Genomic DNA, 144,179 nt, shown 5'->3' with positions numbered 1-144,179 from the left:
AAAGCAATGTCTGAGCACCTCAGTGATTACAGAGTTTGACGTCCATCTGCTCTTTCCTGGTTAACACTTTTTCCCTTTTTCAACACTTTGGGTGCAATGAAATTTCTGGCTCTTTTGTGCTCTTGACAAATCTGCTTGGTATTGAATACCATTAATGATGCCAAAGTAACTCACCCAATATATATCTCTCTACTCCAAACTGAACTATGTGCTAAGGATACCACCAATCACTGCCCCAGTATTCTCTGAACCCAAATTCATAGCCTATGGAGGCCCTCTCTCTTCATCCTAAATGCTCCCTCCCTGCATCACTGAAATCCTGTCCCATCACATCTATTAAAGTATCATCTTGCCCAGTTCAGGTCAGTGCCCATCATATGTGCTATTAATTGGAGGCAGGAGACACATACTACATTCAGCTTTGTGCTACTTCTTCTGCTGTGGCCCTCTGTGGCTATTTCAATCATTGTCACTTAATTAGTCATGCATTATATTTCCATGCAGTAATCTAATAATCTAGAAAGCCAGCTATTTATGAAACAAACCAATCCACCACGTGCTATGGGCTGCGTCTTCCAAAATACAACGTGGATGCCCCAGTTGAGGTTAAACACTGGGCACAGTCTTCACAATCAAGTCATACACTCATTCAAAGAGGGACCACGTGTGAATTTTTATACAGCCACCTCTTAACTGAAAACTAAGGAAACTGAATCATTTATAGAAGCATGAACAAAGACAACAGCTTATCCACTTGTGTCTTGGCCCTAGCTTTCCATAAGGATTAATTCTGTAGTTCAATCGGCCCTTGCTGTATTCAATGCAGCCTCCAATACGCCTTTTGGAAAAAGCTTCCTGTCACAACACATACTGTGATGTTCTCTGGAGTCTGTCTTAAACTGAGCTTTTCCCCTTGTAAGTGGCCTGAGATTGATATGTCCTTATAGCTCTCCTGTCTACTTTTTTTCTGTTTTATTTTATTTTTATTTGTGCTTCATACACTCTCTGTCTCAAAAAAAAAAAAAAATGATGTAATGTAGTATTTGCCTTTTAAAAAAGTCTTTGCTCTCTTTTCCCTGTCATTTACCTATATCATCTCCCTGACATCAGTGTGATTTGATTTTCCTGACTGTCTTATTTCATGCACAGTTGTTTAGGTGAGAGTTGCAGTGTAGCTCAGCATATCCTCAGAGTGTTGACATCACTAAGAATCATCTGCAGCTCAGGCTAATATTTGCCATTTTAGGGTTTCCTACTTACTTCTGGTTTCTCAGCTAGTGAATGGAGTTTATTTTTTTCTAAAACTCACATGTCTGGATATGTGGGATTGTGTCTGCAATGCCCAAGGAAACAGAAATGACATGAAGAAGGAGGCTTTAGAACTGTGTTGTCCAATATGGTAGTCACAAACCATAGGTATCTATTTAAATTAAAGTTAATTAGAGTTAACAATTCAGTTCTGCAGTTGCACTGCCTATACTGTGAGTGCTCAACAACACACTGTGTCCGATAGTGCAAAGATAATGTTCATCATGACAGGTTTGCTAGACAATGCTGCTTTAGAGGATTAGGAAACTCATGCTTCCAGATCCATAAAACTTAGACTATAAATAGGAAAACAATGATGGACTTGGTAGGACATTTCTCATGCCCGCCCTGAATTTTCACTATCTTCTTTTTAAGTCATAGCATCCTGGCGTGCTGCAGTCCTTGGGGTCACAAAGAGTTGGACACAACTGAGCGACTAACTGAACTTATCCTAGAGTTTAATCTTCCTATAATATCTTTAAAGTTCATAGGATGAAAATTCACTTACGGGGAAAATCTGTGTAACAGCAAGAAAGCTTCAGATGTGAGAATGGTTTTATGATTCAGACTCAGAAAAGGGCAGTGATGATTAAGGCTGAATCCATCCCTAGCTACACTCTGATGCTTCTATGATAACTATAATAACTTAAAAAAAAGCATAAATCCAGTAAAAAGGAATCACTCAGTTCGAATCCAATGTGGATCCAAAGCCTTCTTTCCCCTTCAAGTATCAATAGAATGTTCTGTCTTTGGGAAGAACAAATAATCAAGTTTTCACAGAAATAAAATTTTTTGTGGACAAAGAGTAACCACATGTAGGGTCACATTATCATCCTAGCACTTTACATGTTATTAGCTCATTTAATTCTTAAACAAAACTTTTAAGAAGGTACTTGGACTTTTCTTGAAGACCAGAGGGACAGAAAAGCCAACTCAGGAAGTAACCCAGGTGACAGCTCATAAATAGTCAAACCTGTACTGACACTAGGCAGGCTGACTCTAGAATCCGTGTCTTCACCATGTACCAATGGTAGTCTAGGAATCGCAAATGAACATTTGCATGTTTGACCAGTTAAAAGATCCACAGTATATGCTTCTAAATTCTATTAAAATGTCATTTAATAATTCTTTATTGGCTCAGAAAAAAGTTCAGATGCTACCAGAGCTCCTGATTTTTATTATGAGCAACAGTTTTCACTGAACTAATGATTCGTACAGTGCTGGTAACCAAAGACATTCAGTAAATCAATTGTTGGACAACTGGTTTACTCCTCTATTTTTGCAAGTAGACAGAAAATATGAAAATAAAGAGTAAAAAGCAGGATTGACAGGAATCGCTGCAAGAAAGGAATGCTGTCTTAAATTATGGCAAGATATCTTTTTTTTTTTCCTTTTAAACAAAAACAGTACTCCCCAGGAAATCTCAGTTTTTGTTTTTGTTCAACCAGGACTGTAATATTTAATTAACTTCACAGCTGGATCAACATATTGATGACATTTTATGTTCATTTTTCTTAAATATTTCAGTGTAAATGATCTCTCCCCCAGCCCCTCCCCTGTTCCTCCTGATTCTCTCTTTCTTTCTCTCTCTCTCTCACACAGATTTTTTTTCATCAGAGCTGATCAGCTTTTTATTTGGAAATGTGTGTTGCATGTGTATCTTTATCAAAAAATCTCTTTACCACATCTTCATGATATCTTTCTTAAAAGACTTCTGTATATAAAAGAAAGAAAACTATGAATTATATATAGTTATAGAAAACAAGGTCTTTAAAAATGGGCATAATTTTTTTTTCCTTTTTTTTTTAAATTTTATTTTATTTTTAAACTTTACAAAATTGTATTAGTTTTGCCAAATATCAAGGCAAACTTTTAAATTTAGAGCAATTTTTCTGGATAACTTAAGAGACTTATTGGAGACCTGGGATTTATTCTCAGCTCTACCTTAAACCACAGAGGCTGTAAACTAGGTGTCACTGATACTAAACCACATACTTTTTCCTTTTCCATTATTTCTGCTTGTATTCCTGTCCTCCAAGTGCTTCTGTGAGGTGACTATCATTGCCTATATGCACCTCAAAACTTTCAGAGTGAGTCCAGAAGCCTGGAAAAAATCCTGACAGCAGAAGTGTAGCCTCTCTGAGATATGCTCCATTGCCACTGAGTTTTGGTTTGTTTGTTTAATCTCATGGTGGGTAAACCCGGGAACCCTGGTGCTTGTTAGCAGAGGGCATTGTCTGGCTATATGCTGTTAAACTTTTTTTTTTAAATTACAGGCTAAAATCACTGATTAAGATAGACACAAAATTCTCCACAAAATACTAGTAAACTCAATTCAATAATACATGAAAAGTATTTACATCATGATCAAGTGGGATTTATCTTAAGGATGTAGGAGTTTTCAATATGTGCAAATTAATCAATGTTATACATCACATTAACAAACATATGAATAAAAATCATATGATCATGTCAATAAACATGGTTGAGAAGACTCTTGAGAGTCCCTTGGACTGCAAGGAGATCAAACCAGTCAATCCTGAAGGAAATCAGTCATGAATATTCATTGGAAGGACTGATGCTGAAGCTGACACTTTAATACTTTGGCCACCTGATGCGAAGAGCTAACTCATTTGAAAAGACCCTGATGCTGGGAAAGGTTGAAGGCAGGAGGAGAAGGGGAAGACAGAGGATGAGATGGTTGGATGGCATCACTGACTTTATGGACTTGAGTTTGAGCAAGCTCTGGGAGTTGGTGATGGACATGGAAGCTTGGAGTGCTGCAGTCCATGGGGTTGCAAATAATCAGACACGACTGAGCGACTGAATTGAACTGATGCCAATTCAACACCCATTTATGATTTTAAAAAAAGACTCCCCAGAAAATGGGGATACAGGAAACATGCTGTGTGCTAAGTTGCTTCAGTCACGTCTGACTCTTTGCGGCCCTATGGCGCACCAGACTCCTCTGACCATGGGATTCTCCAGGCAAAAATACTGGAATGGGTTGCTATTCCTTTCTTCAGGGGACCTTCCCAACCCAGGGACCTAACCCACATTTACTGCAGCTCCTACATGGCAGGCAGATTCTGTACCGCTGAGACACTGGGAAGGCCCCAGAGGAAACATACTTCAACATAATAAAGGGCATATATGACAAACCCACAACTAACAGCATTCTCAGTGGCAGAAAAGCTGAAAGCATGTCCTCTAAGAGCAGGAACAAGACAAGGACGCCCACTCTTGCCACTTTTATTCAACACAGCAATCAGAAAAACAGGAAGTACAAATTGGAAAAGAAAAGTAAAACAGTCATTCAGATAACATGATATTATACATAGAAAATCCTAAAGATGCTACCAGTAAGCTACTAGAGCCCATCCATGAACTTGGTAAAGTTGCAGGATTCAAAATTAATATAGAGAAATCTGTTGAATTTATTTACACTAAGTAGCAGAAAGAGAAATTAAGGAAACAATCCCATTTACCATTAAATCAAAAGAATAAAGTGCCTCGGAGTAAACCTATCTAAGGAAGCAAAAGACCTGTACTCCAAAAACTATAAGACACCGATGAAAGAAACTGGAGACGATACACCAGCAGACAGAAAGAAAGACCATGTTCTTAGGTTGGAAGAATCAATACTGTTAACATGAGAACAGCATCCAAGGCGATTTGCAGATTTAAGACAATCTGCAGGTTCAGTGCAGTCCCTATTAAAAAACACCAATGGCATTTTTTTTCACAGAACTAGAACAAATAATTTTAAAATTTGTATGGCAACACAAAAGACCTGGTATGGCCAAAACGATACTGAGAAGGAAGAATAGAGCTGGAGGAACCGCATTCCCTGCTTTTAGACTATCCTACAAAGCTGCGGAATGGCACTGGCACAAAATCAGACACACAGATCAAGGGAACAGAAGAGAAAGCCCCCCAAACCCCTCACACTTATATTCAATTAACACACAACAGAGGAGGCAAGAACATAAAATGGATAAAAGACAGTCTCTTCAATAAGTGGTGCTGGGAAAACTGGACAGCTATAAATTAGAAGATTCTCTAACACCATATGTAAAAATAAACTCAAAATGAGGTAAAGACCTAAATGTAAGACTGCGGACTATAAAACTCCTAGAGAAAAACATAGACAGGACAGTCTTTTTACATAAGTCACAGCAATATTTTTCTTTTGAATTTGTCTCCTGAGTAATTGAAATAAAAGCAAAAATAAACAAATGGGATCGTATTAAACTTAAAAGCTTTTGCACAACAGAGGAAACCATAGACAAAACACAAAGATAATCTACTGACTGGAAGAAAATATTTACAAATGGCGAGACCAATAAGGGGTTAATATCTGCATTGCTGTTGATGCTCTTGGGGAGACAAATGGTGATTCTGAGTTGAAAAGTGATTAGGAAGTGCTATTCTTGAGTGTGGAGACGTTCAGAAACATTTAGATCAATTTATTTCACTGATTCTTTCCCCTTTACATGTGGTTAAAAGTGATATAAGAATCTATGTCTAAATTAAGTCTAAAAGAACTCTTTCAATAGATTAAAAGTTCTAAATAAGAAAGCATAGCACCATAATTTAATTGCCAGTGTTTTTTCTTAGGTACATAAAACAATGACATGTCTTTCTGTGACATCATCTTAGACTTGAAGAAATAACCATAATATAGTAGCTTAGAACACCAGACAGACAAACCTGAAGTAAGTACTCAGCATTCTACCCATTATCAGTGAGTCTTTGGGTAAATTTCTTTACATCCCTAACTTTTAATTTCATCATCTGTCATAAGAGAATGATAAAAATTCTTGCAAGGATGAAATGGAATAATGTAGGTAAAGCACCTGAGCACACTGCCCAGCACACTATAAGTGAAGTGAAGTGAAGTGAAAGTCCTTCAGTCGTGTGTGACTCTGCGACCCCATGGACTGTCCAAGGAACTCTCCAGGCCAGAATACTGGAGTGGGTAGCCTTTCCCTTCTCCAGGGGACCTTCCCAACCCAGGGATTGAACCCAGGTCTCCCACATTGCAGGCGGATTCTTTACCAGCTGAGCCACCAGGGAAGCCCATATGTAAGGACACTATGAATGCTAGCTTCTATTATTATTATATGTGTTAATATGGGCAAGTCACGTAATTCTTGAATGATGAGTTTTCTTAATTGTCAAGCTGAGTCTAAAATTTCCCACCTGATCCCTTAGGACTGCTGCGACGTTCCAATGCAGTAATACGAAAACACAAAATGGTGAACTGCTACACAAATGTGCTATTACTGTTTGTAATTATAGTAACTGGTGCTATTAAACAACAAGGATACTGTCTCCCATGGTTAAGAGCATCTTGGTACAGAAAGGATTTATCACCTGGGTTCTAGAAGAGTTTGAAAGAAGAAAGAGACAGACACCTTTTCTGGACAGTGAAAGAGGAGAATCTGCATTGGGCCATCTTTAAGGTTCCTTCCACAGGGAGGGCTTTTTTTTTGCAATTGAGCACCAGTAGGGTTTAATGTGTTGGGACAGTGTGATGAGTCAGAATGGAGGGCTGTGTCAAACTGAGGAACATGCACCACAGACATCCCTTGGTGTGCACAGGGGATCAGCTCCAGGACCCTCGGGGACACAGAATCTCTGAAGCTCAAGTCCCTTACATAAAATGGCATGATGTGTGTTGACAATCGACACGTCCTCCATAGAACTGGAATCATCTCTAGATTACTTACAGTACCTAGTACAATGTAAGTGCTATGTAAATAGTTGCTGGTGCAATGTAAATTCAGGTTTTTCTTTCTGGAACTTTCTGGATTTTTTTTCCCCAAATATTTTTGATTGAGTTTGGTGGAACCTCCAGATGCAGGACCCAAGATGCTGACTGTACTTGCCTTTTGGTGGGACCCCTCATTTAGACCCCTTGCTTTTCCCTTTATTGGCTTCAATCCCTCCTCTTCTCCAAACTCACCGTCTTTTCACCCTAATCCCACATCCTATTCTTTCTCCTCGAAGTCCACAATTTCCTCTGGCTTTCCTTCTCCCCAGCATATCTAGTGCTGGTAATGGTGAGAAACTTCTCAGCTTGATATTTTGTTTCCTTTAATTTCGGGGAGTGTATGGGAGTTGGGGGGAGAAGAAGTGATGATTTTGGCACCAATCCTCAAATTAGAATTGTTAATGTTTTGGGGCCTCATATTCTCTCCCAACAGCTATCCTGGCAAATGGCTCAACCCTCTGTCCCCTGTGAAATGTTTCTTATGGTGAATAGGATCCATCATAGACTTGTGATTCCTGAAATCTAAAGCCTTTGCAAATATATTTTTTTCTTAGCAGATGAGGAACTTTGAAAAATTATAGCATGCCAGACGGGTTTAAACAATTCATCTGGGATGTTGAAGCTAATTAGACATGCAACATAAACACTGCCATGATAAAAACGTACAGAAAAGGCATTTCACAAACAATATGACTATAAAATCCTACATCTGATCGAAAATGTTTAAAAAGAAACAACTCTGTGCCAAGATTTTTTTTCCAAGGTCCATTATTTTCAGTGTGATATCTGCAGAAGGAGCCAAGTTACTGAAGAGCTTGATGTTGAAGAGTGAAGGATTCAAGCTAAACACAAAATGATTAGGAACCCAGGAGGAAGGCATGGTTCTTGTTGTCCTTGGAGCTAAGCTTGTGAACTTTTCTTGAAACTTGGCTGTTTCTATAGGCACCTCACCTTGCATAACTCTGGGGTCTAATTTCTGGGCATGTCCTAAGACCTCAGCTGACTTTCCCTTCAGGCTCCCTTTTCAGAGGACAAAGATGTTGAATTCACATAAATCAGTGGAGATATTTGAAAGAATTAATGATAAATATCTTGAAGTCCGTTGGGACACGCTGTTTTGGTCTATGAAGCAGAAGAAGGGATGGGAATTTTTTCATTTAAAATTTACAGATCAAGCAGATTCTACACATAAAGATAGCACTGTGAGAGACAAGAACATGGGTGAAACAGGACTTTGGCGTCTTAGAATTACTCCAAGAAAGTCAAGGAATTTATAAGTGGTAACTAAAATAGATGATGACATTCAGCGTTGATATTGTATATATCCATTTTACAGTAAAATCACAGTAAAATGCCTACCCCACCCCATCCCCCGCCCCCTGCTTACTGTTCGCTTGTTTTTTTTTAAATATATGAAGGCTTAATAGGAGTTGGTGAAGGACAGGGAAGCCTGGCACGCTGCAGTCCATGGGGTCTCAAAGAGTCCAACATGACTGAGCTACTGAACTGAACTGAATAGGAGATATAATACCAGGGCAGCAAGAGTAAGAGAGAAAAAATGTAACGAGGCAAGCAGAAGGAAAATAAATACAAGGTGGTCTATTGCTTTTATGAAAAAAAAAAAAAATCACATCGTGCTCAGTCTTGTTGGAAAAGTCGCTCAGGAACACAGTACCTTAGAACAATTCTTTACCCTCTGGTTGTCAAGATTAGTCACAGAGGTTTTTATTTTACCAAAGACAGCACATTTCTAGTGGGAGTTTAGTTAAAAGTGTTCTGGGAAAGCTGCCTGTTACAGGCAGTATTTTAGCTGAGCCATAGAAGGTCAGCAGGGCTTTGGCAGGTTCTGCTGGAGGGAGGCATTCCAAGACAGGGCAAGTGCTTGCAAAGACTGGAGCTGCTGGGGCAGAGCTGCTTTGCTGACCCCACTACAGGAGGACAGAATGGGCCAGATGGTCAGTGGGCCTGCCCCGGTCTGTTAGTCCTGTGCTGTCTGTTGGTCCTCTGCTGTACTTTCTAGACACAAAGAGCATTTTGCCTACAGATTCCCTAGAACGGTGCTCAAGTCTCAACAAGTTCTTTACCAGAGTCTTCCTGCAGATGTTCTAAGGTGGGTTTTTCAAATCTAAAAGATTTGCTTGTGAGGACTGGAGAGGGTTCTGCAGAGGAAAGGCCACAGAAAAAAGAGCTTCCGAGAAAAAAACTATGTAAAGATCAATTTTTAATGGGCAGGAAATACTAAAAAACAACTTTTAATCGCTTTCTTTCTCTATCACTCTGCACCAGAGTGTGTAGTTAACACCAGAAATGGTTACAAATGATGACTAATCCATTTAAGAAAATAGCAAATTCAAACAAAAGAAAAAAGCTAATTTGATTTCATTTTTTCTTTTAATCAATCTCCTAAAACTTGAAAATAATTTATAATAGTTATTAATTCAGTTATCTATCATGTATGTACTAAAAAACAACTATATGCTAAGGGTTAGTCTTAGCTCTGGTCTTTTATTTGCAATTAAATATTTTCTGGCCTATAAGCTGGAAAACTGAAGGGTTAAAGTGAGAGTGATTTTTAAATGCAAAGACCAGGACTATTGAATCTACTTCACCTGGAGCTTGAGATCAGTTCTTTTAATACAAATAGAACTTACATAATCTGATTCTAAATATGCCGATTACATATTCATATTCCAGACTTTGTTTTAAACAAAGATTGGAAATCCTTAAACCATTTCTCCATGAAAAGACGCACTCTACTGATGCATTAAAATATATACAGAAGATGATATTTTTATAAAAATCTATCTTTGTCCAAAAACTGAAAAATGGAAATCAGAGGTTTTAATATTTACACACAGGAAAAAAATTGATTTAAAATGTAAAATAATCAGTATAATCCTTTTTCACTAAACCTGTCTGCTGTTTTTAATAGTTTGTTACTCACAACCTATAAAATAGCAAGAAATACATCTAGTACAATACTGAAAGAAGGAAGAAACAGATTCACAAAAAGGCCAAACTTTAATGCACTGGATTTCCATGGTAAATTAAATAGCATCTTTCTGCACATGTTGTCTCTTCCGTGTTTTAATCTGCATTGGGCCTTCTCACCCTCTTCTCAACGTCTTCTACGTTCTCTTATGTACCCCATCAATCGCTTTGCCTCCTCCGCTTATTTCTTTATATCTGGCTTCTTGTTAACTAATTCTTTCAGCAGATTCTAAACTGCAGGTTCTTCTTACTAACATTTTTTCAGCAGATTACCTCATCTGTTGAATTTTTAATTATTAATATTTTTAATTTGACATTTTCCCCATAAGTCTCTCTGAAAGTTTCAAGTCCCTTATTCTGTTTTCAGGAACAGACCTAGAAATTCTCCAAGCATATTTAGCTGCTTTCAATGACAGGATTGTTCCGGGTGTTTACTCCACCAGGGCTGCCATTTACAGCCCATTCCATGTAAAATTATACCCTGAATCGGTGCTCCTGGAAACCATTTGCATAGATAAAATGTAAATGGTCATGCCGTTTACATGGACTGCAAGACAAAGGCTGCAAGTGCACAGTCCCCAGAAACTTAAGCCTAGATATTTCACATAGATGATTTGAAAATCTCTTCACAACAGATTCTTATTTTCATCTAACAGGTGAGAGTAAGGAGGCTCAGAAAGGTTCGGGCACTTTCTCAGAGTCATGTCACTAGGAAGCATTGAGCCCGTGATTTGAAAGCTGACTCTGTGGATTCCAAAGTACACTATCTTTTCACTCCCTACCATGGACTCAAGGGGAGGGATGAAACACCCCCAGGTCCCCTGGCCACCCCAGCCTGGCTGACCATTTAGCAAAGGTTTGCTCTATGTCCCCGAACAGCACACCTAGAGCTCCTCAGCACAAATACATTATTCAGAATGGAGAACCCTCATTAGAAGCATTGTGCTTATGTAAATTCCCTCAAACGATGCCTTTTTTCAACTCATTTGAGTTTATGGAAATAAAAGCTAATGATGTCACTAAAACTCAGCATAGAAATTAACTACTCTTTATAAAAAATATTTTAAAGCCGTTAAATTAAATGTGGTAATTTCTGTCACTCCTAGAACATGAGAGAAAGGTAATTTCTAATAGCATCGAGTATTAAATTGAAAAATGGAGAACATTTTAATCAAAGATTTTGAGGTTGTCTTCCTTCCTTCCCTCCTTCCTTCCTTCTAACCCCAACCACCCATTAAATGCCAGGACTTCAAGAAGCTTCTATTCTAGCCTGGTGGCACGAAGCCAAAAAATAAACAAGTGAACAGATACAAAAACAAACAAACAAGATGCTTTCAGAGGGTAACAAATATCAGGCAGGCAGATAATATAGAAGGATGGGGGCACAGCTGATTTAAATAGGGTCTTGAGGTTCTGCCACTCCCAGGAGATGACCTGGAGGATGAGAAGCTGCCAGCAGCAGCCCAGCACCCTAGGAGTAGCCTTTCAGATGGAGAGACAAGTGTCAGTGCAGAGCTTGGGGGTAGGAAGCTGGATGGTCTATTGTGTACAAAGAGCCAAAGAAGGCAGGTGGGCTGGAGTGAGGCTCCCTGGGGAGAGGGGCCTGGAGGAGGAGGGGGAGGGTGCAGGCTCAGATCAGGCTCTTGTTGGCCATGGTTACGGATTGGGAGCAGATGGGAAGCTACTGGAGGATTTAAAGCAGGGCGGCACCTCGTTTGATGTCTACTCTTGGACAATCGCTTGGGTGCTGAGGGGCAAGGGGAGAAGCAAGGTGGTGAGTGAGGGCATTCTTAAGAGCTGGGGCGAGTGGCACTGAAGGGTCCGATGGGGCTGGCATGGTGGAGGTGGAGAGCTGGGGTGTATCTGAGGGTGCAGCTGGCAGGATTACGGATGCACTGAAGGACACAACACTGACCAAGATGCAGGCTTTGCCTTAACTTCTAAGGTGCCGTTAGGACTAATTCTCCGAAGAAAGAAGCAACCACTGAGTAACTCAGCTAAGAGACCTTGACAAGCTATCCCAAAGACGAGAAAGGAAACACAAAGCTATGTTCCAATGACCAATGACCAATGACAGTTTACCTTTCTGGAGATGCTGCTCATCTCTTACGGCTACCAAAAGTGCAGTCTGGGGCAGCAGCACTGAGTCACCCAGTTAGAAATGCAGAGTCTGCATCCTCGTTCCAGACCCGCTGCATCATTTCTATAACAGGATCTTCTAGGTAACAAGACCCCCAGGAGGACTGGTACCTACAAGGAGGCTGGAGATGCAGTGGCGAGAGAGGTTCTGGCTGATTGGAGTCTGCAAACAAGCAGGGCCCTCCAAGGCCTTCTCAGGACAGACCCTGCCCAGGGCAGACCCTCCCCCATACACTCTGCTGGAGCTCCTCTCTGAGACATGTGGCCCACAGTATCGGATGCACAATTCCTGAGTGGTTTTACAGATGCTAAAACCCCACCAAACGTTCATTAACTACTTGATGACCTGCAGCACACAGGCCCCTGCAGCCTGAGGACTAATGATGTCAACTCCCATGACATCACTCTGTTACCTCACCATCAACAAATCAGACAACTGTGCATGAGCTTGTCACACCCCTGTGACACACCTCCCTCACCCGGCCTTTAAAAATGCTTTCCTGAAATCTGTCGGGGAGTTCGGGTATTTTGAGCACTAGCTGCTTGGACGCCTTGTCTGGGGCCCTGAAATAAAGGCTACACTTTCTTTCACTATGACTGGGGTTCAGTAGATTGTTTTACTGTGCTTCGGTGAGCAGATCTAGGTTTGGTCCAGTGAAAAGGTCATTCCTTTATTTTAAGAAATAAACAAAGGTCCCATGCTTATTTAGCATTAGCAACCTTGAAAAATAGAAATTGCCTTCACTGGTACAACAACAAAAAATACCAAATGAAACATAAAACCAGCTTTTATAAGCTTGCTTCAAATCACCCTAGTTACCAGACTCCCTTCCCTTTGCAATGGTCTTATTTTTTCGTCATTTTAGTGATTGCACACATGAGAATGGAAATCTGCACAAATCTGGTTAGCAGACTTCAGGGCCTTGTGGTCAGGATACTGCTCTCCAGTTATATTTTAAGGAAACATTACTTTCTTCAATTATAAATAGAGGTCACTGCAATTTTCTGTGCAGACTCCTAAATGTTTTATGATGTTTTTAATGAAAAAAAGGCAAAGAAGCCAATGCTTCAATATATCACACACACAAGAGCGGCAAAACATTATAATAAAAATCTATGTACTCAACTACATTTTCAACCAGCAGTGAATCTATCGAGAATGGAACCATTTATATAGAGCTCATTTCTCCCTTGAGTTCAGAGGAGCCACACTCAAATGCACTTCCCTCAAAATCTGGGTTTCCTTCCTGAAGATGTCACCTAAAAACTGAATGCAAAAGCCATCTGTTTAAAAATGAAATCAAGATGTTTTGCAGAAGTGGTGCTGATACCTCTGTACTGACTTGCACAAAAGGTATTAATCAAAGTTTGGAGAGAATCAAAGTTCAACTCAAGTCAGCAAGTATTGACTGAACACCAGTAACAATTAGGTGTGCTTGAATTATGTGCATACAGAGCTACTGAAGATTGCTGATTGAGAAATTTGATGATTTTAAAGACAAGAGGAGAGATACTCCTTAAAACTTAAAATGCTCACAACTAGGGAGATTTAATCCCTCTCTGGACTATTAAATTTATTGTGTCTTCTTTTCCCTTTCTTTTTAAATATCTGAGTCTAGTGATACTGCCTAGATACTTCCCCTGCTCAGATGGATCTTTCCTCCAACCAAGTCAAATGTGAACTTTCCTTTTCATATAACTTGGTCCTTTCCTTTCACTGCACCAGTACATGCTCTTATTTTTGTATGTAGCTTTGTCTTCGCTCTGTCTTTCCATAAGTTCAGTTCTCATGAGAACAGAGAAGTGATCATGAAAAGATGGGCACAATAAAGGACAGGAATGGTATGGACCTAACAGAAGCAGGAAATATTAAGAGATGGCAAGAATACACAGAAGAACTGTACAAAAAAGATCTTCACGACCCAGATAATCACGGTGTGATCACTCACCTAGAGCCAGACATCCTGGAATCTGAAGTCAAGTGGGCCTTAGAAAGCATCACTACGAACAAAGCTAGTGGAGGTGATGGAATTCCAGTTGAGCGCTTTCAAATCCTAAAAGATGATGCTGTGAAAGTGTTGCACTCAATATGTTAGCAAATTTGGAAAACTCAGCAGTGGCCACAGGACGGGAAAGGTCAGTTTTCATTCCAAACCCAAAGAAAGGCAATGCCAAAGAATGTTCAAACTAACACACAATTGCACTCATATCACATGCTAGCAAAGTAATGCTCAAAATTCTCTAAGCCAGGCTTCAATAGTACGTGAACCAAAAACTCCCAGATGTTCAAGGTGGATTTAGAAAAGGCTGAGGAACCAGAGATCAAACTGCCAACATCCGTCAGATCATAGAAAAAGCAAGAGAATTCCATAAAAACATTTACTTCTGCTTCATTGACTATGCTAAAACCTTTGAGTGTGTGGATCACAACAAACTGTGGAAAATTCTTCAAAAGATGAGAATACCAGACCACCTCACCTGCATCCAGAGAAACCTGTATGGAGGTCAAGAAGCAACAGTTAGAACCCGACATGGAACAACGGACTGGTTCAAAACTGGGGAAGGAATATGTCAAGGCTGTATACTGTCACCCTCCTTATATAACTTATATGCAAAATACATAATGCGAAATGCCAGGCTAGATGAAGCACAAGATGGAATCAAGATTGCTGGGAGAAATATCGTAACCTCAGATATGAAGATGACATCACCCTTATGGCAGAAAGCAAAGAAGAACTAAAGAGCCTCTTGAGGAAAGTGAAACGGGAGAGTGAAAAAGTTGGCTTAAAATTCAACATTCAAAAAACTAAAGACGGCTTCACAGGAGAACTCTATCAAACACTTAGAGAAGAGCTAATGCCTATCCTTCTAAAACTCTTTCAAAAAACTGCAGAGGAAGAAACACTTCCAAACTCATTCTATGAGGCCACCATCACCCTGATACCAAAACCAAACAAAAACAACACAAAAAAAGAAAACTACAGGCCGATATCACTGATGAATATAGATGCAAAAATCCTCAACAAAATTTTAGCAAACAGAATTCAGCAATACATAAAAAAGCTCATACACCATGATCAAGTTGGGTTTATTCCAGGGATACAAGGATTCTTCAATATATGCACATCAATCAATGTGATACACCATATTAACAAATTGAAAGATAAAAACCATTTGATAATCTCAATAGATGCAGAAAAAGCCTTTGACAAAATTCAGCACCCATTTATGATTAAAACTCTTCAAAAAATGGGCATAGGAGGAACCTACCTCAACATAGTCAAGGCCATACATGATAAGCAAACATTATTCTCAATGGCGAAAAACAAAAGCATTCCCACTAAGATCAGGAACAAGGCAAGGGTATCCACTTTCACCACTATTACTCTACATGGTTCTGGAAGTCCTATCTTCAGCAATCAGATAAGGCAAAGAAATAAAAGGAATCCAGATCAGAAAAGAAGAAGTAAAGGTCTCACTGTTTGCAGATGACATGATACTGTACATAGAAAACCCTAAAGATAGCATGGGAAAATTACTAGAGCTAATCAGTGAATTTAACAAAGTTGCAAGATACAAAATCAATACACAGAAATCACTTTCATTTCTATATGGTAACAATGAAAATCAGAATGAGAAATTAAGGAATCAATCCCATTCACCATTGGAACAAAAAGAGTTCAATATCTAGGAATAACCGGTAACGCTGAAGAAGCTGAAGTTGAAAGGTTCTATGAAGACCTACAAGACCTTTTAGAACTAACACCCAAAAAAGATGTCCTTTTCATTATAGGGGACTGGAATGCAAAAGTAGGAAGTCAAGAAACACCTGGAGTAAAGGGCAAATTTGGCCTTGGAATACGGAATGAAGCAGGGCAAAGGCTAATAGAGTTTTGCCAAGAGAATGCACTGGTCATAGCAAACACCCTCTTCCAACAACACAAGAGAAGACTCTATACATGGACATCACCAGATGGTCAACACTGAAATCAGATTGATTATATTCTTTGCAGCCAAAGATGGAGAAGCTCTATACAGTCAGCAAAAACAAGACCAGGAGCTGACTGTGGCTCAGATCATGAACTCCTTATTGCCAAATTCAGGCTTAAATTGAAGAACGTAGGGAAAAACACTAGACCATTCAGGTATGACCTAAATCAAATCCCTTATGATTATACAGTGGAAGTGAGAAATAGATTTAAGGGCCTAGATCTGATAGATAGAGTGCCTGATGAACTATGGATGGAGGTTCATGACATTGTACAGGAGACAGGGATCAAGACCATCCCCATGGAAAAGAAATGCAAAAAAGCAAAATGGCTGTCTGGGGAGGCCTTACAAATAGTTGTGAAAAGAAGAGAAGCGAAAAGCAAAGGAGAAAAGGAAAGACATAAGCATCTGAATGCAGAGTTCCAAAGAATATCAAGGAGAGATAAGAAAGCCTTCTTCAGCGATCAATGCAAAGAAATAGAGGAAAACAACAGAATGGGAAAGACTAGAGATCTTTCAAGAAAATTAGAGATACCAAGGGCACATTTCATGCAAAGACAGGCTCAATAAAGGACAGAAATGGTGTGGACCTAACAAGCAGAAGATATTAAGAAGAGGTGGCAAGAATACACAGAAGAACTGTACAGAAAAGATCTTCACGACCCAGATAATCAGGATGGTGTGATCACTGACCTAGAGCCAGACATCCTGGAATGTGAAGTCAAGTGGGCCTTAGAAAGCATCACTACGAACAAAGCTAGAGGAGGTGATGGAATTCCAGTGGAGCTATTTCAAATCCTGAAAGATGATGCTGTGAAAGTGCTGCACTCAATATGCCAGCAAATTTGGAAAACTCAGCAGTGGCCACAGGACTGGAAAAGGTCAGTTTTCATTCCAATCCCAAAGAAAGGCAATGCCAAAGAATGCTCAAACTACCGCACAATTGCACTCATCTCACATGCTAGTAAAGTAATGCTCAAAATTCTCCAAGCCAGGCTTCAGCAATACGTGAACCGTGAACTTCAAGCTGGTTTTAGAAAAGGCAGAGGAACCAGAGATCAAATTGCCAACATCTGCTGGATTATGGAAAAAGCAAGAGAGTTCCAGAAAAACATCTATTTCTGCTTTATTGACTATGCCAAAGCCTTTGACTGTGTGGATCAAGGTCCATCTAGTCAAGGCTATGATTTTTCCAGTGGTCATGTATGGGTGTGAGAGTTGGACTGTGAAGCAAGCTGAGCGCCGAAGAATTGATGCTTTTGAACTGTGGTGCTGGAGAAGACTCTTGAGAGTCCCTTGGACTGCAAGGAGATCCAACCAGTCCATTCTAAAGGAGATAAGTCATGGGTGTTCTTTGGAAGGAATGATATTAAAGCTGAAACTCCAATACTTTGGCCACCTCATGTGAAGAGTTGACTCAGATGCTGGGAGGGATTGGGGGCAGGAGGAGAAGGGGACAACAGAGGATGAGATGGCTGGATGGCATCTCTGACTTGATGGACATGAGTTTGAGTGAACTCTGGGAGTTGGTGATGGTCAGGGAGGCCTGGCGTGCTGCAATTCATGGGGTCGCAAAGAGTCGGACACGACTGAGTTACTGAACTGAACTGAAGGAGACAAAAGAACTGTACACAGAAAATTATAAGACACTAATGAAAGAAATCAAAGATGACATAAACAGATGGAGAGATATTCCATGTTCCTGCGTAGGAAGAATCAATATTGTGAAAATGACTATATTACCAAATGCAATCTACAGATTCAATGTGATCCTTATCAAATTACCACTGGCATTTTCACAGAAATAGAACAAAAAATTTCACAATTCATATGGAACCACAAAAGACACAGAATAGCCAAAGCAGTCTTGCAAAAGAAGACTGGATCTGGAGGAATCAACCTTCCTGTCTGTACTACAAAGACAAGTATGTCATCAAGACAGTATGGTACTGGCACAAAAACAGAAATACAGACCAATGGAACAAGATAGAAAGCCCAGAAATAAACCCATGCATCTATGGTACCTTATTTTTGACAAAGGAGGTAAGAATATACAATGGAACAAAGATAGCCTCTTCAATAAACGGTGCTGGGAAAACTGGACAGCTACATGTAAAAGAATGAAATTAGAACACTTCCTAACACCATACACAAAGATCAACTCAAAATGGATTAAAGACCTAAATTTAAGACCAGAAGCTATAAAACTCTTAGAAGAAAACATAGGCAGAACACTTGATGACATAAATCAAAGAAAGATCCTCTATGACCCTCCTACCTCCTAGAGTAATGGAAACAAAAACAAAAGTAAACAAGTGAGACCTCAATAAACGTAAAAGCTTTTGTACAGCAAAGGAAACTATAAGCAAGGTGAAAAGACAACCCTCAGAATGGGAGAAAATAATAGGAAATGAAACAACTGAGAGAGGATTAATTTCCAAAATATACAAGCAGCTCATACAACTCAATACCAGAAAAACAAACAACCCAATCCAAAAGTGAGAAAAAGACCTGAACGCACATTTCTCCAAAGAAGACATACAGATGGCTAACAAACACATGAAAAGATGCTCAACATCGCTCATTATTAGAGAAATGTAAATCAAAACCACAATGAGATTTCACCTCACACTAGTCAGAATGGCCATCATCAAAATGTCTACAAACAATAAATACTGGAGAGGGTGTGGAGAAAAGGGAACACTCTTGCACTGTTGGTGGGAATGTAAATTGATACAGCCACTATGAGAGACAGTATGGAGATTCCTTAAAAAACTAGGAATAAAACCACCATATGACCCAGAAATCCCACTCCTAGGCATATACCGGAGAAGGCAAGGACACCCCACTCCAGTGTTCTTGCCTGGAGAATCCCAGGGACGGGGGAGCCTGGTGGGCTGCTGTCTATGGGGTCGCACAGAGTCGGACACGACTGAGGCGACTTAGCAGCAGCAGCAGCAGCAGGCATATACCCTGAGGAAACCAAAATTGAAAAGGACACATGTAACCCACTGGTCACTGCAGCACTATTTACAACAGCCAGAACACGGAAGCAACCCAGATGTCCATTGACTGATGAATGGATAAAGATGCACATATACACCATGGAATATTACTCAGCCATAGAAAGGAACACATTTGAGTCAGTTCTGATGAGGTGGATGAATCTAGAACCTATTATAGAGAGTGATAATGCCACTCACTAACTGAAGGTAGAAATTTTTTAAATTCAGTTTATTTAATTTAGTATATGTGAAAAGCAGAGCTGAAGGAACATAAAAGGATCTTTTGTGTTTTTGATTTTTATTTTGCTTTGTTGGAACTCTACTATAAGGAGTACATAGCTGGGTGTAGCTAAGCTTTCTTTAATGAAAGTTAAAAAAATTTTTTTTATTTCTCTGAACTCTTTAATAGAGCCATTAATTAGAACTAATGCCATTAACAAACCAAGGGAAATAAACTGAATTATTTCATTCCTTTTAAAAAAAAAGAGAAAGATAAATATCATATTCTAACACAGATACACATAATCTAGAAAAATAGTACTGAATAATTTATTTACAGGGCAGCAGTGGAGAAACAGATACACAGAATAGACTTATGGACATGGGGAGAGGGGAAGAGAGGGTGAGATGTATGGAAAGAGTAACATGGAAACTTACATTACTATATGTAAAATAGATAGCCAATGGGGATTTGCTGTATGGCTCAGGAAACCCTATAGGGGCTCTGTATCAACCTGGAGGGGTGAGATGGGGAGGGAGGTTCAAAAGTGAGGGGATATATGGGACCTATGGCTGATTCATGTTGAGGTTTGACAGAAAACAATAAAATTCTATAAAGCAATTATTCTTCCAAAAAAAAAAAATCCAAAAAACTAAGATCATGGCATCCTGTCCCATCTCTTCATGGAAAATAGATGGGGAAACAATGGAAACAGTGACAGACTTTATTTTCTTGGGCTCCAAAATCACTGCAGATAGTGACTGCAGCCCAAAAATTAAAAGCACTTGCTCTTTGAAAGAAAAGCGATGACAAACCTAGACAGTGTATAAAAAAACAGAGACATTACTTTGCTGACAAACGTCCATCTAGAAAAGCTATGGTTTTTACAATAGTCATGTATAGGTGTGAGAGTCAGACCATAAAGAAGGCTGAAAGCTGAAGAATTGGTGCTTTTGAATTGTGGTGTTGGAGAAGACTCTTGCGAGTCCACTGGCCTGCAAGGAGATCAAACCTGTCAATCCTAAAGGAAATCAGTCCTGAATATTCATTAGAAGGCCTGATGCTGAAGCTGAAACTCCAATACTTTCACCACCTGATGCGAAGAACTGACTCATTGGAAAAGACCCTCATGCTGGGAAAGACTGAAGGCAGGAGGAGGAGGAGATGACAGAGGATGAGATGGTTGGTGGCATCACTGACTCAATGGACATGAGTTTGGGCAAACTCTGGGAGATGGTGAAGGACAGGGAAGCCTGGTGTGCTGCGGTTCACGGGGTCACAAAGTGTCGGACACGACTGAAGGACTGAACAACAGCAACATGAGAACAGGGGTTGGTTTGACATGCGCTCCAGTGCATATAAACCGCCTAGTGGAGCAGCTTCAGGCAAACAATAAGTATTTGTTGAATGAATGCTTGAGTGCTGACAAACTCAAACTCTCTTCTCTGCTCCACTGATTACCTCCTGCTCGTTTCAGATGCGCTGATTAAAACTCATCTTTCTAATTCATCTGCTTATGCACTTAATATGCTATGTTGCTGGGTAGAGTCTAGAAGAGTCTAGACAAAGAGTCTTCTCTGTCTAGAAGAGAACAATACAGCTGTGCTAATCTCCAACAATCCTGGAATATTAGAAAGTTTTTATTGGTTTAATTTCTGATTTTTCTCACTTGAATCTACATGTGGAAGCCAGCTGTAAGCAATATTACCTTACTCACCCAAGGATTTTCATCAGGTACTAAAAGCTAAATAATCAAGGCCAACTTGTAAGTCATTAGTACCAAAATTTCTGTTAAAATCATTTGCTGTTGACTATATTATCCAAATGAATGATAAATTTCAAAGAGGCAATCCAAAAAGATCAATATACTTACTAAATACATAAGGAACACAGACACAAGTGACCCAGTGGGATGTCCCCAGCTTTACCTGGACCACAGGACTGCTGCATCCAGGCTGACCATACACAGGAGGCAGATAAAACTGCTGCTGCTGCTAAGTCGTTTTAGTCATGTCCAACTCTGTGTGACCCCATAGACGGCAGCCCACCAGGCACCACCGTCCCCAGGATTCTCCAGGCAAGAACACTGGAGTGGGTTGCCATTTCCTTCTCCAATGCATGAAAGTGAAAAGTGAAAGTGAAGTCGCTCAGTTTTGTCCGACTCCTAGCAACCCCATGGACTGCAGCCTACCAGGCTCCTCTGTCCATGGGATTTGCCAGGCAAGAGTACTGGAGTGGGTGGCCATTGCCTTCTCCGGAGATAAAACTGAGGGACCTCAAATAAGGAGCATCCATCAAGTGGGAAGAGGAAGTAAATACCTCAACCTAAACTTGTCTCCAGGCCAAAACCTCTGAGCTGCATTTTGGTGCATATGCATGTCAGACTCACAGGGAATAAGACAGAGCACTTAGGAGAAATATTTAGAAAAATTTCTAGAAAAGTCAATTTTGCTTCCGAGAGGAATGTGCATTCCATTCTCAGTAGTCAGGTCAGTCGCTCAGTCATGTCTGACTCTTTGCAACCCCATGGACTGCAGCTTCCCTATCCATCACGAAATCCTAGAGCTTACTCAAATTTCTGTCCATCTAGTTGGTGATGCCATCCAACCATCTCATTCTCTGATGGGAGATCCCCTTCTCCTCCTGCCTTCAATCTTTCCCAGCATGGGGGTCTTTTCCAGTGAGTCAGTTCTTTGCAGCAGGTTGCCAAAATATTGGAGTTTCAGTGTCAGCCACAGTCCTTCCAATGAATATTCAGGACTGATTTCCTTTAGGATGGACAGGTTGATCTCCTTGCTGTCCAATGGACTCTCAAGAGTCTTCTCCAACACCACAGTTTAAAAGCACCAAGTCTTTGGCACTCAGCTTTCTTTATAGTCCAAATTTCATATCCATACATGAGTACTGGAAAAACCATAGCTTTGACTAGACAGATGGACCTTTGTTGGAAAGTAATTAATGGCCCTACTTTTTAATATGCTGTCTAGGTTGGCCATAACTTTTTTTTCCAAGGAGCAAGTGTCTTTTAATTTAATGGCTGCAGTCACTATCTGCAGTGATTTTGGAGCCCCCCCCAAAATAAAGTATGTCACTGCTTCCATTGTTTCCCCATCTATTTGCCATGAAGTGATGGGACTGGATGCCATGATCTTAGTTTTCTGAATGTTGATTTTTAAGCCAACTTTTTCACTCTCCTCTTTCACTTTCATCGAGGCTTTTTAGTTCTTTGCTTTCTGCCATAAGGGCGGTATCATCTGCATATCTGAGGTTACTGATATTTCTCCCAGCAATCTTGATTCCAGCTTGTGCTTCATCCAGCCCAGCATTTCTCATGATATACTCTGAATATAAGTTAAATAAGCAGGGTGACAATATACAGCCTGACGTACTCCTTTCTTGATTTGGAATCAGTCTGTTGTTCCATGTTGGGTTCTAACTGTTGCTTTTTGACCTGCATACAGATTTCTCAGGTAAAGTGGTCTGGTATTTCCATCTCTTTAAGAATTTTCCACAATTTGTCATGATCCACTCAACATTCAGAAAACGAAGATCATGGCATCTGGTCCCATCACTTCATGGGAAATAGATGGGGAAACAGTGTCAGACTTTATTTTTGGGGGCTCCAAAATCACTGCAGATGGTGACTGCAGCCATGAAATTAAAAGATGCTTACTCCTTGGAAGGAAAGTTATGATAGCATATTCAAAAGCAGAGACATTACTTTGCCAACAAAGGTCCATCTGGTCAAGGCTATAGGTTTTCCAGTGGTCATATGGATGTGAGAGTTGGACTGTGAAGAAGGCTGAGTGCCAAAGAGTTGATGCTTTTGAACTGTGGTGTTGGAGAAGACTCTTGAGAGTCCCTTGGACTGCAAGGAGATCCAATCAGTCCATTCTGAAGGAGATCAGCCCTGGGATTTCTTTGGAAGGAATGATGCTAAAGCTGAAACTCCAGTACTTTGGCCACCTCATGTGAAGAGTTGACTCATTGGAAAAGACTCTGATGCTGGGAGGGATTGGGGGCAGGAGGAGAAGGGGATGACAGAGGATGAGATGGCTGGATGGCATCACTGAATTGATGGACGTGAGTTTGAGTGAACTCCAGGAGTTGGTGATGGACAGGGAGGCCTGGCGTGCTTCGATTCATGGGGTCGCAAAGAGTCGGACACGACTGAGCGACTGAACTGAACTGAACTGACACAGTCTAAGGTTTTGGCGTCGTCAATAAAACAGAAGTAGATGTTCCTCTGGAACTCTCTTGCTTTTTCAATGATCCAGTGGATATTGGCAATTTGATCTCTTGTTCCATCAGAACAAGACCCAGTTTCCCCCACAGTCAGTCTCTCCTATCAGGAAGCTTCCATAACCCTCCTATCCTTCTCCACCAGAGGGCAGAAAGAATGAAAACCACAATCACAGAAAACTAACCTATTTGATCACATGGACCACAGATTTGTCTAACTCAATGAAACTATGAGCCATGCCATGTACGGTCACCCAAGACGGACAGATCATGGTGGAGAGTTCTGACAAAATGTGGTCCACTGGAGAAGGGAATGGCAAAACACTTCAGTATTCTTGCCTTGAGAACTCCATGAACAGTATGAAAAGGCAAAATGATAGGACACTGAAAGGGGAACTCCCTGGGTCAGTAGGTGCCCAATATGCTACTGGAGATCAGTGGAGAAATAACTCCAGAAAGGATGAAGGGATGGAACCAAAGCAAAAACAATACCCAGCTGTGGATATGACTGGTGGTAGAAGTCAAGTCCGATGATACAAAGAGCAATATTGCATAGGAACCTGGAATGTTAGGTCCATGAATCAAGGCAAATTGGAAGTGGTCAAATAGGAGATGGCAAGAGTGAATGTCGACATTCTAGGAATCAGAGAACTAAAATGGACTGGAATGGGTGAATTTAACTCAGGTGACCATTATATCTACTACTGTGGGCAGGAATCCCTTAGAAGAAATGAAGTAGCCATCATAGTCAACAAAAGAGTCTGAAATGCAATACTTGGAGGCAATCTCAAAAATGACAGAATGATCTCTGTCCGTTTCCGAGGCAAACCATTCAATATCACAGTAATCCAAGTCTATGCCCCAAAAAGGGATGCTGAAGAAGCTGAAGTTGAATGGTTCTATGAAGACCTACAAGACCTTCTAGAACTAACACCCCCAAAAGATGTCCTTTTCATTATAAGGGATGGGAATGCAAAAGTAGGAAGTCAAGAGATACGTGGAGTAACAGGCAAATGTGGCCTTGGAGTACAGAATGAAGCACGGCAAAGGCTAATAGGGTTTTGCCAAGAGAATCCACTGGTCATATCAAACACCCTCTTCCAACAACACAAGAGAAGACTCTACACATGGACATCACCAGATGGTCAATACCGAAATCAGATTGATTATATTCTTTGCAGCCAAAGATGGAGAAGCTCTATACAATCAGCAAAAAACCAGGAGCTGACTGTGGCTCACATCATGAACTCCTTATTCTCAGATTCAGACTTAAATTGAAGAACATAGGGAAAAGCACTAGACCATTCAGGTATGACCTAAATCAAATCCCTTATGATTATACAGTGGAAGTGAGAAATAGATTTAAGGGCCTAGATCTGATAGATAGAGTGCCTGATGAACTATGGATGGAGGTTCATGACAGTGTACAGAGGACAGGGATTAAGACTATCCCCAAGAAAAAAAAATGCAAAAAGGCAAAATGGTTGTCCGAGGAGGCCTTACAAATAGCTGATAAAAGAAAAGATGCAAATGGCAAAGGAGAAAAGGAAAGATATACCCATTTGAATGCAGAGTTCCAAAGAATAGCAAGGAGAGATAAGAAAGCCTTCCTCAGTTATCAGGCAAAGAAATAGAGGGAAACAACAGAATGGGAAAGACTAGAGATCTCTTCAAGAAAATTAGAGATATCAAGGGAACATTTCATGCAAAGATGGGCTCGATAAAGGACAGAAATGGTATGGACCTAACAGAAGCAGAAGATATTAAGAAGAGGTGGTAGGAATACACAGAAGAACTATAGCAAAAAGATTTTCATGACCCAGATAACCACAACGGTGTGATCACACGCCTAGAGCCAGACATTCTGGAATGTGAAGTCAAGTGGATCTTAGGAAGCGTCACTACAAACAAAGCTAGCAGAGGTGATGGAATTCCAGTTGAGCTATTTCAAATCCTAAAAAATGATGCTGTGAAAGTGCTACACTCAATATGCCAGCAAATTTGGAAAACTTAGCAGTGGCCACAGGACTGGAAAAGGTCAGTTTTCATTCCAATCCCAAAGAAAGGCAATGCCAAAGTATGCTCAAACTACTGCACAATTGCACTCATCTCACACGCTAGCAAAGAAATGCTCAAAATTCTTCAAGCCGAGCTTCAACAGTACGTGAACCGTGAACTACCAGATGTTCAAGCTAGATTTTAAAAAGGCAGATGAACCAGAGATCAAATTGCGAACATCAGTTCCCAGTACAGAATGAAATATCTATTAACTTGCTAAATACATTTTTTATTTATAAAAGAAATAAAGGTCATTAGAGAAGATTTGGGAAGTAGAGAAATAAAGGGTACCACTCACAGTTGCTAATACCACCAGAATCAAAGATTAACTAATAATGGTAAAATGGGGCAAAAAAATTGTCCGTCTTCATCAGTTTCACACACTTGTCTGCCAAGACTACGGAAAAGAGCTTAGTGTATTGATTTAAAGAGGTGAGGGGGGACTGAATGTGTTTAGGATAAAAAGGAAATCTTAATTATCGTTATTTATATTCCTTAGCTTTACATACATTTTACTGCAAGATAGCCTGAAGTCTTGGTGCTGGGGGCTCTTTTGCTCCTTCAAGTGTCATTTCTCAGGGAGATTGTAATGGACTTGCCTCTTAACATTTACTCCAGTCCTCCCTGTTTGACTTTTGGTTACCTAGTTTGAGGATTTAATTCTACTAAACAGTAGTGGGTTTCCCCGGTGGCGCTAGTGGTAAAGAACCTAGCTGCCAATGCAGGAGACATAAGAGATGCCAGTTCAATCTCTGGGTCAGGAAGATCCCCTGGAGGAGGGCGTGGCAACCTGCTCCAGTATTCTTGCCTGGAGAATCCCATGGACAAAGGAGCCTGGCAGGCTACAGTCCACAGTGTCGCACAGAGTTGGACACAACTGATGTGACTTAGCACGCAGGCAAGCACAAAGGGAATGTACATTGGATTATTCAAGTTATCCTTGGTGCTGATTGGTTCATCCCTGAGATGTCTGGCCGAGAAGACATGAGAAGATGTTTGCTATCAGCTTTTTGGAAAGTTCTGGAGGCAGTCCCAGGAAGCACATGTCACACACAGCCCTGTAAAGAAGCAAACTTAAAACTAAATCACTATCAGCCATGGTAGAGGAGAGAGACGTAAAACGAATCCTGGACAACAAGGTTAAATAGGTGGATTTACAAACACCGAGCCTGTGCCTATAAAGTGAAACTCAAAGTGTCAGTCGCTCAGTCATGTCCGACTGTCTGTGACATCATGGGCTGTAGCCCGCCAGGCTCTTGCCTGGGAATTCTCTAGGCAAGAACACTGGAGTGGGCTGCCATTTCCTTCTCCAGAGGATCTTCCCGACCCAGGGATTGAACCCATGTCTCTTGCATCTCCTGCAATGCAGGCGGATTCTTTACTGTCTGAGCCACTAGGGAAGCCTAAGGAGTTGGCTAACAGATCCAGAACAGTGGTGGGCTTTGGCTCGCTCTTTGCTACTTTTTATGAGATATTACAAGAAACATGAGCAGAGAGGAAGTGCTGGTTTGCAAGCCAAGACAGGAGAGAGTGAAGCTGGTCCAGCAGCGGTGTGCTGGCTGAACTCACATGACCAGGAAGGGGTCCCTCCTCAGCCTGATGTTTCACATGGTTTCAGGAGAGCCACCATTCACATGAAAGAGACACAGCAGAGCAAGGAGACAAAGACAGAAGGACGTCAAGGGGGTGGGCCTGTGTGCCGTCAGGAGCGTGGGAAGTGGCTGGACTTGAACAGGTGAGAAGCCTACTGTGATTCCGAGGAAATAATGTTGCCAGAGAAGCCACATCACCAGCCTGCAAAGTACGCCTGTGGTGATTCAAGCCCTAAGTGGACTCACCAGCCCACCCGCAAGTGATGCTCGCAGAAACCAGACTGTGAAACAGATGTGCCGAAGTCTACCTTAGGTAATGCAACAGAGGATGACAGGGAAGGATGACCTGTCAAAGGATGGAGCTAGAAGACACAGGAGACAGTGTGCAAGAGAGTTTTACCCAGAAAGCAGAAGCAGGCCAATCTAGGAACTCCTCCTGCCAGCCACCCCCTGCCAGACCAAAGGTTACTCCGAAGTGCCCTTGCAGGAGAGTTCCATTACTGCTATGGACCAGTTCTTCCTCTGTCTAAAAGACATTGGGCCATTTGTAGAGAGGTGGATGGACCTCAAGTCTGTTATACAGAGCGAAGACAGAGAAAAACAAACACCGTATACTAACATGTATATAATGAAGCTATTCACAGGGAAGGAATGGAGACACAGATGGAAAGCATGGACTTGTGGACTTAGTGGGGAAGGGGGAGGAGGGGGACAAATTGAGAGCGTAGTCCTGACATATACACACCACCATATGTGAAACAGAGAGCTAGAGGGAAGCTCTGTACAGCACATGGCGCTCAGCCTGGCGCTCTGTGACGAGCCAGAGAGGAGGGAGGCTCCAGAGGGAGGGGGCGTGTGTATGCAGAGAGCCGATTCACTGCACTGTAGAGCAGGAACACAGCACTGTACAGCAAGTAGACTCCAGTGTTTTGAAAAGGCAATCTTTAAATGCAGCTATATCGTACTTGAGTTCCCATGTGTGTGAATGTGTCGCATGTGTGTTTTAGGTGGGGTGGTACACATGACTTGTCTTTTGTTACATAGCTGTCCAGACCAGGAGGAGCTATTCCATCCCTAATGGAAATAACTGAGGATCCGCAGATGGATCGAACCCTGGAGCAGGAAAGGGTTCAGTGCGTCTTGCTTCTTCCTTGGAGGAAGTGGGGGATGGTCTTTAAGCGGCCAGAGGGTGGACAGTACGGAGACTCAGCTGTCCACCACACTCATCCTCTCCTCCTCTGCAGCTGTCTGCGCCCTGACTGGCTAGCCACGCTACACTTCCTAGCCACAGTCGCCAGAACTTATGGCCATTTAACTAAGGTCTTGCTGACAGAACATGAGTCAAGTGAGTTAAGAGCACCAGGTAGGGACCTTGGAGAGTGAGGTTTCCCACTCCCATCTCTCCTGCCTCCTGCCATAAGCTTGAGCACGGATACACCTGCCTGGCAAGTTAAAGCCGGCAGTTAAAGCCAGCTTTACCTTGAACCAAGCTCCTGCATGCAAGAAGGCCCCAGGGCAGGGGTTCCCCAATTTCCTCATTGTTTCACAGTGCCCATTCCCGGAAAAAAGTATCTAATGATTCCATTTCCAAGTGGTTAGGTTAAAAAAAAGTTACAAATGTAGGTCCTGAGAGTAGTCTAGTAGTGCCATTTGAAAAAAATACTACATAAAAAGTTGAGAGAGAAATATTCTTACATAACCATCACTGCTTACTAATGAGATGTGTGCATCTGTTGAGCTTTGCACAACTTCTCAAACGCCCCCAACTTTATTTCCTCTGCAGTGTTGATTTGGGCACAATATTTGCTTTTGAAAATCACAAGTCCTGAAAAACCAGCTTCACACAAAGAAATGACATCACTGAAAGGAAGGTAGTGTAAGATCTAATGTTGAAAGTGATCTATCTTATGTGCGTTTTGGGTTACTTTGTTGCAACAATTAGCATTGCCCTAACCAATACATTAACTAAACTCTTGGATGTCTTTCAAAGAAACCTGAGGAACTATCATGCTGAGTTAGAATGAGTGGGTTTCCCCTGCTCAGTGTTGTGGAGCTGACAAGTATGAGCGGGAGCGTGGAAGAACTGCATCAGTACTCTTGGGATATAACCTTCCAATGAGCGCAATGAACCTCTCAGAGAGCCTCCAAGTAACTCTAGTGCTATCATCCTTGGTCCCCATCTCAAATGACAATTCTGGAATGTTCAATAAAGAAATCTTGAAGAACGAGTAGAAACTGGATAAATACAAATTATTTTGACTAGCTTATTAATTCAGAAAATATGTATCAAGCACTTACTGGGTATGCGTTACTGCTGGATGTTAAATAAAACATATACAGTACCACTCCACGTGGAATATATTCTTTGCAAACTAGTCTTAGGAAAAACAAATCCACATTCCTTATTGCTTTGACAGACTGAATTCTGATACTTCATTGAGCCAAAAATCAAGTGTCCACTGTGTGCAATGTCACTGCCTGAGAAACAAAAGGTTAGCTTGGTGTGCTCAGGTATTTTTCCTATGGATCACATTCACTGTCTACCTCGACTAGCTAGTTTGTACATCACCTAACAGTGTTCTACTTTGAAGTTGAGTCAAAGGAGCTGTTCTTTAAATAAACTTAAATATGAACCTCGTGCTTCTGAGAGCTGAAAGGGCATTGATCCAAGACCTTCCTTGCTTCCCTGACTTACTCTCAGGAGTTTTCAGCCGCCCTTTGCTTCCTATCTTCTGCAAGCTGAAATGGTTAGCTGTGATCCCGGCATGCCATGGCTAAAAGTTCTCCCTTCTGCACCTGGGGAATCCCATGGATGGAGGAGCCTGGTGGGCTACAGTCCTTGGGGTTGCAAAGAGTCGGACACGACTGAGCGACTTCCCTTCTGCACGTGGGGAACTCTGACCTGTCCTTCAAGCCTAAGTTGAACGTTGCCTTTTCGGCCCAGTCTTCCACACTGTCTCCGAGGAGTGAGGATCCCTCCCTCCTCTAAGTTCTCTCAGCACTTTATGAACAAGCACATGAATTTCTATATGACACTTCTGTTACAGTACTTCTCAAATTACATACTCATTTTTGGCTGGTGTATTTATTTGGATTAGGGGTTGGTTTATTTCGATTACGGGGCTTCCCTTGTAGCTCAGTTGGGAAAGAGTCTGCCTGCAATTCAGGACACCTGGGTTCGATTCTGGGTTGGGAAGATCCCCTGGAGAAGGAAATGGCAACCCACTCCAGTGTTCTTGCCTGGAGAATCCCATGGACAGAAGAACCTGGCAGGCTACAGTCTACCGGGTTGCAAGAGTTGGGCATGACTGAGTGACTAAGCACACACAGGGGTTGGTCAGTTTTTTCTGCAAAGGGCCTGATAATAACAATTTTAGGCTTCGTGACCTATAGGATCTCTGTTGCAACCACTGAACTCTGTCATTGCCAAGGGAAAATGGCATCCAGAGATTACATGCAAAGGATGGGTATGGCAGGTGTCAGTAAAACTCCTGCTGGAGGGCAGGTATGGTCAAAGGAAAATCTAAGTCTTTGAGACAGGAAGGCCTATATTGCTTATAAAGTTTCCTAGGTCATTCATCTTCAATAAATATGCATAGGATATGCTCCATGGCCATTTTCCAAAATCCTGTGGGGCTATCTGAACAACAGGATCCATTTTTGACTGGAAAAGTTTGGCCAGAGCTTTCACTTACAATATATAGCTCACATCCAATAGAATGTGAGCAAGCCACAATGTTTAAGACATCACACTCAACTGGACCCACAGATGCATGATCTTTGGCCTCTAATATTGAGCCATACAATGTCTTATATTTCAATTGGTTGGTAATCTTCTAAAACAGAGATCTGAACATTTAAAAAAGTCTGTGTTCCCTGCTTTTCTTGCCAAATTGGAAAACATGGTCCTCATCCATCAAACTTCCATCATGGTGACAGTCAGCTGGATGCAAACAGTAGCTGTCTTTAAAGGAGTAAGTAAGCTCCAGTTTCCCCAGTCACTGCTACTCTCTATCGCTCCCCAACTCTGTGTCATTACCACTGATCACCTAACATCTGTCCAACCTCTTTCTTTTCTGTCGTCCTGTGAGTTTGTAACTCTTCGTACAGTTATTAAGAATTCCTGGGTGACCTGAGACCACAAGTTTTCAGTTTTTCTTGCACCCATCAAGTTTTATTCCTTTCCTGCATGCCCAAAGTAAGCACACCAGTTTGTGATAAATCCATTTTGTATCTGCATGCCTTGACGTTGGGAGGGAGGGACCTGAGATTCTCTACTTATGCTCTTCTCATCAAAACATCACTTCTCCTTTCCTTGTTTCCTCTCCTTTTCACTTCTCCTCTCCTCTAGTCCTTGTTCCACCTTCTGAGTGTCCATCTATCTAATCTTATTTATCTAATTAGATCCTTCTTTTTAAAAATGCAAATACTCACTTTTCAATGATAAAATACAGGCACCAGCTCGTATGCATCTTGAGCTCTAGTAGGGAGTCCATCTGAATGTTTATAGTAGCCACTTGCTAACCTGAATCAATAAGCAATTATCCAAATACAAAGGCAAAACTCCCTTGCTATTGGCAGGGAGGTTTGTGTTCCCGTGAGGGGTGCCTCACTTGTGGAGCTGGGCTGAGTCATACCTGTCTACTGGTCTGCCTTCAATCATGTAGCCTGAACTGTGACAGGGATGTCCTGGGTTAGTACATCTAGTTCAACTAAGACTAGTAATACCAGCCAACATTTACTGAGTACTCTCTGTATCCAAGACTCTGCTAAGACCTCTTACAAATACACAGTGTTTACTCATAAGACATCCACGGAGTATCCACTATTATTACATTCATTTTATGAGAAAACTGTGATATAAACAAGTAGTTTGCCAAGGTCAAATGGAAGATCATGAATCTGAACCCAGGAAGTATGATTACAAAGCATGTTCTCTTGACCACTGAGCCCTAGGACCCCCTCCCTGACTCCTGATAGATTACCACACAGAAGAACCAAGCCTCTATCCAAACAAGTTCAGACCCAAGGCATTGCCAGTGGTCTACTAATTTAGCAATCATACTGCAGTCTAGCTGTAACAATGCTGCATTCCAGAACTACCCATATTCTTGTTTAGTAATGAAAAAAATAATGCAGATTTACTATTCCTAGGCTTAGAGAACCTGGGATATTGGTAAGAATTTTAATGAAAACTTAAAAAATTGCATTGTTTTTTTCAGTGTACACTGGGAATGACACTGCTCAAGCTTGATATTCTCTCGATACTCTGTTTGCTGAAAGTTTTATTTTTTATGACCAAAGTGGGCATTTGGTTACAGCTGCTTTAAAATTTTTCTGAGATAAAGATTAAAGTTGTACCTTAAAACAGGGAACTCTGGGACCTCCATTTCCCATCTGTCTGTGTTATAATGGACTTGAAATGACTTTCTGGGGAGGATCTTTCGTTGTCTGGGACTATTCCTATGGCTTATTGCTAAGCAAAACCAGGTACCCTTCTACTGAGGCATAGCTCATTCTTAAAAACCCTGGCTTCACAGGAGGGTATTAATTCTACCTCAAGCTTGGCTGAAAAAGCACATGGCTTTGCACTTCTTGATAAAACAGAGCAGCTGTTCTCTATGTATTTTTTTCCAGGAATATAACTTTAAACTCATTATTAATCCAGCAACATCTTTTTAAAAGTTGGCTGAGAGAAGAAGTATGTATGGAGTATTTTCCCAAATCTATGTCTAGAGTTCAGAAACAGTGAAGAAATTAGTTGTTTCCTAGCTGACATCCAAAATATATATGTATTCAGAATGTGCATGTATCCATTCTTTAAAAAAAAAAAAAGCTCAGGGACTTCACAGACACAAAGTAAGAAAAAAATAGTTCACATTCAATCCTGGGGTGGATGGCAGACCATCAGAAACTGACAATTGGCTACAGGAGGTCAAATCTGCTGGAAACACAGCCTCGTTTCAGAGTTGATTTTCAGTGAATTTTGACAGCACAGTATAAATGCCATGGTCTATACTGACAGATTGTCAGGGAAGAGCTGATGAAGGTTATCACTATATTCCAATAAGGATGTTGTTCACAACATCACATTGTGTCTTTCTAGAAAGACTCACTGGAGAAATTTCTTGACTTTGGTTTAAGATGGCCGAGTAGAAGGACGTATTCTCATCTACCAGAACATCAAAATTGCAACTAGCTGTTGAACAACCATTGACAGGAGGATGCTGTAACTCGCCAGAAAAAGATACCCCGTGTCCAAAGACAAAGAAGAAGCCACAGTGAGATGGTACGAGGGGTGAAATCACGATAAAAACAAATCCCATACCTGCTGGGTGAGTGACCCACAAAGTGGCGAACAAGAATACCAAAGAGGTTCTCCCATTGTTGTGAAGGTTCTGAGCCCCAAGTCAGGGTTCCCAACCTGGGGATCAGGCAAAGGGACTGGGAATTCACAGGGAATCTAACCTTGAAGGTAAGTGGGATTTGATTACAAGACTTCCACAGAACTATGGGAAACAGAGACTCAACTCTTGGAGGGCATAGACAAAATCTTGTGTGCACCAAGACCCGGGGGAAAGGACAGTGACCCCACAGGAGACGGAACCAGACCTGCCAGCTATTGCTGGAGGGTCTCCTGTGGGCTAGTATTGGCTCACTGCAGGGATAGGGGCACTGGCAGCAGCAGTCCTGAAAGACGCCCTTTGGAGGTCCGCTTGAAGGCCACTGCTAACCCTACCATAGAGCCTGCAGACCCCAGGGATGGGTTGCCTCAGGCCAAACAACTAACAGAGAGGGAGTGCACCACCACCCATCAGCTGATAATTGTATTAAAGCTTAATCCAGCAAGGCCCTGTCCCCCCAGAGCAAGATCCCACTTTCCCCACCAAGTCCCTCCCATCAGGAAGCTTACACAAGCCTCTTAGCCTCCTCCATCAAAGGGCAGACAGAAGAAGCAAGAAGAACCATAGTCCCACAGCAGCTAGACCAAAACCCACATTACAGAAAACTGATAAGGATGAAAAAGCAGAGAATTATATCCCAGGTGAAGGGACAAGATAAAAATCCCAGAAAAACAACTAAATGAAGTGATGATAGGCAACCTTCCAGAAGAAGAGTTCAGAATAATTATAGTGAAGATGATCCAGGATCTTGGAAACAGAATTGAGAAGATGCAAGAAATGTTTACCAAAGACCTAGAAAACTAAAGAACAAACAAACAGAGATGAACAATACACTGGAAAGAATCAATAGCAGAATAAGTGAGGCAGAAGAATGGATAAGTGACCTGGAAGACAGAATGGTGGAAATGACTGTTACAGAGCAGAATATAGAGAAATTTATCTCTGATCTCAGTATCAGACAGGAAGGGGCTTCTCCAGTGATGAACCCTACAAATCATGTTTGCCCCCTCTCTTGGATGCTAAAAAGCTCTGCATCAAATGTGTGGGCCTTCTCTCCAAAGGAGGTCAGGCTTCAGTCATGTGCTTGTCTTATCCCCAACTCTGTCTCAGTCTTCCATGATCATTTGTACTTATCCTCATCTACTTTACTTTCTCTGTTATACTGATCAGAGTTTAGTAACATATAGAAGTAAGACTTTTTTTGACTGAGTAGAAATAAGCAGTTCCTTCCGTTCATGTCTTTTCTCCTGCAGGGACTGGTTCTGCTGATGGCCCTTGTTGCTCAAACTAAGACCCTGATGGTCATCTTTGACTCTTCCTTATCCTTCTCACCCACACTTGATTCTGCTTCAGATTCATCCACTTATAACTCCACTGATGCTACCTCGGTCAAGGCCAACAGGTCTCTTCTGGACCACCATAGTAACTGAACTGGTTTTCCTTCCTTGTGTCTAATCCATCCCCTTATCCAACCTATTCTCTGGGCATCAGCTATGCTGGAAAACCTGGCATGGCTTCCCTTTGGAAACCTTATGATATGGTCCAAATTTCCAAATCTAGAATGAACACTTTTTGATCTAACCCAAGGAGCATCTTTGGCTTCCTCAAAAGTACAGTCCCTGTCCCTCTGTGTTTTGTACATTTGCCCATGGCTTCCTCTTCCTGGGACACTATTCCATACTCTGGCTCTTTTATTCACCTATTAATTTAAATGGTTTTTCTTTTTGGCAGGCATTCCTCACATCTTATATTGGTTTACCCACTCCTGTTACATGCCCCCAGAAGCAGTTATTATTTGGAAAGCACAGATTACTGTGTCTGATCAGAGTTACTGATTTGATCGTGTGTTTTCCCTGCCACACAACAGATCAGGGATGCATTTTTGCTCACTTCTCCAGCCCTAGTGCCTGCAACATTATAGAAATGTAACAAACATCAATTGAATGGATAAATCACCACCACACACTCACTCTAAAACACCAGATTTAGGAACAGCGGATACAAGATTCAAGGGGAGGACCCACAAATTTAAAGAAATAACCTGCAAAGTGGCTCTCATTTTTGTGTAAAAAAAAGTCATTACATTTGCTAACTCTCAATTTTACAATATTTTGACCATAAAATAGAGGAGAACTCACATAAGCATATTGTTTCTGGGTTCATTCCTTACTCAGTTGCCAGAAATCACTACATTTAAATTAATAGGTGAATAAAAGAGAGCCAGAGTATGGAATAAGAGTGTCCCAGCAAGGGGAAGTCATGGGCAAATGCCCAAAACACAGAGGGACAGGGACTATACTTTTGAGGAAGCCGAAGATGCCAGAAATGCAGCAGTAAAAGACAAAGTTAATCTCCAGGGGTCTTGCCACTTGTCAAAGGATACTTGGTTGGTTAGACATAAAGGGAGGCTTTGGCTGTCTATGTGGGAAAGACAGAGAGGGGGATGGCTGTGATGAGATTTAAAGACTTCATGTACTTGCCGAGATCACTGGTCACCTCACTCCCCTTGTAAAGTCAGTGCAATGCAACCAACTCATGGCATCCATGGTTTCTACCTTTTTGGTGAAAATAAATTCTGCTGTTACATTTTCTACAAATACTACAAGGCAAGATAGTCAATAAAACATCAGAGACTTCTATGCTTGGGCTGAAAGTATACAAGCAGATCTGGATCTAGGATGGACCAACAGACAGGTTGCTTTACTCCTTTTATTTCCTGTGTCCTTGACTCCTGCTAATTCATAAATTCTAATGAGATGTTCCTATCTAATGTACACGAGGAGCATGAAGGTTATGGCTTTCATGAAATTCAAATAAAATGATTACTCTTACTTCTGCTAAACAAACATTTAAACTCAAAAATGCCTATAGAACATTTCCAACCAGTGAAAATTCTCAGTTTCAGTTAAGTCTTGAACAAGGCAGTATTTCAGGCACTGACTCTCGGCACAGTTGAAAATCCTCATATATTTGTAGTTGGCCCTTCATACTCAAGGATCTTCTGTATTTCAGGCTTGACATTTGCAGATTCAACAAACCACAAACCACTTAGGATCACAGGATTTACTTCTGAAAAAAAATTCCACATGTGAGTGGACCCATGTATTTCAAACCTGTGTTGTTCAAGGGTCCACTGTACTTGTGAATGGAGAGGGGATTTCTGGATTACTATGGTACTGGATTTCTCAGATTCAGCTACATCTCAGGCCCTGGGTTCTATGAGCTGCTCTGTGCTCTTATATAGTGACATCTGTTACCTGCAACCAAGGGAATCTGGAAGAGTAAGGCAAATCAACTCAGTCAAATTCAAACACATGAATGGACTGAGACATGAGGCTGTTACAGAGAAAGGAAAGGGAACCCTTCTTGAAATAATCTCTGTGGGAGAGAAGCAGGTACCCCTTGAAGAGAAATAAAATCTACCTTCCAAAATGAAAAACTGAAGAATACAATCATGATTAGAAATGTTGACTTCCGCACATAGGTTCAGCTCAATTAAGTAATCATCTTTGACATATACACATATATACACACTCACCAAGGTTTTCTTTGCCTCTTTCTAACTGCTAAATTTTATGGACTTAAAATGCCATTAATAGTAAAGCACACTTTATATAAACAGCAAATTTAAAAAAAACAGCAAAGAATACTAATAACAAAAACAAAGAAACACTGCCAATTAAACAGTGGTACAAGGCTTTCTTATCATTTATTTTTTATTTTCTACTTCTTGAAATGGCTTCTTTTAGATTTAGGTAGACAGATTTCTAGCACTTATCATTTCATCTGAGCTAAATGTATTGATTTACGTTTTCCAAAAACATCTTAACTCTATGCCCGAAGGGCGGTGGCCAAGAGGAGTTACCCCACGTCCGAGGTCAGGGGCAGCAGCCTAGAGTGCCAGGCTGCGACGGCACAGGAACGGCTGAGAAGAGCTACCCAAGTCTGAGGTCAGGGGCGGTGGCTGGGAGATGCTACCCTATGCCCCCACACCTGAGCCCAGGGGCGGTGGCCAGGAGGACCAACCCCACGTCCAAGGAGTGGTGGCTGCACGGGCGCAGGAGGGCCTAGAGGAGCTATCCCACTTTGAAGGTCAGGAAGGGCGGCGGTGAGGAGATACCCCTCGTCCAAGGTAAGGAGCAGTGGTTGCGCTTTGCTGGAGCAGCCGTGAAGAGATACCCCATGCCCAAGGTAAGACAAACCCAAGTAAGACGGTAGGTGTTGCAAGAGGGCATCAGAGGGCAGATTCACTGAAACCATACTGACAGAAAACTAGTCAATCTAATCACACTAGGACCACAGCCTTGTCTAACTCAATGAAACTAAGCCATGCCCGTGGGGCAACCCAAGACAGGAGGGTCATGGTGGAGAGGTCTGACAGAATGTGGTCCCCTGGAGAGGGAATGGCAAACCACTTGAGTATTCTTGCCTTGAGAACCCATGAACAGTATGAACAGGCAAAATGATAGGATACTGAAAGAGGAACCTCCAGGTCAATAGGTGCCCAATATGCTACTGGAGATCAGTAGAGAAATAACTCCAGAAAGAATGAAGGGATGGAGTCAAAGCAAAAACAATACCAAGCTGTGGATGTGACTGGTGATAGAACCAAGGTCCGATGCTATAAAGAGCAATATTGAATAGGAACCTGGAATGTCATGTCCATGAATCAAGGCAAATTGGAAGTGGTCAAACAAGAGATGGCATGAGTGAATGTCGACATTCTAGGAATCAGCGAACTAATATGGACTGGAATGGGTGAATTTAACTCAGATGACAAACTCAGCAGTGGCCACAGGACTGGAAAAGGTCAGTTTTCATTCCAATCCCAAAGAAAGGCAATGCCAAAAAATGCTCCAACTACCGCACAATTGCACTCATCTCACATGCTAGTAAAGTAATGCTCAAAATTCTCCAAGCCAGGCTTCAGCAATACGTGAACCATGAACTTCCTGATGTTCAAGCTGGTTTTAGAAAAGGCAGAGGAACCAGAGATCAAATTGCCAACATCCGCTGGGTTGTGGAAAAAGCAAGAGAGTTCCAGAAAAACATCTATTTCTGCTTTATTGACTATGCAAAAGCCTTTGACTGTGTGGATCACAATGAACTGTGGAAAATTCTGAAAGAGATGGGAATACCAGACCACCTGACCTGCCTCCAGAGAAATCTGTATGCAGGTCAGGAAGCTACAGTTAGAACTGGACATGGAACAACAGACTGGTTCCAAATAGGAAAAGGAGTACGTCAAGGCTATATATTGTCACCCTGCTTATTTAACTTCTATGCAGAGTACATCATGAGAAACGCTGGACTGGAAGAAACACAAGCTGGAATCAAGATTGCCAGGAGAAATATCAATAAGCTCAGATATGCAGATGACACCACCCTTATGGCAGAAAGTGAAGAGGAACTAAAAAGCCTGTTGATGAAACTGAAAGTGGAGAGTGAAAAAGTTGGCTTAAAGCTCAACGTTCAGAAAATGAAGATCATGGCATCCGGTCCCACCACTTCATGGGAAATAGATGGGAAAACAGTGGAAACAGTGTCAGACTTTATTTTTGTGGGCTCCAAAATCACTGCAGATGGTGACTGCAGCCGTGAAATTAAAAGACGCTTACTCCTTGGAAGGAAAGTTATGACCAACCTAGATAGCATATTGAAAAGCAGAGACATTACTTTGCCAACAAAGGTCCATCTAGTCAAGGCTATGGTTTTTCCAGTGGTCATGTATGGATGTGAGAGTTGGACTGTGAAGAAGGCTGAGTGCCAAAGAGATGACGCTTTTGAACTGTGGTATTGGAGAAGACTCTTGAGAGTCCTTTGGACTGCAAGGAGATCCAATCAGTCCATTCTGAAGGAGTTCAGCCTGGGATTTCTTTGGAGGGAATGATGCTGAAGCTGAAACTCCAGTACTTTGGCCACCTCATGCGAAGAGTTGACTCATTGGAAAAGACTCTGATGCTGGGACGGATTGGGGGCAGGAGGAGAAGGGGACAACAGAGGATGAGATGGCTGGATGGCATCACTGACTCGATGGACGTGAGTCTCAGTGAACTCCGGAAGTTGGTGATGGACAGGGAGGCCTGGCGTGCTTCGATTCATGGGGTCGCAAAGAGTTGGACACGACTGAGCAACTGAAGTGAAGTGAAAACATCTTTACAGAGTATAGCCCTTTCACATCACTTTTCTTTCTTTTTTTTTTTTTTCACATCACTTTTCAATTCAGTCTTCTATAGGTATGTGTTTAATTTAAAAAGGGAGTGAGAAGTGTTTCTTAAAAGAGTGCTCTACCATCTCTAAGCTGCCAACCATCACTTGTAAAGTTTTCATGCTAAAGCTTTCTTCACCAGAAGGTGTCAACAGAACATGGTCAGACAATAACCTAACCCTCCTTTCTCAAGTGCTCCTTAAATGGTCCTTTAAATGTCAAGAAGTTATGGTTACCCAGTCATGCAACTGGGAATACCAACCATGTCCACACGTGCAAAGAATCACAATTTATGCCATTGCTGTTGTGTACAATGGTTGCAAGAGAACATAAATTATAAACAGTGACCTGATTTTAGCGATACAAAAATGTGTGTTGGAGGGAAGTATACCTTAGGATCAGTGAACTACAACTGATGCTCACCCCAGGATACAAAGTGAAATTCCTGCAAGACAGGTTTGACCACTTTTACTTACACAAAAACAAGTGTTTTAACTCAAGAAACTTTATTTTCAAACTAGTTAAAACTCTCCATTACTTGCAATTAGAGTAGTTCAGAGAGAGAATAATCAATCTAAAGAAACACTATTTCAACCGGCTGGCTTGGGCATGTGGTTCTACTTTACTAAAAGGACTTTTACCACATGCTTCCTGATCCAGAGGAGGTAGGGTTTCATGAAGGGTAACATCTCCCATTTCTCCTACTCTGCAGAGATGGAATGGGTGGTCTGGAATAGATCTGAAACCCAACAGGCTCACACGTATCCTTGCTTTACCTCCCGCCCCACGCCCGCCGACCCTGCCTGGCAAATAATGATGCCACAAGCTACATTCATGTGAAATAACTAAGAAACAAACTAGTTCAGGAGATGTGCAGGCTGACAAAATACTTTTTATATAACATCTTTAAACCTCACAAACTTTTGGGGTTAAGCCACCAACCTTTTCACGCTTAAAGTCTGGAATGATCCTGAAAATTTCCCCTGCCTTCCAGGGAAGCTAGGGTGTTGCCAGTGCAACCAAACAACCCTGTTCTCCACTCGACGCCTTTCTTCCTGGCTGGTGGCCGCCCCTTGTTGCTAGGGAAGGTTTGGACCAGCGTTTGATGACGTGTCACCCTTCAGAGGAGATCGGGCGCATTCAGGGTGGTGAGGCCTAAGACCAGCTTATTATCCTTCAAGATTCTTTCCTAAATCTATTGTCCGCTTCCAAGCTGGGTGGCAAGACAGTCTGTGAAACCCTGCATCAGCCTCTAGCTAAAAAGTTTCCAAAGATCTGACTAGCACTGGTGGACAGCATCAGAATTTGATGAAGTTAATACTCCGGAGAATTAAGTGGCAGCTCAACTACGGACTGGAAGTTGTACAGAAAAGAATAATAATACAAGTTATTCTCATTCTACCAAATAAAGCCATTATCTTTTTTTCTTAGGTCTTGACTAAGGAAGAGGACTTTATTCTTCAAATAAGAAAACAAACGAGCCCAAAATATTTCCACTCTACATTTATTGTTAAATTAAGAAAGGCTTGGTCTTAGGGTTGTCAAAATAAACAGGATATGAAAATTTATAGACTTTTAGGAAATTCACAGTGATGCTGAAATGTACTGTACCCAGTGGTAATTTAATTTCCTTGTCAGTCTTTCCCAAGAGAAATTGGGAACAGAATGTACCCGAGTCCAAGAAGAAACCCTGAAGAGACTGCTGGAAAGAAGCTAGTTGCTCATTGCAACTGATCCAGTTCAGATAATACAAAGGGGCAAAAGCAAGGGAATTCTCTGTGAGAAAGGAACAAGAAGAAAAAGATCAGAACAAAAATAAACCAAACAGCATATCAGTTTATGATGTGATATGTTTTAAAATAAATGGCAAGTCAGGACAATACCACAAAGGGGAAAAAAATAAAAGACTAAAACTAGCTTTCAGTGATGCTGAAGATCTATCAAGAACAGCACAAAAAATACATATTTACTGGATAGAAGGAAAACGACCCCAATAATCAGAAAAAATTGAGGACATACCTAAGAAAGACCACAGAAGACATTACAATCCTTCTAAATCATATACTGTTAGGCTGGTAAAACTCTGCATAAAAAATAATATGTTGAATATTAATTTCCTATACACTAGGATTGAGCTTCCCAGGTGGCTCTGTGGTTAAGAATCTGCCTGCCCATGCAGGAGATGTGTGTTTGATTCCTAGATCGGGAAGATCCTCTGGAGAAGGAAATGGCAACTGCTTCAGTTTTTTTGCCTGGGAAATTCCCTGGATGGCTACAGTCCACGGGGGTCACAAAAGAGTCAGACACAGCTGAGCAACTGAGCACGCACACCAGGGTTAGAAAAACCATTACTTTTTATAAGAAAATGTTATTTTGAATACTCCATAATATAATTAGGAAAACTAGTGTATAATGCAAGGAAATGTCTTTTAAAAAATTTTTATATCAAATTTTAAATGAAAGGTCAAGTTATAAGGTTTTGAGAAATTTTCTTTTAGTGTTGTGGCATAAGTGTTCCAGTAGATTATATTTTAAAATAGGATGGTTAGTTGAAGCTGATGTTGGAAAAGTATAAACATCATTAAAATGCTTTTAGGTCAATATGTCTTCTACATCAGTGGCCCTCAGATCTTTCCATGCATATGGATCACCTGAGGACCATGTAACGCATGGTGTGACTCAGTAGGTCTAAACCGAGGCCCGAGAATCTGCACTTTAATGAGCTCCCAAGGGCTGCTGCTGCCCTACTGCGTGTGCCTCATGATCTGAGCAGCACGGTTCCCGGTGGCCTCTGTTTCTGATGGGGTCTTTCACTTGCGATATGTGTGCCGGAAGGATGATCAACTTCTAGCTCAGAACCATGTCTGGTCTCAATTATGGATTTGGGTTTAAGATGACCTTGTCCAAGTAACTGTTAAAGTCTGTAAGAACCTGCTCTCTTTTTTATTTAAAGTCGTCATTATAATGAAAAAACTATTTAGCTGTAGCTTAGGTTACAAATGAAAATACAAACTTCTGTCCCAAGGAGTTTATATTACTAACTGCTGCTGCTGCTAAGTCACTTCAGTCGTGTCCAACTCTGTGCGACCCCATAGACGGCAGCCCACCAGGCTCCCCCGTCCCTGGGATTCTCCAAGCAAGAACACTGGAGTGGGTTGCCATTTCCTTCTCCAATGCATGAAAGTGAAAAGTGAAAGTGAAGTCACCCAGTCATGTCCGACTCTTTGCGACCCCATAGACTGCAGGCTACCAGCTCCTCCGCCCATGGGATTTTCCAGGTAAGAGTACTGGAGTGGGGTGCCATTGCCTTTTCCAATATTACTAACTGGGTGTGGCTATAAATGGGACATTCCAGGACAGACACCAAAGCAGGGGCATATCTTCAAATCACATCTAAATCAAAGGTTTAATCCATTTTCTAAGTGAAAGAAAAAATAAATATCCAATATAAAATTTGATGGAAATTGAGATGACTTAGTCAGGAAATTTAAATGTTAATATATATTCTATATTGTCAGTTTCCTTTTGGACAATTCTTACGAAAGGGCATGGCAGGTCAGAAATGATGGAAAAGCAGTTTTCAGGTTGCAGGGGAGACAGAACTTCTATGACCCCAATGACAAACAGGGCTGTCTGTGTCAAGAGCATTCTTGGCTGTTTAAACAGGTGCTGACGAACAGTGGTCAGGGAAATGCGAGGAAAAGCTACACGGAGGTATCATCTCACACCTGTCAGAATGGCAATTATCCAAAAATAAAAGTGTTGGGAAGGTGCGGACTGTTGTGGGAATGTAAGTTGGTGTAGACATTGTGGAAACCAGTACAGGGTGCCTGAGGGCGGGGAAAGCACTAAAAATGAAACCACCATGTGATCCAAGAATCCTCCTGAGTATATATTCAAAGGAGATGAAACCAGCACCTTGAACAGCCATCTGCATTATCTTCAGCATTGTTCCCAACAGTTAAGATAAGGAAACAACTGAAGTGTCCATGAACGATGAGTGGATAAAGAAATCATGAGATGTATGTGTATATATAATAGACTATTATTCAGCCTCTAAAAAGGAGGTCCTGCCTTTAGCAATATCCTGGATGAGCCAGGGGACATTATGCTAAGTGACATCTGCCATATAGAAGGACCGCCATGGCAAGGTGCTGTTGACATGCGGAATCTAAACATGTTCAATGCAGAGAGGCGGAGAGTGGAGTGGAAGTTACCAGGGGTGGCTGGCGGGGTGGGGAGATGTAGATAAAAGGGCACCAAGTGAGAATTCCTACAGGACAAATGAGCCAGAGATCTAACCTGCAGCATGATGGCTAGAGTGAATGACACGGCATTGATACTGGGAACCTGCCAAGAACAGACTTCAGATGCACTCACCACACACAACTATGTGAGGAGATGACACAGTTAATTAGCTGGACGGTAACAGTTCACTTGGTATGTGCACATTAAATAATCCTGTTGTACACCTTGAATATACACAATTTTTTTAAGTGGTGGAGAACTCAAGAATGACTATTAGTTAATACCAACTAAAATTAAACATAGACTCAGAAAATACTTGAGGGCACTTCCTAAGATTATGCAACTCTTTCCTCCAAAAGCTTTATAAAAATATATGCCAGTAAATACAATCAAAACAGTGTTAGCATTGATTCCTTGCCTCTGCGAAAGCAAGATGCATTTGTTAGGAATTCTAGAATTCCTTGCTGCTGAGGCCCTACAAGCATTTAACTGGTAAGAAAATAATCCTGCCAAACTTTAGAAAGACTCAAGAGGCTGGAGAGCCAAGATGTTAGAAATATCCCCATTCCCACTGTTCTCCTTTCTGTCAAACTCATAAAAATGTACATAATCCGTGCACATTCGCAAAAGTACACTGTGTTCATGTCAAAGTAAGCCTGAAAGAGAAGCTTTCGGTGTCTTTCACACAACGCATCCTATTGTTTCTCAGAGAAAAAAGGATGAGATCTTTTGATACCTGGTGTATGCTGAGATTATTCAACTTGAGTTGGGGGATTAAGAACAGGTTCGTACTACTTAGGCTTGATCTGTTTAAACTGCTATACTACACAAAATACTCCTTCCTGAGAGTCTGAAATTTAATATCTTTTAAAATGGGAAAAACCCAAACTGATTTCTCTTCTAGATTAAGATTTAATTACAGGGAACATGTGTATACCTGTGGCGGATTCATGTTGATATATGGCAAAACCAATACAATATTGTAAAGTTAAAAAAAAAATAAAAAGATATAATTACAGCCTTCTGAGGCTGCAGCTAAATGACTCAGCCAATTTACTGGCTTATCTTTCCTTTTCACCATGTCGTTTCATTCTCTTGTTAGAAGAAGTCTTAATATTTAAAACAAAATTTGCTCTACATGAAGCAACTGGTGCTTTTAAAACATTTCCGAAAGGTAGCTACAGTACAGAGAGTTCAAGTATCTGAATCTAAGTCCTTGGCTCTTTCACTTACTAACTCTGTGATTTCAAGTATATGGCAACCCTCTCTAGTATTCTTGCCTGGAAAATCCCATGGACAGAGGACCCTGGTGGGCTACAATCCATGGGGTCACAAAGAGTTGGACATGACTAAAGTGACTTAGTGGCTTCTCTTTCTTAGTGGTAAAGAACCTGCTTGCCAATGCAGGAGATATAAAAGATGTGGGTTTGATCCCTGGTTGGGAAGATCCCCTGGAGTAGGGAATGGCAACCCACTCCAGTATTCCTGCCTGGAGAATCCCCTTGGACAGAGGAGCCTGGTGGGCTACAGTCCAGGGGTTTGCAAAGAGCCAGACATGACTGAAATGACTTACTCTCATATACATACAAAGCAACATAAGTTTGAGTTTCTTCTTTGGTAAAGCTTCTCAAAGACATGAAGGAAGGATTAGATAAGATAGCATATATTCATGCCCTTTGAAAACTCTAGAATGCTATGTTAGTTTTACGTTATTTTAGGTAGTGGCAGCAGCAACCATAAAAACAACCATAAAGTAAAACAGTTGACATATATTCAGCCTAGACGTGCTAATCTGTCAATTTATGAGCCTAGCCATCCCCAACCCCATTTTCAGGGGTTTGTTTCTGGCACCATTCCTGGCATGAACCTCTGAATTGGTCAGGAGACAGAAACAGTACCAGGCAGGATTTAATCTCAAGAATTATTAACCAGATATTGGAGATCTGAGAAGACAAAAACGGAATACATGTAAGGTAATAAATTGCAGGAAGCAGCTCTTCGTAACAAGTTGGGGAAAAAGAAAGAGAAGAGACTGGAACTTCCACAGCTTAAGGCTCAAAGGAGGGACCAGACCTTGGAGAGGACTCCGCCTGGTATGCGCTAGTGACTCTGAAACTGGTTCTGGGCGTGTTGGAAAAACTACCACCTGGAATCAACATAACCACTGAAGCTAACTGTCACTGCCTGGGTGCAGGCGCGTGGGTACAGGAGTGGGAGTTCCGGCCGTGCAGACCTGCCGCTTCTTCCTTGTCCTACTTTTCAAGCACCCTTGAGCATTTCTGTGGGAGGCAAACAGGTTTCCAGCTGGTTGTGACCGAATGCGGTTGTATCATCTCAGGGAGGCATCACAGAGCAGAGAGGAGAAGGGTACACTCGACCCCAAGAAACCGTATTTTAATAACCAGTATATCCAGCTTTCAAATACATTTGCTTTCTGGGAGAGTGTTTCAAAAGATGATTCAATTTTAGCATTTTCATACGGGGCATGCGTTCGCCAGTTAACCACAGTTCCTACCACTTCCCATCATCACATTTGCGTTTTATTCCTTCAGATCACAATTCTAAGTACCACTGATTCCTCCAAAGATGCTGTGGTACATGCTTCAAGTAATATATTCTCCTCAAGAAATAAAGCTGAGAAGCACAAAAACTCATGCTTTGTACAAGTGAAAGTAGCTCAGCCATGTCCAACTCTTGCGACCCCATGGACTGCAGCCTGCCAGGCTCCTCTGTACATGGGATTCTCCAGGCAAGAATACTGGAGTGGGTAACCATCCCCTTCTCCAGGGGATCCTCCCAACCCAGGAGTAGAACCCAAGTCCCTTGAATTGGAGGTAGATTCCTAACCATCTGAGCCACCAGGGGAGCTCCCATGCTTTAGGAGGTGTTGCAATTCAAAGGATACAAAAGTTGGGTAGAGTAACATCTTAGTATCCATACTCAGTAGAAATGTCATCAGAATTGTGATATTCCCAATATACTCAAATATTTATTTACATAGTTTAAATTACTATACTACAGCAATAGTATCTTATTCTTATTAGGTTACTGACCCTGAAAAAGGGCATGGCAACCCATTCCAGGATTCTTGCCTGGAGAATCCCATGGACAGAGGAGCCTGGTGGGCTACAGTCCACGGGGTTGCAAAGAGTCAGACACGACTGAGCGACTTTCATTCACACTCACTCACACACTACTTACCTACCAGTTGAATGCTTATCACACAGCAAACCCGGAATGAGGTGATTCACGTATCTTACGTTACTGCTCATTTACTATCTTCCAGGTCTATTAGTATGCTCATTTTACAGAAGCAATGCCACTTCAAAAGGTTAAGCCTCGTAGCCAAGATTCTACCATTGGTGTGTCAATGCAGGGCTAGAATTTAGTCTGGAAGACTCCAGAGCACAAGATGTCAGCTGTACATTTCCCTGTTTCCATATAAAGATTAATTTCGTATGGAGTGGTCCACTTGAAAACTTGCAGAGAATATCTGCCAAAGTAAAAAGATACAAAAATATTTGCTGACACAGTGAGGCTAATTTTCAAATGATAGCAGTTTTCTTAAAGTAAGTTTAAAGCTTTATCAGGACTTCCCTGGAGGTCCAGTGGTTAGGACTCCATGCTTTCAAGGCAGGGGTCAAGGGTTAGATTTCTGTTTGGGTGTTTGTGGAACTGGATCTCAAGCTGCACAGCGTGGCCTAAATAAATAAATAAATAAATAAAATGTAGCTTTATTCTAAATAAAATTTAAAGTCAATTCACATATAGTTTTAATTTTAAGTTTTTGCATAATTCAAACATTGTAAGTACTACAGAGAAGGAAAAAATGGCTACAGAATTGGCAAAATGAATGTCACAAAATCCCTGTACAGAAAAATACTGAGCAGAGACTGGTGTCTATCAAAATCCATTCTGTCCCTCTTCCTGGACACTAAATTAGACGACATTACCCAGGCACCCTTGCAGGTAGGTGTGGCCACATGACTGAGTCCTAGCCAGTTGGATTGCAAGTGGTTGCTGTGTGGTCCTTTCTGATCTGGCCCATAATAAATAGCCTCCCACCATCATGCCTTCATCTCTTTCCTCTCTCTCTGTGTGGATGCAGATGATACTGGGACTCTAGGAAATGGAAGAAACTCAAGTCAGGATGCCTGGATAGGTAGATCACCTCATGGTGACCTCCACCCCTATTCTGGACTTTTTCTGTGTGTGAGAAAGAAATTTCTGCTACTTTATGTTTCATTCTACTGCTTAATTTCTCCTTAATTAACATAGGCATCATTTTAATAACTACATTGATAATATTAAAAATAATGCCGAACCCAGTTAAATGTTATTACAATTCAATTAGATTAGAAGGAGAAAACTAGAAAGGAAGATTTATCTGTAAATAAGATCCCTGATAGAAGCAAGAACTGATAGCTGATAGCTTGATGGCAAAGGAAGAGACAGAAAGCACACAGAAACCATATAAGAAAAAAAGGCAGTCTGGGGCCATCTGGTGCAGGGCCGAATCTCCACGAATCTGTAAAGCCTTGAGGCCGTCAGCACAAGAGTTCCTTTCAGGAGCTGATGCGTATAATGATGACTAACATAGCAAAAAGTTAGGCCACATTCCCTAAGTTCTGTTTATAAAGCAGAAGTGTGTTACAATATGCCTGTATTAGCTGATACAGTCCACATTTTAAAAAATCCTGCTACATAAGGGATGCGCTTTAGCTAGCTGGAAAATGTACCTATGGAACAGCAAGTTTCTAAATGGTGGTACATTACTGTGCGTTTATTTATCTGAGAAAGCATCCTTTGAAGTATCACAACTATAAATCCTGGAGGGAACTCAGATGGGGTTAGATCTGATACAAAGCAGACGATAACAAATAGCCTCCTTTTAAATGCATTCCCAGTTCATGGGCAAGAATCCGTTCTGAGTTGAGTCACTCCCGCACCTTGTTGGTTATCTTTTCACTGCTATCTTCCTGGGGCATCTGGTGTGAACCACGAATCCGAGCTGTGTGGTTTTCCTGCTGAGATTAGCAATAGCTGTGCCACCAAGTATTACTGCGTGATACACCCACGGGTTACATTTAGATGACATTGGATTCCTATACTTGGGAAATACATAGTTTAATTTTCCTCTTTTGTTAAAATCCATAATGCATGGAAAAGAAGTTATCAGTTCATGATACCGACTTGTACAGTGGGTATTATTTGCTTTATAAGAGCAACGCTTATACCACCAAATATGCATTTAATGAATATCCAGCCTATGAAAAAAAGAGGCTGACAAGTAACAACACTGGGAATGGGAAACAATCCCAAAGGCAATGCAGATAATAGAAGCTTCTTTTTCTACATACAAAGGAAATTTCAGGAGAGTACAAAAATTCGGTGCTCAAGCGCTTTCAGTCTTCCCCTCCAAGTGCATGGAGGCTTATAAAGAGCTGAATCCATTATTCACAAGATAAAGGCCAAGCAAGGAACTGAGACCATTATATCAGAAGCAGTGCGGTCTTACTTGGCAAAACGTATGACTGATATCCTTTATGGTACCACAAATCTTTTGTTTTGTTTTGTTTTTTTGCACATGGATACACTAAACAGCTGTCATTTCTTTTTATACCTGTTATGAATTTTTAAAAAGTGCTATCAAAGCACTTGTTTTAGTATCTTTTTACTGTCTTTTCCTTTTTTTTTTTCCTTTTACAGTAGGCCTCAGAGAAGCCTGAGGGCATGCCCTGAAGCTCATTAAAGCAGGAGGAATAATGTCCAGCCGCACGTCGGTTCTCTGTGGGGACCTGGGAAGTTTGCTGTGTGGAGTAAACGGTAGGGAGCCAAAATAAAAATTCTTTAATGCTGAAGATAATATAATTATGAAAGTATTTTACCTCTAGAATTAAAATGCTCGAATTAGAATGACTTGCCCTTCAACAAGAGTTTTTAAAATATTTAACTTTTTGCTAGACCACAGAGAAGTGCACAAATTCTAAGTGTGCTACTCATTAAATTTTTACCAAACATGTGTGTGACCAGCATTCAGATTAAGAAGCAGAACATGACTCACAAATAGAAGCTCCCTCTGAGTCTTTCCCTCCATCCCCCAGGGAAATTACTCCTGATCCTTGCAGTACTAGAGATGATCTCTGCATCTGACTATCTACACACAGGAAGCTGGACGCATTATAACAGACGTAAGACTCAGCCGCCGAGCGCGCAGCTGTACCCTTGTTCCTTTTCACTGATGTATGACATCTAACTGTTGTTACATCCCATCCATTCCGATAGTGATAGACTTTTGGGTATTCTCCATTTGTGAGCTCTTGAGAATAGCATTAGGATCAGCTTGTTGTACACGTGTTTAGGTGAACATATGCTACTGCTTTTTATCAGGCTTATGCTGAGGCATGGAACCAGCAGGTTACAACAGCGTGTTCAGATGTAGCAGATACTAACAGTTTTCCAAAGTGGCTGCAGCATGTTATCCTCCACCAGCAGTGTTTTGGAGGGCTGGCTGCTCCGGATAGTCATGAAAACTAGGTGATATCTGTTTTTCACGTTAGTTATGTTTAGTTTAGTAGTTGTGTGGTATATTCATGCAATGATTTAAATTTGCCTTTTCCTGCAGATTAACTAATGATGTCAAACAGAATGAGACGTTCTGATATATTTTTAAATGAGTATGTATTTCACAGAATTCTGAGACAGTGGAGGTCTCAAAGATGACCATCCGGGGAGAGAAGGTGTGTGGCACACCTGCCCGAGTGGGGCCCCCCACACCACCCCTGCCTGCACCTCTGGAGGAGAACACTACCAAGTGATCACGGGACCTGGACTCAGCCTCTGAATCTTTCCCAGTACAATTCATCACACATCTCCGTGCAAACAGAATAAACTCACCAGAGGCATCTTACTGACCAGATGAAATTTATCAAAAACGGAAAGGCAGGAATTGTGGAAAAGGCTACTGAAGACAGCCCTGGGTTTAATTTCAGATCTGCCATTCATCATGGCAGAAGAACAGGGCCCCAGTCACGATACTGACTTTATCAGGTAGCTTGATTAGCTTTATAGAGGCAAAGTTTGTAGAGCAGCAATATTTGATTCACTGAACTGAGTGACACTGGCAAGTTACTCCCGCCAGGCTCCTCTGTTCATGGGATTTTCCAGGCAAGAATGCTGGAGTGGGTTGCTATTTCCTTCTCCAGGGGATCTTTCCAACCCAGGGATCAAACCTGTGTCTTCTGCATCGGCAGGTGGATCCTTTACCACTGCACCCCCTGGATTAACTAAAAACTATGTGCGTATTTGCAGTTCTATTCTCCTACCTCTTTTTAAGGACAGCTTTCTTTCTCCTGGGGACAGATCTCTCACCACTTCTGCAAATCTATCTGCTCTTGAACTCGTATGCTTCTTAAACAACCTGCTGAAGATGGCAGAATTTTAGACCGACTAGGAGCCTGGTGGGCTACAATCCATGGGGCTGCAAAGAGTCGGACACGACTGAGCGACTTCTGTGTGTGTGTGTGTGTGTGTGTGTGTGTATGAGTCATTAGGAGAACAAGGTCTGGACAAAGATGATGTGGTACATATACATAATGGAATATTACTCAGCATAAAAAGAGAACAAAATAATGCCTTTTGCAGCAACATGGATGGACCTGGAGACCATCGTACTAAGTGAAGTCAGATAAAGACAAATGCCATCTGATATTACTTAAAGTGGAATCTAAAATATGACAAAAGCAGACTACAAAACAGAAACAAACTCACAGACATAGAGAACAGACTTGTGACTGTCGAGGGGGCGGGGGGCTAAGGGAGCTGTGGATCGGGAGTTTGGGGTGAGCAGAGGCAAACTATATTACACACAGAATGGATAAACAGCAAGTTTCTACTGTAGAGCACAGGGAACTATACTCAATATCCTATGATAAGCTGTAATGGAAAAGAATACAGAAGGAGACTGTAAATATGTATCTGTATAACTGAATCACTTTGCTGTCCAGTAGAAATTGGCACAACATTGCCTATCAATTGTACTTCAATAAAAGAAGAGGGATAGCATGGTCTTTCTCAACACTTGCCTAAAGCAAGACACATCTGGGCCATCTAAGTCATCACCTAAAACCTTGGAAAAAGAAGCAGGATTGTTTAGTGATGGAATTATGAGAAGGAGCTAGGCCATTTCCCCAACATCTGTGATGGTGCGTATCACCTCTGGTGTTTGGGACGCACTCGTTCATTTATGCCACGCTTAGCAAATCTCAAAATGTTTCATGAACAACAGTGAGGTCAACAGCTGGCCAAGAGGGACAAAGATGCTCCTGCCCAAAGAAAACTACGGAAACAGTCAGACTCTTGGCAGCTCCTGTTAGCCACCCTTTCACGGTTCCAAAGTCCTCAGCCTGCCCTCAGGGGCAGGTGGAGGATTTTTCTCCATTTTCTACTCATCCCCAGATGAAGCTTCTTCCTTATCTATTCACAAATCAATACTTCACACAAGCTCATGGTGGCTTAATTGCAATTCTGAAATCCAAATGACTGAATACCAAAATTCCTCTTCCATAACTCATTTAGCAGCAATACCTTATCTGATCCAAAATTATCTCAAGGCTGAAAACTTTCCTGAGGTTTTATCATCTTAGCTTACTTCGTGGGGACATTTATGTGTTTTGTTGCAGAGGTATCGATGTGTTTGCTTAGGGAGTGCTGGCGCAAACTGAGTTGAGAGTGGTACTAATTCATGGCATCTATGTATGCCCTCTTTCAAAATCTGATCACTTTAAAATTTTGACATAACTCTGTCCCCAAGATGTTGCATAAAGGAACTGGACAAGGGTTACAGCAGATCTCGCTCTCAAATTTCAGTCCTCTGAGTATTTACCCTTTAATCTGAATTATTTTAAAGAGACGCAAATCAAACCAAAGAGACACGGATTTTTACCTAAAAGAGCAGCCAAAATATAAACAGTTGAAAGTACCCACGGTGGAAGAAGATCCGGGGAAGAAGGGACCGCCAGGCACTACTGGTGGGAATGCATATTGGTATAAACGTCCTTAGAGGCTATGCGCCATTTTCTCAGAGATTTTAAAATCCTTGTGGACTTTGACCCAGCAATCCTACTGCAAAGTATCCTGTGGAAAGAGTCAAAACAGTGTGCCAAGGACATGCCACACTGAATAGAAAAATATAAAATAAAGGTTTATTGACAAAAGACTGACTAAATAAATTGTGGTATAACCACAAAAAAAAAAGCACTGTGGTGTTAGAGAAGACTCTTCAGAGTCCCTTGGACAGAAGGAGATCAAACCAGTCAATCCTAAAGGAAATCAACCCTGAATATTCATTGCAAGGACTGATGCGGAAGCTCTAATATTTTGAGTCAGCGAAGAGCTGACATTGGAAAAGACCCTGATGCTGGGAAAGACTGAAGGCAAAAGAAGAGGGCAGCAGAGGATGAGATGGTTAAATAGCATCACAAACTCAGTGGACATGGATTTGAGCAAGCTGTGGAATATAATGAAGGACAGGGGAGCCTGGCGTGCTGCAGTCTACGAGGTTGCAAAGAGTCAGACACGACTAAGCGACTGAACACCACCACAAAAATAATACAGTGAGGCCTTTGAGAATGTGGAAATCAGGTAGACCAAGATGTAACAATATAAAAAGATAAATATTTATGTGAAACAAGTAATTTGCAGAAGAGCATATATATTAGAGATGTACATATGATATTATACATAATATGGTTTTTATAATTTCTAAGGATATACTTATACTCTAGATAAGAACATTTTTTCCCTTATACATACTTTTATGGAAAACAGCAGGTGGTGATGACTGGGGTTGAGAACGGGGAGTACGGCTTCCAGGTTTCACTGTATGTGTGTTTAGCTTAGTTCTCTCTCCCGTGTGCATGTTCTGCTCTTCTCATTGGTCCCCAGGAAGCTTGTGGAGTCTTTGCAGGCACAGTTACAGTGCCGGACATTGAGCATCTTTCCTGAGACTAGAAGTGCCATGAAGGGAAGCCTCCAGCCACCAAAGACCCCTATGACTTTCTGGTTAAACTTGACCTCCACTGACTCTTTACAGACCTAATAAAAATAAACTCCTAACGTGACGTCATGGAGTCCGAGAGATGCCTTCTGCCAAGTAAAGCCAATAATCAGCTCCAGCTGCCTCTTCAATGTGTCCTATATGAAATATATTAGGTGTAATTTTTCCTTTCTGATCCGATGGGCATGGTCTCTGCTTCCGGTCTGAGCGTGGTGCTAACAGCCCACAGGAGTCAGTGATGGGTGGACGACACCGCATCTCAGCCCGAGGGTAACAATCCCAGGTCCTCCACTTCCCATTCCCCACCCCACCCGGCAGATGAGCTGGCTTACATCACCTGTGGGTTGTCCTCTCCAATACTTCCTGAGTGGTGAGCAGAATCTCACTTATAAACACTAATCACAGGATGAGAATTTCTATGGACACCTTCAGATCCACTCCAGAGATGTAACTCTGCTCTAAACTTATCAGGTATTGTGATGGGATTAGAAAGAAGATAGGAAAGAGCAGAGTCACTTTTCATTGCCAAGACTTACAGACTATGTTTAATCCACTCATTCTGCCTGGTAAAAATATGCAGAAGAATATAAAACAATTTGATTGGCCAAACTATTGGTGGGTAGGTATATTCTTAAGAATCAGGTACCTGGTTACCCTACAGCTTTATATTTTGGGTGTAAGTCTTCTTTGCTTTTCCTAAACCATTTATTTTCCAATATGAAAAAAAAAAAAAAAAAAACCAACTAAGTACACGCTATCCTTTGCTAAATCTTCATATGTGGGACACTTTGTTTCCTGACATTTTCTAGGCTGATTCCTTCTTGCTGTTTGGATGATAGATTAAATATTATCCAGATTCACTTTTCCAGTCAAGCACCAGCACATTCAACTTCCCTTTATATCACTTTTTATCATTTATTTCCTTTATTTTTGGTTTATTCCCCATCCCCTAGAATGCAGAAACAGAAATGTTGTCTGCTCAGATAGTCAGTACGTTCTGGCACATGGTGAGTATCTGACGACCGCTGGATGGAAGAATGAGTGAATGAATGAACACTTCAGGTCACCTCTCATCCCCTAGAAGGGTAGCCAGATGTTTTGTTGGTGAAAAAGGCAAAGCAGTTTCGTGTTGTAGGGCAAAGGCCAGCGAAACCAGGAAATGATATTTTAAACTGAATAAAGAGTGAAGGCTAAGGAGCCAAGCTTTTTTCCTATGGAAAAGCCCATCCTAACAGCCTCCTTGGAAGGAAAGTTATGACCAACCTAGACAGCATATTAAAAAGCAGAGACATTACTTTGCCAACAAAGGTCCATCTGGTCAAGGCTATGGTTTTTCCAGTGGTCATGTATGGATATGAGAGTTGGACAGTGAAGAAAGTTGAGCACCGAAGAATTGATACTTTTGAACTATGGTGCTGGAGAAGACTCTTGAGAGTCCCTTGGACTGCAAGGAGATCCAACCAGTCCATTCTAAAGGAGATCAGCCCTGGGTGTTCGTTGGAAGGACTGATGCTGAAGCTGAAACTCCAATACTTTGGCCACCTCATGTGAAGAGTTGACTCACTGGAAAAGACTCTGATGCTGGGAGGGATTGGGGGCAGGAGGAGAAGGGGACGACAGAGGATGAGATGGCTGGATGGCATCACCGACTCGATGGACATGAGCTTGGGTAAACTCTGGAAGTTGGTGATGGACAGGGAGGCCTGGCATGCTGCGATTCATGGGATCGCAAAGAGTTGGACACGACTGAGCAACTGAACTGAACTGAACAGCCTCCAATGTCTTCCCACACCTTCTCTTCTTCTTGGAGTTAGGAGACTACTCTTGCAGAGGAGAGTCGATGTAAAGAAGAGGTATGGCACGGTCTCCAGAAGTACTTCTGGGAAGACACACCATGTTCAAATCTGTCGATGAGTACTGAGCACTGGAAAACTGAAATAAAGACAGCAAATGCCCAAATGTGGGACTCCAATGTTCTTCCCAGACTAGACTCATCCAAATAAAACCTTTACACAAATGTTTACCCATCATCTACTGCATAATCAAAGTTTTTCTTTTCTTTTTAATTCTGAAACTACTCATGAGAAAGTTAGAGGAAAATTGACAGTAATGGAAACATGTTGTTGTTGCTGCTGTTGCTGCTGCTAAGTCACTTCAGTCGTGTCCAACTCTGTGTGACCCCAGAGACGGCAGCCCACCAGGCTCTGCCGTCCCTGGGATTCTCCAGGCAAGAACACTGGAATGGGTTGCCATTTCCTTCTCCAATGCATGAAAGTGAAAAGTGAAAGTGAAGTCGCCCAGTCGTGTCCGACTCTTTGTGACCCCATGGACTGAAGCCCAACAGGCTTCTCCATCCATGGGATTTTCCAGGCTAGAGTACTGGAGTGGGTTGCCATTGCCTTCTCCGGAAACATGTTAACAGCATAGTAATATCTAAGAAGATATAATTTTATTCAATATTACATATGCATCTTAATCTTGGTATTTTTCAGATGAACTGTTTCCCCTGCTAAGTTTTTCTTTTCTTTCTAAGACATTATAAAGGAACACTTCACTCAGCCTGTTCATACCCTGTTAGATTAATGTATTTCCTTTGAAAGCTTGTCCTTGGCAGTCTAGCCCTCGACTTTACCCAACATCACACAAGAAACTTAGTGTCTGCAGTAGGTCGATGTCTCCCCCGAACCAAGGCTGAACAGGTGATAATGACCTTGACCAAGGGTGCAGCAAAGGTGACCGAGGTAGAGGCAATTTCACCCGGTGTCCCTGACAACTGAACCATTTTTTTGTTGTTGTTTTTTTTAAGCCAAGGGTCTTGAGGAGTGTCTACCTGTTTTGCGGCTATCTTTCTTTTTGCACACATGGGCTCATGTCATGAGGACCACTTAATCACTGCGCCTGCACAGTCATTCTTGCACAGCTCCCCTTGAGCTGGACACACAGCCAAGCACGGAGGCTGCGGCAGCGAATGGACCTCAGCCACTGCTTACACGGGGCTGACCTTCTAGTTACTCAAAGCAGAGATGTTAACAGGCTTGTAGCTTCTGAAATGTCTTAGAGGAAAACATTTAAAAAAATTCCTCAAGCAATGAGCCTAATAAAATGAAGGTTTACAACTTAAGTTGGATGCAGGGGTTAGGTCGTCTGTGTTGAGGAGGAGGATAAAAATTTTAAAAGGAGGCATTAATGGAGTCATTAAAAATTAGATTTATCCAGACTAATGACAACAATGAAAATAATAAATACATGCTAAATGTACAGTTCAATGATCATCAAACTTTTTCCATCAAGAAAATGATAGTATTTTCAGCTCTGTGGGTCGGACAGTCTCTGTAGCTACTTCCATGTGGCATCAAAACAGCCTTGGCTGTTGTTTAGTTGCTAAGTCATCTCTGACTGTTTTGAGACCCCGTAGATTGTAGCCCACCAGGCTCCTCTGTCCATGGGATTTCCCAGGCAAGAATAGTGGAGTGGGTTGCCATTTCCTTCTCCAGGGGATCTTCCCCACCCAGGGATCCAACCCGTGTCTCTTGCATTGCAGGCAGATTCTTTTCCGCTGAGCTACCTGGGAAGCCCCAGCTATAGACCAAGTGAAAATACATTCCCAGGACTGTGTCCCGATAAAACTTGATTCAGGAGACCAGTGGGAAGTCTGGATCTGGCGCACAGCTATTTTGCCAATCCTGACCCAGGTTCATCTTTTCCCAGGAATCCTTTCCAATGAAGAAGCTGAACCTCTACTGCGTGAGATCTTCTGCCCGAGGTACACAGGTAGGATTGTGTAATTCACCCCGCATCCTTCAGCTCATCTAGTCGGTGACTGGAGATAAACATGAAGAAAAACTAACTTGAGGGAGACTGTGTGTTGGAGGTCTCTGACTCCAAAGGCTAAGTCCTATGATTTGGGTGACTAGTTGTGAATAAAAGAAGGTGATCAGTGAGAGGTGGAGGAGTTCTGGAAATCTTCCTGGAGAAGGTGGGCTGGAAGGATTTCTGCCCTGGAAGCCCTGCTCTCTCTTCCCCTACCTGTCTTACCTGTCTGCAAATACCTGTCACTGCTCAGGTCTCCCCTCCCGCTTCCCCTCCTACAGGAAGCCTCTCCAGATACCTCAGGAACACTCAGGCCCTCCCTCTGGAAGGATCCCATGGACCCTGGTGAAAGCCCCCAGCTCTACATGTGTGCTTTTCTGCATGCGCACTGTATACTTTTATGCATGCGTATTATACTTATTATTAAAAGGAGAACCAACAGACAAAAATCAGCCATACTTCCTTGGTTCCATGGAGTGGTTATTTCCATGTCAAAGTCTCCAAAGGGCTGTGAGCAACCCAAGAGCAGGGACTACTGTTTCATCCCTGTGGAGTTAACCCAGGCTCGACATGCAGCGAATACTCAAAACTCATGAGTTCATGAGTAGGGGTAAGATTTGGAGGAGCATAAATGTGGGAAAATACACTCCCCAGAAGGGGAAGCATCTATGAGCTGAGCTTGGGTGTGAAGCTGAGTCTAAAAGGGGAGAACCCTGAAGAGGGGGGCACAGAGGGGGTGGAGCTTGGCTGGCGGGGGGGGGGGTGGAGGGTGGGGGGGTACCCTGGGGGGTTCCCTGGAGGGGCCAGGAGTGAGCCCGCACTGCCCTCCATCAAGTAACTTGCTTTCATGCAGAGCTGAACACTACTTTTGACTGCAGATATTTTCATATAAAACTTCAGTGAAATCGATGCTCCTGTTGAAGTCATTCTACTATCTTACAAAAACATTCAAGTAACACCCTACATGTTTTCCTGTTACTCTCTTTTTAAAATTTTTTCTAGCTTTACTGAGATATAATTGACATACACCACTCTGTATGTTTAAGGTACACTGTGTGTTGATTTGATACATCCTTATGTTGCAAAATGATTGTATCATATTAAACAGTACAGGCTACCACCTGCATCCCATCATGTAATTATCACTTCTTTTTTGTGTGAGAACATTTAAGGTCTACTCTGTTAGCAGCGTCAAATATTGGATTGGCCAAAAAGTTCCTTCAGGTTTTTAAGTAAAAATAAAAGACACATTTTTCATTTCCATTGAGAATTTTATTGGACCATGCATTCACTGTTTTGCTCCATTACATTCTGCCATTGCTCAGGCAACTTCATACTTCCACCTTCCCAAAACATATTATCTTTTTGAGCAAAGAACTGCTTCAGGTGCCTCTTACTGTCTTCCAGGGCGTTGAAATGGTTTCCATTAAGAGAATGTCGTAGAGACCGAAAGGAAAGGACATCCGAAGGTGCAGTGTCTGGTGAACGAGGCAGACGAACCAGAGCTTCGCAGCCAAGTTACACAGTCGTCAAAGAAACCTGCAGCCTTGTGTCGTCCCGACAGGAGGTGATGCGTTTTCTGTCGGCTCCTTCAGGACGCTTTCGTCGAATGCTGCTTTCAGTCGTCTAATTGGGAGCAGTATTTTGGGGAATTAATCATTTGTTTTTCTAGAAGGAGCTCGTAATAGAGGACCCCCTTCCAATGCCACCATACACACAACGTCACCTTCTTTGGATGAAGACCGGCCTCTGGTTAGTGGTGGTTCGTTTCATTTGCTCCATGATCTCTTCCATCCCACTTTCTTGCACAGTCTCCACTTTTCATCGACCGTCACAATTTGTTTTAAAAATGGAAGGTTTCCCTCATGTTTAAGTAAAGAATTGCATGTGGAAATACAATCAAGGTTTTATTCACTTAACTTATGTGGAATCCAAACTTCAAAGCGATTAACATACCAACTTGGTGGAAATGATTTTCGATGCTTGATTTGGATATTTTGAGTATGTTGGCTATCTCCCAAATGGTGTAATGTTGATTGTTCTCAATTAATGTCTTGATTTGATCGCTATCAACTTCAACTTGTCTACCTGACCAGGGAGCATGGTCCAGGGAGAAATCTCCAGCAAGAAACTTTGCAAACCAGTTTCAATTTGTTCAATCAGTCACAGCACCTTTGCCATACACGGGAGAAATCTTTTCTTTTTTGGTGTTTCAGTTGTGTTTTTACTTTTCTTGAAATAATAGAGCATACTATACCCCAAATGTTGCTTTTACTCTTCCATCTTGAAAATTGAAGTGGCTACACAAAATTCACCAATTTTGATTTTTTTTTTTTAATGCATGCCGATATGATGGCTGTCACAAAACAATCTAACAAAGTTGTTTTGAATGAAGTTAAAGATGACTAGGCAACATGAGAGCCATCTTACAGAAAAACTGAACAAATGTTTTGGCCAATCCAATATATAACACAGTATTATTAACTATTTACTCTCTTGTTTAGTACCTGGGGATATACTTGGGCTGTATTTCTATTTTATCCTATCTTCTTTTTCTTTCGTCTCTTTCAGTGTCTCTGGTTTAAACTGTGGAGGGTGGTCTTTGATGAATAGTACAAACACGGAAATACGATGTGGACAGAGTCCTCACCGCCGTGTCACTGGTGGCTTGCTCTTCCTCTACCTTTCAGACCACTTGCACCTGTTCAATCAAATCACTCCAAAGAACTGGAAGAAACAACTCACACAGCAAGGTCGCTGACATGTGGTGAGACGTAGCTCTTATTCTCCGCTGCCAGTAACAAAGGCTTGTCTGTGTCTCCTTATTCAGTTCCAGGGGCTAGGGAAGACTGCATCTGAGAGGTTTCAGGTAACGTGAAATAAAACATCGCTTCATATCTCATCTCACTTCTTAGCTGAAACAGTAACCAAGCCGTTTTCCTTCCGAGGGGTCTATTTTCTTTTGCCAACATCTTCTCTGTGAATAGATTCGTCTTCCCAGGGTCTTCAACTGTTGGATAATCAAGAGGCAGGGTCACCCCTAGATTAATCATCTTGAGATACTAGGAGGTGAAACACCCACCCAGCCCAGGTAAAAACAGTTAAGCTGCCCTTCTCCCCACCCTCTCTGCCTCCTTCCCTCAGCATTTTCGCTGCAGTTTTAGACATAGGTTCTTCGTGATGTGTTAGAAACAGAAAAAGGCAAATGAGGTCCAAATCAAAACTCAAAGCCAGTGATTGGCTGAAAATAGTACAACTAAAAATAAATAACTAAATAATACATAGGGGAATGTTTTTCACATATTAATATTTTAAAGCATCTTAGGATTGGTGACAATGAGTAATGTCAAACAGCTGGATCTTTTGAATCTGTGCAATAAATTTAGATATGATTTCCCTTAATTCTTCCAAAGGTACCCAGTCTTGCATGAATATGTCAGCTCTTCCTCCCATCCTGGGGCTACAAAGAGTCCTCAGTTTAAACAATTATATCCCATTAACACCTCTCTCACCCTGACATGCCGAACTCTTCTTTCACAAACCATTGTCCAAAGAACCAATAAAACAGAACTCAAGCAGATACTAAGCCCAGAGGGAAATACTTGAAAAATATGACAAAAACCAGCCACACTGAATGAACATGCAACAAAGGGCATTAGGGAAATAGGCTAATATACTGAGTTACTTAAAATTATAATGTTGAAGAAAATAATTGCGGAGGCAGGGAAATGATGCCAATTAAGAGGCCCAGTAATGGGCAGGAGGCAGGGGAGAAGTCACTTTGCTGACCGTGACCCAGCCCTACCCTTCTCAGGCAGGCAGGGAGCGCCTGCTTTCTGCCATCAGCACAGAGCTTTGGGGAAGATGTAGATTTCAACTGCTCTGAGATTTTCCCCCTTAAGAATACATCCCCGCTGACTTCAAAGCACAGGAAGGAGGGGCCACAAATGACTGAAGTCAGATGACAGTACTCACTGCTTTCATTTTTTCTCCAGAGGACAATTTCTTCCTTTTCCTTTCTTCGCTTTTTGATGGTGCAGTACTCTGGCCACCCCCAGAAAGATTCCAAAATCCTCCCTCGGTTCTTTATTCCTGCGGCTGGCAACCTACACTACCAGGAAATCCATCTTTAATACAAATCTGAATACCTTGTACTGTCATTTGGGTTTAAATATATTTCCCCTGAGCTCTGGCCTCAGTAAAAATAGCAGACAGCTGGTCAGCATGCTCCACACCAGAAACCTGTTGGGAGGAAGTACGGCCAAGGGGGTGGTTGGCTTGCATCAAAAACACTTGGAAAGCTTGTTAAAACACAGATTTTTGGACTCCACCCTCAGAGTTTCTGATATACATGTCTGGTATGGAATCCAAAATTTGCATTTTAATAACTTTCAAGTGGTACTGAGGCTGCTGGTGCAGGGGACCACATTTTAAGAACCAATGCTGCACACCAGTCTCAAGCCTCCTGTCTCAAAAGCGATTGACAGCGGTCCCCAAACTCTACTGCATGCCAGAATCACCTAAAGAGCTTCAGAAATTCCAAGCCATTGTATACCAAGTGAAGCAGAATGTCGACGCAGGCATCCATATTTTTCAAAGCCAGGCATTGGGACTTTTCAGGGAGTTTCAGGCTCCTGCAACACACAGCCACGTCTGGGATGAGGCCTGGAGACCAGCAAAGGACCAGAGGCCAGGAGACGGGGGAAGAGCAGCCCTTGATCTTGGGACGATCCTCCTATTTCCCTAGTCTGTCTTTTCTCATTGGTCCACCCACATGACGAGCCCTTTAGTTTCCTCTCAAGCGTTAGTAGCAAGAAAAACACACTGAGCAAGTAAAACAGTTTTGGAACTTGGGATGCAAGGCAGGCAGTGCTGCCAAGGGCAAGATGCAAGACTCTGAGGCTGGGGAGGCCTTGGTCCGCGTCCTGACTCTCACCAGCTCTGTGCCCCGAGCAAGTTCACTAACTGCTCTGTGTTGCTCTTTCCTCCTTTGTAAAGAGAGAATGACATTACCTTGCTCATGGAATTTCTCCAGAGCAATTTTGCTTTTTGCCCAGCATGAAGTGGGAGCTCCAGAAATGACTGTTCCTTGATGGTTATCCACACAACCCGGGCTTCCCAGGTGGCACCAGTGGTAAAGAATCCGCCTGCCGACGCATCCTGAGACTCAAGAGGTGTGGGTTCCATCCCTGGGTCGGGAAGCTCCCCTGGAGCAGGAAGTGGCACCCCACTCCAGTATTCCTGCCTGGAAAATCCCATGGACAGAGGAACCTGGCGGGCTACAGTCCATGGGATTGCAAAGTGTCAGACACGACTGAGCGCACACAGCAGATACATACTTCACATGCCATTATCCCTAGATATGTAACAGGCAGCCTTTGGGGAAGAATTTCAAATAGAGGTTAGTGAAATGAACAGTGGAAAGGCCGAGAAACAGCACGAAATAGCCCATAAGCAGACAACCGACAGTATGGGTGTGTGAAGATTCAACTGGATTTAAGTCACACTCAATGAGTGGATCTTAAGGCATCAGGTCTTCAGAACTACAGAGTTCCACCCTCTTTTCCTCCTGCTTTCAGACAAGATCATTTACCAGCAGGTATGCTCCTCGGACACTCCACGTACTCAAAGTAAGTCTGAACTTGCAGTACTTTCAGATCCTGTATCTGGCATATTATTTCATGTATGTAAGTTTTTCTCCTAGACTAGATAGTAAGACCTTGAATTTCATGAATTCATGTTTCCCTAGAGCACCCATGGCCTGAAAATTCTGGGTGCTTAATAGCCGTCAATTTCTCATCTATTTCCACAAGCCCCTTTACATTTATCTTCCATACAGCTTCCAGAATAATCTTTCAAACATCCAAATACCTTCCCTCTACATAGAAGTCTTTCGAGGTTCCCCACTGCTCCGAGGGGCCGGCTCACTCTCCTTAGCCAGTTTATAAGGTTCTTGGTGATCTGGCCTCTGCTGACTTTCCCCATCTTGGCAGGGGAAACAGACAGGGCTTTGGTGTCGTGGTGATCTGGGCTTGAAACCCAGCCCAGCCTGTAACAAGCTGTGCATCTGCCCAGGAGTTCCATAATCTCCCTGAACCACAGTTTCTTTATCTGCAAAATGGGAAAATACTAACTCCTTTCAGGTTTGTTGTAAGACTAGAATTAATTAGCATGAAATGACTGGCATATGAGGGACTTTTTTTTTCTTTAAGTAACTGTGAGCTGCATTTGCTGGTCCTCTCATATGTAGTGCCTGCCCCCGGAACCGTGAGCTCCCTCTGACATGACGCTAGGTCATGTCTCTACACCTCTGAACAGGTCCCTTCCTACCTCATCAGTGCGGGAGCCTCTCACCCAGCCCACAGCTGCAAAGCCGCTCCCTCCCCTGAGGGCCACTGCCGTTTGTTTAACGCACTCAAAGGCTGTTCCTGGTTTACATGTCTGTCTCTCAAGCCAGGTACTGAGTAAAGATCAGGGACCATCTGCGCAGTTGTATGGCCAGGCTTCCCTGTCCTGCTGAAGTCCATGGGGTTGCAAAGAGCTGGACATGACTGAGCGACTGAACTGAACGGCAGAAATCAACACAACACTGTAAAGCAATTATCCTCCCATTAAAAAGAAAAAAATCTGAGAGAATAGCATTGAAACATGTATATTATCATATGTGAACTAGATTGCTGGTCCAGGTTCGATGCATGAGACAGGGTGCTCGCGGCTGGTGCACTGGGATGACCCTGAGGGATGGGGATGGTGAGGGAGGTGGGGGGGTTCAGGATGGGGGACACATGTGCACCCATGGCTGATTCATGTCAATGTATGGCAAAAACCACCACAATATTGTAAAGTAATTAGCCTCCAATTAAAATAAATTAAAAAAAAAGAAAAATATGTTCTCACACACACTCATGCAAAAGATCAGGGACCTTCCACACTTACTTAGCAGGGCAGGTGACTGGTGTGGAATGGGTAACTGATGTCAGCTGAGGGCCCCTCTCCTCTCGCTCCCGCCCCCGTGTCCTGCGCGGGTTCACAGACAGTCTGCTTGACTGTAGCTCATGGCGGGGGGCATCCTGCACCGCTGCTGCCCACAGCCCAGGACACTGATGTCCGGGGGTGCTTTCTCGGAATAAGGACACGCGGCCCCCCCTCAGCCTGCATGCATCACAGACTGCATGTAAACAAGAGCCTCAGGTGGTGTGGACGCACACTGGAGTTTGAGAAGAACTGCTCTGAACACACCTGCACCCCCACCAGAACCACAGGGTGGGCACTGGGCGAGAAGGAGAGTGAGGGGAACCGCTCATCGCGTGTGAGCAAGCAGGAGGCCTGTGCCCTGAAGACACTTCAGTCCCAGGATAAGGCTGGGCATGGGAAGAGTCCAGATTCCAGTCTTTCTAACACCGTGGTGATGAATTACAAGCTCCATGTTCACAGCAGGTCCTGAGAAGGATCACTCCTGACTTCCGCCAATAAAAATTAAACAACAGCAACAAACAATCCCAACCCAGTTACTTGAGTAGAAGGAGAAAAACCAGAGCTTTAAGTAGTGCCAGATCACATAACTAAAAACAAAACAACTGAAAGCTAATAGAAAAGGAAGCCAAAATCATGTGGAAGAGCCTGTCCACTGCGAGCAAGAGAGTTCTCGTTCAGAGCAGGGCGACATACTTTTTACAGACATATTTTATCATAAATATTAAGGCGTTCAGAGAATTTCTGCACAATTGTAAACTGTTTTGCATTCTTTTCTGGAAAAAAAAAAAGTAGGAAGCCCATGATCTGAGTCAAAGATTTCAATTTCCAGGTAACAGCCTGCTCTTACTGGTGAGGGGTAGGCTAGAGAGCTCAGAGGTTGCGTCTCTTCCCCACATACAGGGCAATGTGGTTTTAGAAACAGCATCGAAAGTAAAATGGCAGACAACTAGTCTTCACTTCAGCGTTCTCTGAATTCTCAGGGAATGCCTGCTTACAAATTAGCAGCATAGAGACACTTTATTTGGGAACAGAGCCTCTTTTTTTTTTTTTTTAATAAAGGATCTTGGGCAAAGAACTGAACAAACAAAACATCCTACATGAAACAAAAAGAAAACGGCATTTGGAGTATTTGCTTTGTGATCCTGCTCTCAAAAGAGTTCAAACATCACCACAGTTTGCAACCTTTTCGGCTGGATACTTTTTTTCCCGCCACTTAACAGATGGGAAAGATTCTGTGAACTTTTTAAAGCAACGGGCAGGACTGCCTCCTCTCTCTTAAGTGCCTAGTCAGCAGATTCCAGGAGCCCGGCTGTAAAAGCACTTGTTTCCACTTTTCCCCAATCCCAGAAAGATGCCTCTTAAGCTATAGTGAGGCAGGGCATAGCCATTCAATTATCCAAATACTAGAAGTCTGTAAAAGAACATCGGGCTGCAATTGGTTTCTTAATTTGAGTGAAACAGCATGCTCAAACACATCCCCAGATCCTGCAAATAAATCTCCATGCAGCATCTTTTGATTCAACCTCATTGCAGGACGCATTTTTATCAATTTTGACATAACTTGCAGAATATGCAGACCATACCAATATGATCACAGTATCACAGAGGGAAAAATAAACCCCAAATTAAACCTTTTTCCATGGCTTTTTACATGCTATTGAGAGTAGCAACAACAGATTCTATTTTTTGCCTTTTTTTTTTCTGTACAGATGTTCAGATTTCAATTTCCAGGATGCCTTTAAATGTATTCAACTGTTTAATGTGACGCATGCCTTTTAGTGCCCACTTTCCAAATATTCCAGTCCTCCTTTGCTATGGGCATTCTGTCTATGACTGCTCAGAGAGTATCTGAGAGAAAAAAAAAACCTAACCAAACTAAAACCAACTAAACGATAATTGCAAAGTCTATAAAATTTATATCTACCCCGTGTGAAGCAGATGGTGGATTCTGTAGTAGGCATAAAGCCACGAGCTGTCCAGCTAAAGGTCTGGTTTGGGATCAATTATGTGCTGGAAAAGAAAGGCTCGTCACAGTTTCTGGACACTTCTCCTGCTCTCCAAAGACTTACCTGTGCTTGGAAAGAGGACTGGAACTTGAGAATTCATTTTCCTAAGGAAACCATAAAATCCGTGGACACACTGAGTTCCGCTTCCAGCCTTTGCCATCAGGAGACCACGCACGTTCAGAGCTCAGGAAGCATCCAGAAGGCATCCATGCGCCTTCCATGCTGTATGTCTAGCAAAAAACGGCCTCTCACTCACTCCCACATTGGTCTTTACTGCGGTTGGCATGGACTTGCCCAGGGGACCGACTTGTTGTTCCGCGAAGGTCCTTAAATGGGCACTACTGAGGAAGCATGTCATCCAAGCCTCAGGATCAAATGGCAGCTACTGCCAGGGACAGTGGTGAAAAGTCCACCCCCCAGTTAAACACTGCACGCTGGGTTATGACTGGTCATTACGTCCCTTACCCCAGTTCAGCTTTTCTGGAACACAGCCGACAGGCTTCATATTTTATTTTAATAATATGTATGTAGTATTCTTGAGATCATGGATTATTTTAGACATTTTTTGAAGGAAATCGTCTCTTTCCCCTACGTGAAAAATGGAGTGTGAGTCTGAAGAGAGATGCGTGCTTTGATACACCATAGAGCAATTACTCTTTTAAGTTCATATTGGCTGTTTCTGAGATTCTTCTCTGCTTATGGCTACAATGTTACACTTTATTGGGGGCATTTCTGTTTCCTCAGTACCACTAATACTTTATTTCGGCCTAATTTAACCTGTTCATACACCAAGTGAGATGAGAGTCATTAACTCTGTATTAAGGAGCTGTGCTTCCAAAGTCTAAAAAATCTTATCCCCCAGGGACAAAGCATCCTCACTAAATGACAACGTTAGACAACAGGAAGGTGGGTGAATGGGAGACGTCCAGAATGACACGCTGTCTTAAAATTAGAACACTTGTAAAGACAAATGAACTTGTTTACAAAATAGAAAGGGAGGCACACACGTAGAAAACCAACTGTGGTTACCCAGGGAGAGGAGGGCTAGGGATGAGCTGGGAGACTGGGTTGACATATGTACGCACTGCTGCACACAAAGCAGCTTGTTAACAGGACCTACTGTACAGCACACGCAACTCTACGGAATGCTCTGTAATGGCGTCTGCGGGAAGATAGTCTAAAAAAGAGTGCACATATGTATATGTATAACTGATTCACTTTGTTGTACACTAGAAATAAATACAACATTTTAAATCAACTATATTTCATTTAAAATTAAAAAAAAGAATATTGAAAAAAACCACTTGTACAAAATAAGTAAATTTTGGTTTTGAAATGCAGAGTTGTTAAAACTAAGATCAAATATCAGAAGTTTGGAGAGGTTTAACATCCCCTATTGGAGTCTTTCTTCAGATATTTTTCCCAAGAAAGAACTAAAAATGCTGCAGTACAGGCTTCTTATCTGTGTGGGGGTTTTATCTCCAAGTTCTTTCTGTGATAAGCAGAGGTCCCAAGTTGTTTCCGATGCTAACCTATTGCAGAATTTGTCTCCCATCCCCGTCAAGGAAATAGATTTTTAATTCTTCACAGTTGTTCCATGTCTGTGTTATTTTGTGCTTTCATTCAGATTAACTATGGATTTAAATTACCGCTTTCTGTTATTTTGTTAATGAATATTTTTCTGATAAGCCATATCAGAATGATATGGATTGAAGTCTGATACTGATACAGCTCACATATGGTCAACTGATTCCTGTGTCACTGCACGGGGCTCTGAGTACCAACATCTGGGGAATGTCTTTCTATTCATTTCAAAGGATTCTGATTTAACAAGGAATACAATCTGTGAAAAGCACTACTTCCATTTTGACTTTACCGTCATTCACATGGGAACTATTTATCAGTTCAGACCCCTTTAAAGAGGAAGAAATGAATTGTTCTTGCCTCTTCTTCCAAGGAGAGAATTGATATTGCTGAATTTCACTGAGATAAAACACTGCAAAATAAAGCAAATTACTTCAAATAATGCCTATATCAATAGGTGCATGAAAAAACGCACTGTGACATGCTTGCCTCGGACCATTTTCAACGCTACTTCAATGTAAGAGCTGTTTACTTAGTAAACACAGTAATTGATATTAAGCAATATTAATATTTCAACACAGCTCTTGTCATAATTCGGGATGTTTTTGTAGGATATAATCCAGTTCTCCTCAGCTTACAATTCTCTTTGATTTTCTTTGTTACTTCCTTTATTTTTCCTTGATGGATTAACATTCTCAATCATGAAAACACTTTGTGTAAATAAATCACCTAAAATTTACTGCATCTAGTGATGTGCTACTCTAATATTAGAAGTATAATTCATTGGTAAAAGTGTGTATGTAATTTTTTTCTCAGTAGGCTATTGAAATATCCTGATATATCCTTAGCTGGCAAGGTAATTTTTATGGAGAAAAACCAAAATAAACTGAAAATAAATTACAGAGTCTGATATTTTCACAACGAATATGAAAAAATAATGGCTTACTCTCAAGGATTGGTTCTTTCCAATCCTTGAGAAGAATCTCAAATTACTTTCAGAAACTTGGTATCAGTTTTTGCATCCTGAAGAAATGTGCAGTTTAGAAAGTTTCACTGACCCTTTTTGAATTAGTAAACCTAAAGGGTGAGGAGGGAACACAGCCTTAAATTCAGCAAGTTCTAGAATGACAGGTCCTGCAAGCTATGAGGCTGTCAAAAACAGAACAGAACAAAAACATCTGTATTTTTTTTTTTTTCCTTTTCCATTGTTAGAAAAAAGACTGTGCCACTTAAAAAGAGCTTCCAAATGCTCTGCAGTCAATGACCAAGCAACTTGTCAGGGGCTCTGAAGAGGCTTCTCAATATTAATAATCTGAAGTACTAATATCAAATTTCACTTTTGGAGTAGCAAGTATATCTGGTTCACGAGATAGCTTGGTTTTCTTTATAAATGCCCCACAATGAATACATCAGCTTTAACATCTAGTCTTTTGATAAGCCATCTTGAGGTGGTCTGACTTTTGTTTTCTTTCCTTTCACAAACACGCTCCTCACCATGATGAATGGCCTCCCATTGGGTATATGGAAAATTTCCCAGCCCTGTTCCCTTGAGAATGTGCCACTACATGGATTTCTGGGCAAAGGAAGATTCAAAGAGGAGGAGCATGAGCTATGGTCCCCTTACCCCACAGCCATCAATTATTTCCAGTTATAAATCAAAGTTTTCAGCCCAAACAAAGACCTGTGTGGCAAGCAAACGAGGGCGTGCACGGCAAATTGTTTTGAAGCCGAATAAAACTCTTGACGGAAAACAATGGGGTCAGCAACGCCGCTGTCAATATCACTCTCAAGCTTAGCTGATTTATGAAGAATTAGATATGGTGCATCAAGCCTCAGGAGGACTGATTGAGAGAACAGGAAGGAGAAGTGTGAATACACTTCTGTACACGGATATAAAACCAAACAGAGCTCTTCCTCCGTCACAAAAAGTTGAACCCAATGTGTTTATCCTCACGAATGTGACCCCGTGCCTAAGAGCCCTATTCTGAAACCTCCAATTATCAAACATGCCCTCCCTGCTTATTTTTGGTTTCTGCAGAAGCAAAACTACTCGCATTTCCACCACTCGTATGAACCATGGCAGCAGGCTCATACCTTCCTTTCTATTTTGATCTTACACTTGGAAGAATGTAATGTGAATAGTTTCACATACTGTTTATATGCCCCACATAAAAATCTATTGTAAATGGTGAAACAGGAAAATATTGACTTTTGTGAGAACAAATAGAAATACCATCAGGAGGCAAAGCTAGCTCAGAAGTCATGAAATTAAATAAATAATGCTCTTGTTTTCCAGGGTTTTTTTTTTGAGGTCTAACAATGGCAACCCACTCCAGTATTCTTGCCTGGAGAATCCCATGGATGGAGGAGACTGGCAGGCTATATCCACAGGGTCGCAAAGAGTTGGACATGACTGAGCGACAAGAAAAAAAGAAAAAAAAAAACATTTGTTAAGAGCTTTCTCTTTTAGAGCCAGAAATTGCTCACACCTGGAAAGCAGGTATGTACATGGGTTGAGAGAATGAATAATAATTCTAATAACAATTGGCATTACTATTATAATATTTGGGCTTCCCTGATAGCTCAGTTGGTAAGAATCCACCTGCAATACCAGAGACCCTGGTTTGATTCCTGGGTTGGGAAGATGCCGGGAGTGCATATTGCATATTGAGTGTAGCACTTTCCACAGCATCATCTTTCAGGATCTGGAATAGCTCAACTGGAATTCTATCACTGCCGGGAGCCAGCGTGAGGAACTCCGCCCGTGGCAAAGGTCATGAGGAAGGAGGCTCGGCATACGCAAAGGCGGGATCGAGCCTCAGGAGTCCCCCTGAAAATTCTCGAGCATCTACCCCCAAAACCAGAGTCTGCCTACTTTCTGCTTTGTGCTCTCACCTACACCTCTGGCTTTACGGGGGGCTGTCCCCCACTACCTCTCTCTGAAAAAAGAGTTAGCTTACAGCTCCAGTTAATAATTCCTGGGTGTGACAGTGTTTCAACCTACAAACTCCTTTGGAAGTCCTCTAGCCTGCCTGAATAGGTTTTTCCGGCCACATGTGATTGTTCAGAGCCTCCCAACTGTGAGAGGCAGGAGATGTTCTAAACTGTCTAAACCCAGATTCTTTTGAGTAGTTAAAAGATTGATTAGAAATTGTATTGGTGAAGGGTTTTTCACTTATTGAGCCAATGTTTGCTGCTAAGTCTCCATACTCCTTACCTACTGTGTCCTTGGCAGTGTATTGATTGATATAATGGGTGTATAGAAATGTAAGTAGTAGCCTCAATGTTTGTAACGTTGGACCCTTGAGTTAATTCTTTTCTTGATTGAGCCCACCTCACCTTTGCCCTATAGGAATGCAGCTTTGTCCAGTGCTTTTTTGGAGGCTGGTGCCTGACTTTGGAATAATCACCTTTAGAGAAAGATAAGTTTCTTAAAATGTTAACAGGCCTCCTGGCCAGAAGATGATGTAATTCACCTGAACTTTTGCATATGATAAGTTTGAAAGCCTGGCTTCGATTAGAACCAGGAACTGCTGTCCTTGCATGACTCCACCCCTTCCCCCATTATCCTCTATGCACAACTTAAGGTATAAAAACTACTTTGGAAAATAAAGTGCAGGCCTTGTTCACTGAAACTTGGTCTCCATCTGGAGCACGGAAACTGCCATGCTTGCTAATTATGCCTGGGCTTCTAAGATCCGACTGGGGAGGCCTCAGTGTCTCCTCTCCTTCAGGAGAACGGAAGGACGCCTGCGGCCTACATAAGTGGTGCAAACTTCTTGTCTTGAAGTTTTATTGGTCTCCCGCGTAAACCAAGCTACTCAGCCTCTTTTCTCCACTGAATTTCCTCACTGAGCTATCCTCATTCTATTTCTCTTTATATCTTTAATTAATATCTAATTGAAGCTATTGTATCCTTATCCTCGCCGACACCATCCCCGCTTCGAATACCCTGGATCAGCCGGGGCTGGACCCTGGCAGGAAGATCCAATGGAGAAGGGATAGGCTACCCACTCCAGTATTTTTGGGCTTCCCTGGTGGCTCAGCGGGTAAAGAATCCACCCGCAATATGGGAGATGTGGGTTTGATCCCTGGGTTGGGAAGATACCCTGGAGAAGGGAAAGGCTACCCACTCTAGTGTTGTGGCCTGGAGAATGCCATGGACTGTATAGTCCATGGGGTCACAAAGAGTTGCACATGACTGAGCGACCTTCACTTACATTATAATATTTATTGAGTGTTTACTATGTGCCAGGTATTCCCAACGTAAAGCAAGGTGTGTGCATTGTCTCATTTATTCTCCAAAGCAAACCTATGAAGCATTCACTATTATCCTTTCCATTTATTTGATGGAAGAAGAATCTGTTGCATTGAGAAGCCAGCCAGCCCAAGGCTGCATGGTTAGGAAGTCACACAAGTAAGACATCCTGGGTCCTGGCTTTGAACCCAGTAAGTATGATTATATGAGTGTATGATCTTAACTACCACATCTAAATTCATATTTGGCAGAAAAATCTGTATCTTCCTTAAATCTCTCAAAATTGATTCACAATCTTCATATGGTCCACAATGTCTCATTTGCACCCCCTCATCTTAACCTTAGCAAGTTGTGAAAATCAACCTAAATGACACAGTGTACAAATAGGGGAAGGAACTCTTCTAAAATGTATGGACCACCTAAGGTTATCTGATCCACTATCACTCTGTTTAATAACAGAACTGCTCCTTGCTGCAGACTGCCCAGTCCATGTTCTTCTGGTAGGAGCTGGACAAGTGATGAGTGTATGATTCATGTCTAAGTTGACTCCACCATTCCCACAGCGATGTGGGCCACTTCTGAGTCCAGACCATTAAGAGGTGAATGGCCCTCTGTTACGTTCTCTTCCACCAAGACCTGAGTATGGTAAACCCATGCTGACCACGCTGCCTCATCAAAGGAGCAGAGGGCAGCAAAGCCTCAGGATGGAAGGAGCCCGTCCCCAAGTCATCATATGGAGGAGAGCAGCCTAAACACCCACAGCAGGTTGTTTTATAAACAAGAAATAAACCTCTCCTATGTTTAAGCACTATAGATTTGGGTCCATTTGTTACAGCAGTTTAGCTTATCCAAATTCATGCAAAAAAAAAGAATACAAATTCAGCTATACTTTCAGTTAGAAGATTTCATTAGACTGGTCAAAATGAAGAGGATGGGAAGGACTCTGGAAGAAATATGGACAATTCTGGAGGCTCTGGGTCAGGAACAAGTAAGACAGAAAGCCAAGTATGAAGCCAAGAATTTCTAATTTCATCATTTGGGAGAAACTGGGCCTTGACCAAGACTAAGAAATTTAGATTTTTAAAATTGAGAGTGTTTATCTTCAGTTTTGTGTTCAGGAAAGGATAAAGGAAATGAACTAAATGGGCCAAGTCATTAAAAAAATGTGGGAAAGGGCAGAAAAGAGGCTAGAACAGGAAAACCTATAGGAAAGGAGAAGGGTAAAAGGTAGAAATGTGAGAGCGGCAAAACAAACCAGCCAAATCCCCAACGACCTCCCCAAACATACTTCTTGCCAAAATCTAGAACATTTGCAAAGAACAATTTATTCAGATTTTTCCCATTCTGTGATGTGATGGATAAAAGTAGATTCATCATTTTTCAAAAAAGAATAAAATTTGGGAACTTCCCTGGTGGTTTTTGCTCCGGTGTTTAAGACTACGAGCTTCCACTGGAGGGGGCGTGGGTTCAGTCCCTGGTCAGGGAACTAAGATCCCACATGCTGCTGCATGGCACAGCCTAAATAAATATGTAAAATAAAATTTGAAACCAAGTTAACCGGAGAACGATTATCTCATGCTTCTCTGTAGGATGCCTGATCATTCTGTTTTCCATGGCTGTTGCTACATTTTTAAAAGAATTTCTGCTTTACTTTCACACTACAAATAGATGACCTTGTTGCCTGCCAAAGAATAAATTCCAATTGATAAAATAATCTGGTTTGTTTGAACCTCAGGTGGCACATCTATAGTCACATCTATGTTGGTATTCTGCTTTTAGAATAATGCATGACTTACAACATCTTCAAAATAATAGATTCTGTTAATGTGTAGCTTATACAACTAAAAGCACTAGAAGGTCTGCCTGGTGATTTTATGTGGAAAGCACAGTACACAAATGATTTCTTGTTTGTGTTGATTCTTACATAAAAATGTACTTTAACATTCAGTGAAGTGGTGGGGGGAAATGTTAGCATTTAGGAAATTACATTTATTTATGGAGGGATCTATACAAGTTGGCAAATGCTTGTTTTAAAAAAGTACTCAAATTTGACTTCAAAATCTAATTAAAATGCTAGATTAAAATAAATATACATATTAAAAATAGAAATAAAATTAAAAGATCTGGAAATAAAGGTTTAAAAATGCCAAACAGATGGAATATAAAAAGGGGGGAAATATAAGAGCAATACAATTAAAGCCCAAGGAAATAATATCAAAAATATCCCTTTGCATTTTCTGATGAATCCTAAAAGAACAGCTTACACATCTCTTTTTAAACAGTATTTCATAAACCCATCCCCAAATGCCAATAATTTTCTAGTCATAAAAAAGTCTGAAACAGTTTGTTCTCTATAGGAAGATTAATTATTGAGTCATTAGCCAAATGCTATTTTCATCCAGAGGGTGTAACTCACTGGGCCTGGCAGAGAATAGCTGCTGACAGTGGGGAGATGAATGGAGCTTCCAAAGGTAACACAGCCCTGGGAGGAATTTCAACTCCACTCAAAGTGGACAGACTTCGCTGAAGAGCCAGGAAATTCAGGTGAAACTTCATAAACATTAAGCCTTAGAAGTAATGGTAACTCTAGGCCAATAATCAGAGCCATGTTAGGCTCTGATTATAATGGGACTCCAGCTACTTAAAAGCCAACTAGTGTGAAACACAGGCATTTTTAAAGGATGATGATTTAAACCATATCTCAATGATATAGACTTTCAACAATGCAGAATTTACCGTGTCTATCATACATTCAGTAATTAATAGACAATAAAGGAAGCAGGAAAAAAGTAAACATGAGAGATAAAGTATAGAAACCCAGACATGACACAGATGTTAGAATGAGCAAATATGGGTTTTTAAATGGATTATAATTAAACTGATTTAAATAAAAGATGGACATAATAAGTGAACAAGAGGCAAATCACAACAGAGAAATGCAAACTATAAAAGAACCAAATAGAAATTCCACGATTTAAAAACTGTGTCTGTGGGGGAAAAATTTCACTGATGACATCAATAGCAAATTGGAAATGGCAAAAGAAAAGACCAGTTAACTTCAAGAAAGATCAATAGAAGGTGTCTAAAAGTGAAGCTCAGAGAAGATTAAAAGATAAAAATGAATAGACAGTGATCTATGGGACAACATAAAATGGTTTTCATACACATAACTAGAGTCACTAAAAGAAAAAAAAAAGAGATGAATTTTGGCAAAAGAAATATATTTGAACAAAAGTGTCCATACTATTATTCCAAAATATTTTTTTAACAATCAAAACCCCAGGACCTTAATGAATTTCACACAAAATAATTATAAGAAAAAACAAACATTAAGCAAATCATATGAAAAATGTTGAAAACAGAAGATAAAGAGAAATGTTTTAAAAGCATCCACAAGGTAAAAGACATGTCACGAACAGAAAAACAATAATAAGAGTAACCGTTGTGTTTATCAAAACCAATGCCGGTCAGAAAGCAATGGAATCATTGCTGTAAAGCACTGAAATCAAAAAACAAAATGAGACATCTCGCAAGCTGTAATTCTGCATCCAAAAAAAAAAAAAAAATTCTCCAGAAACAAAGGCAGTACAAAACCATTTTCAGATTAACAGAAGTTTCAAGGCTTTAGCACTAGAGGACTTGCATTATAATAAATGTCACAGAAAGTTCTTCAGGTTGAAGTAAAACACTGTGAGGGAGAAATTCAAGTCTATATTAAGAAATGAAGAGCCCTTGGAAAGATGAATGTGTGGTAAATCTAAATAGTCTTTCTTCTTAATTTGTTAAGAGATAAATGATTGTTTAAAGAAAACTAACTTGTGCTTTAGCGTTCACAGAATATAAAAATATGAGAGAAGCAACCCAGAGGACAGGAGGATGTAAGCAGAAAGATACGTACGATTTTTAACATTACACTTGAAGAGATCTGACATTAAATCAAGGAAGACTAGGATGAGTTAAAGACACACATATTTATAAAACAAATACAAACATAAGAAGAGAAAAGCTATGACCAAAGCATATTAAAAAGCAGAAACATTACTTTGCCAACAAAGGTCCATCTAGTCAAAGCTATGGTTTTTCCAGTAGTCATGTATGGATGTGAGAATTGGACCATAAAGAAAGCTGAGCATAGAAGAATTGATGCTTTTGAACTGTGGTGTTGGCGAAGACTCTTGAGAGTCCCTTGGACTGCGAGGAGATCAAACCAGTCAATCCTCAAGGAAATCAGTCCTGAATATTCACTGGAAGGACTGATGCTGAAGCTGAAACTCCAATACTTTGGCCACCTGATGCGAAGAGCTGACTCATTTGAAAAGACCCTGATGCTGGGAAAGATTGAAGGCAGGAGAAGGGACAACAGAGGATGAGACGATTGGATGGCCTCACTGACTCAATGGACATGAGTTTGAGTAGCTCTGGGTGTTGGTGAAGGAATGAAGAAGGCTTCATCAATTAGTCAACTTCTCCCATTTTGGGGAGTTGAGTTCTGCATAAGAGCTCAGATATTATTCTGTGTGTCCCTCGGGGGGGGGAAGAAGTAGCCCGCTCCAAGGCTACTGTTTCTTGACCCCTCCTCCCCTGCCTCCTCATCCCCTCCCTTGCCTGACTAGAAACTGTTTGAACCTTCCCTTTGGGACTCAAGGAAGGACAGGGAGGCTGAAGTCTATTCTCTATGGACAAGAAACAAGGGACACAGCAAAGCTTCCATGCCTGGGAGCCCCACAGGGTCCTGCTCAGTTTCAAAAGCCCCCAGGATGCAGTGCAGAGGCCGCAGACTAAAACACATCCAACCATTCAGCGAAAGAGGCCTATTTATTTCTCTTAAAGCCTTGGGCTGAGGAGACGGCTCCTAGTCGGATGCGCATCTCGGCACTGACTGTAGTCCTCTCCAGAGACTCCAGAGGCTGGCAGAGGCCACCTGGATCTTCACTCTCTGCCTCCCTTCAGAAAGGAACTGGCCCACAGGTCCAGTGCCTTAGTTTTTGCAGCTTCTACTCGTGGGACTCCCTCCTCCCTTATCATCTGGCTCTGGTGCCCTGTGGGGCTTGTGTCTGTGGGTCCTACAGAACTGTAAACAAATAGAGAAAGAATTCCTGACCACCGTCCTCTAGGGCGCACTATAGAGACCTCAGATAGAAAGGCCTGAAAAAAAGGCCTATTTGCTTTTTTAAAAGCAGTGTCCTGCTTAAAGCTGTGTCCTGGAGGCACATGTTTCCAATTTAACAAACATCTAGGGGCCGATTTACAATGCTTTTCAGAGATGGGGGATGCCAGCTGGCATGGTCTTCTTGTTTATCCTCTGCCGCATTTACCCAGACTGCCATCGTTTCTGAGAAAGGAGCTTGTGCACATATCTGGTGCCCAAGCTTCTGTGGCTGATGCCCAGAGGACGTATCCCTTGATAGCCTGGCTTTGGTGACCACTGGGCTTGTGTTCACAAGTAACAAAGAGATCCAGTTCTTAATTTACTGTGTCCCTAGGCTCAAGCTGCTGATTGACATTCTCTGCTTTGGGACATTGACAGGTTAGGCGCCTGTCAGTGGCATATCTTCAACTGCTAGGAGAGCCAGGAAGGACAAAGAAGGCTGCTTGGACGATCACAAAGGTTTCAAACAAAACGAAGAGTTAAGGCAGGGTTGTATGTAAGTCTTATCTCTTCTCCTTAAAGACCGAGAGAGGTGGCTGGTTTATCTAATACACAGAAATCAACACAAGAGAGTTAAGAAAAATAATGAGACAGATGAATATGTTCCAAACAAAAGAACAAGATCTCAGAAAAGGACCCTAATAAAATGAAGATAAGTGATTTACCTAATAAAGAGTTCAAAATAACAATCATAAAGATTCTCACCAAGGTCAGGAGAACAAGGCATGAACCAAGTGAAAATTTTATCTACCAATATAGAAAATGGAAGAACGTACCAAACAGAAATCACACAACTGGAGAATACAATAACTGAACTGAAATGTTCAAGAAAGGGGGTCAACAGCAAACCAGATGAGGTGGAAGAAAGGATCAACCAATCAGAGAAGCAAAAAAAAAAAAAAAAAAAAAAGACCTAACAATATATTGTCTGTAAGAGACTCACTTTAGCTTTAAGGAAACACACAGATTGACAGTAACAGGTTAAAAAAAGATACTCCATACAAACGGAAACCAAAAATAGCTGAGTCAGGAATACTTATATCAGATAAAATATACTTTAAGACAAAGATTGTATTAATAATACAAGACAAAGTAATTAGGTTATGGTAATGGGGTCAACCCAACAAGAGAACATAACACTTGTAAAAATATTTATGCACTCAATATAGGAACACTTCAACATTAAACAAAATAAATATTAACAGATCTAAAGGGAAAAATAAACGGTAATACAATAATAGTAAAGAACCTCAGTACCCTACTTTTAATAATGGGTAGATCATATGGAAAAACATAAGGAAGCATTAGACTTAAATGAAACATTTGGCCAAATGGACTTAACATTTATAGAACGCTCCATCCAAAAGCAATGAATATACATTCTTCTTAAGCATATACGGACTTAAGTCCATATATAGTGTAGGATAGATAATATGTTAGTCCACAAGACAACTCTAAATAAATTTAAAAAGACTGAAATCATATCAAGTGTACTTTCCAACCACAAAGACATAACGCTAGAAATCTACTATTAGAAGAAAACTGGAAAATTCACAATATGTAGAGATTAAACAACATATTGATAATACTGAACAATCAGTGGGTCAAAGAAGAAATAAAAATATTTTAAATATCTTGAGACAAATAAAAGTGGAAATACAACATATCAAAACTTATGAGTTACAGCAAAATCAGTTCAATGAGGGAAACGCATAGTGATAAATGCCTACAATAAGAAACAACTTCATATCTCACGGAACTAGAAGAGAAGAACAAATTCCAAAGTTAGCCCAAAGATGGAAATAACAAATATTAGAACAGAAATAAATGAAATAGAGATTAGGATGACAATGAAAAATGTCAAACTAAGAGCTAGTTTTCTTAAAATATAAGACAAATCTTTAGCTAGACTCAAACCATGCAAAAAATGAGATAGGACTCAGATACAATCAGAAATGTAAGAAATGTTACAACTGATACCACAGAAATACAAAGGACCATAAGACACTTCTAGGAACAATTATACACCAACAAGTTTTTCTTGAAAATTCCACCCTCCAGACCTCTGTCTCATGAGGAGCACACAAGGAGAAGAAGGTAACTCCATGTTCGTCAAAGTAGATTGACAATCTCTTGTTCTTCTACATTCAATTGATTAAGAAAAGACTGTTTGGAGAACACTTTGTTTTATTTAAAAAAAGAAAACAACTTTAAAAGTTTTTATGTTTTGCAAGACTTCCTCAAAATTTTTAATACACACAGGTCAGCATGACCCTTCAGAATGGGACTACAGAGAAAACTTTTTAAACCTACTTGAGCCTGGAGTCATTTATTCAGCCTGAGATTTATTCTGAAAATCTCAGAAATAAGAAGTTCCATGGAACACACACTTTATGCATTCCAGGACTGAGTAAAGCCTGGTGATCACTGGACTGCTCAAGAGGAAAAACGACATGTGAGCAAATTCATGTCTAAAATAGTTAGAGACCTCTAGTAATTGCCATTTTATATATTATATATGCATATATAAGCATTATACATATAATTGCCATTATATATAAATAGTAAATAAACATGAATATAAACGTATAAGGCATGTATAGTATATATATATAATATATAAAGGATACATAATATTCCCAAATTTACAAAAATAACTGCTTTTGTATATACTACTAAGTGTTGAATTTATGAGCTTGTTAATTTAACTGACTAAACAACAGAAAAATTTAACTGAGGTTTAAATCCTTCAATAGACTGTTGCATCCTAACAAAATTTGTTAAGAAAACAAAGCAAAAAACTATATCTGAATTAAATTTTAAAAACCGAGCTTGATGACCAGATGCTGACTCTGACTCTTCTAGCACCATCTTTCACACATCTAAAGGCACCATCTACTCTGCTTTGTCGGTCTACATCTTTCACACATCTAAAGGCACCATCTACTCTGCTTTGTCGGTCTACATCTTTCACACATCTAAAGGTACCATCTACTCTGCTTTGTCGGTCTACACACCGAAGTGTCGAGAGGTGATTTATCAATTTGTTGATTGTTCATGGTTATCAGTCAGCAGATGGGCCTGAAATTATAATTTTGCAGACCAATTCTTCAATAGGAAGTTTTCATATCCATACTTTCTCACCCCTGCCAAACCATTCCAAAACAGTACATGGATATATCAGGGGACCCATAACGAATGTCAAAGTCATTTGCTTTTCCAGTTTTTATTTGCGGACAATTCCATCACTAAATGATCTTCACCCTCTGTTCCCATCCTCTCTATGGATAATAAGAGCGTTCTTAACAATTAGCAGAGTTCCAGTAAAAATATTTTCCCCTAGCTAAACTGTAGTAATGGCCAAGAGAAATCGGGACAAACATTTTTTTACCAGCTTTAATAAGTGCACATCCAAGTAAGGACGTGCAGGATGCCTGCTCAGGCATGCCCCGGGCTCAGCATCCATCTTCCTGCTCCTTTACCACTTCCAGACTGACAGCTAAATTACTGCACAGAAATCGTTTCTGTGGGCTGTAACCATAATGCTGCCACTGAAACTAGTTTGTTGGCTAAAGGATAAACACAGATTGAAGGACAATTTTCATTAACAGAGAAACATGGCTTATAGGAGAGGAGAGCCGATCTGCATGGGAAAGTAAGCTTTAGCAACTTAGAAGAAAACATGAGAAGACACTCTCTAATTGAGTTGTAATTTTCCTGTCAACAGGCAGGCGCTAGCTGAATTCTCGGGAGAAGCCCACATTGGGAGCTGAGGCTGTCTAACATGCTTTCTGTTGCCCAGTGGTTAATAACCTGAGGAAATTTTTACCTGTAAACAGAACTGAACTTAATGAAAGAGAAAGTCAAAACTATTTCCAAATGAAACGGACATAGTATTTTCAGGAAAATGAACCTTCTTTGCTGAAGCATCATCAAGGATTTAAAACTAGGACTGAGAAATACGGGGAAAAATCAACCCATGTTTAGTGAATTATTTGAAAAATATGTATAAGCAATTGCATTCCATATATATAAGATAGGATTCTGAATTCAATGATTGTATAGCTTAAATTAAGCAAAGACATGCAAATATATAGTAGGTTACAAGTGTCTACTTCATCTCCAGCTGTCAGTATACATAATAGGTCTTTAATAAATACTGAATAAACTATTGAAGCAATATTTCTTATTTATGAGAAAAGTAGTAAGAACCATAAAAAAGTTATAGATATGAATAGTGGGCTTCAAAGAGTGAGGTTTATTTTGGTTGGAAGAGCCAAAGATCAGTTCAGTTCAGTCATTCAATTGTGTCCAACACTTTGTGACCCCGTGGACTGCAGCATACAAGGCTTCCCTGTCCATCACCAACTCCCAGAGCTTGCTCAAACTCATGTCCATCAAGCCACTGATGCCATCCAACCATCTCATCCTCTGTCATCCCCTTCTCCTCCTGCCTTCAATCTTTCCCAGCATCAAGGTCTTTTCCAGAGTCAGCTCTTCACATCAGGTGGCCAAAGTATTGGAGTTTCAGCTTCACCATCAGTCCTTCCAATGAATATTCAGGACTGAGTTTCTTTAGGATGGACTGATTGGATCTCCTTGCAGTCCAAGGGACTCTCAAGAGTCTTCTCCAGCACCACAGTTCAAAAGCATCAATTCTTCAGCGTTCAGCTTTCTTTATAGTCCAACTCTCACATCCATACATGACCACAGGAAAAACCATAGCCTTGACTAGATGGACCTTTGTTGGCAAAGTAATATCTCTGCTTCTTAATATGCTGTCTAGGTTGGTCATAGATTTTCTTCCAAGGAGCAAGTATCTTTTAATTTCATGGCTGCAGTCACCATCTGCAGTGATTTTGGAGCCCCCCCCAAAATAGTCTGTCACTGTTTCCACTGTTTCCCCATATATTTGCCATGAATGATGGGACTGGATGCCAAATCTTATTTTTGTGAATGTTGAGTTTTAAGCCAGCTTTTTCACTCTCCTCTTTCACTTTCATGAAGAGGCTCTTTAGTTCTTCAGTTTCTGACATAAGGGTGGTGTCATCTGCATATCTGAGGTTATTGATATTTCTCCCATCAATCTTGATTCCAGCTCATGCTTCATCCAGACCAGTATTTTGCATGATGTACTCTGCATATAAGTTAAATAAGCAGGGTGACAATATACAGTCTTGACATACTCCTTTTCCTATATGGAATCAGTCTGTTGTTTCATGTCCAGTTCTAACTGTTGCTTCTTGACCTGCATACAGATTTCTCAGGAGACAGGTAAGGTGGTCTGGTATTCCCATCTCTTTAAGACTTTTCCACAGTTTGCTGTGACCCACACAGTCAGATGCTTTGGTGTTATCAATAAAGCAGAAGTAAATGTTTTTCTGGAACTCTTTTGTTTTTTCGATGATCCAACAGATGTTGGCAATTTGATCTCTGGTTCCTCTGCCTTTTCTAAATCCAGCTTGAACATCTGGAAGTTCACAGTTCATGTACTGTTGAAGCCTGACTTGGAGAATTTTGAGCATTACTTTGTTAGCATGTGAGATGAGTGCAAATGTGTGATATTTAGAACATTCTTTGGCATTGCCTTTCTTTGGGATTAGAATGAAAACTGACCTTTTCTAGTCCTGTGGCCACTGCTGAGTTTTCCAAATTTGCTGACATATTGAGTGAAGCACTTTCAGAGCATCAGCTTTTAGGATTTGAAATAGGTCAACTGGAATTCCATCACCTCCACTAGCTTTGTTTGTAGTGAAGCTTCCTAAGGCCCACTTGACTTCACATTCCAGGATGTCTGGCTCTAGGTGAGTGATCACGCCATCGTGATTATCTGGGTTGTGAAGATCTTTTTTGTACAGTGCTTCCGTGTATTCTTGCCACCTCTTCTTAATATCTTCTGCTTGTGTTAGGTCCATACCATTTCTGTCCTTTATCGAGCCCATCTTTGCATGAAATGTTCCCTTGGTATCTCTAATTTTCTTGAAGAGATCTCTAGTCTTCCCCATTTTATTGTTTTCCTCTATTTCTTTACATTGATCACTGAGGAAGGCTTTCTTATCTCTCCTTGCTATTCTTTCGAACTCTGCACTCAAATGGGTACATCTTTCCTTTTCTCCTTTGCCTTTAGCTTCTCTTCTTTTCTCAGCTATTTGTAAGGCCTCTTCAGAGTCAAAGATGATATTATAGAAATGCAGCATGAAGAGAGAAGTGGAGAATTCCTAGGATGAATAGGAAATAGCAGTGGTATTCTTAATTGTCAGTGGCTACGGTCCAGGCTGAAATAAACACACTGTTAGAATTGTTGATTTTCAGTATCTTAATGGAAAGCAAATGTTGTGCACAGCTACCTCTGCAACTGCAAACCAAATCAGGTCACATTATGACTCAGTAAATGATCATCGACCAAACTCTTCCTTTTCAAAATGTCAGATAAACCTTCAGAGAGAGGACTGTATTAGCAATATTGCAAATTGAAAATACATATTTTTATTAGATCCCCAGGTTTAGGTCAGAACTGGCATTAGCTAGGACTAATAATTTAATCCTAGACTTGACTCAGTGACTGGCTTATTTCCTGGTACATAGTAGGTATGTAAGATATATTTGTTGAATATATGAATATCAAAAGTCAAGATTTTGTCATGTACTGAGTAATAGATTATTTTATAGAATAGGCTCCCTGTATCATCTCTAGTTTTACTCTCAACTTAAAACTTGAAAATCCAAACACTCCATAAATGATAGGAACATCTAATTCACAATGTAGTTGATGAGGAAAATCACACTTGTTTCCTACTTTTTACTCCATATGTTTAAGTCATGGCTTCTAACTTTCCAAGGTCACTCAGAGGCATCCTTATTTTAGCCAGGCTACTTGTCTGTTTTCAGCATCTACTATTCCTCTTGGATTTTCACTTGAATTTTCACTCACATTATTTACTGCAAAGTAAATTGCAGCATGGTCTTCCAAAGTATCTTTGTGAAGCACTCACAGCGAGGGGCTCCAATGGTCAGATGAGGTCACAAAATTCTTTGTACCCTGAGCTTACTCTTGGAGGTTCACTTTGAAAGTAAAAACACGTAAGCTTCTGAGAAGCGTTGTGGTAAAGAAGCCAAATTAACTGTTTAACTCAGTGTTTTTCAAACTGTTACGACCATGGAACCCATTCTGAATGGCTCTCACTCTCTTTCAGAACTAGACAGGATCCTAAGGTAGAGGTTATAAGCTGCTGACTCGCGTGGTATTTTATCCTTGAGTGATGGCACACACTGAGAGGGGAGAGAGAAGTCAGCACATCTGGACACACTGGGACCACATCCTCTTCAGCATCCATGCCCCCACCCCTGTCCCGTGGGCATCGCTTCTCTGATTCGCTGTGGCACTGGCATTCCCATATTCCTCCCAGACCAGTTCAGGCATGTACATTACTTGTCTGGTTCTTGTAGCTATTTGACTTTGGAATTCTTGCCCTGGGATATTGTAATCATTCAGTTATTCCTAGGACTCTTAGAGGAGAAAGGAATGTTCGTATTCAAATACAAAAAGAGAGAGAGAGAAGTTATTATAAGATGATCCCCCTTTAAGCTACTAGCAATAATTTCTACATCTGCTGAACCTCAAGGAAATGATTAGAAGAATCCTGTATCAGCGTCTTGGCCTCCTAATGGCAGTTGCCCCAGTTTTTTGCATCTGTAAATCTATGATCCTCCAAGTAATATGGGAATCTCGAGAGGTTACACAACATCACCATGAAGTATTTCACTTGTGCTCTCCAGAAATGGATCTGTATTTCTGAAGGGAATCAATCCTTATTTCATTTCAGGTCTTTTCAGGCTCATACTCCAATGACTGGCTGCTTTGCTGGTCACATTTCTGGACTGAACTTTCACATTTACCAACAAATAGCCCTGGATCTCGTCTTCCCTGGTGGCTCAGATGGTGAAGAATCTGCCTACAATGCAGGAGACCCAGGTTTGATCCCTGGGTCAGGAAGATCCCCTGGAGAAGGAAATGGTAACCTACTCCAGTATTTTTTCCTGGAGAATCCCATGAACAGAGGAGCCTGGTGGGCTACAGTTCATGGGGTCACAAAGAGTCAGACATGCCTGAGCGATTATGTGCACACATGCATACATACACAGCACTGGGTCTAGACAGCAAACAGATTACTTTCAAAAGGAAGCTCTTGGCTCTCCAGAATGGGTCCTTAATTCCCCTTTCGAAAGCATCATCCTTATTCTCTGGTGGTAATATGCTCAACTTCACAGTGTGTAATTAAAAATGTCTTAGTAACTGAAAATAATTTATTTTTTCTAAATTTTAAAAGTTAACATATTTTAGTCTGCAAAATTTTTGAGGCCATGGTGGGGGGATTGGGAAAGATGAGAAAACCCCAAGGGGCATTTGGTGCATAACCATGATACAGCCTTCCAGCGGAGAAAGCCAACATAGAAACAAGACTTTTTCAAGAGGAGAGCATTGGCAGGGCAAAGGCGAGAGCGAGCCTGCTCTGTCTGCCCCACTTGTGTGCTCCAAGTAGCATGTGCCTCTCTAGCACGACTGCCTTAAAAACAGGTAGAGTCCAACAGCACTTGAGACATCAAGCTGGGAAGGTGTTTTGGTTTTTTTTTGCTTCGTTTTTACCAAAATGTCCAACATATACTTTCTTTTCCGTCACCTTATGCCAAAGAGTATATTTCAGTAATGCCTCTCTTTATACTATAAGATCAGGTTTTCTTTCCTAAATACTTTCCAATTTTCAATTTCTGCGTTTTTAATGGCATCAGATGTCAGCATCTCATAAATCCTTATTGTCATCCTTCTAAGTGAACTGATTGTATCATCAACCAACAGTGTTGTAACCTGGGGGTCTGGACCAGAAATGAAAGAATTAAGGCTGCAGGGATGGAGTTTCCTGTTTCTGTTTTCTTCCCTAAGCAGCAGCAGTTTGGAGCAGGAACACTGCACACACTGCTCACTCGGGACAGGCAGCTATTTGGCTTAGTGTTTGCCCGGATGTGGAGAAAAAGGCATATCGCTAGACTTGCTTTCAACAAATTCTCCAATCACCATATCCAAAGTCGTGTGCTATATATTTTTCATTTTATAGACTAAATATATTGTTTGTGACTATCAAAAGCCAGGAACACCCTGTTTTCCCTGAGTTGATTCAAGCTCTGGGTTTGAAATGCCTGCTGATTGCTCTGAACCATTCATTCTACAAATATTTAAGGAGCCTCTCCTAATAGGCTGAACATTGTTTGGGGGTACTACAGAAATAGCAGTGAAAAGATGAAATTCTAGCTTACCTGGAGCTTATTTTCAAATGGTCATAATTCCTACATATTAGTAGGTCCATTTTGTACTTGTTTGTATCAACAGGATTCAAGACTTGGAGGAAATATGGTGGGTCCGTCTGGAAAATGTCAAGCCTGCAGCCCAGGGCTAGGGAAAACCTTAAGAGAAATTCATTCTCTTACATTCTGACTGCCAGTGGCCCCCCTGGCTTGCACCTTCCCCAAACTACCTCAATGAGGCAGCGGAGATGAGTTCTAGTATACTAGACCTGCTAAAGTAGGAACAGACTACAGATGGAGCTCCTTGGATCTCCTTGTACAGCCAAAACAACTCAAGCCCACAGGGATTAAAAACACAAAATTTCCTCCCATACCTGTGAGGATTCAATGAATGTATAGTACTCAGAATTATGCCTGGCAAACATCTTTGTGCTACTATTATTTATCACTATTATATCCTCCTGTTCTATAAATGTAAGTCCTACTGGTATCATTTTTTCATAAATTCCTATTTTAAATACTGACTTTTATTTATGTATTTGGCTGCACCAGGTCTCAGTGGCAGCATGCAGGATCTTCAATCTCCGCTGTTGCACACAGGGTCCTTAGTCGCAGCCTGTGGGTCTCAGCCTGTGACCAAGGATTGAACCCAGATGCCCTGCATTGGGAGCCCAGAGTCTTAGCCACTGGACCACCAGGGAAATACCCTAAAATTTTTATATAATTGCATCTCTATCTAAAAATTGATAATAATGGCATACTGTTGTATTTAGGTACTTTGAAGTGCCTGGAGGTTGGGGGCGGGGGGTGTCTTACTCTGATAATCTCATGTAACTCAAACAGCAACTACTGTCTTGATACCAAGGATTTTCAGTTAAGTGTGTATTGAATTGAATTAGAAATGTGTCTTTAAGTCTATTCAGTGAAGACAAACATCTCTTGTAGTCACTGTTAAGGGTTAAAATGTGTCCCTGCCCCTCACCCACACAGAAAAGAAGCTATATTGAAGTCTTAATTCCTGAATGTGACCTTATTTGGAAATAGGGTCACGGCAGATGCAATTAGTGAAGGTCACGGTGGAGTAGGATGGGCCCTAATCCAATATGCCTGGAGTCCGGCAAGAAGCCCTGTGAAGACAGAGACTGGGCAGGAGGCCGGATGCCGGTCAAGGCAGAGGCTGGACTCAGGAAGCTGCAAGCCAGGAAGGCCAAAGACTGCCGGCAAAGGACCAGAAGCCAGGGGGAGGCAGGGGAGAGGTCTTCCCTCCAGGTTTCGGCACAGCCCTGCGGACCTCCTGGTTCAGATGTCTGGCCTCCAGAACGGTGAGGTCACATGTTTCCCTTGTTTGTGAAACTTCGTTACAGCAGCTCTAGAAAGAAGACTGAAGTCACACCTCTGCCTCCCTGATGCATTCAGATCAGTAACTGGACAGCATGAGCCTCACCACCACAAAACACACTATTTCCTGTGTGACTCAGTATTCACACGAAGCATGTGAGCGTGTGTGCGTGTGTGGGCTCAGTGGCTTGAATAGTGTCTGCCTCTTTGCAAACCTATGGACTGTAGCCCGTCAGACTCCTCTGTCCATGGGATTCTCCAGGCAAGAATACTGGAGTGGGTTGCCATGCCCTCTCCAGGGGATCTTCCCGATCCACAGATAGAACCCGGGTCTCTGGCAGTGCAGGTGGATTCTTTATCCTCTGAGCTAGCAGGGAGGCCACGGGAGACTTGGGGAGAGTTTCGAGGAAGACTTTAGAAGGGAGATTAGCCTAAGAAGTTTCCAGGATTCTCTTGATGCCCTAAGAACTCTATTCAATGTGAAACCATTCCTAGCTTGGATGGAAAGATGCAGCCAATAAATCTGGTACAAAATATACCAGTTAATTCAACAAAACGTCAAACTGTCTGAGAAAGCCCTTAGAAAAGCTTTATTTTCTGAGTCACCAGGGAACTGACCGATAGAAGGAAAGCTCATGAAAATGAGATTTTCTCTAACTTCTGCCTACAGTGAATAAATCAATGGTATTTTCAAGTTCCCTCAATACCAATGAGTTTATCTCATAAGCAGGTAAGTATTTACAGACTCTTAAAAACACAACTCTCCAGTTTTTTTCTTTTTCTTCCCCTTCCGATTTCAGCCTTATTTCTTCATTCCTGTCTCTCTACCATTTCTTTCCTTTTTCCCTCACCCTCCTTCTGCTATTCTTCGCTAAGCTACAGGAGGAAAAATTTGTCTTACAACTGCTATCTCCTACCTCTTAGCTTCTGAAAGCTTTGATGAGTGTGGGGGGTCTTCACTTTATTTTTTTAAGATTTAGTCTCCCTGCCCTGAACTGGATTTAGGGTAATTGTGTATCTACTTGAGGGCTGAATGCAATCTCTAGCCTTTTTCATAAAGTTTATGGCCCTGGTGCCCCTTTAAAAGTCTCCTGTGGCTGACTGATGGGCTCATTTCTGATACTAACTATAAAGGATTGGCCATCCTGAAGATCAGCCACTCCTCCCCGGAGCATCTCAGTGGGGAAGGGCAGCCGCCTTACGGACAAGGCTCGTGTTATGGATGGCGCTTCCAGCCTCGAGCAGGTTCATCCTTCAGCAGTCCAGGCTCTGCCCTGCACCGAGGGACTGCTCCACAGGGCACGTGAGCTCAGCCACGTCCTTTAGCTAACAAGCGTCAGAGGACCGAGACATCATCAGCGGTGGGAGGGATAACGCGACAGCTAACACCGCAATTCCCAACTTGTGTTCATTTTCTCTTGGCGTTGTTAGTCTAAAGAGAGGTCGGCACACTCACAGAGCCTTCATCATTCAAGAATTCGAGCCTTTTGATTTAATCTAATTTTTCTCAGATTTTACCCGTTAAAAATGTGTTCTCAGTTTTCATGTCAATCTGCCTTTTCTCCTCAAGCTGTCTTTCAAAAATATCTCCATGGAACAAATAGTGGTGATGAGTGAGTCTCCCCTACTTCTACCACTTGTATGTTCTGGGTCAAAATGGCACTTGAATTCCCAGGGAAGCATAAAAATGGGAGAGAAGATGGCTGGAGGTGGGGAGAGAAGGTGGAAAGGAGAGAGTGAGTGAGACAGAGAGACAGGGAGGCAGAGAGAAGGAGGCAGGGAGAGGAGAGGGGAGAGAGAGAGCGCAGACTGGAGGCTGAGGAAGGCAGGAGAGGAGGGATTTTAGGAGGGTTACCATTTAAGTTTTAACTGAAGATTTAATTCCCTGCAGGAAGGGGAGTTAATTTGCCACTTGTCAAATACCAAGATATGAAAGATGCCACCCAAGAGTGGTTGGTGACCACCGGGCAGCCTATCAGGTGTGGTGAGCAGCTGAAGGGAGGAGTCAGAGACCAGTGCGCACACAGGGCGTGGGGGGATCGCACGTGTGGGGAGAAAGGGTGATGGACCATTCAGATATTCACTGAAGGTTTTACACGGCGGGCATGACACTGAGACTCGGATTATCAGAGCTCAAAGACAAGCTTTGGCTGTGAGATAGCCAACGCGCATAAGGAACCCACACTTTAAGTAATGGAAACACCAGCAGTATAACCAAACCATTACATCCAAACACTAAAAGTGACAAAAGGCACTTACAGATGCTGCCAGCGCCACTGCACCCACCCCTGTCTGGTTTCCACATCACAAAACAGCAAGAACGGAAAGCAAAGACGAAACAAGTCAGCGTCACCAGTAACATCCATGCTGCTAAATGCACGGAGTATCTTTCAGACCTTTTTGTAAGCAAATACCACCTGACCCAATGGACCGTTTCCTCCATCTCGGAACATTCTCTTCTTGGGTTTTACCGCATACCGCATTCTGTGGTTTTCCAACTACTTCTCTGTTTCTTTCACTGTTTTGCAAGGTCATCTCGTCTTGGCAACGGTAAAGTGTGGTGATTCCTCCAAGGTTTGGTCCTGTGCTTACTCTTCTTGGGACTCTCTGAGGCAGCTCTGTCTTCAGCGACCGTCCGCGTACCGAGAACTCTCCAATGAGCCTCCAGGCAGACTTCTCCCTCCGCACCCACCGTGGGATGCTCTCCCAGGTGCTGAGGGTTAGCTGCACCCTTTTCTGGGCACTTCCTGAGTAAACCTGTGCTTTCCTGTATCTGCCAGTTAGAACCTGTGTGATATTCAGCTGTGTGTCTTCAGTGTTTGGCAAAGTGTTTGGCACGTGGTCACGGCTCGTGGTTTGTTCAGCTGTGGACTGGAATTCGGGGCAGGGCTTGGGGGCAGAAGGCACGGCATCACTGCACATACTGGGGGTGCGGCTGGGTGACTCTGCCTTGGCAGATGAGCCAAGATAGTTGACTACGAGAACAACTTTTCAGATGATAACGCCTTCATGATTGTAATTATGTAACCTTATGTAAGAAGACAGAAAGTATACATGGGATTTAACATGGGAGGTTTCTATTTTTTCTGTTACTTTTGTATTATCAGAGTTCTCTACAATGCATATAAACAATTTTATAATTTTTTTACATTAAATTTTTTCTGAGGTCTGCTCTATGTATTGATAGGCTGAAAGAGAAAAGCCTGTGTGTGTTAGACATACACACAAACAGCTAGGTAGTGAAATGAAAAAGAGGAATATGAATTCCTACCAGAAATTCTAGGAGTTGGAATCCCAGGAGTTAAAACTCTTTTTCGTTCAGTAAAAGTATTACCCAAACTCTTCACTAAGTAGCCCAAATTGCCTTTGTTGCTAAGTGGCTTTTAGGGAGAAAAAGGGCAAAGAGAAATTATTTACTCAAATGGCCTGTCACTCCTGATTTTCAAGAATTAAACACAAACAAGTATTTTTAGATAATAAATTTGATAGTAACATATGCTCTCTGGAATTATAACTCAGACTACAGTCTTTACTGATGAGATCTAGACACTGACATCCTAGTCAAGCCATCCAAGCCATCAAAATAAGCAGCTCCTTATGAAAATGAAAATTGAATATTACGTTGGAGAAATTGAAAGCATGTTTTATCAAAGGCAATTTGTCTGTTATCTGACAGCCTTGGAAAACAATGGGGAAATTACGTCTCTCACATTAAAATGAAAAGGCAGCAGCTTCTTTCAATATTACAGTCATAAAGGATCCTTGGGTCATTTAAAAAAAAAAACAACTGTTTATTCTATATGCTGGCACCATCTGATTTCTTTCTTGTGTTCTCCTGGAAGGTGGGGGGTGGGAAGAGCCTATTTCTGAACTAGTTAATGGATCATAGAAGAAAGGAGTGCCAATTTCTTCCTTTTAAAAAATTATTCCTTTATTGGTAAAAAAAAAAAAAAAAAAGAGTGATTCTTTTTTTTTTTAATCAGGGTAGATTTTATTCATTTATTTTCAACTTTTAATTTTGCACTGAAATATAGCTGATCAATAATGTTGTGATAGTTCCTGGTGAACAATAAAGGGACTCAGTCATACGTATACACGTATCCCTCCTCCTCCAAATACCCCTCCCATCCAAACTGCCACATAAGAGCTCCCTGTGCTAGACAGTAGGTCCTCATCGGTCATTCATTTCAAATACAGCAGAGCCAGTGGTTCTTGATGCCTCCCCGCCCTAAGTGTTTGTTCCCTGTGAGCTGCATTCCTGCAGGGAGCCCACATCTTAGGGTCTCAGTGAGTGTGTGTGTGTCAGTTGCTCAGTCGTGTCCAACTCTTTGCAACCCCGAGGACTGTAGCCCGCCAGGCTCCTCTGTCCATGGGATTCTCCAGGCTAGAATACCGGAGTGAGTTTCCATTTCCTCCTCCAGGGAATCTTCCAGACCCAAGGATCAAACCCACGTCTCTTACATTTTCTGCACTGGCAGGTGGGTTCTTTACCACTAGCGCCACCTGGGAAGCCCAAACTGAGGCTCCTCCAACTCAGAGATGGTACCAAGTAGTACCTAACTACACATTTATTTGAGGAACTTTTAGTCTCTGCCCACTGTTCCAAGGACAGCAGCCTTGAACTCCGGTCATGGTTTGGGTGGAACAATCACACTCATGTCTATATCTTGGTTATGCTTTAAGTGATCAGGAGTATAACAGAAACTTTTAACCCAATATGTGGCTCATGTAGTAGAAATATTCTATAATGCTTGAGTCAGTTGAATACTACTGACTACTACTTATAGCCAAGGCTGCTTGCATACTGCGAAGATTTGCTTATTTTATTGCAGCAGGTTAACATCATTTTCTGAATATTAAAATACATTCAGTTTTCTTTTCAAATGAACCATCTAGAGGAAAAGCATAGTTATTAACCCAATAACTAGTTCTTTAACGTCAATATTTCAGAGAGCTCAAATTTCGCTAAAGCACTCTATGATGTATGACAACCCACTTCAGTATTTTTGCCTGGAAAACCCTGTGTATAGAGGAGCCTGCTGGGCTACAAGTTCACGGGGTTGCAAAGAGTTGGACACAACTGAGCAACTGAGCAAATGAACAGAGATGAAATTGATGTAAATTGAGTGAATCTTAGATTCCCTGCAAGGGTTTTAGTAACTAAAATAATTCTATAAAGACTTCAAAATAATAGAAGCATGACTCTGGAAACTGGAGGAAAAAAAGTAACTCTAAAATGGTGCCTAAAATCAAGTGTTCAGTTCAGTTCAGTCACTCAGTCGTGTTCGACTCTTTGTGACCCCATGGACTGCAGCACGCCAGGCCTCCCTGTCCATCACCAACTCCTGGAGTTTATTCAAACTCATGTCCATTGAGTCGGTGATGCCATCCAACCATCTCATCCTCTGTTGCCCCCTTCTCCTCCCGCCTTCAGTCTTTCCCGATATCAGGGTCTTTTCAAATGAGTCCAGCTCTTCGCATCAGATGGCCAAAGTACTGGAGTTTCAGCTTCAGCATCACTCCTTCCACTGAATATTCAGGACTGTGTACCTAACCAATTTATGCTTTTCTTACATTCTTCAACTAAATTAACCTTATTGATTGTGACAGTTGACCACTACCTTTAACTCAGAGCTTCAGCGGATGAAACATTTGACTTCTTAGTTCTGGGAAGGCTGATCCACGTGTAATGGTTTTGCGATTCAATTTGTGGACCTTCCTTGGGGAAGAAAGATGCAGAACTCTGACACTCTCTAGCTATGTGGTCTCAGAAACTCAGCTTCCTGAAATACAATTTGGGAAAACAATGCTTTCTTCCAGTACAAGAAATCCTAATATTTAACGGTGTTAGTTCCCTTCTTAAAGGAAAGCCCCCGTTTTAGGTTCGCACTAGGTAAAGTTACCTTCTTTGATACATGCTACATTTTCCACCCTCTTGGAACAACCAGCTCCATGAGGCACAAATATACTGTAAGAACATTTCAGTGAACACTAAAAGCAGGACCCCTTTTTTCGGATAGCCTGCAACTGTATGTGGGAAAAAAAAAAACTAAAAATAATGCCATTTTTGATTGCTGATGTCATAGACATTGGCAAGAATATTGAAGCTGTACATCAAAAAGATATTTTGGGGATAAGTCAGTGTAAGAATAAAATAGAGCTGTGGAGCTCTCGTGAAATTGAGAGATCTCTTTTGTATCAAAGTATATTTATGAGATAATATTTCAACAGAAATGGAGAAAAAATGGAAATCCATTGCCATTATATTACTATTGTGTTGAAATGGCAATCTTATAATGAAATCTAAAATTCCAGCTCTCATATCCTAAAGTGGATGCCTGCTTGCTTTAATCTTGGTTATCGTTATATTGCTAAAGCAATCATTGAAATTAGCTTTGGCAGTTACAAAAAGGCAAGATAGGTCTCCTCTTTCCTACTCCCTTTTCACAATTCCCACCCTCTAGCTCAAGGGTGCCCTTGACAACAAAAGTTCAAGAACACCCAACTGCAACTGAACACTTGCTCATCACATTTTTCGCTAACTGGGTCTTGTAAGCCACGGAGGCGTCACTCACTGTGGTCCCACTCACCCGAAGCACACTCTCGAGGCCTCTTAGTTGGGTCTTGTAAGCCACGGAGGCGTCACTCACTGTGGTCTCACTCACCCGGAGCATGCTCTCGAGGCCTCTTAGTTGTGTGGATTGAAAAGAGTGGCCACTGCTTCTCTTATCTGGAAACCCTGTGCAAGGCTCCAACCTCACAAGGGTCTTTAATTCTTTACTTGTAGAACTGTGTCTTCAACTAGGGGAGCTACAGATAGCTTTTAGCTCCAATATTTTACAACTATCATTGTCATTAAGTTTTTTCTTAAAATTTTGTTATATTCAGATTCCACGAGCATGAATTTTGCCTTGTTGGCAAGCAACTTGCTTTCTTTATGCATTATTTTTATTTAAGTCAGCACACTTTTTTGTGTGTTTGTTTTTTACCTGAATGTGCTTAAGATGGGCAAGTTGGAATACTCCTATAAGCAATACATCCGCTTCACTTATCTTAAATAGAAGTGTAAACTCCAAAAATAAAAAGGATGGCAACCCCCTCCTCCCCTCCGCCACCAAACGCAGTGTAACTGAGTCCTGGTCAGATGCTATGGCCTAAGGACAGCTCTGAGTCTCAGGACTAATGTCTTTGCTAAAAAGAGTGACAGAAGATGGAATGCCATCACACAGCCATTCTTCCCAAGAGAATCAGACGTTTTGGAGGAGATGCGAAAGAAGAATACAATGATCTCCTCACCGTGGGATTTACGATGAGTCAGGTCATTGGCGGTACCACCACTGCTGTGGACCCCATTGCTGGGAAAACGTCTCTGATTATTAAAAGGCTGTGCTACATTTCAGACTCAGCTGCCCAAATAGGTTGGGAAAACTCTTCAATTGTCAAACTATCTTGACTATACTCACATACTTATTCTCAAAAATGAACATTGTATCAACATGAATGACATAACTAATTTTTCCCTAAATTGTATGCCACACTTATTATTAGGAACACTTAATCAGTACAAAATCCTCTCTTCTCCAGAATATAAACTGCAACAATAAATTAACAGAATTATTCCAGTTTACTTCTAAATTTGAAAAAAATGAACTACTTCTGAGTTAAGAAAAAGCAACAACAATACTAAACAGAAGAAAAGTTATATTCAATCTTAAAGTATTCAACTGAATGAAACAACACCAGCAGAGAAAAAAACAAATTTATCAAGTCATAAAAAATACATTAATTCAAAATGAATTAGAAAAAGCAATATAGTTATTTGGAACTGCTATAGAAATTCTGTCTTAAAATAACCAATTGAACTTACCCAATAGGTTCACTTGAAGATAAATTAAAATATGATTATAATATGAGAAATTTATAGTTAAGTAGCATTACATTAATTCCTTATTTTTCCTAGTACACTCTAATATGTTTTTCTTTCCTATTCTTTGTACATACTTATCTTCCCAATAAAAAATAATGAATAATGAAGGAAATGATGGGCAAATGAAATTTTATTTTCACTATAATTAGATTTCCCCTCTAAAAAATCTTCCATCTCCTTAAATCACTATGAATTAAACTATAGTGTTTCCTTTATTGCAAAATTCCATGCGAAGCATGTTAATCCTTCCTCAGGAAATCTCAGGATCATTCTGGTATAGCCGTGTTTACCCAAACTTCGCCAACAGTCTGAGAACATGGTTTCTAAAGGGATCTACATGGTACAAGTCTTGGACGGGCTGAGACACCAGTAAATTTGGGCAATTTTTCCTTGCCCAAGTGCTTCACCTACATGAGTACAAAAATCCTGCATTAATCCCCTCCCTGGGGGGAAGAGAACTTTCTCATGTACTAACCACTGAGTTACATAAATTCATTTAGTTTTCAAAATAACCCTACAATCTCGGCATTAGTAAACTTGCTTTACTCAAGAGGTCAAACAGCCCACCTGCCTCATCCGAGATCACATCTAATGGTGGACACTCAGACTAGTTCCCTTCTCTCTACACGCAGGATATTCATCACGCTTCCTTCTCAACCATCACAGTTTTCTAAAATAACTTTTTTCTTTCGGTAGTGTAGGAGTTACAAAACTATAACCTGTAGCACAAACGTTTCCTGCTTCTTGTCTTTATAAATGAAGTTCTATTGGAACAAAGTCACACGCATGTGTTCACGTAATGTCTGTGCCTGCTTTTTCAGCAGAACAGCGAAGCTGGGCAGTTGCGACAGAGGCTTGGGTCTAAAATGCTGAGCATGTGAGCTTTTCCGAAAAAGGTTTGCCAGCCTCTGCTCTACTGCATCTCCATGTTAGCTGAGAGAAAATAAGACTATCTAGACAAGATATATGTAAACGAACAGTTTTTAGAATAATTTTTATACATAGTATGACACTGTTTTTTGAACAAATGTTAACATTTGCTTCTATGTATATATATAAAAATACTTGCGAAGTTCATATGCCAAATGGTGGTTATATTTGAGGCATCAGATTATTATAAGGAAACTTTCATGATGCTTTAAATATCTAAATTACTTCAATACTTAATAATTTAATATTTGCTTAGTTGAATTTATTTCTTCTTTCTTTACTTACCAGGTGTTGGTCCTCAGACAAGTCTCTTCATCTCTGCTGGACTCTATTTTATCTGTAAAATGAGGAGCTGGGTTAGACAATCTTTCCAATTCTTTTTAATTCTAACACCCCACCATTGTATGTAACACAGCCACTCAATTTCTTAGTATCATTTACTTTCGGTAACTACCAACCAGGGAAAGATGTCTACAGGGAGCCTACAAATTAAAATTTTTCCACTTGTCATTTTTATTAGGAATAATCTTCATAGATAACTCACTTTTCTATTGGTTCACTAGAATCTCTTACAGGAGAATAATCAGAGGAATTCTAGGATATCATCATATTTCTATCAGTTCAGTTCAGTTCAGTTCAGTCGCTCAGTCGTGTCCGACTCTTTGTGACCCCATGAATCGCAGCACGCCAGGCCTCCCTGTCCATCACCAACTCCCGAAGTTCACCGAGACTCACGTCCATCCAGTCAGTGATGCCATCCAGCCATCTCATCCTCTGTCGTCCCCTTCTCCTCTTGCCCCCAATCCCTCCCAGCATCAGAGACTTTTCCAATGAGTCAACTCTTCGCATGAGGTAGCCAAAGTACTGGAGTTTCAGCTTCAGCATCATTCCCTCCAAAGAAATCCCAGGGCTGAACTCCTTCAGAATGGACTGGTTGGATCTCCTTGCAGTCCAAGGGACTCTCAAGAGTCTTCTCCAACACCACAGTTCAAAAGCATCAACTCTTTGACGCTCAGCCTTCTTCACAGTCCAACTCTCACATCCATACATGACCACTGGAAAAACCATAGCCTTGACTAGATGGACCTTTGTTGGCAAAGTAATGTCTCTGCTTTAGAATATGCTATCTAGGTTGGTCATAACTTTCCTTCCAAGGAGTAAGCGTCTTTTAATTTCATGGCTGCAATCACCATCTGCAGTGATTTTGGAGCCCCCAAAAATAAAGTCTGACACTGTTTCCACTGTTTCCCCATCTATTTCCCATGAAGTGATGGGACCAGATGCCATGATCTTCGTTTTCTGAATGTTGAGCTTTAAGCCAACTTTTTCACTCTCCACTTTCACTTTCATCAAGAGGCTTTTGAGTTCTTCTTCACTTTCTGCCATAAGGGTGGTGTCATCTGCATATCTGAGGTTATTGATATTTCTCCCAGCAATCTTGATTCCAGCTTGTGCTTCTTCCAGCCCAGCGTTTCTCATGATGTACTCTGCATATAAGTTAAATAAGCAGGGTGACAATATACAGCCTTGACAAACTCCTTTTCCTATTTGGAACCAGTCTGTTGTTCCATGTCCAGTTCTAACTGTTGCTTCCTGACCTGCATACAAATTTCTCAAGAGGCAGGTCAGGTGGTCTGGTATTCCCATCTCTTTCAGAATTTTCCAGTTTATTGTGATCCACACAGTCAAAGGCTTTGGCATAGTCAATAAAGCAGAAATAGATGTTTTTCTGGAACTTTCTTGCTTTTTTGATGATCCAGCGGATGTTGGCAATTTGATCTCTGGTTCCTCTGCCTTTTCTAAAACCAGCTTGAACATCAGGAAGTCCACGGTTCACATATTGCTGAAGCCTGGCTTGGAGAATTTTGAGCATTACTTTACTAGCATGTGAGATGAGTGCAACTGTGCGATAGTTTGAGCATTCTTTGGCATTGCCTTTCTTTAGGATTGGAATGAAAACTGACCTTTTCTAGTCCTGTGGCCGCTGCTGAGTTTTCCAAATTTGCTGGCATATTGAGTGCAGCACTTTCACAGCATCAGCTTTCAGGATTTGAAATAGCTCAACTGGAATTCCATCACCTCCACTAGCTTTCATAGTGATGCTTTCTAAGGCCCACTTGACTTCACATTCCAGGATGTCTGGCTCTAGGTGAGTGATCACACCATCGTGATTATCTGGGTCATGAAGATCTTTTTTGTTCAGTTCTTCTGTGTATTCTTGCCACCTCTTCTTAATATCTTCTGCTTGTGTTAGGTCCATACCATTTCTGTCCTTTATTGTGCCCATTTTTGCATGAAATGTTCCCTTGGTATCTCTAATTTTCTTGAAGAGATCTCTAGTCTTTCCCATTCTGTTGTTTTCCTCTATTTCTTTGCATTGATTGCTGAGGAAGGCTTTCTTATCTCTTCTTGCTATTCTTTGGAACTCTGCAAATTAATTTTTCATTAGAGACTTTAGCCAACTGTGAATCTGGGGAACAAATGCTCTCTAACCCAATTTCAAGTTTGTTTTCTCTAAATGGGATCTTTTTTGGTTCCCACTCCATGACTCATGTTTGCGTTTATAATTTCTTGACTTGCTTTTGTAAGAACATGATATGAACTTTGTCCTCAGGATGCTCATATCCTGGAAGTTCCCATTTCCTCTAAATTTGATTTTGTTTTTAGTTTTATTTTGAAAACCACATTACAAATCTGAAAACATTATTAAATATATATTCCAATTTTACATCAAATATAAAGTACCGACACATTCTCATAGTCATTTTGTGACTGTTGAAATGGTGAAAGTTAAAATCAAAGCAAGCACCCAGTAGAAGTGACCTATGGAGACGGTGGACAAGTTCCCGCTCGATGGAGGCAGACGTCAGTATGGTCTTCTGGGGGATAGTTTCAGTCATTTATCTAAAACTTCAGGAGTTTAACCAGAAATTTCACTTTTAGGGGTGTACTGTAAGCAAATAATGAACAATGAGGAAAAGACAGGCATCCCACTTTTTATAAATTTATAAAAAACTAGAAAACAAATGTAAGTAAGCAGTGACTTGTTTAAACAATGTAATTAAGTACTATGCACCTATTAAAGTTATAACGCAAAAACAATGTAAAAGATCATGGGGAAATGTTTGCTCTAAAAAGTAGAAAATAGTTGTAAAATAATGCATGTAGTAGGATTCTATTTCTTATAAAAATGCATAAATGTAAAGATTTGTATGTATATCAGAAAGCAACTGGGAGGCTTCCAGTCAAAGTGTCAATGCTGGCTACCACTTGGTGAAAGAATTATAGTACATTTTTGGAGCTTTCATTAAATTTTCAATTTTTCTGCATTGACTACATATTATTTTATCACAAGAATTATTTAGGAGCAGCAAATTATAGTTACAAAAATAACTTTAAAGTCTCTAGATCATGCCTACCCATATGATCAGGCTTTTATGGAATCAATCATGTCAGTGATGCAGGAAGCATATCATTTTAACTGAATCTAAGTAAACAGTTTTTATCTAGTGTACAATCAAGTGCTGATTTTTAAAACTTGTATTGAGGAAAATTAAAATGAGCAATAAAGAAATAAGATAATCAGATCATACATCCCTTCATGCCCCTCTCATTCTCTTTCTTAGGAGAAGTAGGTCTTTAATTTCCAAGCTCTTTTTAAAATAAGCTGTAATAAGAGTACTTACTTGCTTTTTATACTTGGTTTTGATGTGCCTACCCATTCAATCACAAGCTCTGTGAGATCAGGTGTCATATTTTTTTGCTTCATTTACCACAGATCTCATTAAAGAGTTCAATGAGACTAGGTAAAAGAGCAAAACTACTAAAGCTTTGTAACAAAAACACAAGCTATCAGATTGGGTAGTTGATTCCTGTAACCTATACTGACCCAAGGCTAGCAAAATGTTCCGTGAGCTTAACCTCTTGGAACTTACAGAACCCAATCACATCAAATAGAGTGTGCTGTATCAACCTCCAGTATTTATGGAAGCCAAGGCCATCAATCTTGATGATCTAGGGCAAGTTAATTTTCTCTACCTGCGCTGCCCAGTATTTAATTTTATGCCTTTAAAAGATTACATCTGATAAATCATCCATAATCAAAACTTTGAACTCCAAATATAATTAACCAGATGACACTCCAGTACCCTTTAGGTGAAGTTAAAGTGCAGGAAATTTACACTGTGAATGTTGCAACCTGATATGAGTGGAAGTGCAAGATTAGACACTGGTCAGCCACATCCAGAGAGGAGGGTCTAATTCAGGAAACGTGTGTGTGTGTACATGTATGTATGTGTGTGTGTGTGAAAGTCACTCAGTCATGTCCAACTCTTTGCGACCCCATGGACTATAAAGTCCCTGGAATCCTCCAGGCCAGAATACCGGAGTGGGTAGCCTTTCCCTTCTCCAGGGGATCTTCCCAACCCAGGGATTGAACCCAGGTCTCCTGCATTGCAGGCAGATTCTTTACCAGCTGAGCCACAAGGGAAACGTGTGTGTGTGCACGCATGTGCGCACATACACACAATGCAGAACTCTGTCTTTACATCACCCATAAAGACAGGCTTCTAAAGCCAATTAATAATATAAACTACATGTTTTTCCAACAACTCTATATGAATCATTTTTATCTAAGCAATAATTCAAATTCATTGATTTTCTAAAGGACTTTATCAAACTCTGAATATATTGTTGTTATTAAAAATATTCTATTTCTTTAAAAATAATTGATAGTTGAGCTCTCTTCATCATTTGGACTCATCTTCATCCAGTAAGTCAGAATGAATAAAAGTTGATCATCTTCTTAAAATATAAAAGTAACCACAAATGCAATTTAAAAGCCAAGAAACTGAAACAAAAGAAATTCTTCTCATTTTCTTCTTTGAAGCTGCTCTCAATACCATAGGATACTTGAATGAGGAAGCGTTTCTTTTGCCAAGTCTTCAAAGCAAAAATTAAAATGGAAAGTTACTCGACTATCTGGTAAATTTCAGTCAATGAGGAAAGCCAACTTAGGTTAATTGAGGCTTGATTTTAAGTACCAATTTTTGCTTATGGGTTTTCTAAGAGGTTAGGGATTTAAAATTCAGTCTCTAGAGGAGGCATTTCTGTTTTAGAGGTGGGGAAAGTAACTAGGATATCAAAACCCGACTCCCATTCACAAATGTAATTTGAAAAATTTTGGAGATAACTCGGAGTCCCCTAACAATGGAGTATCTTACTTTAAGTCATTATCGGTACACAGGAGTGCTTATTGTGAAAGATCCCTTAAATACCTATTCCCCACTGGTTTATAACTGCCAGTGGGGCTGGTTTGCATGTTGAATGCAACAAGCATGGAAGTTTCTGGCAGAAAGTCTTATAAAGCTTAAATGTAGCAGTGGGACCATTCCGACTCAGCCCATAAGCTGCAAGGTTAGAAGCTAACATTTCAATGATCCGCCTGATCATCGATGGTGAATCACTGTGGAAACTGCAGAGATGTCCTGGTGCTGGGGCTAAACGCTGGGGAGTGCCGCCATGAAATAGTGCTTTGTGGAGATGTGACAATGAAGTCTCATATACTTGCTGCACATTCAGTCCATTTATATGGGATTTAGCAGGCGACTGCTCATTGAGGAGATGCTCCCCTTAGGATTCTGAGAGTGGGGCAAAAGAAGAATTGCACTGACACAGTATTTTATTTTATATTTAAAAACAGTGTATTTTTTTTAGTCACTAAAGAATTCTATCCTGCCAAAATGCTCATGGCAAAGCCTTGAGCCAAGAGAAGGGATGAATTTATGTTCCCTGAGATGCACACAAGTATTTAAAAAGTCATCAGGTGGTAGACAGATACTAAAAATTTCATTACAATATAACCTGTTACTACAAATAGCATTATTTCTCTCTTTTTTATGGCTGAATAAGCAACACGGATGGATCTACAGACTGTCATAGTGATGTAAGTTTGACAGAGAAGGACAGACATCATATGGTATCACTTATATGTGGAATCGAAAAAAAAATCTGTACAAATGAACTTATTTACAAAACAGAAATAGAATCACAGATGTATAAAGCAATATTATTGGTACTGGGGGAAAAGAGGAGAGGGATAAATTTGGAGATTTGGACTAACATATACACCCTACTATATATATATAATCGGTAACTAATAAGGACCTACTGTATAGCACAGAGAACTCTCCTCAATACTCTGTAATGGCTTGTATAGGAAAAGAATTTTAAAAGTAGGGGATACATGTGTATGTATAACTGATTCACTTTGCTGTACACCCAAAACTAATATAACATTGTAAGTCAACTGTGCTCCAATAAAAATCAGAAAAAAACAAAAAAAACAAATAACTTGCTACTAAGAGCATCTATTGTTCTGAGAGTCTCAACTCTTAATTTTAAAGTTGTTTATTATTTTGACTGAAGGATAATTGCTTTAAAGAATTGCGTTGGTTTCTACCATCCATCAACATGAATTAGCCATAGGTACACATCTGTCCCCTCATGAAACTCCCTGCCACCTTCCTCCCCATCCCACCCCTCTAGGCTGTTACAGAGACCCGTTTGAGTTCCCTGAGTCAAACAGCAATTCCCAGAACCCCAACTTTTAGAGAGGGGGTAAAAGTCTTGTGGGTTCAACATCATTCTCCCTTTATCCCTGCTTTCTCGTAATATATTTTGGAAAGTTTTCTATCAATGTGCATATTTGTGCACATATTAAGGTCCTTTGTTTTAGACATTCAGTACTGCAAACTGATGAGCTACGAGTCAGACTGTTTCCACAGATACGTGTGTGTATATATACACATACAACTTTTTATTTTGTATTGGTTGGTTTACTTGCTAAGTAGTATCTGACTCTTGTGATCCCATGGACTGTAGCCCGCCAGGCTCCTCTGTCCATGGGATTTTCCAGGCAACAATACAGGAGTGGGTTGCCATTTCCATCTCCAGGGGATCTTCCCAACCCAGGAATCGAACCCAGGTCTCCTGCATTGCAGGCAGAATCCATACCGACAGAGCCATGAGGGAAGCCCCGATGGGGTACAGCCAATTAACAACACTGTGTTAGCTTCAGGTGGACATCAAAGGGATTGAGCCATACATTTACATGCATCCATTCTCTGCCAAACACCCCTTCCATCCAGGGTACACATCACTATATTTAAAATGGACAACCTGCAAGGGCCTGCCATACAACACAGGGAACTCTGCTCAATGTTATGTACACAGGTATGTTTTTGAGCCACTTCTCTTTAAGGCTGAATTTCAGTGCTTTTAGATGGGTCTATCTCTTTGGCTTTTGAGAGACGTCCCCCACCCCCCCGCCGCCCCCGCCGCCCCGCCCCACTGCCTACACCAGCTTGTGGAAGCCTTGTCCCTCTGACATTGTCTTCCCCATCTCCCAAGGTTTGTTTTCCTTACTCAGGAACGTGCCTAGCTTGTGTCAGTCTTCTGCCACCAGCCTGTTGCCAGCAGGAAATTAATCTCTTGGCCCCTTTGAAACGTCTTTCTGCGCTTTGGGCTCTGAATCAAGAAAACTGCCACCAGCTGGGCCTGTTTCCCAGGATGGTGATGGTGAATTATTTACTGTCATCTTGGACTGATGCTATTAAACCTTCTTCCCACAGCACTGGGAATACTGGACATTGCACTGTCCACAACGCTCACGAGGTCCCTTTCCTAGTTTTGCACACACCAGCTCCCCAGGTGTGTTTATTCCAAACAGTTGGCACCTGCGACTCTCAGTGGGCGGATCATCAGATCCAGGAGCAATGAGCATGCTGCAATGATGCTGAGGTGAGTCCTGTGTTAGTCCCACAACTTCCCAGCAGGCTAGGGCCCAGGTGACTCCCCCGTGCATCTGTCTTGATCCCACCCCTCTGTCAGTCTCCTCTTTCCAGTCCTACCTCTCCACATCTCTTCCTCTGACTTTCCCCTAATCCTCACCGTAAGCTCTGCTTCCAGGAAATTGACTTAAGAACTCAATTCCCAAATGGGAAATGACTCTTCTAGAGACCCTGCTACAGAGAAGGCAATGGCACCCCACTCCAGTACTCTTGCCTGGAAAATCCCATGGACAGAGGAGCCTGGTAGGCTGCAGTCCATGGGGTCGCTAAGAGTCGGACACGACTGAGCGACTTCCCTTTCACTCTTCACTTTCCTGCATTGGAGAAGGAAATGGCAACCCACTCCAGTGTTCTTGCCTGGAGAATCCCAGGGACGGGGGAGCCTGGTGGGCTTCTGTCTATGGGGTCGCACAGAGTCGGACACGACTGAAGCGACTTAGCAGCAGCAGCAGCAGCAGAGACCCTGTTGGTGTTGGCTGTTGTCCATCACCTGAGTTGGTGATGGACAGGGAAGCCTGGCGTGCTGCAGTCCACGGGGTCTCAAAGAGTCGGGCATGACTGAGCAACTGAACTGAGAGATTCTGCAGCATTTCCATACAACAAAGGCGCTCAAGTTGGAACTTGCATGAGTTATAATCTATGTACTATCTCTGTACATACAATGCACTTTCCATTCTGAAGGGCCCTCAGTACATGAATCAGTTTCCACAGAGATGCCTGAGGCTGACAGCAGAATCATTCCTCAAATGCAAACCTAGCACTTGGCGACAGGTAGTCCATGGTGGTGTCGAGTTTGCAATAATGTGCAAAAATTCCTGCTGCTGTCAAGGAACTATGGGACACCTTACCGGTTCTTTTTTTTAAAAATTTACCAAAGGACAGCATTAATTTACGAGCTGAGATCTAAAGTCTCAATATGGCTGTGAATTTTAAATTCGGAATCCTATTTCTGAAACTTTGACTTTTAATCTGTTACTCTTGAGAACTGCTTTTTGGCAAAAGCAGAATGAATAAGCACAAACGATGCAGAGGGGCAGGTTCAGAGACTGGTGCTATGATTTTCTAATACATGAAGTAGTTAAAGAATGATGAGACAGTACATTATATCTGCATGGTAATTTAGTTCAGAAGTTCACAATTATTTTATTTTCAATATTAATTGCTTTTGTCTCTCAATAAATGACTCTGTAGGAAGTGGAATTCAATTTCATTCATTTTCAATAATCGAGATTGCTTTGAACCAGCTCAATAACTCTCACTCTTGGCCTCCAATGTATTGCTGGTCGTAGCACATAAATAATCTTAGTTTTCTTTTTAGATTCCTAAGCAGAACTGGCTTTTGGCAAAAGAGCTAAGGAGATACAATTTTCTGTCCAAGGCCCTCCAGCATCCACACGCCCCCTGATTTTCGCTTTCTCATCTCGTGGTCACCCCTGCCTGCTGTCTCCCACCAAGGGCAAGTGGTAGGAGACAGTGGGATCTCAAGCCCCTCTCCTTTGCTCACCCGGCGCCTCTGTCTGAGGTGCTCTGTGCCCACAACCCAAATACACCGGGAAGAGAGCCAGCGGGGCAGGTCAAAGTCCCTCGTGTCCTGCTGCTCTGCCCAGGGTGGAAAGGAGCCCGTGGGAGCTCCTCTGAGCCTCCCCATCTCCTGCAGCCCTTCCCGCAGGCTCAGAGGTTTTCACAGGCCTGTCTCCTCCACTAGACAACTGCTTCCCAGGGTTATAAAGCACAGGCCATTTATCTACATCAACCATGTAATGCTTAGCTACGATCCTCGTCAAAAATAGTCTGAATTCAGAGGAAGATAAATATATGATACCACTTACATGTGGTATCTTTAAACAAAATGATACAAATGGACTTATTTACGAAAGAGAAACAGACCCACGGAGACCAAATTTATAGTTACCAGAGGGGAATGGTGGAGTCGGGGGTCAGACTGGGTGTTTGGGATTGACACGTACACACTACTGTAGATAAAGTAGATAATCAACAAGGACCTGCTGTGGAGCACAGGGAACTCTCAATACTCTGTACTAACCTAAATGGGAAAAGAATCTGAAAAACAATAGACACATGTATAACTGAATCACTTTGCTGTACACCTGAAGCTAACACAACTTTGCTAATCAACCATATTCCGTATATAAAATACAAGTTTAGAAAGGAATGTACGTATAACTGAGTCACTTTGCACCACAGGAGACATGAACACATTGAATCAATCACACTTCAATTAAAAAATTAAAATGGGAAAAAACAAAGCTTTAACTTGTGCTAAAAAAAGAATAAATAAACTAATGGATGAACTAACGAGCAGTGGGTTAAGGGGTGCCGGTCTGTATTTTACCCCCATGAAGCTGCTTTTGCTTCTCCAGCACAGGCTTCACTCACTCACCGCAGAGTCTTTGTTGACCCACAGAGCCCAGCCTTGCTCAGGCCGTGCTGGTTCCGCATCCTGGTGGACTCCCGCCCGGTCGCTATTAGACTGAGGGCCCTTCTGAGGCAAGGAGCTCAAGTGCTTCTGTGGGATTAACAGGGTCAATGTGTCCTGTGACTCTATGAGCTCTCGTTTTCAAAATGTGTATCCCAAAAGATGATTCCAGGCAGGGTGCTTCATGGGCAAGAGTAGAACAAAAACACAGGAAAAGCAACACCACTTTTACACTTAGTGTTCTAAGTGCTTTACCAAAGTTGACTCATCAAGTTCCCAAAGCCTTTGCCATGGGCGGGACCACTAACTCATTTTATCCATGAGAAGACAGGCACCAGGAAATGAAGTGGCTTACCTTGATTCACTGACAGTCTCCCTTATAAAAGCATGGTAATGGTGTTGGAGCTACTAAAAGGGATAGCTCACGATGAGAGGGACCATCAGCCCAGTGTGAACTGAACTAACATATCACTACTGCACTTTATCCATTTTATTGTTAATTGGACTATAATTGCTTACAACATTGTGTTAGTTTCTGCCATACGACAATGTGAATCAGCAACAGTTATCCATGGCGTCCAGTCCCAACACTCCAGGGTAAATAGATGGGGAAACAAAGGAAACACTGACAGGCTTTATTTTTTTTGGCTCCAAAATCACTGCAGATGGTAACTATAGCCATGATATTAAAAGACACTCCTTGGAAGAAGCTATGAGCAACCTGGACAGCATATTAAAAAGCAGAGACATTACTTTCCTGACAAAGGTCCGTCTAGTCAAAGCTATGGTTTTTCCAATAGTCATGTATGGATGTGAGAGTTGGACTATAAGGAAAACTGAGCACTGAAGAACAGATGCTTTTGAACTGTGGTGTTGGAGAAGACTCTTGAGAGTCCCTTGGACTGCAAGGAGATCCAACCAGTCCATCCTAAAGGAAATCAGTCATGAATATTCATTGGAAGGACTGATGCTGAAGCTCCAATACTTTGGCCATCTGATGTGAAGAATTGACTTCTTGGAAAAGACCCTGATGCTGGGATAGATTGAGGGCAGGAGAAGGGGACGACAGAGGATAAGATGGTTGGATGGCATCACCAAATCAATGGAGATGAGTTTGACCAAGCTCCAGGAGTTGGTGATGGACAGGGAGGCCTGGCATGCTGCAGTCCTGCAATGGGGTCACAAAAGGTAAGACATGACTGAGTGACTGAACTCAACTGAATATATGCATATGTGTGTATATATACATATGTATGTGTGTGTATATATATATATTGGCTTCCCTGGTAGCTCAGCTGGTAAAGAATCCACCTGCAATGCAGGAGGCCCTGGTTTGATTCCTGGTTCTGGAAGTTCCTCTGAAGAAGGGTTAGGCTACCCACTCCAGTATTCTTGGGCTTCGCCGGTGGCTCAGGTGGTGAAGAATGAGCCTGCAATGTGGGAGACCTGGGTTAGGAAGATCCCCTGGAGGAGGGAAGGCAACCCACTCCAGTATTCTTGCCTGGAGTATCCCATGGACAGAGGAGCCTGATGGGCCTCAGTCAGTGGGGTTGCAGAGTCAGACATGATTGAGTGACTAAGTGCACGCACATGCACACACACACACACACACTCACACATACATCTCCGTACCCTCTTGAATATCACTTCTTTTGCTGTAAGTTTTAAACTTGAGGGGAGGGGTCAGTTGTGTTAAACAGAGGATTTAGTGACTCCCTAATTTTCATTGCAGGCTGTCTCTTCTGATGTTTGTTTCTTCCATTATATCCACATTTCCAGTGTTCTCTTGGACATCTCCAGTGGTTTGATAACTCAAACTCATTATGTCCACAAACAACTCATTGCTGACCAGTTTTTGCGTCTAATAACTTTGCCAGTTGTGTGAGTGGAATGTTAATCTGGTCATCTGGATTTGAATCACTGACCCAGTTGTCCTGGAGTGTGTTTTGCATCCCTTTCCTCACATTTGTTCCATCTGTCCACATTCAGTGTTCATAAGCCAGCTTTAGATTTTTTCCTTCCTCTTATTCCTGCAGTCATAGCATCCCATCTTCATCAGTTCAGTTCAGTCGCTCAGTCATGTCCAATTCTCTGTGACCCCATGGACTGCAGCACGCCAGGCTTCCCTGTCCATCACCAACTCCCTGAGCTTGCTCAAACTCATGTCCATTGAGTCGGTGATGCCATCCAACCATCTCATCCTCTGTTGCTCCCTTCTCCTCCTGCCTCCAGTCTTTCCCAGCATCCAGGTCTTTCCCAATGAGTCAGTTCTTTGCATCAGGTAGCCAAAGTATTGGAGTTTCAGCCCATCTTCATGCCCTACCTTTATGTCCATTCTGTCCTGAAATGTTTTGCCTATGGTTGCCTGGTTTTCTTCCTAAAGAGCAGCTCTACTGTAGCATCTCACTCCAAGGTTTGTAGCAGCTCTCCATGCTCTATCAAAGCCCACACAGCTTCTCCCACCTGCAGTCAAGGCTGTTGCTGGTTGGTGGAAACATGTAACACTCATTCTCCACATCAGATTTCCATAGAAGGGATGTTCCTTCCTGTCTGGTCCTTCTTTTTCAAGAGAGTGTAACATTAAAGAGAACATTCACTTCTGCCAAGTCTGGTAAGACTAAGGTACAGATCGTTGTCCACCTGGGATGCAGGTGAGCTTTGGTTAATTTCTTTTATGAGAGGCCCCTGGTGCCCTGTCTTCCACCGCTTCCACCCCGTCGTCTAGAGGCTCATGGTTGTCTGCATGCTCTGTAGACAAATATATGCAAAATTTAGAAAACCTGACTAGCTTCCTATTCCAAACTATATCCCCAGTGCCAGCTTTACTGGCAATTCTGCTTGTAATTTAATCTGTGTCCGATTCCTGCTTCTTTATTTCAAAATGCTTGAAACTCATAGGTGGAAGAATGTGGATAATGTGCTTCAAAAACTCTAATAAAAGCCGTCTGTAACTTGGCATCAATGTATCTCAGCTCTCTTAACCAACTCTCAAAACACTGACCTGAAGCTTCTCGCCTAAGTTCATTCACTATTTGGTGTCCTCGAAGGGTATCAAGTCTTCCCCATGCCCTTATGTCACTGTGCTTCCTGCCTCTTCAGAGAACACACTTCTCACCATTTTTTTTTGCCCCCAAAATCCTATGTTTCAGGATCTTTTTAAGATGTTACTTCCTTCAAGCATAAGAGTAGTTTCTCATCTGCATGAATTCTTAGCTCACTCATGTTCTCTTTCATGAGTTAGTTCACCTTATTTGTACTTCTGTCTTACTGTCTTTTTCTTAACTACAATCTCTTTGAAGTACCTGTTGTCTGACGATGCAAAGTTCCTAGTGAATTAATAGTAGTATCCTCAAAAATATCAATTGAATTGAGTATGTGGTCTCATTTTTAAATAGATAAGTGACAAAACAAAGCTCTATTAGCAGGAAATTTTCTTCCTGTACTAATTCAAAGATTTATGACCTGATATTTTGCAAACACTCTTCTCCTCTCTGGAGAAGGCACTGGCACCCCACTCCAGAACTCTTGCCTGAAAAATCCCATGGACAGAGGAGCATGGTAGGCTGCGGTCCATGGGGTCGCTAGGAGTCAGACATGACTGAGCGACTTCACTTTCACTTTTCACTTTCATGCATTGGAGAAGGAAATGGCAGCCCACTCCAGTGTTCTCACTTGGAGAATCCCAGGGACAGGGGAGCCTGGTTGGCTGCGGTCTCTGGGGTCGCACAGAGTCGGACACGACTCAAGTGACTTAGCAGAAACAGCAGCAGCTTCTCCTCTCATGCTTCTCACTTTTTTATGCACTTAAGATTTAAAGAGGCTGAGAACTACTTTGTTTTCTAGGTACAAAGCATCTTTAGACAGTTCTTCAAAAGTATTTGTAAGCTCCCTTTTTTCTTTCTTTATCACCCTCAGGCTAAGACCTGTTTTATTGCTGCAAAAACTCCCTCTCTCCTACACTTACAAATAGAATGTTCACAAGCACAATTATACCTTTCTATTCCTCCTCTGTACATGTACTTTATCTTATTTCTTAATATCCGTGACAAGTAGTTTAAACTCTGCTCTATCTCAACACCTGCTTTTCCTTTGCAATGATTAAACATTTTCACTTAAAATTATACTTCTGCCTTTTCTGTGGCCCCACCTAGAAAGCCCTATTCTACCTTTTTTTAAACACAGCATATCAAAGATACACATTTATCTCCACTTCCTCCCTAAAGGCATAAATCCACAAAGTTAAAGAGAAAGGGAGAGGAGACGACAGCAGATGAAAGATATCAACGAAATTTTAGTAGCTGGAAAGCATACGGGAAATTTCACAGAGCAGAGAGAATTAAAACATTTAACTGTAGCTTGAGTCAAAGAGGAGTGGATGGTCACAAGAACCAAGTCAGTTTATATGACAGAGGGAAACATCAACATAAAATATGGCATTTTTGTCTAAGAGCAATGTTCGTACAATTATATGTGCAATATTGAATATTCATTGAATTAAAATTGTTAGAGCTATATTGGAAAATGTGGGTGGGATCCAAGCACATGAGTGTAATATCCAGCGTATCCAGTGTTAGCCACTCAGTTGTGTCTGACTCTTTGCGACCCCGTGGACTATAGCCCACCAGGCTCCTCTGTCCATGGAATTCTCCAGGCCAGAATACTGGAGTAGGTTGCCATTTCCTTCTCCAGGGGATCTTCTCAACCCAGGAATCGAACCCACGTCTCCTGCATAGGAGGCAGATTCTTTACTGTCTGAGGCACCGGGGAAGACCTAGTGAGTGTAATATGAAAGAATTAAATTTTGATCTTCTGTAATTGGATGAGAGTAAATCGTTTCTACAATGTAATAATCACAGTATGAACAACAAGTAGATTAGAAATGTTAGAGAGAGTCAAAGACAATTGCTGAAAAGTTGAAAACAGTTGCCGCAAGGCAGCAGGAACTGCTGCTGGAAAACGGTGGAGCAGGGCACTGCTGTTTCGTTGGAAAGACACAGAACTACGTGGCTTCTTAAACTGAATGCATGTAATACTTTCTCTCTAAAAGGAAACCTCTTCACCCAAGTGTCACAGGACCTCTTTTTAATATTTCTGAAAACATAAGTCTTTTGAGAAGTAAAGCTTCATTTGAAAAGCATCAGCTTAAAGGACAAATAACAAATGCTGGAGAGGCTACGGAGAAAAGGGAACCCTCTTACACTTTTGGTGGGAATGTAAATTTGTGCAGCCACTATGGAGAACAGTATTCAGGTTACTCAAAAAGAGTAAAAGTAGAGCTGCATATGATCCAACAATCCGTCTCTTGAGCATCAGTCAGTTCAGTCACTCAGTCGTGTCCAACTCTTTGCAACCCCATGAATCACAGCACGCCAGCCTCCCTGTCCATCACTAACTCCTGGAGTTTACCCAAACTCATGTCCATCGAGTCGGTGATGCCATTCAGCCATCTCATCCTCTGTCGTCCCCTTCTCCTCCTGCCCCCAAGCCCTCTCAGCATCAGAGTCTTTTCCAGTGAGTCAACTCTTCGCATGAGGTGGCCAAAGTACTGGAGTTTCAGCTTCAGCATCAGTCCTTCCAATGAACACCCAGGACTGATCTCCTTTAGGATGGACTGGTTGGATCTCCTTGCAGTCCAAGGGACTCTCAAGAGTCTTCTTTAACACCATAATTCAAAAGCATCAATTCTTTGGGGCTCAGGTTTCTTTATAGTCCAACTCTCACATCCATACATGACCACTGGAAAAACCATAGCCTTGACTAGATGGACCTTTGTTGGCAAAGTAATGTCTCTGCTTTTGAATATGCTATCTAGGTTGGTCATAACTTTCCTTCCAAGGAGTAAGTGTCTTTTAATTTCATGGCTGCAATCACCATCTGCCATGATTTTGGAGCCCCAAAAAATGAAGTCTGACACTGTTTCCACTCTTTCCCCATCTTTCCCATGAAGTGATGGGACTAGATTGACATCTAGTTTTGATTCATGATTTTAGTTTTCTGAATGTTGAGCTTTAAGCCAACTTTTTCACTCTCCTCTTTCACTTTCATCTAGAGGCTTTTTAGTTCCTCTTCACTTTCTGCCATAAGGGTGGTGTCATCTGCATATCTGAGGTTATTGATATTTCTCCTGGCAATCTTGATTCCAGCTTGTGCTTCTTCCAGCCCAGCGTTTCTCATGATGTACTCTGCATAGAAGTTAAATAAGCAGGGTGACAATATACAGCCTTGACGTACTCCTTTTCCTATTTGGAACCAGTCTGTTGTTCCATGTTCAGTTCTAACTGTTGCTTCCTGACCTGCATATAGGTTTCTCAAGAGGCAGGTCAGGTGGTCTGGTATTCCCATCTCTTTCAGAATTTTCCACAGTTGATTGTGATCCACACAGTCAAAGGCTTTGGCATAGTAAATAAATCTTGAGCATATACCTAGACAAAACTATAATTTAAAAAGACACACCCACCCCTATGTTCATAGAAGCACTATTTACAATAGCCAAGACATGGAAGCAACTTAAATATCAATTGACAGATGAATAGATAAAGATGCAGTACATACATGCAATAGAATATTACTCAGCTATAAAAAAGAATGAAATAATGCCCTTTGCAGCAGCATAGATAGACCTAGAGATTATAACACTAAGCAAAGTCAGAAAAAGAAAGACAAATACCTTGTGATATCACTTATCACATGGAATCTAAAATACAAATGGGCTTATCTATGGAACAGAAACAGACTCCCAGACATAAAGAACATAGAGACTTGTGGTTGCCAAGGGGGTTGGGGATGACAGAAGGATGGATTGGGAGTTTGGGATAAGTAGATTAAACTATTATATTCACTTCAGTTGCTCAGTCATGTCCGACTTTTTGCGACCCCATGAACCACAGCACACCAGGCCTCCCTGTCCATCACCAACTCCCCAAGGTTACTCAAGCTCATATCCATCGAGTCGGTGATGCCATCCAACTATCTCATCCTCCATCATCCCCTTCTCTTCCTGCCCTGAATCTTTCCCAGCATCAGGGTCTTTTCAAATGTGTCAGCTCTTCACATCAGGCGGCCAAAGTATTGGAGTTTCAGCTTCAGCATCAGTCCTTCCAAAGAAATCCCAGGGTTGATCTCCTTCAGAATGGACTGGTTGGATCTCCTTGCAGTCCAAGGGACTCTCAAGAGTCTTCTCTAACACCACAGTTCAAAAGCATCAATTCTTTGGCGCTCAGCTTTCTTTATAGTCCAACTCTCACATCCATACATGACCACTGGAAAAACCATAGCCTTGACTAGACAGAGAGTAGACAAACAACAAAGTCCTGCTGTTTAGCACAGGGAACTCTATTCAACATCGTCTGAAAAACCATAGTGGAAAAGAATATGAAAAAGAATGTATTATATATATAACTGAATCGCTTTGTTGCACACCAGAAACTAACACATCACAAATCAACTATACTTCCAAAAAGATTTAAAAAAAAAAATTAGCTCAAGGGTCTTATATTTGGGATTGATCCTTCTGTAAAATACTGACCATTTTAGATGACTTTGGTAGTCAAGGTAATGAAATGTGTCTCAGGTGCCCAAAGAAGTCTAGCCCTGCAGTGGTGAGCATGCTACCCGCTGGACGCTTTCCCCAGCCACCGTCTGGAGGGAGCGGGGGCAGAGCTTTCCAGGTTTGATTCTTGCACAGCCAGCCCATCATTCCATCTGAGTGTTGTCACATGGAACTCCACGAGTCTAGGAACTTGACACACTTACAGCCTAAAATATGCGTTTCCACCTTTCTGAAATTCCCTCCGTCCCCTCTTTTGGGCTTCACAGATGGCACAGTGGTAAAGAATCTGTCTGCCAATGAAGGCAAGAGACGCGGGTTCAATCTCTGGGTCAGGAAGATCCCCTGGAGGAGGAACTGGCAACCCACTCCACTATTCTTGCCTGGAAAATCCCATGGACAGAGGAGCCTGGCGGGTTGCAGTTCATGGGGTCTCAAGGAGTTGGACATGACTGAGCAACTGAGCACAACAGCACAATGCACTTTTCTACCTTTCTGAGATTCCTGTCCTCACCTGCTTAGAAGGCTCTTAGTTATCTTTGAAAATTCAGAGTAAATATTTTCTCCTCCATGAACCTTTCCTTCCCCAAATAGTTACTGGTGTCTTCTTCCTATTTGCTTGATTCTGTTACTCACATGGCACTCACAATCAGTTACCTCAATTCATGTCTTCCCTTTACCAGACTTTGAGCTCTTTGAGAGAGAGAACTGTATCTTATTTATTCACAGTGGCAAAAATATTTATCAGATGAATAGATTCAGGAAACTAGGCAGCTCCTATCAAATACCTGAAATGTTCATTAATTCTACAGGAAATCACCCGGAGCCCACCATCTGCTTATGTCTCAAAGTCCAATCCTTGTGAAGATGCTGAGCTAAAATCACATCCTTAACTCTCAGCACTACATAAAAGCACAGATAGATGTCACAGAGCTAAATGTTCAGATATGCCCTCTTGCTTTTAGGAACCTCACAGCCTGTCCCAGAAAGTCTGCCAACTTTTCCACGACGAGCATCTCAATCAGAAAATGAGTGGCCAGAATGATGGAAATTAGCAAGTAGAAAACTGCTAGTCTGGATTGTACATATTCCAAAGTCAATGCTGAAATTTTTGAAACTCCAAATCAATATTTGGTGGATCTCTAACAATTCACCAACTCAATGGACATGAGTTTGAGCAAACTCCAGGAGACAGTGAATGACAAAGAAGCCTGGCTTGCTGCAGTCCACGGGGTCACAAAGAGACAGACGTGACTGAGCAACTGAATGGAACTGACAATTCTTGGTCAAATCACATGAATGCTCAAGTCAGTAGTGGAAGCAGACAAAATATGTCTAGAACTGGCAGAGAAATCTGTCTCTGACCAGCCTCAGCCTGCCCTTCCAAACCTGGTTCCTTCCTTCCAGTTCCTGGGATGTCAGTCCTTCTACAGGCACCTCTAAAGAGCCCCACTGCTTATTTTGAGCTACTTCACCAAGGCATGACCCAGAGGACTTCTCCAAATCAGCTTGTTTTATTTCTGTACCATGGACACTTATATCACTGCTGAACTAAAGAGAGAAGTGAATGTAATTTCTTTCTCTGTTGATAAATCTTTTTCATCCCCTGAAACTATAGGAGCATCACTGGATAAAGCAAAACAATCAGATGAAGGATAAAGAAATCTAAGAGTTAGTGTTTTGCAGCAGAGTATCCACTAGTTTTCTACCACCAAAAAGATTAATCAACACACACAGAATGTCTCAGAAAAAAAAAGTCTAAAAAGTGTAGATACTATTATAAGCATTTTTTTAAACCTTAGTGTATATGCACAAGCAAACCTTGGACAGTGAAATAAGTCCTTGGGTATCATAATACATTGCTCCAAAATGGCAACATTGTCTTTTTACTAAATGCATTAACAGGGGAAACTTGGATGCCTTTAAATGGTATATCCTATATAGGGGGTCATGGTACTGCTTCGTACAAAGTCCTCTGCAAGGCAGATTTATTCAGATGAACCATGTGGGAAACACAGCCTGGTAATTTAGATGCCAAGATCACCAAGTTAGCATGTTTTAATCCAGTGGTTTTCACTGTATGGACAAGATTCACACAAAGTGAAGAGATGAAATGAACAATAATACTGCTAATCTATGCGATCAGGACAACCTGCTCGATTCAGTTCAGAAATGCTGGTAGGTAGCAGCATGGTGCAGTGGGAAGGGCAGGGGTTGGAGCCCAAAGGACCTCAGTTCTTTGAGCCTCTCAGTTTATTTATCTGTAGAAACAGGGAAAACACAAGGCCCGCTGGAAGACAGCCCCCAGCACAAGCTTAATAAATGCTTGGGACTGCTCCCAGACACGACCCTTCGTCCTATTCTATCCACGCACACATGGCCTCCACTTACGAAACACCATTTCCCTTAATGTTTATGGCGTCCAGTCTAGTAGGTGTGGAGCCTGTGTGAATCCTTTAAACACTCCCTTTTCTTCTTCCACAAGGTTCTTTTACATAAACATTTTTTTAATGAACCCTCCCCCCGTCAAGCCTTTCCTTATGGATTGTGCCCCCGACCTAATTACATAAGTACCTGATGGGCTGGAACGCTTCCAAAAGTGCCTCTTAGGAAAAACAATCTGAAGGGTTTTCTTCCCCTTCTTCTGTAATTACATAATTGCTCAGCTGACTAATATGAGTCACCCTGTGCCATTCGAATCTCCCAGGCACAAAATAGTTTTATTATTTTCCTTGGAACTACCTAATTACCCAATGGGTAGCAATAACTCCAGGGCTCTTTTCAGTAAGTAATCGGTAAAACTCAAGGCTGAAATTCCCCCAGAAGTCTTTAAAAAGGGAGGAGAATATAGGATAATGCTATCATTCGCCACACATGGCATTGGGGTTCTGGGGACCAGGGTGGTCTGATGATGTACCACAAATAATCCTGGGGCAGGGGGAAACTGTTCAGACTCTGGGCATGGAATAAGTTAATGAGGCAGATTCTTCCTGCTGGGTTTGAGGAAATATGTGTTCCTGACACAGAACAGCAATGGCTGGGAACATATCTCATCAGTTAAAAAAGAATTTAGCATGCATTCCTGATACATATGTATTTACTTATAAATTATATGGATTTCCCTGGTGGCTCAGATGGTAAAGCGTCTACCTACAATGCGGGAGACCCAGGTTCAATCCCTGGGTTGGGAAGATCTCCTGGAGAAGGAAATGGCAACCCACTCCACTATGCCTACCTGGAAAATCCCATGGATGGAGGAGCCTGGGAGGCCACAGTCCATGGGGTTGCAAAGAGTCGGATACGACAGAGTGACTTCAATTTCACTAATAAATTATATGCATCTGCTCTTGTTGACCCATGTGCTAACTATTAGTGAAGCTTAATATTTTGATACAACCTAAATGATAATACAAATTGTAATATTTTTCCACATCCCAGTGGAGGGTTAGTGTACCCTGCAGTGGAGGGTTGGAAAATACTGCCTTCCTGAATACCAAAGTCTTCAATATGTTCTAGAGTTGGCTTATGATTGGTGTGTAGTTAGTCTCTATTCACTTAAGGAATAGATTAGCAGACTGCCTATATTGATTCTTTCCTCCTGTTTCATAAGGGATGTGAAAAAAACTCAGACAAGCCCGTGAGAACGTCAGCCTGCCCCTGGATATTTCCTAGGAGATGCCTGGAAACCAGCAAATGTTGGTCTTCTCTCCATGCTGTGTCCAATCCTCTTCCCCTAACTTCCCACCCACCCCCAGGAGCGGTGGATTTATGACAGCCTCTTTCTGGTCTGGGGTCCAAACGGCTGGGCAGCCTACATGATTTACAGACCTAACATGTTGGCCATTGCCTCGGATATGATAGATTTCTAACAAAAAGAAACACATATTTATCCAAGCTATTGAACTGCTGGGTATAATCAATATTAATGTTGATCAAGCCATTTTCCAATGTATCATAAAATACTAGGGCATACATAGGGTTCATAATTCAACCATATTTAGAACTTTGTCCTCTATAGTTCATATTTGGAGGTCATTTTAAGAAAAAGTCTTCATCAAATGTTATTTTAGGACTAATAATACACATACCGACCCTAGAAATCTTCTGAAGCTCCAGGAATATAGCTGAACGTGGTAATGTGCTTGTAATTTACTTTAGTAATTACGGATGCAAGTCTATAGCAATGAATTTTATATTCCAGAGATTCACAGTTTCCATTTTTTATGTTTTGCAGGTTTTAGAAAAAATAAATTAAAAAACTGTTCAGTCAAGTCTTATTCTTCTGGTAGATAAACCAAATCATACAGTGTAGTAGAAGTAGCTTCACGGAAGTCGTTTTGACAGCTGAACACAAACAGAGGCCCCAAACAAAGAACACACAGAAACGGTGCATTTCCCTGAGGGAGGCAGCTCTGGGTTTGAGGGTCTGGAAGGAAGCCAGCAGGCTCCTGTAGTAACTGAGACCACTTAGATTACACAGTTACCGCACCTTCTCCTTTGGAAACGCCTCCTGATCCATACCTCCTGGTCCATCGTGGACACTAATCTCCCTTAACTCTGTTAACTAGATGAGAGAATAAAAGAGGGTTTCCTGGCATATCTATAAATGTACATTTCACTCTCTTTTCCCAGCTTGGAGGTGGTTTAAAAATGTGCTTTTCTCAGCCACCATCAGGAAACCTGCTTTGGTAAGGAGGCTCACTCTGGGCTTATCCTGGCTTTTGGACCAATCATTTTCTAGAAACACACACGACATGCTTCCGCCTCTCTTCTCAGACCTCTTGGTACCACCAGACTAGACTTCACCAACTTCTGAACTTTGTCACTGGGTATAGTAAGTTCTCCAACTAGAACAAAATGCTGGAAGGATGTTGATTATAAAGTTGGTGACTCCCCTTCAAGCTGTGAACTGTCAGCTGCAAACAGGGCATTCACTGAGAATAATGGAGATGAATAAAGAAAGCGAGGGCAGCCGAAGTGTTCATCAACAGATGGACAGATAAGGAAGATGTGGTATATAAACACAATGGAATATTACTCAGCCATGAAAAGGAAAAACAGTGCCATTTGCAGCAACATGGATGGACCAAGAAATTACCATACTAAGTGCAGTAAGTCAGAGAGAGAAACACAAATATCATATAATATCACTTATGTAAGTGAAAGTCCTCGGTCATGTCCAACTCTTTGTGACCCCATGGACTATACAGTCCATGGAATTCTCCAGGCTAGAGAGAATACTGGAGTGGGTAGCATTTCCCTACCTTGTTAAACACTTGTTAATCACTGCAGATGGTGACTGCAGCCATGAAATTAAAAGACGCTTACTCCTTGGAAGGAAAGTTATGACCAACCTAGAAAGTATATTCAAAAGCAGAGACATTACTTTGCCAACAAAGGTCCGTCTAGTCAAGGCTATGGTTTTTCCTGTGGTCATGTATGGATGTGAGAGTTGGACTGTGAAGAAGGCTGAGCGCCAAAGAGTTGATGCTTTTTAACTGTGGTGTTGGAGAAGACTCTTGAGAGTCCCATGGACTGCAAGGAGATCCAACCAGTCCATTCTGAAGGAGATCAGCCCTGGGATTTCTTTGGAAGGAATGATGCTAAAGCTGAAACTCCAGTACTTTGGCCACCTCATGCGAAGAGTTGACTCATTGGAAAAGTCTCTGATGCTAGGAGGGATTGGGGGCAGGAGGAGAAGGGGACGACAGAGGATGAGATAGCTGGATGGCATCACTGACTCCATGGACGTGAGTCTGGGTGAACTCCAGGAGTTGGTGATGGACAGGGAGGCCTGGGGTGCTTCGGTTCATAGGGTCGCAAAGAGTTGGACACGACTGAGTGACTGAACTGAACTGAACTGAAACAATAGAAAAGATGTGTGCCTGCACGCTAAGTCACTTCCGTTGTGTCTGAGTCTTTGCAAGTTTATGGACTGTAGCCCACCAGGGTTCCCTGTCCATGAGATTCTCCTGGCCAGAATCCTGGAGTGGGTAGCCTTTCCCTTCTCCAGGAGATCTTCCCAACCCAGGAATCGAACCCAGGTCTCCTGCACTGCAGGTGGATTCTTTACCATCTGAGCCACACATGCTATCTAAAAAATGACACAAATGAACTCGTTTACAAAACACAGACAGACTCACAGACATAGGAAACAATCTTACAGGGAAATGAGGGGGATACATTGGAAAATTGTGATTGATATATACACACCACTAGGTATAAAATAGATAACCAATAAGGACCAGGGACAGCACAGGGAACTTAATACTCTGTAACCATCTGTATGGGAAAAGAATCTTAAAAAGAGGAGATACATGCATACGTATAACTGATTTGCCGTATGACAGAAACTAACACAACATTGTAAATCAACTATACACCAATAAAAATTAAATTTAAAAAACTACATTAGAAAAGTAACCAGAGGACCGCTGTTGGGTGAAGGACTAGTGTAAGGATTTCAGGAGCGGCCTCATAGGTGGTTGACTATTGTTTCCTGCAGACCCCAGCATTACTAGGAGGAAGTTTTACAAAGTTTTAGAATATTTCAGTAACATCAGAAAGACACTTCCTTCAACTTACTACTCATTCAGTCTACAAAAAGTTGACTATATACTATTTTCCAGACACTATTGATAGGGAACTAGGGAGACACAGTACACTCACTGCCCCACATATATTTAGAACATTCATTATGCCCCAGGAACGTGCTGGCCACACACCATGGGTCCTAGCACATGGAGTGTACCAATTCTAGGTTCTCATTATTACAACGGGGCCTAATTAGGGAGAACTCAGGTGGCTCAGTGGTAAAGAATCCACTTGCAAATGCAGGAGACATAGGAGACTTGGATTTGATCCCTGGGTCAGGAAGATTCCCCTGGAGCAGGAAATGGCAACCCACTCCGGTGTTCCTGCCTGGAGAGTTCCATGAGCAGTGAACCTTGGTGAGCTACAGTCCATGGGGCTGCGAAGAGCTGGACACATCTGAGTGCGCACACACACACACACACACACACAAACACACAGACACACACACACACACACAAGGATCATGTGGAGCCCTAGAGTCTACAGAAAGAGGCTTTCTTCCTTCTTCCTCTCTGCCCGCCCGCCATCATTCTAATATATGCTAATGACGGGTCTCTGTACACGTGGTGGAAAACCAGCACTGAAGACGCTGCAGTGGGCAGACGTAACATAGCTCCTGCCTGACGCAGAGCTTCACACAAGTCCAGTTTTCCAAGTTTTGCCCAACTGTGGGATAAGATGTTCATGTAAGAATCACACAGGCATTGAAACTGCAACTGTCATTCATCCTTAGTCTATCTTTCTCCCCTCCCAGCTTTATTGAAACATAAACTTGCATTTATTTAGGTTGCACATTGTGATCTTTAATATGTATAAAATGATTTAATATACATATATAGTGGAACCAAAGAGCCTTTAGATGAGGGTGAAAGCGGAGAGTGAAAAAAGCTGGCTTAAAACTGAACATTCAAAAAAACTAAGATCATGGCATCCATCCCATCACTTCATGTAACATACAAGGGGGAAAGTGGAAACAGTGACATACTCGATCTCTTAGGGCTCTAAAATCACTGCGGACAGTGACTGAGTCATGAAATGAAAAGATGCTTGCTCCTTGGAAGGAAAGCTATGACAAACCTAGACAGCATATGAAAAAGCAGAGACATCACTTTGCCAACAAAGGTCCATATAGTCAAAGCTCTGTTTTTTTCCAGTAGTCATGTATGGATGTGAGAGCTGGATCATAAAGAAAGCTGAGTGCCACAGAATTGATGCTTTTGAGCTGTGTTTTTGGAGAAGACACTTGAGAGTCCCTTGGACTACAAGGAGATCAAATCAGTCTATCCTAAAGGAAATCAGTCCTGAATGTTCATTGGAAGGACTGATGTTGAAACTGAAGCTTCAATACTTTGGCCACCTGATGCAAAGAGCCAACTCATTGGAAAAGACCCTGATGCTGGGAAAGACTGAAGGCAGGAGGAGAAGGGGATGACAGAGGATGAGATGGTGTTACTGACTCAATGGACATGAGTTTGAGTAAGCTCCAGGAGATAGGGAAGGATGGTGAAGCCTGGCACGCTACAGTCCATGGGATTGCAAAGTGTTGGACGTGGCTTAGCAATTAAACAACAAATAACAACATACAGCATGAAATGACGACCACCTTTAAGGGATTTCATCACTTCACATAGCTATTTTGTGTGTGTGTGTAGAGAACATTAAGATTTGCCGTCTCAGCAAACCTCAAGGGTCCGGTTTGGTGTTCACTATAGTCCCACGCTCTACATTAGATCCCAGAACTTACTCGTGACAGGAAGTTTGGACCATTTGACCAGCATGTCCCCATTCCCTGGCCCCCATCCCCAGGCAACGACGGATCTACGCTCGGCTTCTGTAAGTTCAACTCTTCTGGATTCCACATCTAAGTGAGATTGTAACTGTCATGCATCCTTGAAGGGGAGGTGGAGAGGGCTGTAGGCATTAAACAGAAGACTCTGGGTCCAAGAAAAAGGAAGGGCCCATTAAAAGTTAACTGAAAGAGCTTTGCTGCTTAAAATTCTTCCCTGAACTCCTTTACTTTTTGTTGATTCATTTTCATTTACTTTAGAGGACTTCACCGGACAGAAAATTTTTTAAAAGATGTGGGAAAGCCTGAGAGGTCTGCAGAGCCTCGGGCCCTGGTTGGGATGAATTTTGCTCCAAGTCCTGACACACACACATGGTTTCTATTAAAATCACCAAGAAGTACTTCTGAACAGCATCAAGAACACGTTTCCTCAGCGAGCCACAAAAGAAAGCACTATTAATTCTCACCAATATTCACAAAATGATTGCCTTTTATTGCATATGTCTAACCTTTTGCCACAGTCTTGAGGTTTCCTATACTTTTCTGACCTGTGGGCGAACCTCTTTGCATCTTATGGAGCAGGCTGAATGGTCATAAAAACATTCAAGGCTGCCTTAGTTATAAAGTCTAATATGTTATGCAGAGAGAAATCATATTGATGCAAGTATAAGTAGTTTTTTTTTCTTTTTTTTTTTTTAGAAAAGGAAAGATCAGCAGTGCCTACTTTTCCTTCCCTCTCTCTGAACTTCATGGTAAGAATAAACTTTCTTTCTGGGCAAAGGCATTCCTTCTGAATCTATTAATACATCACTAGAAAGTTTCTTGTTTTTCCTCCTTTCTCCCTTTGCTTCTCTGTTTCTCCCTCCTTCCTTCCTTCCTGTCTTCTTTCTCTCCCTCCTCTCTTTCTTCCTTTCCACTTCCAAGTTCTGATGGAAGTTTTTTTTTTTCCTAGTAATTTGAAAAAAACAACTCATTGCATTTTACATCTACTCTGACCATTCTCAAGTTACAAGCCTCTGAAGTGTGCTTGGCCTGCTGCTGGGTGTATTTATTACCGATAATAAATGAGTCACTGGTGGGAGAATGCAAATTTTATGTGGTCCATGTATAAATGAGCCCGTTATGAATGAGCAGATACACGTCTTATGTGACTGCTAAATAACGATGCCATAGAAATACAGCTTGTGAATTCAACATTAAAGAAAGAAATGGAGCCGGATAATGTTAGAACAAGTATTAGTCAAAACATGGTTTTAGTGAGTTAAGGTCATAAAAAGAGGACAAAGAAAACATCTGGTGTCTGGGTCTTAGAAAGAGACCGGGAAGCTTAGGGTGACCAGGACCACTCTACCCTCACCTCATTACAGTAGGAAGACACATCTGATTCACACAATTGCTTTTATGTTTTCAACATCTCCATCTGTGTGGATGGTATTCAATGAGGACATCTGAAGTTGTGTCTATAGATAGCCACAAAACATGATGTCAGAGCTGAGAAAGTGGCGTCAGGGGACAGCGGCATGCCAGAGAAGGAGCCGGACGTAACCGCGGGGCTCACATCTGGTGGGGGAACGGAACAGTAAAGACAGCCCACCGCAGTGTGATAATCCGGGCAGGGAGCACTGGTGGCCGCCAAGGGGCACAAACCAGAGTTCTCTAAAGTGACACCTCCCTACCAAGCTGTCTCAGCCAATCAGAAATCTGCATGTCAACCTAAAGTCATTTCTCTAGTCTGAGCACCGAGAGCAGCTTCAGATGATACAAGGGCGGGCTCAGAGCAACTGGCAGAGGGGAGAGTCCAGGGCAGACAGACACTGAGGCACCCGGCAAAGCAAAGGATGGCGGGGTCAGAAACTCCCGAGTGTCAGAACGCTGGTTCCAGTCTAGAGTGGACAGGAACTACTTAATTTCGATCTGAACACAGTTTCAGAATTTCATCTAAATCCCTAATGCCTTCACTAAATATCATAGTATCATCTCTCTCTAATCCGCAGATCTGTTAGTAAACAGGTTGGGCATGGGAGGGTTTCTTTAGCCATGCAATGCTTTTAAAATATCAGAAACCACTGCCAAAGCTTAAAATTCAGATTGTGCCTAAACAGCTACATATCTGACTTTCTGCTTTTTGAAAAATGGTAAGGTCTGGAAACGTTCCCATATTAGCATCACTCAGCAGGAACACAGCAGCGTTCAGCCTCCCTCCAAAACGGAGCCGTGTCATCCACTTTACCATAGTCTCTTCCATTCCTGAGGTCATCACACCTTGGGGATGGGGGAAGTGGCCTCACAGACTTTAGACACCTTACCTTTGGAGGCAGCTGCTGTGTAAATTTCAGGCTTTACCAGCGCCACGAATTCAGACAGTCCAGGCCTCCCAGTGTCTCGTCTCCTTTGTTTCCTGGAGGGTTCATTATTTCCTCTACAGTACTCCATTCCTTATTGGCAGTTCCAACACCATCCTCAGCTATTTATACATTTATTAATTTAACTGATATTCACCTATTCTTTTATACTGATTGGGAGTTCTTTTATACTGACTAACGATATATAAGGTGCAATCACTGTTCTTAAGAGCCCCATAATCTAAAAGAGGGGTTCAGAGTTGAGAGTGGCAGAGATTTAAATAACTCTTAGCTGTACACTGTTGGTGGGAATGTAAGTGTGTGCAGACACTATGGAAAATAGCTTGGAGATTCTGCAAAAACTAAAAACGGAACTACCATATGATACAGCAATCCCACTCTTGGGCATGGATCTGCAGAAAACTATAGTTTGAAAAGATACATGCACCCTTATGTTCATAACAGCACAATTTACAATAGCTAAGACATGGAGACAACCGAAATGAGTCAATGAATGGATAAAGCAGATGCGGTATATAACACACACACACGCACACACAATAGAATATTATTCAGCCATCAAAAAATGAAGCATCTAGAGATTATCATACTAAGTGGAGTAAATCAGCCAGAAAAAGACAAATATCACATGATATCACTTACATGTCGAATCTAAAATATGACACAAATGAACTGATCTATGAAACTAAAACAGTCTCACAAATACGGAGAACAGACCTTCAGTTGTCAGTGGCCGGTGGGGGAAGGAAGGATTGGGAGTTTGGGCTTAGCAGACGCAAACTACTAACATACAGGATGGATAAGCAACAGGGTCCTGCTGTATAGCATAGAACTATTTTCAATATTCTGCAGCAAACCATAATAGAAAATAATATTAAAAAGAAGAATATATGTATACACACACACACATTCTTTTTACTTTGCTGTACAGAAGAAATTAACTCAATGTTGTAAATTAACTATGCTTCAATAACAAAAAAAATTCTCAGCTGGAGGGCGATATGTAAGACCATATGTCTTGATCTTCTGCATTTTGTAGGACAAGGTTGAGAGCTTTTATTTGCCCTGTGTCCTCTCTCTCAATCACGTTCTGCTTCTTTTTTCCCTCTTTAAGGATATAGGGCAGGGTATCTGAGCTGAGCAGGGGAGTGGAGAACAGAATATGTGTTTGACAGCCAGACCCACGGACCTTTCTCTGTGTTAATACACACTCTTAAGGATGGTATAAAAGGATTTAAATATTTAAATGCTAAATGTCAATTTTGGAAAAACCTTGTGGAGAAAAGCTTTCAGTAGAAAAATTAATCCAGCATAGAATGTTAGAGCTGAGACATTTTATTTTATAGGTGGGTAGTTTTGGACTGGCTTCCCTGGTGGCTCAGCGGTAAAGAATCTGCCTGCCAGTGCAGGAAATGCAGGTCCAATCCCCAGGAAGATCCCCTGCAGAAGGGAATGGCAACCCACTCCAGTATTCTTGCCTGGAAAATCCCATGGACAGAGGAGCCTGGTGGGCTACAGTCCATGGGGTCGCAAAAGAATCAGACGCAACTTAGCAACTAAATAGCAACCCAGCAACAACAAATGGCATTTCTCAGGCCTTCGAGATTAGCAACAGCCAGATCTCAATCTCACATTTAAATATCCCCAGGTAGTTTTTTGTCTTTAATTCTCGGATAGAAATATACACTATTTAATAATCCCATTGCCCCACCTCATCCTCTAACTCCTTTTATTAAATGAATTCACCACATTTGAGTTCATTCCCTACGCCAAGCACTGCTCTGGATGCTGGTAACACAACAGGACCTGAACAGGGGAACTAACATTTCAGTCTTGAGTTATCTCTGAACCCAGTCCAGGCTCACAGTGCATTAGGAAGGCCTGATACCCTCAGCCCGTTTACCTCCCAGGAATAACGGAACTATCAAGTGAGACAACAACCAGGAAAAAAGCTGTGTAACATCAAAGGGTCTTATAAATTTGGTTGCAAATTCTAACATGTCAATGATGGATTCAGCTCATCATGTAAAAGAAACCAGAGTAATTGATTCCATCCTGCGGTGACCCACACGGCACTGATACTGGCTTCATCTGAACCCAAACCTGGGGAAAATCTGTTGAAGGAATGGTGACAATATTTAAAAAGTCACGCAGAGAACTGAAGATGTCTCAACTGCATCCCACAGAACATTCAAATGGAATTGTTTGCTTTCCCAGAGTTTCACTTCTTTGGTACTTCCATTTTGTCTCCTTTGACAGAATGCTTTTCCCTGCTTCCGCAACATTTCAGACCAGAAAATAAAACTGTACCTGCAGCCCACATTTCCATAAATGCCCCTGGGCTGGCCAGCAGGGCTCACTTTCAGGACATCAAGGGAAGTCACCATTAAGTGAACTTTCTCCAGTTAACATCTTTCTCCTTTCTGAGCCAAGTAAAAAGGTTCTGCGAGCAGCTGTCTCTCTTTTGCTTTCTATCAAAATCTGCAAGGTTGACTTCCATCTGCTAAAAGTGATGTATAACTGAGCTGCCCTGTGGCCACTTCTCCTTTTCTGCAAGAAGTCTGTGAAGCTTCTCCATTTCTGGGCTTCTCCAAAGACATCCTTATGTCCATACGTGACACTTTTGTGACACTTTGTTTCAGACTGAGGGACTCCCGATAGGAACAAGACTTGAGAAGCTAAAGTCACCTATGGCCCAAGGTTCTGCCTCCAGATTAACCATAAGGACAGAAGTCAAACAGTCAGCTTCTTATCCTTTGATCTCAGTTTTCACCCCTCAATGGTCTCCTAGCTTTCAATAGCATTCAGTATATAAAAACTTTGTAACAGTATCATCCACAGTTATTTAATGTCCATGTCCACCTAAAATATAAGCTCCAAAATCATATTTGTCTCTTTATGACTATCCTCATCGCCTGAAATAATTCTTTCCACATTGGAGGCACTTATATATTTGCTGAATTAAAATAATACATAAAATAGAGACAATTGATAACACCTGAATCTCAGATTTAAATATCCCCAGTAGCTTTTGTTTGTTTTTAAATAGCAATAATCCCACTGCCCACCACCTCATTCTCTAACCTCTTTTATTAAATAAATTCAACAGGTATGTATTGGGTTCATTGTCCATGCGAAGCAATGAATTGCCCTGAATGTCATTTGGACTGCAAACTCCCTCTGGACAGGCTTACACGGGACAAAATATTTTTCACCAATAGCATCAAAAGGGTTCGCTGGCTTCCCCACCACTGTCTTACTGAACTCATAGCCCATGTGCCACTGAGGTTTGGTCTCGCCTCCAGCCATTGGTACTGCAACAGGACTCCACAGTCCCGGGTCTCCCTCCACCCTGCATCCCAGCTCGGTCTCGCGTTGCACCCTTTCCACCGAGTGCAGAGAGCATGCAATCTGACAGGTGAGCGCATGAGCTTCCCTGTGATGTATCGCTGTCAAGCCTCTACAGACAAGAGGAAAGAGAAGTGAAACAGAAACTAGGAATCACGGCCCCAAATGATGTCAGCAGATAACTTCAGAGTTTACCTTCCTATTAGTTCTGAACCTGGCAGGCAAAGTAGCCGCTCTTTGTCTTATAGGTCAAATCGCAAACCTGAAATCAGGGAAAAAAGGCGAAGCAAGTCTCTAATAGAACATTTTTCATCCTATGGTCTCAGAGATTAGATTTTTTTTTTTTTCTATTTTTACGTAAAACAACAGAGGTTTATGCCTCCCTGTCTTTCCAAATCGTACCCAGAGGCTGGCAATATGGCTCCAGTCGGTAGTTAATAAATCTCAAGTAATGTATCGATCACTCTTCATGCTTTTTTCTATTGTTCTTAAAACATAGGAACTGTCTCATTATGTTAAGAATAAAAGGACAAGTTTCCACACTTAAATGCCAAGCAAGGAAAGAAATCCCTGGGAAGCTAATAATGAAACAAAGGTGGTTTTCTTCAGCAGAACTGTGTGCACTAAATTGCACTTTTATGTGATTTTTAAGGCAATTTGCCACTTTCTTGGCACCACTTCATCACTTTCCTTCAGCAACAAGAAGAAAAAGGAGGGCCACAACGACCTATATATTACAGCTCTAACAATGCCCAGGGCTGGTCGCTCCCGGTGCGTGTCTCATTTAATAATGGATATTTCATTTTCTTATCCAAGTTGGAGAAACTGGAAGGTACATTCTCACTACCCCAAGGATTTTTGCTCTTCCTCCCAGCTTGTCCATCAGCGAATCTTCGTCTTTGCACATAGTGAACAGCTGTATGTCCATTGCTTCATTGCCTACCGTGGTGTATACATTATACACAACTCCATTTGATACAGAACATGTATCAAATTCCCTCATTACAAAAATGGGGAAACTGGGGCCCAGTGACTTGCCTTTAACCACGCAGACTATCAGTGCTACAGGATTCAACAGCTCTTAAAGCGGATTATACAGTTAGTAGCTGAGTGAAACTAGAGAGTTTTATACCCAATCTGAGCCTGGTTTTTCCCATGTCTAAATGGGACAATGCCTACCTGACTGGCTTGTTACTTCCCAGCTCCAGGGCCTTGCGATGAAAACCCCTCCATCCCCACCCTGGAGGCTCCTCCTCATCTCCCCCTGGACTTTGCCTTAGCTGCCTTGTGTCACGTTTCACATCTCCCCAGCACGCCTTAGCTGCTCCTCCCCACTCCCTTCGGTCCACAGGCACTCAGGACACCCATACTTGCTTCTCCATTGTAATTTAGTCACCACAGCAAGTAAACGGTAATTAAGTGGCATGTGGGGAATTTGCTATGCAATGCTTTTCTACTCCACTCGATTATACGCTGTATGAAGGTAGTGAGTCAGTCTCCACCTCTGGCCACGCTCATGCTATCAGCTAGCCCACAGCAAGTGCACTGGAAGTATTTGCGAAATGAACATCAAAATACAAATCCCATAAATTAAAGTCAGTGTTCATGTTTTGTCTCAGGCCCTCTGGTTGTTGAGCCAAGCAACACATACATAGCTCTTTGCACCTCTCCCAGGTCAGTCCAATCCTCTCTTTAAAAATGACTTACTTCACGGTTTCTGTGTATTGATAGCAGCTTCCTGGTGTCTGACATTTTCTCTCTCATTTCGTGTGAGCAAAACAATTGAGGAAAAGTCAGTTCTGAGTTTAGCTCTTTTGGCAAAACAAACGTCCCTCTTCCCTTCTCCCCCCACCCAGCATTTGCCCTGAATTTGACTTCACCACAGTCTACATTAAGAACAACAGCTAAACCCTCTTTGAAACTTTATTCACCATGGCCAACAGGAAAAAAAAAAAAAGAGCTGGTGAAATTCCTTTAAAACGCGCCTTAATCTAGCTGGAATGCCATAAATTGCTTCCAGATGTGCATGATACAAAAGTCAATCAAAGCTATTTATACTGACACTCTACAGTCCAAACAATCTGAAGCCAAATGCCATGTCTCCGCTTCAACAAAGCTATAAATGTCAGTTTTGTTGAATTTGGAGAGGTGTTGCAGAGTTCATGCAAGTTTGAGTTCTTGACTCTTATAGAGCCGGCAGTAATTTCGAAAGGGGGGGGTGGGGGGAACAAAGCCATGACACGCACAAACTTCTGTAAATCCCCGTCTTCACGGAGTGTACCTGACACTTCTCATATATGACCTTGAAAGTCCCACCGGTCTGAAGACAATACTCGGTCTTATAAAACAGAAAAATGTAGCTCTTGGATGAGATGCCAAGAAACCCGAGGAATCTGGCCAGACCCCCCTCACCCCACCCTGAACACAAATAGGCACACTCGGGAGTCGGCTGGCTGCGTGGCCTGTACTGATGCCTTTCTGACACCCTCATAATCCCAACATTCTCACAACAGCCTCCACACAAAGGCAGTTCACGTTGTGGGTAACACACACAGGCACCAGCATGAGCGTAGTGCCTGAGGTCCAGGCCACTGTCTGAGGGGCTGTCACTTAGACACGATCCCTGTCTCTCCTCACATGAAATGCAGTTCCAGGCTTTCTACCTTGGTAAGCACTACAACCTCAGTGTCCCGTGCACAGTAAGCCCAAATAAATAATGGTGAGGGAATGCATACTTAAAGGAAAAGAAAACTACGAGTCTAGTAATTTCTTTTCAGGGATACACAGTGCATCCCATACATACAAACAAGTTCTGTTTCATGAGTTCAGTTTGTTCTTAAATCCAACCAAGTTAGCTTAGGTACCCAACTAACATAATCAGCTGTATAATACTGTACTGTATTAAGTTTACAATACTTTTTGCATAAGTCATACATAAGAAACAAACACAAAAATGAACATTTTTCATCTTAGAGTACAGTACCTTGCAAAGTACAGTAGTACAGCAAAGCAGCTGGCATCCAGGGGCTGGCACTGGGTGAACGGGCAAGAGGAGACAGGGGAGGCGGGAGATGGCAGAGCCAAAGGGGCATCAGCAACAGGAGGCAGGGGGCCCACTGCAATTTCATTTGTGCCTGATGGTGACGGAATGCATGTTCACATCTTTGAAAGTTCGCAACTTAAGGCTCATGTTCAGGGGACTTACTGTGCTTGGAACAAGTGAATTCCGAATAGAAACTCCAGACACTTACACAGTCGACGGAAACAGCTTGGGCTTTAGGCCCCCAGACTTGGTGCTTCAAATTCTGCCCATGGACCAAGGAGTGGCATGGCTTCCTCCGGGAGGTCTCCGGACCTCAGTTCCCTCCTCGGGGTTGGGGGGACGGGACGTCTGTCTCCCCCAGGCCTGCCAGGGTGCTGTTGCCCTTCCATGCCAGGCCTCTGGAGTTCTCTCCATTCTTCTGTTCCCATGGCTGGCATCTGCAGTGCTTGAAAAACTAAAGGAGCCAGAAGCAGCTCAAATTTGGAACCAGAAATAATACAGAATTCCAAGTGAATGCTAGCCAGTTTTCACCCAGCCTGCCACAGCGCCTGGGTGGAACCCCACGAGCTCGTGCAGCTTCCCGCGGTTGCAGCTGCGGTGGGCCGGGTGAAGGGCCACGCGACAGCACGCACTGCCCTCTGGGAAGTTCCTGAAGGACGACCACCTCGGCTGCCACAGCCACTGCCTGTCTCTGTGAACACGTTCTATTACAGCATGCTGTACCCATTACTTTATTTACCTATCGTCTGGCTACTTTCACACTCAGGGCAGAGCTGAGTTGTTGCAACAGAGACCATAGGCCCTACAAAGCTGAAATTAAACTTTCTACAATCTGGCTCTTTCCTGCTGACTCTGTTTATGAACCTCGGCTCTCAAGTTGGATTCTGTTTCTGGTACCCAGAGGATGGCACATCACTTCCTTTCACTTAATTCAGGGAAGGTCCTTAACTCCCTTAATCTCAGTGTTTCATTCATAAGGTGGAAATAATAGCTACCTTGTATGGCTGAAAAGATTGCATGAAAAAAAAAATTAGGTGTTGAACCAGTTAGCACAGTGCCTGGCACCTAAGAGTTATTAATTCAACTGTAGCAGCTTCATCATTGCCACCCATCAATATTTCTTGACTTACAAGACATATCATGTCATGTGTGAGTGATACATGGCAAAGGGGAGCAGCCTTCATGTGGAGACCATCAGAGCAGTGGGGGCCGTGGCCATAGGAGAGCCCTTTGTCCAAAAGGGTCAGTGTCCCCTGAGCTCTGGCCACAGATGGCAGGTAGGAGTGTCAGATCAGGTTTTCCAGGTTTTAAGAATTTCTAAGGGACACTGGAGATTGAGATACTTATGCAAAAGCTTATTTTTTGCCTTTTTTTTGGGGGGGGGGTGGTGCATTGTGTGGCATGGGCTTCCCAGAGGGTGCTAGTGGTAAAGAATCTGCCTCCAATGCAGGACACCTGGGTTTGATCCCTGGGTTGGGAAGATCCCCTGGAAGAGGGCATGCCAACCCACTCCAGTGGCCTGGAGAATCCCACAGACAGAGATAGAGGGGCCTGGCGGGCTACAGTTCATGGGGTCGCAAAGAATCGGACATGACTTAACTGGCTTAGCATGCATGCACGCATGGTGTGTGACAGGCAGGAAGTTAGTTCTCCAACCAGGGACCAAACCTGTGTGTCTTGCAATGGAAGCCCAGAGTCGTAATCACTGGACCGCCACAGAAGTCCCGAAAGCTTCAATTCTCAAATACTATTAACTGACTAACAATGTTTAAAATCACTCTGTAAGTCTAAAACGATACCCATAATCTTGTTTTTGCTTTTATTATTGATGTTTGACTCGGTAAAAAGAGAAGGAGGAAAGGGGAAGGCCTGTGTACTCAGGGTAGAAGATTGCCCACGCTGTGTCGGAGTGGACCTGGAATACCTTGGTTCTGCCACTAAAAACCATTTGGGTGAAGGTTTGCTCTTTGGGCATCTACTTCTGTGATAGCAAACACACACGTGCGCCCATCTTGCTCTGCCTAGAGAAACCACGGTGCGTACTTTCTAGCCACACCCTCTCAAGCATTTATTTCACAGCTACTATGTGAAATGCTACACACCACAATGCTCTGGTCCTCCTGACATACACCTAAGAGATGTGAGATACACGCCAGCGTCCACTTTTAGCCCCCATGGTAAGCAAGGGAGCAGAGGCTCAGAAACACCCTCAGGGCAACGCTCATTCTGCTGAGGTGACTGCATCTCACAGCCTCAGAACAACTTGAAAATTTTCACAGTCCATCATCAGGAGACCTAGATTTTACCAGCATTTAAATCGTCTACTTTTCACTTTCTTATGAGATGAGGGCTGGGAGAGACCTCCATGTACATAAATTTTCAGCGATATGAGATAGAATGCTTAAGCTAACAGCGGCTGTGGAACTTTGCATTGAGGCCACTTCTGAGCTGAGGTTTGCTCCCCAGAACCCCCTTCTCTGAATGGGCTCATGTTACAGAGGGTCAAGAGTGGTCTGCCTGAGACCTGGAAGCCTGGTCTTCAGTTTCTCACCACCTTCGTTTATTCTAATTTGTTCATCCTCCTATTCACATCCAGCTCTCGCTGACCACTGATCTGGCCATCCAGCAACATCCTCAGGCTCCTGGTCGGTGCCTGGCAGTGTATCCACAAGGGGTAGCTGCATAGCACGGCCTTCCTCAGCTCCGCCAGCACCCTCCACCCGCTTTGCAGCCCCATCTTGGGGGTTGGGGGGGGGGGCCTGGGTCTCAGATTTACTAATTGGTGATTTCTCTGATTCTCCCTTTCAGACGTTGACTTCCAAGCTCCTCATGCAGTTGAGTAAGATCTGATTCCTTTGCTGTGCACAAGCTTTTAAGTGTAATTAGGTCCCATTAGGTTATTTTTGTTTTTCTTTTCATTACTCTAAGAGGTGGGGGTTCTAGAGTAACGTTTGCTATGATTCATGTCAAAGAACGTTCTGCCTATGTTTTCCTCTAAGAGTTTTATAGCATCTAGCCTTACATTTACAGCAATCCTACTCTGGGGCATATACCCAGAGAAAACCATAATTTCCAAAAGATATGTGCATCCCACTGTTCACTGTAGCAATATTTACAATAGTCAGGACATGTAAGCAACCTAAATGTCCATCAACAGAAGAATGGATAAACGGATTGGGACTGACGTATACCCACTACCAACTATAAAACGGGTAACTAATGAGGACCTACCATGTAGCATAGAGAACTGCTCAGCGCTCTGTGGTGACCTAAATGGGAAGGAAATCTGAAAAGGAGGGGACAGATGTACACATCTAGCTGTATTCACTGCATGACGTAATGTATTCTCCTATGACTGATAATTGCGTCGTTAACCACAACGTAACTTTGCCCTTTTATCTTTGTTAAATTTTGTGAGAGATGTGTAGGATGAATTCACAGAAGCTGAGTTGCTAGAACAAAGGGAGGATTCGGTTGCAATCCCTGCCCGGGGAACTGCACCTGCCTGGCCCCTGCTGAAACACCCTCCACTGATCTCTTAACAATTTATACTTCCACCAAGAGTGTATAAAAGTGCCTGTTTCCCATACATCCTGACCCGTGCGATATTGATCAAGCTTTTCTACCTCTGCCCATCTGATTGGGGAATAACAGCATCTCAATGTTGTTTAAAGACAACATGGCTCTACTGAACGCACAGTAGTGCCTGGAGTTCTCACCTCTGCTTCCCTTCACTGCCACATAATCAATCAATAAACCAGACTCACCCTGGGATGGATTAACTTTATAAAGCAATAAGGGAGCCTTAGCATTTATGTAGCACTTCAACTGATGACTAGAACTGGCTTCAAGGGGGGAAAAAGGATTGCAGCTAATTATCCTAGCCCACAGGGACATTAGCTTTTACTGTCTTTGTTTTCCCACTCTTGCCTCAGGTAAGTGGAAGGTGTGGACAGGCAGGCTCTAATATGCAGACTTTGGGTTAATGAGGATAAACAGTGAGCTCACTGATTGCAGACGTCTTTTACAATGCAGTTTCAGTGGAGGCTACTGTTGCCAATGCTGGCTAATGTTGGTAACAGGAAAAAAAAAAAAAACAATTAGTGAATTCTAGCCCTATTAATAGTTTCTTGGGAAAGAAAATGATTTTGTTTTAATTGGTACTCTGCCTTGATTACAGGGTTAGTAGATAGATGGGTACGGATGTTTAGGGCAAAAAAAAAAAAAAAAAAAAAAAATCCTTCTAATGGCTTTAATCAGGACAAAATCTCCCAGGAATAATAAATTATCAGCTATAACAATAGAATGTTAAGAAAAGTAAAGTTTATTAATTCTCTTACTGCATTTTTCCTGATATTATTTATGGCAGCCTTAGTTTTCTTGGTTTTAGTGCCTGAGCCCTGGTATTAATCCCCTAAAACTGGAGTGAGAGCTTGGTACATGTATATAAAGACATGGAATTATTTACAAATGCCCTTTTCAGTTGTTCTTACTTCATTTGGGGTAATATGAAAAGTTGGAAGTTCTCAGGTATGGCTGAGGGAAACAAGTCTGCCCGGGGGCAGTTGCTTTCCGGGGCTGGACCCCAAGTGTGTGCTACATAGTAAGGGCAGATGGAAGAGGGTCCCTCAGGTAAGAGAAAGCTGGGGTCAAAAGGGAACAGACAGCAATGAACCTATTTAGTTTCCACTACCTTCTCTTGCGGAGAAGGCAATGGCAACCCACTCCAGTACTCTTGCCTGGAGAATCCCATAGACAGAGGAGCCTGGCGGGCTACAGTCAATGGGGTCACAAAGAGTCAGACACGACTGAGAGACTCACACTTTTAACTTTCACAGGTTCTCTCTGCTCTCCTATCTCCTCCCTACCTTCTCCCCACCCCAGGGTTCCAGATGTCAGCAAAACGTCTGTATTCTGGGCAGCGGGAGGGGAGGGAGCATCGTCACATGTTTTCATTAAAACAACCGTCTCTCTTCCCTTGGGAACCTAGGACATGCCTCCGAGCTAGGAAGAAGACCAGGAACCCAGCTCTGGGCTTGCCCACGCGTCTCTTTACCCTGACAGCTGCACTTGGAGGGCAGACATGCACACGTCCAGTGGCTCCCAACCCGGGGGTGGGGGTGGGAAAGCAACTCCAGCCACCAGGGGACATCCGGCAACAGCTGGGCACATTTTACGTGTCCCCACCTGGCGTGACCGGCACCTCCTGAGGTCAGGATTGCCGGTAAACACCCTATAACGCACAGCACAGACCTGCACAAAAAGCAGCATCATGTCCAACTCAAAGCACAGAATCCAGAAACCCTCAGTAGCATCTCAGAACAATGGTTTTCTCTTCCTGTAATCGGAGCAGACTGGAAAAAGTCCAGAATAACTAATCTCGAGGTGAGACTACCCAGAGACTGATTTTCTGCTATTGGTGACTGTTGAAGGGGGAGAGAGTGTATTTTTGTTTGTTTTTAAGTTAACCCAACAAATATTTGTATATCTAAAATAGGATTTTAGGGACAGACATCTGATAAACTCAGGAGTGCTCTAGAACACGACACGGTGAACACCAGCTCTTTAGCTGGGCCTGATTTCTCCACAGCGTTTCCAGGAAGCTATAGGACTTCCTCAAAAGTACAGAAATAAACCCCAAATGTTCCCTTAGACACTCCAACTGCAGAAAGCTGAACTTTCCTAGGCCTTCATGTATTTGTTTTAATACTGCTCAGAGGAGGCATATGCTAACATGAGTTACATTCACTAAATTAAACTTTGAGACTGTTTCCCTCCCTCAAAAACTGGTTAAACACCTTTGACATTATTGTGACCCAAAGGCCCCAGATAGCAAGTTTTTAACCAAAGCCAAATCTATGGGAAAATATGGAATTAAATATTGATATATCCAGTCCTCTTTATTTGATTATAAATTTCAGAATCACATCCTCAAGCTAGCTTAATGGTCACAGAAAAAGGCAGAAGAAATTACTCTAGGATGATGATTTAGAGAATAATACAAAGTAATCTTCAGCTAACATCACTAGCTTTAATGTGTGTAGGGGCTGAATATAAAGTACAAGTTGGACAATGCAATATTTTTCCTCTCCCTGATCTTTCTCAATCTCACACAGGCTCCAGCAGAAGATAATAATTATTTCCCAGTAACATAATAATAGAAAAGGTATTGACCAGCGATACAATCTACTTGATCACCCTGCGTGACTCCATTCTTAGCACCGAAAGCTCAATTTGATGGCAGGAGATATCTGTCTCTCAAAGGAATAAAGGGCTTTCTAGCTACACTATAACTGAAGGCTGTGATTTGTCTTGCCTGACACCGTATTCTACGTGTCCCCAAATTCAGAAACCATGCATCATACATCATCAAGCAGATATTTTCACTCTGGTGTGATTTTTTGAATCTAGTGTTCTATGGTAGCTAAATGCCGCTAAAGGATTTCAGCCTTCTACTCTATTCCATGTTGATTTCCTTTTCCCATTTGGATGAAATAGTAGCAGGACCTTATTGCCCATTCCTGAGATGAAGAGCAGACAGCAGTGCCATGTGGGACTTACTCTGCTTTATGGACTCAGCGCTCTCTGAGGATTATCTTTAGCACACAAAGTGTCCTGGGGTGCTGAACCGTGCTGCAGGGTCTGGGGAAGTGGTTGAGAAATGGGTCAGAATCACACAGAGAAAAGGAAACTCCCCACCGGCCATATATTTTTAAAAGCTAAGAAGGCTCATCAACAAAGACCAAAGAAAAGGCTCCCGTGGGCCATTTATCCATAAATGGAACCTGGAAATACTTTCCGCTTGGAGTTTATCCCCAGGTCCCTAGTTTTGAAGCAGTTATGCAAATCAGAGTTGGGCTAAACTCAAAGACCAATTCATTTAATTTATTTCTTACCGTTGGAGTTTACCTTTTTTTGCCAGAGGCTCCTGCTTTCTAAGAAAAAGAAACACATAGTCCTTTGCCTTTCGGGTTCCACAGCACCAACCTATGGTTTTATGAGGATCAGAGGGATATTAGATGGAAAAGTCCTGGAGGACAGACCAGCACTGTCTGCGCAGGCCTTCTCCAAGCTGTGCTGCTCTCCGTAAAACGCCCTCTTTACAAGAACAGAATCTGACAGTGCCCAAACCAGCTCCACCTGATTAAAAAGGTCCTAGGGTGAAGTTGATGAGCTTCCCTGGTGGCTCAGCTGGTAAAGAACCCACCTGCCAATGCAGAAGAAACAAGAGACAAGGGTTCGATCCCTGAGTTGGGAAGATTCCCCTGGAGAAGGAAATGGCAACACACTCCAGTATTCTTGCCTGGAAAATCCCATGGACAGAGGAACCTGGTGGGCTACCATCCATGGGGTCACAGAGGCAGACTCGACTGAGCACACACACAAAGTGAAGTCGAAGGGAGATGACCCTCAGTGGCAGCTCGGATTTTACCAGAAAACCTGGCCAAGGATGTGCCTTTCTGTACTTCAGGGGATGAGAAGTAACCTCATCCCTGGGATGCTGGTGAGAACAGGTCTGGGTGCCCGTACCAGCGCCAGGCAGGGGCTAGAGCTGGGAGAGCTAAAGATGGGCCAGTGAGGGGAGAGGTCAGCCCTCCCATGTGAATGGCTGTCCTCTTAACCCAGTTTCCCTCTCCCCCAGTGGCATTCTAACACACCTGCCCACAGAATCATTCCTCCTCACTGCTCCTCCTTTCTCTTCTAAATCCACTCTGTCTCCCAAACTGATGTTTTACCAGGATAATGGTTTCCTTTCCCAATCTCAGTGCAACAAGCCAAGCACAGTATTTTAAATTACACTTTGGCAATAATGGTCCTTGTTGCTGATTCCCATACCTCAAGTTCTTAATAAAACAGGTCTGAGTGAGATCCAGGGACTGGCATTCCTAGCAAGTTCTCAAGTGACACCGATACCGCGAGTCCAGGGGCCTCACTTCCAGCATCACCAGCCTACAACCCAGGGCTCTGTGACCGCCTAGGGGGTGGGGAGGGGGACGGGAAGGGGCTTCAGGAGGGAGGGGACATGTGGTACCTGTGCTGATTCAGGCTGTGGCAGAATCCAACGTAATATTGTAAAGTAATTATCCTCCAATTAAAAAAAGAAAAGAGATTACCTTTTGCCACCTAAAGAGATGAAAAATGTGATGGAAAAAGGAGAAAATCTGACTCCCTACAGTGACCGATAATAGAGCACGCCATCACTGAGCCTGTATCAGAGTCTCTCAGAAGACTTATCACAACCCCAAAGCGGCTCCTCCTTCTCATAGACCCTCATTCACCAGGCCTGAAGAAAGACCCAGGAATCTGAATTTCCAACCAGGGTCAGGGGATGCTGACGTTGCTGGTCCAGGGATGACACTTTGAGAAGCACTGGGGTAAGAATCCCATCACAAAATGAAGGAGGTGAGGTGACCAACATATTCTAAGTTGATTATCTTTATTTCTAGTCAACATGCAGTTAGTTACAAGACAGGTCTGAAATGGTTATGGGGGCATATATGCAGGAGAGTTTGAAAAATCCATGAGCTGATGAAGATCTCTGTTTTTTTTCAGAGACGGTCTTAAGTGCACAAAACCTTCATTTTGCTTTAAAACAACCTTTTCAAGAGTACAGCAACGAGGCGCCCTACTGTGATGTAGTCAAAACATAAAGTATATATTGAGGCTTAACTGCTGAACTGAAAGTAAAACCCCTCTGAGGCTGCCTGCGTCTCTGATATAGTTCACATAACTGCTCTTCTAAGCCAGATGCACTTTTAAATGGGTTACTTGTAATTGCCTCTGAGGGTTGTAAAGAAATATAAGAGATATTTGAAAAACATCTTTCTGTTAAAAAAAAACTTGCTAATTATTATCAACAATAGAAGTATGTTCTTTCTTTCCAGGAAAGGTATCTTCTGGGGTGATTGTATTACATGTTAAGAGATAGATACACACTTGAGCTTGGGGCTGTTCTTTTGATTGCCTTACAGCAACTCAGACATTGAAGGGACTTGACAATTATATAGTAAGGGATAAAATTCCCAATTTTAGAGTTGAGAGTCCCCTGAGAAGTCATCCGGAGGGAGATGTATTTTAGAGAGGTGAAAACTGAGCCTCGGAGAATCCCCATGTTAACAGGCTCGTTTGGGTGGGGTTAGGAAAGGAACCGAGGTCCCTGGACCCTGTTTCCCCACCCCCTCCAGCTGGCTCTTCCATATTCCTCACTAATTCAACACCACCTAACCTAGCTCTCCCTTCAAACTTCTTCCAAACTTTTCTATTTGTTCATTTTGAATTTTTCCTGCTTATTTTCACCCATACTCTGCAAGTCATCACGTCCAGTAGACGCTCCCTTTATAATTTCAGCGTAAGCTGTCTTACTCTCCCATTCCTAGGGACAGAATTCTGCTTAAGTGCTACATGGCTCAGTGGTGTGCTGGAGGTGGTTGACACTGACTCTTGAGACCCACTGTTAAATTTTCAGCAATTTGCTGAATTGTTAAACACACACAGCCATTGGTAAAAATTAAATTACATAAACATACACAGGAAATATTACCAGCAAAGATAATAAAAGACTAAAATTCCATCTCATCCTATTTTTTTTTTTTACCTCATTCACTGTTATTTTCACTATCATTTATAGTTTGGAGGTTATCCATGTCTACTGGATACAGATGGTGGCACAGCCATGGAATGACATGTTATCCATATTGGCCCAAGTCTATGTTCAATAACGTCATGTTCGTAACCTGAAGTCAGACATGATAGGAATATTTACAACATAGAAATTGGGCAGATGATACAATTAAGGATTTTTCTCCATAGAGAGATGGTTGTTAAAAATTTTTGAGCTCACTACTTGTCATGGGCTGAACTGAGCTCCCTTCAGCCCCAAATGGAAGTCCCAGTCCCAGGACCTCAGGATGTGACTGTATTTGGAAATGGACCATTAAAGAGATGATATACAGCTTTTTGTAAAAACTCATATTTGTGTGCCTAATCCAATCTGACTGGTGCTCTTATAAGAGGACATTTGGATATGTAAAAGGACACCAGGGACAAGCACATAAAAAAGAAAAAGCTGTGTGAACACACAGCAAGAAGGCAGCTGTCTACAGGCTAAGGTTGTCGGCCTCAGGAGACACCACACCAGCCATTACCTTGATACTGGACTTCTAACCTCTCAGACTGTGAGGAGACTTCTGTTGTTTAAGCCACACAGTTTGGCATTTGTTACAGTCTCCTGAGCAAACTCATACAGGACTGTATTTGGACCTGCTCACATTGTTGTTCAGTCATTAAGCTGTGTCCGACTCTTTGCAACCCCATGGACTGCAGCACACCAGGCCTCCCTGTCCTTCACTATATCCCAGAGTGTGCTCAGACTCATGTCCATTGAGTTGATGATGCCATCCAACCATCTTATTCTTTGCTGCTCTTTTCCTCCTGCCCTCAATCTTTCCCAGCATCAGGATCTTTTCCAATGAATTGACTCTCTGCATCAGGTGGCCAAAGTATTGGAGCTTCAGCTTCAGTATCAGTCCTTCCAATGAATATTCAGGAATGATTTCCTTTAGGATTCAGTGGTTGGATCTCCTGGTAGTCCAAGGGACTCTCAAGAGTCTTCTCCAACACCACAGTTCAAAAGCATCAATTCTTCGGCGTTCAGCCTTCGTTATGGTCCAAATCTCACATCCATACATGACTACTGGAAAAAAACCATAGCTTTGATTATACGAACCTTTGTTGGCAAAGTGATGTCTCTGCTTTTCACTACACTATCTAGGTTTGTCATATGTTTTCTTCCAAGGAGCAAGTGTCTTTTAATTTCATGGCTGAGGTCACTGTCCACAGTAATTTTGAAGCCCAAGAAAATAAAATCTGCCACTGTTTCCATTTTCCTCCATCTATTTGTCATGAAGTGATGTGACCAGATGCCATGATCTTAGTGTTTTGAACGTTGAGTTTTAAGCCAGCTTTTTAACTCTCCTCTTTCACCTTCAATCAAGAGGCTCTGCAGTTCCTCTTTGCTATGCAGAAGTCCAGGTATCTCAGAAAGCCCACCGATTTAAAGAAATTTATCATGGAGTAGGCAGTGGGGATCAGTTCAGTTCAGTCGCTCAGTCGTGTCTGACTCTTTGAGATCCCATGGACTGCAGCATGTCAGGCCTCCCTGTCCATCACCAACTCCTGGAGTTTACTCAAACTCATGTCCACTGAGTTGGTGATGCCATCCAACCATCTCATCTTCTGTCATCCCCTTCTCCTCCTGTCTTCAATCTTCCTCAGCATCAAGGTCTTTTCCAGTGAGTCAGTTCTTCGCATCAGGTGGCCAAAGGATTGGAGTTTCAGCTTCAACATCAGTCCTTCCAATGAATATTCAGGACTGATTTCCTTTAGGATGGACTGGCTGGATCTCCTAGCAGTCCAAGGGACTCTCAAGAGTCTTCTCCAACACCACAATTCAAAAGCATCAATTCTACAGCATTCAGCTTTCTTTATAGGCTAGCTCTCACATCCATACATGACTATTGGAAACACCATAACTTTGACTAAATTGACCTTTGTTGGCAAAGTAATGTCTCTGCTTTTTAATATGGTGTCTAGGTTGGTCATAACTTTTCTTCCAAGGAGCAAGTGTCTTTTAATTTCATGGCTGCAGTCACCATCCTCAGTGATTTTTGAGCCCAAGAAAATAGTCTATCATGGTTT

General features: G+C 41.9%; 3 long non-coding RNA genes across 11 annotated transcripts; 1 reads left to right on the top strand and 2 right to left on the bottom strand.

Annotated features, from left to right (window-relative positions):
• Positions 1-47,914: 47,914 nt before the first annotated feature.
• On the bottom strand, positions 47,915-139,602 carry LOC129642941 (uncharacterized). 4 transcript variants are annotated; one of them, XR_008709950.1, is made up of 4 exons: positions 139,392-139,602; positions 139,044-139,124; positions 97,801-97,852; positions 47,915-48,306 (listed from the first exon to the last, which is right to left on the bottom strand). It is a non-coding gene; the product is annotated as an uncharacterized LOC129642941 (long non-coding RNA). The 4 variants fall into 4 exon arrangements; XR_008709948.1 differs by lacking the exon at positions 47,915-48,306 and adding an exon at positions 88,079-88,689; XR_008709951.1 differs by lacking the exon at positions 47,915-48,306 and adding an exon at positions 93,645-94,441.
• LOC129642940 (uncharacterized) lies at positions 60,370-63,937 on the bottom strand. 6 transcript variants are annotated; one of them, XR_008709944.1, is made up of 5 exons: positions 63,645-63,659; positions 63,065-63,427; positions 62,607-62,685; positions 62,027-62,293; positions 60,370-61,061 (listed from the first exon to the last, which is right to left on the bottom strand). It is a non-coding gene; the product is annotated as an uncharacterized LOC129642940 (long non-coding RNA). The 6 variants fall into 6 exon arrangements; XR_008709945.1 differs by having other exon boundaries at positions 63,065-63,330; XR_008709947.1 differs by lacking the exons at positions 63,065-63,427; positions 63,645-63,659 and adding an exon at positions 63,923-63,937.
• Positions 63,420-72,251, top strand: LOC129642943 (uncharacterized). Its single transcript, XR_008709952.1, has 3 exons — positions 63,420-63,681; positions 70,913-71,116; positions 71,306-72,251. It is a non-coding gene; the product is annotated as an uncharacterized LOC129642943 (long non-coding RNA).
• Positions 139,603-144,179: the final 4,577 nt, after the last annotated feature.

This window comes from Bubalus kerabau, chromosome 2 (assembly GCF_029407905.1).
Source record: "Bubalus kerabau isolate K-KA32 ecotype Philippines breed swamp buffalo chromosome 2, PCC_UOA_SB_1v2, whole genome shotgun sequence".
NCBI lineage: Eukaryota > Metazoa > Chordata > Mammalia > Artiodactyla > Bovidae > Bubalus > Bubalus kerabau.
The sequence above is the reverse complement of the archived record's forward strand: the minus strand, read 5'-3'. Positions and strand labels throughout refer to the sequence as shown.